The 144179-nt window shown below is 43.2% G+C and overlaps 4 protein-coding genes and 1 long non-coding RNA gene across 5 annotated transcripts; 4 read left to right on the forward strand and 1 right to left on the reverse strand.

Annotated features, from left to right (window-relative positions):
- The first annotated feature begins 9711 nt into the window (after positions 1-9711).
- Positions 9712-36201, forward strand: FBXL3 (F-box and leucine rich repeat protein 3). The gene is made up of 5 exons (XM_075590968.1): positions 9712-10477; positions 23507-23873; positions 26967-27089; positions 28734-28905; positions 33541-36201. Exons 2-5 carry the CDS (start codon positions 23508-23510, stop codon positions 34182-34184), a joined length of 1305 nt encoding a protein of 434 aa, XP_075447083.1. The 5' UTR covers positions 9712-10477; position 23507; the 3' UTR covers positions 34185-36201.
- Positions 36202-47290: 11089 nt separating this feature from the next.
- CLN5 (CLN5 lysosomal BMP synthase) lies at positions 47291-65722 on the reverse strand. Its single transcript, XM_075590969.1, has 4 exons — positions 65418-65722; positions 56808-56982; positions 50991-51216; positions 47291-48315 (listed from the first exon to the last, which is right to left on the reverse strand). Exons 1-4 carry the CDS (start codon positions 65525-65527, stop codon positions 47813-47815), a joined length of 1014 nt encoding a protein of 337 aa, XP_075447084.1. The 5' UTR covers positions 65528-65722; the 3' UTR covers positions 47291-47812.
- On the forward strand, positions 65665-73268 carry LOC142489706 (glutamine amidotransferase-like class 1 domain-containing protein 3, mitochondrial). The gene is made up of 4 exons (XM_075590971.1): positions 65665-65929; positions 68958-69129; positions 71806-72010; positions 72515-73268. The coding sequence occupies exons 1-4, from the start codon at positions 65720-65722 to the stop codon at positions 72705-72707; spliced, it is 780 nt and encodes a 259-aa protein (XP_075447086.1). The 5' UTR covers positions 65665-65719; the 3' UTR covers positions 72708-73268.
- An 11185-nt stretch (positions 73269-84453) lies between these two features.
- On the forward strand, positions 84454-94028 carry LOC142491075 (uncharacterized). Its single transcript, XR_012800264.1, has 3 exons — positions 84454-84886; positions 88252-88400; positions 93457-94028. It is a non-coding gene; the product is annotated as an uncharacterized LOC142491075 (long non-coding RNA).
- Positions 94029-124906: 30878 nt separating this feature from the next.
- On the forward strand, positions 124907-136898 carry ACOD1 (aconitate decarboxylase 1). The gene is made up of 5 exons (XM_075590972.1): positions 124907-125041; positions 128735-128896; positions 130030-130119; positions 133348-133553; positions 134593-136898. The coding sequence occupies exons 1-5, from the start codon at positions 125030-125032 to the stop codon at positions 135545-135547; spliced, it is 1425 nt and encodes a 474-aa protein (XP_075447087.1). The 5' UTR covers positions 124907-125029; the 3' UTR covers positions 135548-136898.
- Positions 136899-144179: the final 7281 nt, after the last annotated feature.

A 144179-nucleotide genomic window follows, 5' to 3' on the forward strand; every position in this document is an offset into this window, starting at 1 on the left:
GGGGTCCAGGATACGGGGACCCAGTTGTGGTCGAGTGGGGGGAGGTCTAGGAACTAGGGACAGAAATAATTTTATTTCTAGGTGCCTTAGAACTGTTTATTCCCACGCCATTTGTCGTTGAACTTGACTTGTAAGTGATCAAAGCTCTCCTATTGAAAATGTATCCGCTTTGCGGTTAAGCGGTTTGGACGGCAGCCAACTCATTCCTGGAAAGCTCTCTCGAGGATTTCTCCATTGAAGTCAATGAGCCCATTGACTTTCAATGGGAAACCGCTGCTCTCCCTCTCGGACGCCATCTGCTGGTCTTCTCAGGAACAGGACTCAACAGCAAGATTCGCCATTGAAAGACATGGAGTTCCAATGGCGGCCTATGGGAGCCTGCAAAATGGTGCCTGAAAAGGCGGGAAAGTTACACAAAGGGCTATAATCACTATACAGCTATTAACCCTGGTGCTCCCGGATTAACCAGATGTTACAATAAAACAGGGGGAACAGGGGAATGCACATTTACATGTCATAACAGGAGTTAAATCACAGTTCTGGGTCTCAGCCCAGTTAACCCCTTGTCTCCCTGGTGAGGTCAGGGGATGGCCAAATGGGGTGTAACCCCTTTAATCCCGGGCCACCCCCTTTCTCCCTCTACATAATCAGAGGGATTTATTTAGCTAAAAAACATGGATCTACATAATCAGAGGGATTTATTTAGATAAAAAACATGGACAAAAAGCACTGATACAGTCACTCTAACATGTTTCACACGCAGGGTGCGTTATCAAAGAGTGAATATGAGTCTCTGAGTGATGTTGTGATTGTGATTGGCAGGTATTTCAAATGGGTGTGGAAGATGACAATAAGAACATCACTCAGAGACTCATATTCACTCTTTGATAAAGCACCCTGCGTGTGAAACATGTTAGAGTGACTGTATCAGTGCTTTTTGTCCATATTTTTTATCTAAATAAATCCCTCTGATTATTCATTCATCCCTTCGCTGTGCACCGGTTTGTCCCCTGCTGGGGGAGTTTCATGTCCTTGTTCAGCCGGCGGGAGCAGGAATCCAGCACACAGCTGAAGCCGGTGGGAGCCGGGGAACCATGTGACCGGAGCAGGAGCATTCCTATTGGACAGCCGAGGAGGCTCCCCGGCTCCCACTGGCATCAGCTGTGTGCTGTGTTCCTGCTGCTCCCGCCGGCTGAACAACGACATCTGCCGCTGTCGCCGCCACAAGGACGTCTGCTGTTGCTCCCGGATGTCGCCACGGTCTTCCTCGCTGGTCTTCCTCACCTTCCGTCGCCAGCCGCAGGTAAGTGTTCAAGTATTTTCAGCTAGTAATTTCATATCTTAACTTCCTGCATTGGAACACAGCATCAACACACCTTCTGGGCATATCCTTTACCTCCTCTCATCAATCTGTAATTATGCTTTTATGACAAAGGAGCAATCCATGCAATATCCTACATGTGTGCTTTTTAAATAAATTAGTTCTGTAGTATCCGATGATACCTACTACCTTATTTTTAATTTAATGCCATTTTAATGAGTTTTACTATACTGAGCATCCTTAGCTTTCTATAGCAGGTTTTAGCATGCCTCCCTAGCAGTGCAAGATCTTTGTAGCACTTTCCTGTTTGTGATAATTTGTTGACAATATTCCAAGTAGTTTGAGCTGCAAACTTTTGTTGTACCGGGTCCTACATTTTCTGAAAACCGGGTAACGAGTACCCGGGAAAATTGAATAATTTTACTGGGCCGGTTACCCGGACGGCACTTACCTGCAGGGTGAGGATGACTGCTGACGAGAGTGAGGAGGATCATCGCGATATCTGGGAGCAGCAGTAGATGTCCTGGTGGCGGTGACAGCGGCAGATGTCCTTGTTCAGCCGGCGGGAGCAGGAATCCAGCACACAGCTGATGCCGGTGGGAGCCGGGGAACCATGTGACCGGAGCAGGAGCATTCCTATTGGACAGCCGAGGTGGCTCCCCGGCTCCCACTGGCATCAGCTGTGTGCTGTGTTCCTGCTGCTCCCGCCGGCTGAACAACGACATCTGCCGCTGTCGCCGCCACAAGGACGTCTGCTGTTGCTCCCAGATGTCGCCACGGTCTTCCTCGCTGCTCTTCCTCACCTTCCGTCGCCAGCCGCAGGTAAGTGTTGAAGTATTTTCAGCTACTTTGAAATTACCCGTTGCCGGTTACGACCTGGTGCCGGTCCCAGCCTCCTGCTGCCGGGTCCGGGTAATTTTCGGGTAGCTGAAAAAGCGCAGGGTAAGCCGGGCACCGGGTAATTACCCGGTGCTCGGAACATCACTACTGCAAACTGTAACAATAGATAAAGTTACCTTAGTAATTTAAGAATACATTGTTGCTGCTGAGTTACTGCGCACTGACGGATTGATTGAAATTGAAAGGCAGCCATTAAGTGAACCCTGGGAAGCAGGATCTTTGCTGATGGATCACAGGAGAACCACCTTAAGTAAGTAGTGTTTTTTTTTTACATGCTGCTTGGACTGCCTCTTTATGGAAAAGAAAATACTTTAAATAGCAGCCTGGTCATATAACATTTTCAATAGCTTTATTCCTATAATACTTAGAAGAACGTGATGTAGATGAGACAGTAGAGGGCAACAGCCCTATTAGCCAAAAAAATACATTTAACAAAATGTACATTACAATTAAATAAGAACATAATCGAACTTGATCCTTGAGCCTATTAATCCATTGTCACTGTGGCTACCGAAGTCCTCAACAGTGGTCTAGATAGCCATATTGGCAATCAATGAAAGCCCTTTCTTCTTTTCTTCCAGATGTTGACTTGTCACCTTCTTCCGGTCAAATTAGACATAAGGCATATTACGTTTCATTTCACTGGAAGAAAATGACTAGTTAATATCTGAAAGAAGAAAAGCAAGAAGACACTGTGACGGTGAAGAGGTAACCAAGCTCACTAATAAAGGTTAAGCCTGTTTGGTTACCTCTGTCCCATGTGTTGGGATTCAGGAGTGTCAGCTCTTGGACCCAACTGTAGTAAAAACATTACCTGTAATTATGCGACAGTAAAGAATCTTTGTGTTTTTACCTTTCATGGGGTGCCAGCAAGCAGGGATTTGCATTTCTAGCAGGAGCCTGTCACCGCGGGTTGCATTGAGGGAACCAGGGCCAGATGTGCCAAATTGGAAAGCCCCTTGGTTCATTCAGATTTCCAGGTAACCCTGTTCTGTCTACCAGCTTGTCTCCGATTGGCTGCGGAGAAATTTCTCACGCTTTGGATTGGGCTATAGTATTTTTTTTAATGAAAGTCAGAGGTATTATAACCCCTTGCGCCCATTAGATAGTGTGTTCTCCAAGGTCTCTCATAGTTCTCCAATCCTCTAAGATTCTAAGTTTCCAGTTTCAAGTCTCCAGAGAGAAAGGGCTGCTTCAGCGAAAGCTGCCTGGAATATTTTCTGTCCTGTTTTTGCAACTGTTATCAGGGAAATGATTCCCTGCACCTAGGAGAGTTTAGGTTGTTACCCCAATTCCCAAATGTTTCTTTTTGCTGTAGTTTGTGTAACATTGTGTGTTTGCCTTTTCCTGTGAATAAATTTACAATTTATTTCATTAACCTGTTTTGCTCAATGCATGATCCTGGTAAAAAGGTGTAAATGGCCTGGTCTCCCATGAGAGACATCAATTTTTTTATTTTATTATTATTTTTAATTGCCATCATTTTAATACATCATTTTTGTTATTGCACAATGAAGTGACTGAGGTTGTTATTATGTATGCTTATCTTTATATAGTGCCCACAGTGTACTCTGCACTTTACAGGAGAGACAAAAACAGTACAAGGAATTCTAATACAATAAGGGCGACAAAATAAAACCATAGGAAAGGAAATGCCTGCCCAGGAGAGCTTACAATCTAAGTAATGAATTAAATACTGCAGTTGCAGCAGGTACTTTGTTTTATAACCAGAACTGCTTTTTATTTGAAACAATCAGGTCTTCACATCTGGGAGCAATTTTAGGGCCTTTTTTTCCCCAAACTTTTTATTAAGGTTTTACAGGAAAAAACATACATCATGACATAGCGCGTACCCAAGCTGATGTAGAAAGACATATACAGTACTGAGTAGAACGTCGAAAGGAGTACATATAACCCGGGCTAATCAGACGACATGTTCACTCCTCTTGGTCTTAAAGGCTGCACCCCCAGGCCATGTACCCCCCCAGCCGGGAGGGTGAGCACCCAAGGAGCAGGCCCGGCATTTTCCCGTAATTATAGCGGGTAACAGAAAGAGGGGATAAAGGAAAGAAGAAAAAGAAAGGGGAGAGCAAGAAGAGGACGAGAGGGGTGGGAGGGAGGGGGAGAGGGCGAAGAAGGGGTGGTGTGGTAGGTGAGAGAGGGGAATCCCCCCCGTCAGCGGCCACACCCAGGACCAGGACGTTTCTTGACGCCGGTGTTGGTCGACGTTCTTGGTTTTAATCGTAGGGCCACCCGTCCCAGATTTTGTTGAAATTATCTACATTTTGTTTCAGAAGAGCTGATAGTAGCTCCATTGATCGGACCTCTCTTATTCGGGCTAGCACCATTTGTCTACTAGGCGGTTTGATCTTCTTCCATTTTGCTGCGATTGAGCAGAGAGCCGCTGTCAGAATGAACGAGACCAATTTTCTGGATGTGGCAGGGAGATCCTCCATGGGTTTTGCGAGCAGAAATGTCAATGGGATCAACAGGACCTCCAATCCCACCGTCTTCTCCACTAAAGAGTGTATCATACTCAAGAACGGCCGTATACCCGGGCACGTCCACCCATGAGAGACATCTTTAATGAAACAAAGAAGAATAAGTACTGCTCACCAGAGACTGCTGTTCAGTCAACGGATAATCGATTACTTTCGGTTTGGATTTATTGTTCCTGCTTGATATTGTTTTAGTTTATTTTTTGTGCCATTGGACCAGGATTAATTTTTCATTGATTTTTGGATTTTAGGCCGATAGTGTATTTTTTTTTTATGGTTGGGTATCGGACCTTTTTGGGAATTATCTGCTGGTACCCATGAGGATGAGAAGGTCGGTCTTAATCCTAATCAGCAAAGGCATTAATCTCATCACTATTAGAGGGGCCTGCAATGCATTGCAAAGTGGTGGGTGAAATGTAGCTATTGTAGAGACCCTGTTTCTGTCACTGAGACATGTAATTCATTTATTGTATTACAAAGAGTTGCCAAACCATCCAGAAGCAAAGAGGTTACATGTATTTAATAAAATAACAGTGGGAACCTCTGGCTACGCCCTCAACACGCCTTTAATATTATTGCCTCTCGCTCTTGCATTTATAACATTGGCATTTACTCAAGGAAACTCCCTTGTTTATGCTTCCTATTATTTCACCAAAGTAATTGGATATATTATTAAATACATGTTTTTTACAGGTAAATATGGGGGCTATGTAAATATTCCAATAAGTGGGTCTAGATGCACAGCACTTTTTTCTTTCTTGTGGTTGCTTCAAATGTGAAAATAATGTAATCAGAAGAGTTAGATTTCTGATGCACATTATAATTTGTGGATCTGTGAATTCCGCCGTAACTTTATCTATAATCACCCACAAATAACAGGCTGAACACGAGGCAAAAAAAGTTAAAACAACTTTAATATATAAAGTAACGGTGATATTTACTAAGTGGTCCGGAGCGATAAGGCACATTACAGCCCATTTTCTTGAATGTCCATGTCCCTTTTATTGCACGTCTTGATTAATGACATATTTGTTTGAGACTGCCCTAGTTCATTGTTGTAAAAAAATAAATCATCTTTTAATAAAATGACTTCTATATGATTTCCAAAAAATGTAATAAGATGTTTGTACTTGATCCAGAAGAGGAGCCAGACTGAACAACAACATGAAGAGTGTAGACGTCGTTTATAATTAGCATGGAATAACAATGTTCAATGTAATCCTGTGATATCGAGTCGTGGTAATAATGACATTGATATTGGCAGAGACGTTGACTCCTTTTGTGCAATGCTGTCAAAGGGAAGGTGCATACACAATTTATCCCAAGAGAAAATGAATGCATCTATACGGACTACTACTATTATTATTATTAACAAGTATTCCTATTCCTGTTTAGTCTGACCTCTAGTTTTTCATTTTTTAAATGCTTATAGACCAGGTCCCTCAGACTTTGAAGGAATAAAAACAACATTGGTGTTTTGTTAAATGACAGTAATAGGAAATGAAGTGTAGCCCCGTTAGCGACTACTAAGGGCCTTAAAGGTTTAACACTGTGCTCAGAAAGTGTAATGCCCCTCTCCCATCACATGATACTGGGTGATTAGATAAAAACCTAGCTATGCCCACCTTCTCGAAGGTGTCCAGAATGTCAGATGATTAAGTATAATTTAAACCACTCTCCCTTCAGGCATGGTGACCAGTAATGTCCTTAGCAAGTATATATTTTGGGGGTAGAAGATTCAGGTCCCAGGAGGAGAGATGGGGGACCTCACTGTATTTAGTGTCACAATTATGTGTAAAACTATATGTTTAAGGATGTCTGGTCACCTTTATTATGTTATAGTTAGGGAACGTGCCCCTTCATAGTAATAGTCTGAGGTTAGTCGTCTGCCCTGAAAGAGGATGCATGGAACTCTGGGGGGAATACTTTTTAATAAAGGGTTCTGGAGCACCGTGGGATTGGCCCATACTGATCAGTTCTAAATGCGAGCCCCTTCTGATGTCTTGGGATAAGGAGGGTACTACTAAGAGTGATGGGATATGTATCCCTGATGCTAGGAGTATCCCTACCATGGGTCATCGTGAGGAGGCAAATCTAAATGCTGGTAAAGCAGACAAGCAGATCAATTTTTAAAGGTACCAGGTAAAAAACTTCCCTAGGATAGTGGTGAGAGCTACCAAGGAAGAATGCCTAATGCAAATTTATTATTTGACACTCATTGTCTGAAGAGAAGATTTCCTTAAATGTGGAACCTAATCAACGGAATAAAGCTCTTGCTTGTACCTGTAAGAGATGTGTGCAGAGCTACATTTAATGAAGACCAATTAGGGTGAAACTAAATCCTGGCTTTATTGAGCCTGTTCCTTTAATCAGGCAAAATATACAAAAGCAACAAACACCTATCCTTTTGTAAGGGCTAACTTACTTCCTCCAGTCCCTCTCTACAAGACTGGGAGGATATGCCCCTTTCCAGCCTACCACCCCAAAGTCTCAGCGATACCTTAAAGCAGGTGGCCCTTCAGGTCAGTGGTGTCCAGGTGTGCTTGAGGGTCCAGCCTCTGATAGGTTCCCGGGTCCTCTGCGTCCAGGAAAAGAGGTCTGGTCCCCTTGTGTCTTGCTGTCAATAAACTCACCTCCTGTGTATTCAAGACCCGCACCGTTGTGTGCTGAGGCAAAATCTCTCTCTGTTTCTCACATGAGGCTTTTTCTCAGAGATCTAATTAGCCAGGAGTCTGGTTAATTGCCTGGCTGCAATTAACCAGCTCCCTGCTGGATTTTGAGACAGTTTCTTAAACAGTGATAAGTTCCTGTTACAGTACCAATAAAGTTTCTGGCGCCCTTCACTACTACCATCCCAGCATACACGCCCAGCCAGCCTTGATGCCAGCACCATGAGAGGGTAAATAGAGACACCGAGCGCCACCACAGTGTAAATAAGATATGTCGATGTAGCACTTTTTTGTGCTGGGTAACGAAGGGCTACACAAGGATGGGTTATTTAGGATTTCAGGAATCCGACCCTCCCCTCTTGAACCTGGGGTGGTGCGATTCCTCAAATCCGATTCCTGTGGACTTCCACGGTTCGGATTAATCCAGACCATGAGCTTGGATCTCCGTGGGCAAATCGAACAAAAGTTTTTGGTTCCTGCTTAGGCTTGGATCTTGCAGCCTTTCCCTTCATAAAAGCTGGGAGGACAGCTGATCAAGGTGTAACTCTACACCAAAACATTGATATCTCAAGGAATAAAAATATTTTGTAAGTCTACAAGGCTTGATTACTAAATCCTCTCTCCTTCCTGAAGTATGCACATGGTGGAGAAGCAGTTTTTACTGAGCTATTCTATTTGGAACTATATGATCCTGCATTATCCTAGTAAGATGTGCATTATGGATGTTGTATATGGACGGTTTCTACTCTGTACTAGTCAATTCAGTTCCCGTTGGATTAACACTACTCTGTTACCTGTGTGTTACATAATAAAGGAGGTTGAAAAAAGAAATATGTCCGTCAAGGTCAACCTATGCAAAATTTAGACAACAGATACTTATGTTATATTTTTGTTTACAGTATTTTGATCCAGAGGAAGGCAAACAAAAAAACCCAGTGAAACATCATCCAATGTTATCTCGTAAAGGGAAAATAACATTCCTTCCTGACTCAAAAAGCTGAAAATCAGATTTCTCCATGGATCAACATCCTTCCCATGAGTACTTATTTGGTATATTATCATGGTCGTCATCAATTTATGTCTTGAGCAAAAACACACCTCCACTTAAGGGGGCATCACAATACTATATATTAAAATAATATACAATTATTTTGTTAGACTCGAAAAGCCAGAAGGAAGAGGTAAGTCTGACACAGAGCCTGAAGCAGTGGTAGAGTAGATGTACACCTGAGCTCTGGCGCTAGCAAGTTCCAGACCTCTGAAGTTGCACACCAGAAGGTGCAGCACCCTTGGCATGGAGAGGTGGACCCTGCTGAGGACCTGAGGTCATACCCGTGACCTTGCAAGGTTTTAAAGGTCATCATGGCCAACTTGAACCAAACCCGGAAGATCACTGGAAGCCAGTGCAGACCGCATAAGATGGGAGTGATATGTTCAAAGCAAGAAACACAACTCAGCATCTGAACTGCAGCCTTCTGCACAAGCTCGAGCCTCTGCATCAGGCACAACGGTAGTCTTGCACATAAGGCATGCCCGTAGTCCAACCGCATAGACACAAAGGAGTGGACCTGCAACTCAAGGTCCATAGATGACAGGAGTGGACACAAGCTGCAAAGGGTGGGTGGTTCTGTCTACATAATGCAGACCACACGGACCGGTAAGTACATATACCACAAAGGGAGACGGACTGGTTCAGTTAGTAAAGACACTGACTGGCACTGAGTTTGAAGCAGGGAACCTGGTTCAATTTCCAGTGTCGGCTCCTTGTGACCTTGAGCAAGTCACTTTATCTCCCTGTGTCTCAGGCACCAAAAACATAGATTGTAAGCTCCACGGGGCAGGGACCTGTGCATGCAAAATGTCTCTAAAGCGCTACATAAAACTAGCAGCGCTATACATGCTTAAAAAAAAAAAGTGCTTTTGCAATTTATAAAATGTGTGATTTTTGACTTTACCAGTTGCTTAGCTGCTCTAATTTAGTAATAAGTATCATTATAGTGTGCTGTTGACATTAACAAGTTTGTGTTATATGTCAAATTAAAGAAAAAGAAATGCTGAATTTCCTTCACCTACTCCCTGTTTTCTATGATCAGTTTGATATGAGCGTTTAACTACATTATTGATAAACTGATGGGCTGCCTTTGCAAATGAATCATTAATGAGTTCCTTGTGGGATATAGAAGGGCGACTGACAGACACTTCCGTATACCATCACTCACACGCAATTATAGACATGTCTTGCAACACCTGCCCCGAGCAGCTTGTGACAGGCTGGCGCGAGCCTTCAGACATGTGACAGAGGAGTAGTGGCAGAGGAGCCGTGAGCGCGCGGCAGTTCCTGACCAGTGCATGAGAGACCGTGACAGGAGCTGTGAGCGCGCGGCAGTGCATGAGAGACCGTGACAGGAGCTGTGAGCGCGCGGCAGTGCATGAGAGACCGTGACAGGAGCAGTGAGCGCGCGGCAGTGCATGAGAGACCGTGACAGGAGCTGTGAGCGCGCGGCAGTGCATGAGAGACCGTGACAGGAGCAGTGAGCGCGCGGCAGTGCATGAGAGACCGTGACAGGAGCTGTGAGCGCGCGGCAGTGCATGAGACCGTGACAGGAGCTGTGAGCGCGCGGCAGTGCATGAGAGACCGTGACAGAAACTGTGAGCGCGCGGCAATGCATGAGAGACCGTGACAGGAGCAGTGAGCGCGCGGCAGTGCATGAGAGACCGTGACAGGAGCTGTGAGCGCGCGGCAGTGCATGAGAGACCGTGACAGGAGCTGTGAGCGCGCGCAGTGAATACTGCACCAAGAATAATTGTTTATCACCACTCTGCTGGAGTAGCAACAGCACCCGTACTATCTATACAGAGGGGCACGGAGACAGCTCGCCTCTCTCAGGCCTCCGTGTGTGTGGTGATGTCTGGACTCGCTGTGTGCGGTAGTTGGAGCCGTTGAGCAGTGTGTACGTGCGCCTGAGGACCTCGTAGTGTCTGCGGCCCGGGCCCCGGTGTCAATGAGTGACGGGGGAGTGCAGCGCGGTGCCTGGGAGCTGCGCGGTCCCGGGCTAATGTGATCGTGATAGTGAGCTGCAAACAAACAGGTACTGAGTATACCGAGCCGCTTCCGCGCGCGCACTTGTATAGGGACTGAGCCGAGCGCGCGCACTTGTATAGGGACTGAGCCGAGCGCGCGCACTTGTATAGGGACTGAGCCGAGCGCGCGCACTTGTATACTGATAAAATCTGATTATTTCACAAGGATAAAAAATAGACTTGTGGCGGGCAGAGTTTAATGTGTACAACAATATCAAATATGGCAGGTACTGTGTTTAATGTGTCATTTGTTTCCACCTCAAATATTAAAGTGAGTCTTATCAAGACAGATGTAGGGGGAGGTTAACCCCTTAATTACCCTTATGGTAAATAATTGCTAAGGTGATCAAGAGGTTGCATGTCAGTAGTTGTTTTTTTTTTTTTTTTAAATTATACTGTTAGTGACCACAAAAGATGAGGGACCAGGACGGCCTTCATCCTGGCAATTGAAAGTACAACTTTAATTTACTATTTGCGGGATGGATAATGTTTTGGTATGTTTTTTTTAATGAGCAGATGCACTATTATCCAGATCTTGATAATAGAGATTTTGCCCATTACTGTATGTGTTGGGGAGAGGGTTGTTGGGTATAGAAGGGATGAGTAGTAGGGTACCCATTAATTGCCATTGGGGTTATCTTTGCTACCATTGAGGGCATAGGTAACCACACTGGCAATCAATGGGGCATTGGTGTTTGTATTGTAATGTTTACTGGGGGTAGAGGGGGTAGTTGCCCGGGGTGGGTGGTTAGGCCTCTCGGGTGGGTGGTGGATAGTGGCAGGGGTTAACGCTTTCATTACCTTAGCGGTAGTAACCACTATGGTAATGAAGGGGTTAACTCCTCCAGCAACCTTCCCGGTATGCCTAACCACCCACCCTGGGGCAACTACCCTCTTTACTCACCCCCAATAAATCCGGTACTCTGACTTAACCCCTTCATTGCCTTAGCGGCTAGTCGCTAAGGCAGTGATTCCTTGAAGCAGTCTCAGGGGTTCCTCCTATGGACCACAGACCCCCTGGCGGGATTAGTCCATCACAACACGAGTTCTCGCTCTGGGATAGGTCGGCACCCAGTCCTCCATGCTTTTTCTATCGAGACTGAGAAAGCATGTAAAGGATAGCCAATCTGAGCTCCACAGTCGTTCCTGGACTTGGCGTGTAAGCTAACTAAGTGGTGTGCTCTGAGGCTTTCCAGGAGACACCCCAGAACGAGGCTTGGTGCTGATCCAAGCTGGAGATTTGAAAGTGCTATTTTCCAAATAGCATCCCTGAGGTCTTGAGAGACCAAACACCTGCGGATGTGGAAATACTCCTGGCTTAGCCTACTGAAGCGGTGCACCTAGCTAGGATTGAGCCTCCGCACCCCCTCCTCCTGCTGTAACTCCTGTTTTGGTGAGTGCAAGCTCTTTTTCGTGTATTTGTGCTGTGCTTGTTGAATCCGGTTTGAAATAAAGAAAGTTTATTTAGCTTCTTTGTTCTGTCTGGTGTTTGATCCCGCTGAATGGTCCTGGTCTCCTGTTACACAGGGGACCTGTGTTTCTGCATTGCCAAGCAAGTACATGCCCCACTTGGTCCTGTAGACTTGTAATAACATGCTATGGTGGTCACCTGCTAAGTCAGAGCTGATCCTATTCCAGCAGACTCAACAATTGCCTGTTTATTCTGTGACGGTAGCTACTCATGGGTGGAGTTCAGTGGCTGGGACAGGCTAGCAGGCGGGTAGCGAGGGTCCATGGACAGGTCGAGGCGGATCAGTCAGGGTTACAAGCGAAGATTGAAGTGGGTAGCAAGCAGAGAGAGATCAGTACTAGGAGATGTGGGCAACTGTAATCAGTAAGCAGGCGAAGGTCTGGCAACAGCAAAAAGGCACAATGTGGCAGCAAGCTCGTTTACAAGCAGAACCAATTAAAACCGGCCCAGAGGAACAGGAATGGGAGGTTTATGTAGGACTGGTTGCAGGCAGATGACAGGGTGGGGTGACCTGAGTTCAAACCCTGTCAGGAACATCCCTGACACAAGTGCTTTTTAATGGGAAGAGAAAGGTGTAAAAATAAAAAAAAAAGGGTGAATGTGGTGTTTAATAAGAAAAAAGCGCTGTGTGATAAGGGGGGATAAATGTGTGAGCGTATGATGTAATGTGTTGAAGTGCCACAAACCAGGGTCGGACCACGAGGCTGAGGTGGGGTTGTAAAAGCACCGACCTGAGACCGCGCAGGCTGATCCGGATTGCGCAGTTCGTTGTCAAACGTAGCAGGATCAGGAAAGGAGAAGACAGCGTCGTCGTTGTACAAGCCAGGGTCAGGACAGGAGATATCAGGATAAACATTGTTCAGGCAAGAGTTCGGCAACAGGTAGTCAGGAGAGCCCCGCTTCAGCTTAGGAGCGCGGGGTTGGCCTCTGCGCGAGCGACGACCATGGCCCATGGTACTGGTCACAGGAGATGGTAGGCAGACCAGAATAGCACACCGCTTTGCTGCACGGGTGCACCAGTGCTACAGCGCAAGAGTCCTGAGCGGCTGGGGAATCCTCTGTAACAGCGCAGGAACCAGGACACGGCCTCTCTAGATTAGGGAAAGAGTAGGCCCCAGGAACCAGGAAGCTGAAGATCCACAGGGAAACCTCCGCTACAGTGCAGGAATCAGGAGACTGAAGGGCGCGGGGGATACCTTTGCCTCAGTGCAGGAAAGCAGGAAGCTGAAGACATAGGGGATACCTTTGCTTCAGCGCAGGAGAACAAGCGGGAGCTTGAAGGAAGCTGAAGGACGCAGGGCGGAACCTGGTATCAGCATAGGAGAACAAGCGGCTTGAAGGAAGCTGAAGGACGCAGGGCGGAACCTGGTATCAGCATAGGAGAACAAGCGGCTTGAAGGAAGCTGAAGGACGCAGGGCGGAACCTGGTATCAGCATAGGAGAACAAGCGAGGGCTTGTGGCAAAACAGTAGACATCCAGTTAGGACTATGCTCGGCAGGGAGCATTATGGGAAGACAATACTTAAAGGCCAGCGGGCCAATCCCCGGAGGGGGGTGTGAAGGTACTGCTCCAATGAATGAATGCAAGTCTAGGTTGCAGTGATAGGCTGCACAGCTGCAGTAGATACCAGAGGGAGTGTGTATAGCTTTGGTGAGTGAATCCAGGCTGCAGCAAACATCAGGAGAGGTGCTCCAGGACTGCACAGGTCTGCAAGGTAAGGCAACCAGTAAACTGCGGAGCGGATTCCTTACAGTACCCCCCCCTTCACGCGAGACCTCCGGGCGAACATGAGCACACCTAGAGTTGGGGGACCGGGAATTGTTGCTGAACCGTCTAGGATTGGGGTTAGAGTCGTGGTCCAGAGACTCGTGGTTAGTCCTTAGTGTACCCCCACCCCCCGGTGAGAACTGCGGCCAGACAGGACCATCCATGGGTCTTGGGGACATTGAGTTGTTCCTAAAATTCTTTAGGTGGAAAGGGCATCCGTAAACGAGCAGTTCTTTGGTGAGTACAGTTCTATGATATGAGATTGATGGAAGAAACATCTTTGATACATGGCTCGCCTCGCAAAATGACTTGGAAATCCAGGGCTGTGAAGAACCAGAGGGTTCCAGAGCAGAAACGGCAGGAGAACCCCTACAGGAAGCCCAGTCTTTAATAAATGAACCGGACTCTAGGATCAGCGGCCCTGATAGTTGATCGAATACACCAGGAGGAACTTTGTAACAGAAAAAGTCTTGGCTGACCACTGCATGTTGGAATTTGCGAGGAATTTTTCCTCTAGAAGGCTCCCAGGTAATGGTTAGTAAGGGTATAGGTTGGTTGGAAGCATCTCCCGGTATTGGTATGGAAGGTGACAAGGCAAGCAGTAAACCAGGCATAGGGACCGAAATCTTGGGATACGTACAGAGTATTTCCAACTGAGAGGAAATAACAGGGGCAACCGAAAATTCCGAGGGACAAAACCATGGTTTAGCAGGAGCAGAGAAGCAAACAACAGTAGAGCTCTCCAATACTGGGAAATCTTCATTGGGAGATAATATTGTCAGTGAATCAGGAATAGTCCTTGGGATCTTCAAATCAGTAGCTTGAGAAAAAGGCAGAGCCAGGGTAGTGGTGGGAGGGAAGCTAACATCAGAAGCTGAAGTCTGTACCTCAGTGACAGGGCCCTGAGAATCAACAAGCAGCAAGTATGAACTATGAAAACTCTTAATGACAGGCACCTTAGGAGTACAAGGAGTCTTTTCCGAAACTGCAATGGCCCTAACCACAGGGGTGCCTAACCTGACAAAAACATGAATTGGTGTGTTTTCTAGTGCAAAATCTCTGATCACAGGACTCCTAACCGATAGTGAGGGTGTCTGGGTTTGATTAGAGAAAAAATCAGATGTATTGATAAGTGACTTAGAAACAATTACTGAGGTTCTAGATTTGCTGGACATGTGAGAAAAAATACCCTTTAAGACAGGAGTTTTCATTTCTTCCCAGAGTAACCCCATGTTTGCTGGGGCATATTTAGACACAGTACTGAGGGACTGGGTTTCAGCAAAGGCAGGACAGCTAAATAGCTCAGATTTAAACCCCAGGACTTGTAATATATGCATGGTGACCTCAGACAGTACTAAGGAAGTGACCACAGATATGCTGATCCCTGGAGAATTAGCCTGGACAGAGAAATCAGGGAGACCCCCAATCAGGATACTCCTTGTAGGAAGAGCTTCAGAATCAGAAGGAGAATCATTACCTCTCAGAGTCTCAAAACTAGTAAGACACAATTCAGCGAAAAGGGAAACAGTGTGCAAGCTTTTTACTAATCTATATGAAAAAGCGTCACTTTTGGGAGAAAACCGTGCGTCAGCAAACATTCCTGGGAACATAATATGAACCCCAGGAGGGACATACAGACTACTGTATGCTTTTAACCCTAAGCTTAAAGAGGAGGAGAACTCAGACAGCACACGGGGGTGAATCATAACTGTACTGGTCTCTGAAGTAGGTATTTGGTAAGGAATGTCTGGGAAACCAGAAATTACTGCAGACTCCATAATGTGGGAACTATGCGCTGAAGCAGGGATCACCGCTATGTGGGCGACAGGCTGGTTCAGCGAAACACCCGGGAGAAGGAACTCTGCGAGCAAGCTTAGGGAAAAACCTGACTCCTGAATACATTTATCAGGAACCAGAACTTTAGCCGAAGTCTCCGGAGACGAAACTTGAGCTGAAGCAGGGGATTTATAGCAAAGAATATCTAGGGACTCCGTACGGTTATGGGAATCCCTCAATGCAACCTCTGCTGTCTGACTTGTGGACTCATTCTCTGCGGCTAAAACGAAGGCATTAACTTGAAGGCAGCAAGAATTTACAGGGGTTAATGCAGACAATGCCTGAGAGTAAAACATAGGTAATCTTCTCTCTGTATTAGGACAGACCAGGAATCTCTCCTCTGAAGCTAAGGGCGTGACCATGGCTGACAGAGAACAGGGATTTACCAAAGGAAACTCAGAGAGCTGCCCCACAGAGGTTAATACAGAAATGACCCTGGGAACAGAACTTAGGGATTCTTTCTCTGACGGGGAAAGCGCACAGGACTGCCTAGCAGAGTTTAAAGCTGGAAAACCCTGAAGAGCTGGAGTGACAGATTCGGAGTTAGAAATAGGGGAACAAAGGGACTTATTCTCTGATAGTAGAACCTTAGTGTTGGCTAGTGAAACATATGTATTCTCCAGGGGAACCTCACAGGACTGCTCGGCAGGGGTTAAAGCTGGAAAACCCTCAAGACCTAGAGAAAGGACTTCTGAGCTAGAAATAGGAGAACTAATGAACTTATTCTCTGATACAAGAACATTAGTGCTGGGTAGAGCAACATATGTATTCTCCAGGGGGACCTCACAGGACTGATCGGCAGGGGTTAACGAAAACATATCATTGGTGTCAGGGAACCCGGCCATACACTCAGGGCAAGGATCCGTGGTAGACCAGGGATACAGCCAAGCGGCAGCGAAGCTGGCGAGGGGAGGATCCTGTTCCTTTATGCAAATGTCCAATGTCATGGAAAGGATATGGAGTGTTTTTTGGGCATCAGCCAACATGAGGAGAGGGTCCTCTTTTGCTATATAAATGTCTAAAGACAAGGCCAGGGAAGAGAGTTCCTTTTGGGCGTCGTCCAATTCTAAAGGGTACACATTTTCCCAAGTTAAAGGGTAACCAGGAAAGCAAATACAAGCGGCCAGCGATTGTCGGTAAACCTTCATCATGAGATCATTACGGCATTTGTTTTGCAAAGGGGTTAAACCTACAAACACAATCAGATCTTCAATCAGGGGTATTATCTCACATAGAAACTGGTATTCACACTGGGACTGGTTTACAGGCTGGGACAGGCTTTCAGACAGAAACTTACCAACCCTCACCACAGGGCGGTCCGAGTTTGTGCGGCCGAGCATACTGTCAGGGTTCTGCTCGCCACAAACCAGGGTCGGACCGCGAGGCTGAAGTGGGGTTGTAAAAGCACCGACCTGAGACCGCGCAGGCTGATCCGGATTGCGCAGTTCGTTGTCAAACGTAGCAGGATCAGGAAAGGAGAAGACAGCGTCGTCGTTGTACAAGCCAGGGTCAGGACAGGAGATATCAGGATAAACATTGTTCAGGCAAGAGTTCGGCAACAGGTAGTCAGGAGAGCCCCGCTTCAGCTTAGGAGCGCGGGGTTGGCCTCTGCGCGAGCGACGACCATGGCCCATGGTACTGGTCACAGGAGATGGTAGGCAGACCAGAATAGCACACCGCTTTGCTGCACGGGTGCACCAGTGCTACAGCGCAAGAGTCCTGAGCGGCTGGGGAATCCTCTGTAACAGCGCAGGAACCAGGACACGGCCTCTCTAGATTAGGGAAAGAGTAGGCCCCAGGAACCAGGAAGCTGAAGATCCACAGGGAAACCTCCGCTACAGTGCAGGAATCAGGAGACTGAAGGGCGCGGGGGATACCTTTGCCTCAGTGCAGGAAAGCAGGAAGCTGAAGACATAGGGGATACCTTTGCTTCAGCGCAGGAGAACAAGCGGGAGCTTGAAGGAAGCTGAAGGACGCAGGGCGGAACCTCCGTATCAACATAGGAGAACAAGCGGCTTGAAGGGAGCTGAAGGACGCAGGGCGGAACCTGGTATCAGCATAGGAGAACAAGCGGCTTGAAGGAAGCTGAAGGACGCAGGGCGGAACCTGGTATCAGCATAGGAGAACAAGCGAGGGCTTGTGGCAAAACAGTAGACATCCAGTTAGGACTATGCTCGGCAGGGAGCATTATGGGAAGACAATACTTAAAGGCCAGCGGGCCAATCCCCGGAGGGGGGTGTGAAGGTACTGCTCCAATGAGTGAATGCAAGTCTAGGTTGCAGTGATAGGCTGCACAGCTGCAGTAGATACCAGAGGGAGTGTGTATAGCTTTGGTGAGTGAATCCAGGCTGCAGCAAACATCAGGAGATGAGCTCCAGGACTGCACAGGTCTGCAAGGTAAGGCAACCAGTAAACTGCGGAGCGGATTCCTTACAGTAAGGAAGGGATGAATGAGGTCTTAAGAGCAATGATGTCCTGAGGTTTTAAAAATCCTTCATGGGCGATCCTGCTAAAGAAAGGTGGAGAAACACCACTTTTAAATTGTAAAAGGGCAAGCTGATGATTAGTTAATTTAATACTTTTCTATTTCATTGAATAAGTAAATTAAACAACTAAAAATGAAAAGAAAAAATACACTCTCCAATTTTGGAAAATTAAAAAGTGGTGAGAGACCAAACTAAGCTGGACTTAAAAGTTTTAAGCCATTAGAAAAAAAAATACAATATAAGTTTCATTTAATCAGCAGCTGTGATTTTTGTATTTTATGCCTTGATATTTTTCCTTTTAATGAAACCTGGATATAGGGCTATATTTTTTTTTTTTTGGTAATGCTGATAATTGTAACTAGCAGGATGTATTCATGAATACATATTTTGTACTCTGTTCTATATCCCTGTTAATTGTGCATAGTTGTGTTTATGAACCTGCCTTCAAAATAAGGAGTTGTATTTCTTGTATGGAATGGGCAGCAGCAAACAAGTCATCATTTCCTAGAAGCTTGTGTATGTTTTGATGGGTAATTAGATTGACTGGTATGTTTTTCTGTACATTAGAAGTTAATATTTATTAATTTTTTAATAAATATGAGACAGACACAGCCTTTCCCCTTTTCCCCTTTTCATGTTCTTCGTGTTCAACTGCATTCTGTGGGCTGTTAAGTGTAGACATACGTTCATATTGTAATGCAATCATATTACAAGGCTGATTGACTGGTTTTATTTTTCTCTTTTTACATTTCCTAGGGATAAAGATGTTACTGATATGTTTCTATTTGATTGGATTTTGTGGTTTCTATGCCAATCCCTCACAGAAAGTTAAAAAACAACCCATATGGAGTTATTCGTTAAACTGTAATAGTGCCAATTGGGAAACAATGACACGGAAACTCCACTTCATATCAATGGGAGTTTCCATGTAATAGCACCCCAATTCTGCACTATTATGGTTTAATTAATAACCCCCATCAAATCTGCTGTTCATGGATTTTTATCTCCGGAATGGTAAATAGCGCAAACACCATAAATAGGATTCAAAAGTGTGGGACTAAGGGGGTAAAAACTGTTTCGGACAATACAGAATCGCTTTCTAAAAACATAAACTATATCCAACAAACAAATCCATCTTTGAGACCTTTTGTTATAGCTGAGGGTTCCTGCTTGGAGACATGGAGGGAGGGAGAGGCAGACATGGAGGGAGGGAGAGAGACAGGGTACTGCTGGGGAGACAGACATGGAGGGAGGAAGAGAGACAGGGTGCTGCTGGGGAGCAGACATGGAGGGAGGGAGAGAGACAGGCTGCTGCTGGGGAGCAGACATGGAGGGAGGGAGAGAGACAGGCTGCTGCTGGGGAGCAGACATGGAGGGAGGGAGAGACAGGCTGCTGCTGCGGAGCAGACATGGAGGGAGGGAGAGAGACAGGGTGCTGCTGGGGAGACAGACATTGAGGGAGGAAGAGAGACAGGGTGCTGCTGGGGAGCAGACAAGAAGGGAGGGAGAGATACAGGATGCTGCTGGGAGCAGACATGGAGGGAGGGAGACGGTGCTGCTGGGGAGTATGCTGCTGGGGAGTAGACATGAAGGGAGGGAGAGATACAGGGTGCAGCTGGGGAGCAGACATGGAGGGAGGGGGACAGACATGGAGGGAGGGAGGGAGACGGTGCTGCTGGGTAGCAGACATGGAGGGAGGAAGAGAGACGGTGCTGCTGGGGAGCAGACATGGAGGGAGACAGGGAGGGAGAGAGACAAGGTGCTGCTGGGGAGCAGACATGGAAGGAGTGAGAGAGACAGGGTGCTCGACGGAGAGCATGGCGTCGCGTGCGCCTTTGGGTTTTGCGCAACAAGTTGGCGGAGGCGTGGCCGTGATGTCACGAGTGGTTCACCCTGATTAGGTGACCCGTTCATGTGACCCGACAATTGTGCGACAAAATAAAAAACATTTGTCTGCTCCAAAATCGCGGTTGCGCGCTCTATGACCTGCCTCATACAGGTACGGCCTTTTGTTTGCCCGGTTGTGCGCTCTATGACCTGCCTCAGAGGTACGGCCTTTTCTTTGCGCCGTAGCACACATGGTCGCGCGGAGTATGGACGCTGCCTTAGTGTCTGTAGCTTCAGTCAGAAGATTAACGCTGTGAGAGTCCTTTGGCGACCCCCAGAAATTTGCCCATGGTTGTGCACCACTGTTCTAGACATAAAAACAATATTGGAAAGGGGAATAAGAGATCTTAAGTGAGGAAAATAAAATGCAAAAAAAGAATTTGTGACCGGCTCGGACTGCTTTTTGTTTTCTTGAGTAAGAGAAGACAAATATATATAATGGCTGCGGCATCTTCCTGTGTCCCGAGGCTGTGGGAATTGTAGAATTTTGTCAAATCTGAGACTGATTTTAATATATTTCCTGGAAGCATGTAATTTATTTTCCTCCCAATAATGAAATGCCTTTAACACATTTTCTGAAAAATTCTGCTTTATAATTGGACCACAACAACTTTTTGAGCTTTCTTCACATTTATTTATGTTACGCCGTGCTCACCACAAACAGGACGAGACCCCGTTACCGAGATGGGAATAGGTAAACACCAGCCACAGACACGGGGGCCACGTCCGGAGTGTAGGATAGTCGTGGTAGCAGGGTCTGGAGTGCAGAGGCCATGGTAGTTGTATACTTGCCAGGTTCAGTGCAGGAGAGATCCGGAGAGTGGAAGGTACTATGCCAAGGTCAGAGCAGAGTTCAGGATTCCAGATAAGCGGGTGGTCAAAGGCAAGTCAGGTCGGTACACGAGGGGTTAATCTAGGAAGCAAGGCAACAGTATCAGCAGAGGCAAACACAGAGTAACACAATCTATGCTCAGCCAAAGTGCCTATGGCACAGCTGAGCATATATAGGCTTGATTAGCCAATCCCCATGGGGGGTGGAGCAGAGGCGCGGCCTCCACAGAAGCCTGTGATTGGTTCCAGCCTATGAGCAGGTGCAGCTGTTTGTATCAGCTGATGATGTTGTTGCCACGGAGCTTGAGGGCGTGGTGCACATGTCATGTGCGCGCACTGGGAGCATGCGGCGCGATCTGGAGGCGGAGCCCGAGTCCACAGCGTCAGGTGACGTCACTGCTGCATGCATGCCCGCTTTGCGTGTCAGGAGTGGAGTACGGGCTGAAAGTGCCCCATGCGTGCGCAGAGCTGCGCGAGAGGAAGCGCGGGGTAGGCGTGCGTCCGTAATCCTCACAATTTATCAGCTTCCTGAATATCCCCGGATGCCTGAGGCAGTTTTCACTTATGCAGTGGCGTAGCTAGAAAAGTGCGGGCCCCGGGCTAAAACATTTCAGGGCCCCATTAATACTAACTGGAATTTTTTTTTTTTAGCCCTCATCATTTCTCCCCAACATCACCAGCTCTCCCTCTCTCTCCCCCCCCCCCCCCCCTCAGCTCCCTTTCTTAGCTGAGTCTCTCGGCTCTCTCTCTCGGCTCACTCTCTCTCTCTCGGCTCACTCTCTCTCTCTCTCGGCTCACTCTCTCTCTCTCTCGGCTCACTCTCTCTCTCGGCTCACTCTCTCTCTTGCTCACTCTCGCTCACTCTCTCGGCTCACTCTCTCTCTCTCTCGGCTCACTCTCTCTCTCTCTCGGCTCACTCTCTCTCTCTCGGCTCACTCTCTCTCTCTCGGCTCACTCTCTCTCTCTCTCTCGGCTCACTCTCTCTCTCTCTCTCTCGGCTCACTCTCTCTCTCTCTCTCGGCTCACTCTCTCTCTCTCTCTCGGCTCACTCTCTCTCTCTCTCTCGGCTCACTCTCTCTCTCTCGGCTCACTCTCTCTCTCTCTCTCGGCTCACTCTCTCTCTGTCTCGGCTCACTCTCTCTCTCTCTCGGCTCACTCTCTCTCTCTCTCGGCTCACTCTCTCTCTCGGCTCACTCTCTCTCTCTCGGCTCACTCTCTCTCTCTCTCGGCTCACTCTCTCTCTCGGCTCACTCTCTCTCTCGGCTCACTCTCTCTCTTGCTCACTCTCGCTCACTCTCTCGGCTCACTCTCTCTCTCTCTCGGCTCACTCTCTCTCTCTCTCGGCTCACTCTCTCTCTCTCGGCTCACTCTCTCTCTCTCGGCTCACTCTCTCTCTCTCTCTCGGCTCACTCTCTCTCTCTCTCTCGGCTCACTCTCTCTCTCTCTCGGCTCACTCTCTCTCTCTCTCGGCTCACTCTCTCTCTCGGCTCACTCTCTCTCTCTCGGCTCACTCTCTCTCGGCTCACTCTCTCTCTCTCTCGGCTCACTCTCTCTCTCTCTCGGCTCACTCTCTCTCTCTCGGCTCACTCTCTCTCGGCTCACTCTCTCTCGGCTCACTCTCTCTCGGCTCACTCTCTCTCGGCTCACTCTCTCTCGGCTCACTCTCTCTCGGCTCACTTTCTCTCGGCTCACTCTCTCTCGGCTCACTCTCTGTCTCGCCTACCTTTGGCGGGAAGATGGTGAGCGGCGGCGGGCCTCCAGCGTTGATCAGAAGACCGGCAGAGGAGGTAGGAGTTGTACTGAGGCAAGCAGGACAGCACGCTGTGGCAGCAGACAACGGAAGTAAAAAAGACTTCTGGGTCTGACTGCTGCTCCTCCCTGGCTATCCTACTTGCCTTAATACAACTCCTACCTCCTCTGCCGGCTGCTCTTCTGATCAACGCTGGCGCCCCCTGCCGCGTACCATTGTCTCCCCGCCGCCGCGTACCATTGTCTCCCCGCCGCCGCCGCGTACCATTGTCTCCCCGCCGCCGCCGCCGCGTACCATTGTCTCCCCGCCGCCGCCGCGTACCATTGTCTCCCCGCCGCCGCCGCGTACCATTGTCTCCCCGCCGCCGCCGCGTACCATCGTCTCCCCGCCGCCGCGTACCATTGACTCCCCGCCGCCGCGTACCATTGTCTCCCCGCCGCCGCGTACCATCGTCTCCCCGCCGCCGCGTACCATCGTCTGCCCCCACCGGCCGCCGCGTACTATCATCTCCTTCCGCCTTCCTCTGCCAACAGGCGGGGAGAGCGGGCCCCCAAAGAGCGCGGGCCCCCGGGCTTTGCCCAGGCTATAGCTACACCCCTATGGAGAAGTGCCTAGTGGTTGGTGGTATTATTTCAGTACAAAATGATCATTCTATTTGACATGTCTTATCAGTGACATCTTAACTGTGCCCTTTAAGTATCTTTATTATAAAGAGCCTGTACTGGTTATCCCACCCATTCTAGTCAATGGGAGTTCATATCGGAATGGTTGCAATAACGCATACCAGTGCTTTGTAAATGTACCCATAAGAATCTATTATTACTGAATATGTAGGGTGTCTGTTTTGGAGATGCTGGCGTTGCACAGATATATGTATAGAACCATACAGGTATTGCAGAAAGACTAGGAACATCGGCGTCTTATAGTCGCCAAGTGGGAGCACTTGTCTTGTTTTATAATGTAACTTTAAAAAAGACTTGCTGTTTACATGATTTGCTCTGTTTGCAGGATGAAAAGGGGGAGGAAAGGCAGCGAGGCCAGCATCTGTGTGTCTGGCGAAGAGATGGGAGAACTTTCAAAGAGACACAAGAATACAGAAGACGAATCCTCTCAGATTTGCAATACCCATGATTGGGGTAATCTGCTTCCAGAAATAATATTACACATTTTTCAATATTTACCTGTCTTGGACCGTGCACACGCATCACAAGTCTGCCAAAACTGGAACCAGGTGTTTCACATGCCTGACCTGTGGAGATGCTTTGAGTTTGAATTGAATCAGCCAACGACATCTTATTTGAAAGCCACACATCCTGACCTGATAAAGCAGATAATTCAAAAGCATTCAAATCACTTGAAATATGTCAGTTTTAAGGTAGGTTGTCCTGTTTTTTGTATTCTAAAACAATTATTAGTGATGTTGCAGTTCTTTTTAAAATGACAAAATTAGGTGAAATAGTAGCTCAAGTTGTGTAAAAAAAATAATAATAAAAAAAAAAAAAACCCACAAATAAAGCTTTCCTGCATTAGACTTTTCTCTGTGCTGTAACTCTGAGGTATCACCTTATACATTCCCATTTGCCCTATCAGTGTGTGCTTTAGCTCCGCCTTCGATGAATTAAAATGAAATCACATGTACTGTTGATGGTGCTGCACTCTGGGAAAGGCTGTATTATTCACTCCCATGTTATTTTTTTCTTCAGTAATGTTCTTGTAAGACCATGGTTAACATTTTAGTGTTTTTAGCCATTGACTTCTTTTGAGTCTGCAGACCTGTATTTATTTATTTTATGCAAGACGGTTATCCTGTTTGGCATAATCTATTCTATGTTTCCACGCACCAGTATAAGGGTCTCTAACAGATGGCTCTGAATAAAGCAACTTTGAAATTTTCATCAACATTTAGGAAACATATCTTGATGGTCATGGAGGTTGGGACTTCAGCACCCACATTGGGGTTTATACATCACGTTTTTCCATCATTTATTTATTATTTCCCAATGACGCTACTGTTCAAGCTTAGTTTTCTATGGTTGCATCTTTCAATGGTGGAGAAGGTTGTACAATAGTTAGTGAATTGAATTGTTAAAGGTAAATACTGTTTTTTTTTTTTTCTGTGTTTCTCCCTAGCTTATTCCTAGCTTATTTTTTTTTTTTAACTTTACAACTTGTGCAAATTGTATCTGTAATTTGATATTTTTAGATTGATAATTGAACATGGCATTGTGTCATTAGAAGACCATATTAATATCTCAATTATAGAAACGTCAATAAATCCAAAGTATGGGAACCCATGCCTGTTAATATTGGTAGTGTGATGACCACGTCCAGGCAAAAATATCTACCTGCAGAACACGTGGCCATGAGGTCAATACTCGTTCCTGCAGCTTATAGGAAGCAGCCGCCGTCATGTTTGTACATTAGTTTTCTCAAACCACACAAAATGAAACTTGCTGCTTGGCAACTGGGGGGGTCATTGGATGTAGGAGAACCACAGATCAGCTCCGGTTCCACGCCTCACAGTTTAGGTATGTTAGAAAAAAAATGTTTTGTTTGGGGATCTTTTTGTTTTAAAAACTTCTACAGCCAAGGTCGGGTTCAGAGTGTAGTTGAAAGAAACAGAATAGTTCAACTCTAAAGAACAAAACAAAAAATAACATCATATGTAACACAATTAAACAAATAGTGATATATGCGCTCCAACGCCGGATCCTTACAGTTCATATAAAGTATAATTCCAGAGGTGCAGGATAGGGCACGGGTTAATGAGGTATATGAAGTAAAGTCCCCAGATGGGCCAATATTCCCTGAAGGGTAAGGCTAATGGTAACACCACAGTCAGGGCCTCATTGAGAAGGTCCCTGGACTCACAACTAACAATTGTAAAAATGAAAGCAGCAGTACTCACAAATTCACCCTGTCCTGTGTTTCCTGGTGGGCGTGCAGCCCAAGTGAAGTTGCTTGTACTGGAAAAAAAAAGGGAGAACTTGCGCACAGCCAAAGGAGTGGGTCCCAAAGTAGTATGTAAAAAATATTGCTTTACTGATCCATAATAATAAAAAAGGAGGTAGACACTCCTACGCATTTCGTGTACAAAATTCACCTTGATAAAGTGTATTTTGTACACGAAACGCGTAGGAGAGTGTCTACCTCCTTCTTTTTTATTATGGATCAATAAAGCAATATTTTTTTACATACTACTTTGAGACCCACTCCTTTGGCTGTGCGCAGGTTCCCCCTTCTTTTCCAGTTCACATGTAACACATACTGTTCACAAGCAGTATTGTTTGATTTGGCAATTAATGTCACTGTTTCTGGTCCCTATATTAAAATTATTTTCGATAATTCTTGACCTTGTTTATTTTTTTTAATTAAAATGTGTTTAGGAAAAGAAACATACACTATATGTTGAGACATTTTGCCCACATCGTTTTTTACCTTCTCTGCTGCAAAATCCTCTGCCAATAAAAGTCTGAAAGTAGGCCATCTTTTGGAAAGACCGCTTTATATTGTTGTCTGATTTCTAGCACACTGGGAAGGCAGAATTATATGCATATATTGTCATAAAATCCTTGGCTTGGAATGTTGTAGTTTCAAAATTTGCAAAACTCTGCTTTTAGTTTGCAGATAATTGTTTTATGTAAAGAGGTGCAAGCAGGGGAGGGGAGCAGGCAGGAGGGGCACCGGGGGGGAATCTTTGCGCACCCCTGCGTTAAGGTATACACACACTCGACTGCACTGAAGTTTTTTTTTTTTTATTGTAGATTTTATGGATACATATGAATATGAATTGTTTTAGTACTGAGGATGTTTTTACCACTGAGTGCTGAAGAAATGTTTGCATTTGCAGTATTTACAGACCGTTTTAACTTTGGAGCAAGAAAACAAAGTAAAATGTCTGTAAATACTAGCTGAAAAACCATTGGGGCCTGAGGCTTTGAATAGTTTGTGACTTGATTGCCTTTCACATTTCTTCCTCTGTGACTGGTATCTAGTTTTGTGCTTGTTTCATTACATACAGTATTGCTTTTTTTGCTGGAAGCGTGTTAAAGCTGCAGTGATTTTTTTGTGATATTTTTACTGCGTTGTTTCATGTACCCGATAACTAGACATTAAAGGGTATACGAAACAAAGTTGGTAGTGTTACTGTAATAAACTTGCAGGGAATTATACTAAAACATAAACTGAATCAATAACTGAAATTTGAGAATTACTGTTGAAAAAGTGATCTTTAGAAATCAAAAACTGCAACACCGTTGTTGGTTTCCCTCTTCACCAAACACTGAAATGGTGCCCTTGTTACCATTGACTATCCGTCCTTTTATGCTTCATTTAAAATTTCCTTCTACAATAAGTAAAAAAAAACAAACATTTATAGAGTATAATTTTCATAAATCTTCACAATTTTCAATTGAATTAATGTTTCCTCTTCTTGAGATATACATATGTTTACTTTTATTTTTTTCAGGTTGATAGTAGTAAAGAATCGGCTAAAGCAGCTTGTGATATCCTGTCACAGCTTGTAAACTGCTCTCTGAAAACTCTTGGACTTATTTCGACTGCTCAACCAAGCTTTATGGATTTACCAAAGGTAGAGGCAGTATTTTAAAATATAGACCATGTATTCTAGCTTTATTTTGAATCTCCATTTCTTCTTTCTTGGTTGCTTTTGTAGCTTTTTGTCAAGTACCCAATAGTGCTCAAAGGCTTAATACTGTATCAACACAGAACAAGATAAGCACTCACGGGGTATCAAAAATATTAAAATAGTAGTTTTAATTAGTAGTAGAAAAAATAGACTACAAAAATCCTTTCTACACCCACAGCATTAAAAAAAAAAAAAAAAAAGTTCAAAAGCTCCCAATCTTGTGTAAACATTGACCCTATATGGAATACCCTATAGTGTAGCAAATACCAACCATTGGCAAAATCTCAATTCGGGGTCGAGAATAGGATTTATATCTACACCCTAAACTAGATGGGCTGGGCAGACCTTAACCTCCTATGTGTAATTGCTAATCGTAAAATACTGATTTGCATGAAATAACACCCCAAAATTGCAATAGACATAGGTGAAATAAGATAACCCCATAGAGGAAAGTACAAGCTAAACATGGTTCTTCCACGATTGTTAAGCTTGTACTCTCCTCTGAGGAAAATATATTTATTTTTCACAGAATGCAAATAGTAAAATGATCTTAACTCTTTGGGTGCCCCAAGATGCAGTCACTACGGTCTGGCACTCTAGGGGCCCCATGATGTGTTCCCATGGGACACGGGACACGATCTGCAGTGACGGGAAATAGAAGAGGGAGGACTCGTTCTCTGGGTTAAGGGCCATCGTGGTCCCATGATGGCACACTTGCTCCTCCGGCACTGAGCGTTAAAGCATCAATCCCACTCAAATTAGCAATGGATTTTTTTTTGTAACTGAGGGTGGGAGGTGTTCCTGAGCTGAACTGTGCTGTGTTTAACTCTGGGGAATCCCTGGTTCCAGAGAGAGTTTAGTTATCAGTGTTGCACATGGACTTTATATCTTTTTTTATATATAAGAACTTCCATACTGTATGTACTTTTCAGCGTTTAATCTACTTTATTAGACACACTCGTTCTATCTACATATTACCCTTTTTATACTGTATATGCATGTTTTTTTATTTCATGTCACCTGGGTGAACATACCGTAGCTCTGTTTGTCATGAATATTCACACTGTTTCACCAGGACTAAGGTTCGCTTTCACCATCTATATATAGTCTCATTGCCAGCACACCCATCAGCCTTCATTTGTATATGTACTGATTGCCAGTACCACAACATCATCACTTGCATTAGATCTGGCACTCCTCCTCCTTTTGCACACACTGTTACTCCTTATATTAAATAGATTATATATTTGATATTATATACAGTTCATAATATGAGGGTTGCTGCCTTGTTTTGGAATAACCATTTTAATGAGCCCATAATGTTCAATTGTTATAGAAAAAAAAATAACAGTAACTTAATTCTTGAATAAAGTTTATTCATCCATAATACAAAGGGAAAAGTAAACCTAGATGTAAATAATGTTTGAGGCTTTAAACCTCCTAATGGATAGACAATCATAATTATGGCTGGTAAATCAAATGTGGCAGTATCGCTAGGGTGGAAATATTGACCAGCTAGGATTGAGTTTACTTCTTTTTTTGTTTTACTTACTGCAATGTTTTGACGGTCTCTTTCCTGTTTTACAGTCACATTTCATATCCGCGCTCACAGTGGTGTTTGTAAACTCCAAGTCACTCTCTTCACTTAAAATCGACGATACGCCCGTCGATGACCCGTCCCTCAAAGTGCTAGTGGCGAACAATAGTGATTCCCTGAAGCTTTTAAAAATGAACAGTTGTCCTCATGTTTCTCCAGCAGGTAAGATTCAGTTAAAATTGCATTAGTAGAACTATGTTTACGGGGTTAAATTGTGTGGAAAGATGAAACTTGGTAGAGATGTCACTGTTGAGCAAGTAACACCATAAATGTATCCCATCCCTCCCCCCCCCCCCCCGGCCTGTTGCTCAACTAGAGATGGCCAGTAAAGATGCACATCCCTCGCCCTCTGTGATGGGCTGATTGGCCTGTCACTCACCCAGGGACAGACAATGAGACTGCACAGGGGCTGTGTAACATCTTAAGTGTTACATAGAAAGTGTCGGTGGAGTTCAAATTTAAGGTGAAGAATTCAAGAACTGGACACTGCACTTCATCATCAACTCTGCAACTGTGAGAACTTTGCTTTCTAAATGCGCTTGACAATTTTTTCACATCTAAAGACTAACTTTCTATGCTGCTGTGTCCAGTTTTCATTGCTACTCTGCCCAGGCGTGATTGATACACCTGCTCTTTCAGCGCCTTCTCTTCTTATTCTCCAATACCTGGGAACTCTCTCCTCGCATCTCAATATGCCCTCCCTATTGCTTTTTCTGTTTGCTATTACCTCATTCTTTTTTGTAAACTTTTCTGTTCTCTCCAACTTCCCCACTCTCATCCTATCAACATTTCTTTATCTCCCCTTCCTTCCACCTATGCTTACGCCTATACACTGCACCACTATGTACACACCTTTCCCAACAACTTCTACACCCCTCAATAAAAGCACCCCAACAAATCCTCATTTCACCTTCTCTGTCTCTCTCTCTCCTGCCTCATAGAGGTACAGCCTTTTGTTTGCCCGGTCGCGCGCTCTATGACCTGCCTCAGAGGTACGGCCTTTTGTTTGCCCGGTCGCGCGCTCTATGACCTGCCTCAGAGGTACGGCCTTTTGTTTGCCCGGTCGCGCGCTCTATGACCTGCCTCAGAGGTACGACCTTTTGTTTGCCCGGTTGCGCGCTCTATGACCTGCCTCATAGAGGTACAGCCTTTTGTTTGCCCGGTTGCGCGCTGTATGACCTGCCTCATAGAGATACAGCCTTTTGTTTGCCCGGTCGCGCGCTCTATGACCTGCCTCATAGAGATACAGCCTTTTGTTTGCCCGGTCGCGCGCTCTATGACCTGCCTCATAGAGATACAGCCTTTTGTTTGCCCGGTCGCGCGCTCTATGACCTGCCTCATAGAGATACAGCCTTTTGTTTGCCTGGTCGCGCGCTCTATGTCCTGCCTCATAGAGATACAGCCTTTTGTTTGCCTGGTCGTGCGCTCTATGACCTGCCTCAGAGGTACAGCCTTTTGTTTGCGCCGTAGCACACATCGTTGCGCGGAGTATGGACGCTGCCTTAGTGTCTGTAGCTTCAGTCAGAAGATTAACGCTGTGAGAGTCCTTTGGCGACCCCCAGAAATTTGCCAATGGTTGTGCACCACTGTTCTAGACATAAAAACAATATTGGAAAGGGGAATAAGAGATCTTAAGTGAGGAAAATAAAATGCAAAAAAAGAATTTGTGACCGGCTCGGACTGCTTTTTGTTTTCTTGAGTAAGAGAAGACAAATATATATAATGGCTGCGGCATCTTCCTGTGTCCCGAGGCTGTGGGAATTGTAGAATTGTGTCAAATCTGAGACTGATTTTAATATATTTCCTGGAAGCATGTAATTTATTTTCCTCCCAATAATGAAATGCCTTTAACACATAATCTGAAAAATTCCACTTTATAATTGGACCACAACAACTTTTTGAGCTTTCTTCACATTTATTTATCAGCTTCCTGAATATCCCAGGATGCCTGAGGCAGTTTTCACTTATGGAGAAGCAGTGGCGTAGCTATAAATGTGCGGGCCCCCGGGCAAAAAAACATTTCAGGGCCCCATTAATACTAACTGCAATTTTTTTTTTAGCCCTCCTCTTCATCATCATTTCTTCCCCTGCTCCCCAACATCACCAGCTCTCTCTCCTCATAACCAGCTCTCCCTCTCCCCCCCTCAGCGCGCTCTCTCTCTCTCTCGTGTCTCTCTCTCGTCTCTCTCTCTCGTCTCTCTCTCTCTCATGTCTCTCTCTCTCTCGTCTCTCTCTGTCTCATAATCCTGGAACCAGCAATATACACACCTATTTTACTGCTAATGGTGTTAACCCATCTAATGTAATACCGACCAACTCTGAAAAGAAGCATCCCAATAGTCCGCACGCATGATAGATAGAGCGGCCTCTCACTCACCAAAGAAACACTGAGGGAGGAGATTTTAATGGCAGTGGAGACAGCAAGGAGAGGAGGAGGGGGTGTAGTATGTACAGAGGTGTTCAGGGAGTGCAAAGAGAGTGGAGGAGAGCGTGCAAAGAGTTGCAAGGCATGATGGAGGGGAGGAGAGATGGCAAGGAGGGGAGAGGAGACAGAGAGAGATTGTGGAGAGCAGTGTGTGCATGGGAGAGGAGAGATTAGGGGAGGAAACAGAGAGACAGCAAGGAGAGGAGGGAATGTAGAGCAGGTTGCACATCAGGCAGGAGGGACTGCAAAGAGGAGAGGAGACAGCAAAGTCAGTAGTAGGAGGTAACAGACAGCAAGTGGAGGAGACGACAGATGAGAAGTATGAGAGGGAGTGTAGTATGTACAGAGAGGAGCAGATACAGTAAGACAGGGAGTGCAAAGATGGAAGGAGAGCATGCAATGAGGAGCAGGGCATGATAGAGGAGAGAGTAAGGTGGGGAAGAGGGGACAAAAGACAGGCATTACAGGGAGGGGTGAAAACAGAGTAATGTTTAATTGATAAACTTTCAGATCTCCTAGATCGGCGTATGTTACGCTGGGTACAGCTAGTAGTTTTTTTTATTTTTCTAGAACCCAAACATTACATATCTACTTGAGCGTTTAAAGGCCTGACGGAGTAGCCCAGTGGTAATGCCTCTGCCTTTTAAAGCAGATGAACCCAGTTAGAGTATCATTACAGTTAATTACATTGATAACTTATTTTACAGTTTTTTTTTTTTTTACATTTTATATAGCGCGGATTGATACTGCCCCATTAAGTAGCAGTTTTATTGAGTCTTATTTATTTGTTGTTTGGGATTTACCAATCAATCTCCTTAAGATGCTTGCAGTAAATGTAAACGTTTTGTGATGGGTATGGGGATTAAAGGATCTTGACATTTGACTAATGATATGTACTTTAAAATATTTTTTCATTTACCTTTAGAGGGAGTAGTTTAATCCAATTTCCTAAAGCCGCTATGTACACTGGAGTATGGTATCAACCTGAAACGACCTACATATGCAGGGAGCAGCACCTAGGCAGATTATTTCTCGGGCAATGAGAGCAGCTCCTAATGAGATCATTTTCATCTGCTGAGCGGACATACAAATGCACATTTTAATACTGTACACAATGAGGAACACGGAGGGAATTTGTTTTTAGTAATACATCATTTTAGTATTTTTATATATTACTAATATTTCTAATTACCATAATTGCTGATAAACATGTTGCTTGATACACAATCGTAGAAGTAGGCTAAAGTTGAACCCTCCATTCTGTACCATGCGAGCAGGAATAGGATATAAAAGACCGTACTATGGTTTTTTTTAGGGCAGCATATCAAATTACAATGTTAAACTTCCCATCACACAGTATATTGTCCTGATTATTTCTAAAAAAAAAATAATCACTGTAGTATAGTCTAGTTTATTCCTGTCATTCTGAAAAATTAGATGTATGGCACTTAACATTGTGGTCCTAGAATCGATAGGCTATGTTAACAAATTGGAAGTTAATTTCATCATGATGGCTGTCTACTCCTAGTACATACTGCAGAGTAGTTTCTACTGTAGATATGATTGGAGGGAGAGCTATAGAAAATGCTGCCATGTGACCAGGTTTCAGACACTTGACACCATGGATTAAAGATGGTTTATCACCAGTTATTGGTTACTGAATTCTCTCATCACGATACATGACGTTAGGAACTATATAAGATATCCAAAATACTTCATAAAGCCGCACGGAACAGGGCTACTGACAAAGAAAAAGGGTATCACGAACCAATGACTAATCTCCTTACTGGTGCCATCAATAACATTACCTGGAAATTGGTCTGCTGTTTTTTTATTTAATAGTCTGGTATAAGGAAAAGCATGAGTCAAGCTCTATGTAGCATATTAACTAATTAAAAGATTGTTCCACAATGTTAGTGTTAAGTTTTTAAAAATTAAGGCTATTTCAATTTAAAAGTAAGTCTCAATGTTGTACAAGAAAATTCAAATACACATGTATAACGAATACAGGCATACCCCGCATTAACGTACGCAATGGGACCGGAGCATGTATGTAAAGCGAAAATGTACTTAAAGTGAAGCACTACCTTTTCCCACTTATCGATGCATGTACTGTACTGCAATCGTTGTATACGTGCATAACTGATGTAAATAAGGCATTTGTAACAGGCTCTATAGTCTCCCCGCTTGCGCACAGCTTCGGTACAGGCAGGGAGCCGGTATTGCTGTTCAGGACGTGATGACAGGCGCATGCGTGAGCTGCCTTTTGCCTTTTGGGCGATATGTACTTACTCGCGAGTGTACTTAAAGTGAGTGTACTTAAAGCGAGGTATGCCTGTATAAAGATAATTGTACTGCTTTTTTTTCACCAGGTATCCTTTGTGTAGCAGATCAGTGTCATAGTTTGCGGGAGTTGGCCCTGAACTATTATTTGCTGAGTGATGAGCTTCTCCTTGCATTATCTTCAGAGAAGCATGTCAGATTGGAACACCTGCGTATTGACGTTGTGAGCGAGAATCCAGGACAGACCCACTTCCCCGTAATTCAGAAAAACAGCTGGGATGCTTTGCTAAAGCACTCTCCCAAAGTAAACTTGGTCATGTACTTTTTCTTGTATGAAGAGGAGTTTGATCCGTTCTTTCGTTACGAAACACCAATTACACATTTATACTTTGGGAGATCCGTAAGCAAAGAAGTGCTTGGCCGTGTCGGTATGACGTGCCCACGATTAGTAGAGTTAGTCGTGTGTGCTAATGGACTGCAGCCTCTCGATGAAGAGTTGATTCGCATTGCAGAGCATTGCAAGAATCTTACGGCCATTGGACTTGGGGAGTGCGAGGTCTCTTGCACCGCTTTTGTAGAGTTTGTAAAGCTGTGTGGGGGCCGTCTCTCCCAACTTTCCATAATGGAGGAAGTATTAATCCCTGATCAGAAGTATAATTTGGAGCAAATTCATTTGGAAGTGTCCAAGCATCTTGGTAGAGTCTGGTTTCCAGACATGATGCCTACTTGGTAGAATCTACTGTATAAATGCGGTACTTTAAGCCCATTGGCACCTTCAAGTCTGCATATATGGAAAGTATTATCCGACATCTGCAGCCCACCCGTTTCGCTTATCGTCGGCGACGGAAGAGGAGGACCGTGTCAGCGGACCGTGTCAGCGGAGCAGGTCAGCAGAAGCGTTGCACAGGAGAAGAAGAGCATTGACACCATATGAGCAACACAGGAGAACAGCCGGGGAGGAAGACGCCCCAGCGCTCTGACCTGGAGGTCTTCTACTGACTTCCGGTGTCTGCCTCTGCTACAGTGCTGCTTCTCCCCGGCTGTTCTCCTGTGCTGCTCACATGGTGTCAATGCTCTTCTCCTGCTGCTGCTGCCCACCGTGTAATGCCTCTGCTGCCCTGCTCCGCTGACATGGTGGTCCTCGGTCCCCCTCTTCTGCCGTCGCCGGTAAGCCTGGTAAGTGAGAAGGGGGGGCCGCAGAAATCGGATAAACCGGAGTATTGGTTAAAACGAACGTACCAGATGGAATAACAACATGTTGCCTTAAGATGTTTTCTAGGCTCTATTGCCATTGAAAAGACTTTAAACGAGAAATTTAAATGGGATGAACTGAAGCTTACTGTAAGTACTCAAGTGCAAGCACAGTAAATCAAGTTTATATGATATAATCATGTTTAATTCACATTAATGTTGATAAATTATCATGTTTAAAGATACTTCAGCTTGTAATTTACTTGCTGGTGGTTAATATTATCTCCTTTAGTTGTAAAGTCATTTTTAATTATAGGCTAAAGCTGGTTAAGTCCGGGCATTATTTAAATCCCTGCACTGTGGTAAAAATTCCGGGTATTATCCATTCAGTAATGGCCCAGAATTTTTGGCACCCTGTCAAGTTTTTCAGCCAATCAGCTTTCAGTTCTCATCCACATAGAGCTACTTTCACTCTGTCAGGAGAGCTGATTGGACAGGAGGCAGCACCAAGACACTGACTCCTCCCCCACACTGCCTGCAGAGAGCTCCGCACAGGAGAACACTGAGGAGAAAGGTGTGTGTGTGTCTGAGTCTTATGTGGGTCTAGAGGGGGGCAGCAGAGTCTGTCTTCTGGTGTGTGTGTGTGCAGTGTGTTTTGTGGGTTTAAAGGGGGCTGCAGTGGGTGTGTCTTCAGCTGGTGTAGAAGACAGGAGGGCTGCAGTGTGTGCGTGTGTGTAGTTTTTGTGGGTTTACAGGGGGTTGCAGTGTGTGTTTGTGGGTGCAGAGGGGGCTGCTCTGTGTGAGTCTTGTGACTAGAAGATGTAGGAGGGTGTGTGTGTGTGTGTGTGTGTGTGTGTGTGCACACACATACACATACACACTCCCTCCTACATCTTCTAGTAATATATATATAGCTAGCTAGCTGTGTCTATGTACAATTTTCCTTTTAATAAACACGTTCAGTAAAAGAATGTAGGCGATCATGCTGATAAAAATCAAAATGACTAAAAAAAAAAGTGTCTACAAAAGTGTCTATCTTTATTTTAATGAAAAATTAAAAATAAGCCTAGATTTAGCCTATAATAGTAATAATCCCCTCAGAACAGGGCATTACTGGCCAATAATGCACTGGCTGGGTTAGTGTCCCTCGGCTTCGCCTCAGGCCTTCAACTCTTCCAGCCAGGGCATTATTGGCCAGTAATTCCCTGTTCTGAGGGGATTCTTACTTAAATATAATTAGACCTCAATAAGGGTTTTCATTGTTGTTGTTGCATTACATATGTATTTTGTTGTGGGAGGAGGGGACGTGAGGGTTATAATTTTGGAGGAAGTGTATTTTACATCTCAAATTGTGTGATAAGTATTGCTGTTTGGACTGGGCACTTTTGTATGTATGTTTATATTTATTTATATAGTGCCCACAATGTACTAAGCGCTTTATACTGTATCTGTTAAATTGTATGTCCTACAGAGCTTTGTGATTAGAGATATTTTGTACTAGATTATATTTGTCAATTATATTTAGCAATATGTGCACTAAAACAGTTTATAAAAAAGTTTACATTTGTTTGTCTTTTTTTAAATAATGTATCTTTGTTTACACTCAAACTAATGCACAGTTATTTTGTAGTAATATGACAGATTTAATGTAAAAAAATAGATATAATAGAGATGTGTGTGTGTATATATATATATACACACACATCTCTAATATATCTATTTTTTTACATTAAATCTGTCATATTACTACAAAATAACTGTGCATTAGTACATACATACATACATACATACATACATACATACATACAGAGAACTGTCTCTGTAGGGAACGTCCTAGAGTAGTTTGGGGGTTTATAAAAGGCTACAATAGTTGTATAACTAGAGGTCTAGGCTAAAAGCATAACCAACAAACTATTTCAGTTTTGCATTCCCTTCATGCTGGTCCTGAACATTAAAACATACTGGACACCTAACAAGCTCCAATTAAACCCCCAAAATACCCACAACATATATATAAGCATATGAGTGTCAGAAGAGTGCTACTGAGCTGGCAATTGCATTAAAACCAGAGACATAACATAAAACACAGACAGAGCTCAGTTTTTAGCACATCTAGTGAGACTCATACACGGTACAGTGCCTAAATATATATGGAATAACTAATTAGTAAATGGTCTTTTAGTTTGACATTTTTGGCCAAAATTGTTGTAAGCCCCTGAGCCAACGCCAAGGCAGACCACATATCAGGGGTCCCTAACGCTAATATAAATTCTTAATAACCTGTTTAATAACAGGAAGAATGATTTATAGTAAATCTGTCAATATTAGTTATTCCATATATATTTAGGCACTGTACCGTGTATGAGTCTCACTAGATGTGCTAAAAACTGAGCTCTGTCTGTGTTTTATGTTATGTCTCTGGTTTTAATGCAATTGCCAGCTCAGTAGCACTCTTCTGACACTCATATGCTTATATATATGTTGTGGGTATTTTGGGGGTTTAATTGGAGCTTGTTAGGTGTCCAGTATGTTTTACAATTCTTGTCCAGCTAGTCATAGCTGATTGGAGGTTGGCAACCTCCTACTTAATTTAAGCTCACCCCCTCCCACATTTAAATGGTTATGGGCTCACTCCATAGCATCTTCCACTCAGGGGAACTTGCCTGCTTGCAGTTTGGCTGTGACATCTCTAATACAGAGTGCTTTTCCTGGTAATGTACAGGTTAATAAAAGCTTCAGTCAGACAGAAATTTGGCTTGCAGTTTGGCTGAGACATCTCTAATACAGAGTGCTTTTCCTGGTAATGTACAGGTTAATAAAAGCTTCAGTCAGACAGAACTTTACAGCTAATATTGACAGATTTACTATAAATCATTCTTCCTGTTATTAAACAGGTTATTAAGAATTTATATTAGCGTTAGGGACCCCTGATATGTGGTCTGCCTTGGCGTTGGCTCAGGGGCTTACAACAATTTTGGCCAAAAATGTCAAACTAAAAGACCATTTACTAATTAGTTATTCCATATATATTTAGGCACTGTACCGTGTATGAGTCTAACTAGATGTGCTAAAAACTGAGCTCTGTCTGTGTTTTATGTTATGTCTCTGGTTTTAATGCAATTGCCAGCTCAGTAGCACTCTTCTGACACTCATATGCTTATATATATGTTGTGGGTATTTTGGGGGTTTAATTGGAGCTTGTTAGGTGTCCAGTATGTTTTACAATTCTTGTCCAGCTAGTCATAGCTGATTGGAGGTTGGCAACCTCCTACTTAATTTAAGCTCACCCCCTCCCACATTTAAATGGTTATGGGCTCACTCCATAGCATCTTCCACTCAGGGGAACTTGCCTGCTTGCAGTTTGGCTGTGACATCTCTAATACAGAGTGCTTTTCCTGGTAATGTACAGGTTAATAAAAGCTTCAGTCAGACAGAACTTTACAGCTAATATTGACAGATTTACTATAAATCATTCTTCCTGTTATTAAACAGGTTATTAAGAATTTATATTAGCGTTAGGGACCCCTGATATGTGGTCTGCCTTGGCGTTGGCTCAGGGGCTTACAACAATTTTGGCCAAAAATGTCAAACTAAAAGACCATTTACTAATTAGTTATTCCATATATATTTAGGCACTGTACCGTGTATGAGTCTCACTAGATGTGCTAAAAACTGAGCTCTGTCTGTGTTTTATGTTATGTCTCTGGTTTTAATGCAATTGCCAGCTCAGTAGCACTCTTCTGACACTCATATGCTTATATATATGTTGTGGGTATTTTGGGGGTTTAATTGGAGCTTGTTAGGTGTCCAGTATGTTTTACAATTCTTGTCCAGCTAGTCATAGCTGATTGGAGGTTGGCAACCTCCTACTTAATTTAAGCTCACCCCCTCCCACATTTAAATGGTTATGGGCTCACTCCATAGCATCTTCCACTCAGGGGAACTTGCCTGCTTGCAGTTTGGCTGTGACATCTCTAATACAGAGTGCTTTTCCTGGTAATGTACAGGTTAATAAAAGCTTCAGTCAGACAGAAATTTGGCTTGCAGTTTGGCTGAGACATCTCTAATACAGAGTGCTTTTCCTGGTAATGTACAGGTTAATAAAAGCTTCAGTCAGACAGAACTTTACAGCTAATATTGACAGATTTACTATAAATCATTCTTCCTGTTATTAAACAGGTTATTAAGAATTTATATTAGCGTTAGGGACCCCTGATATGTGGTCTGCCTTGGCGTTGGCTCAGGGGCTTACAACAATTTTGGCCAAAAATGTCAAACTAAAAGACCATTTACTAATTAGTCATTCCATATATATTTAGGCACTGTACCGTGTATGAGTCTCACTAGATGTGCTAAAAACTGAGCTCTGTCTGTGTTTTATGTTATGTCTCTGGTTTTAATGGTCCTGAACATTACATGATGTCGCTGCTACAATAAAGATTGTGACATTTTCAATAATTTTCTTCCTTTGTTTTGAGGTATATACAAGTTTGCAATTATCTGCACTGATACTTTGGATTTGAGATTAGTGTTGGAGTCATTAGACTGGCAATCACCCCCATATATTATTTATTTATTTTGTGGTTATATATTTAGACTTTTTTCTATTTTTGTGGTGCATGAATATTTAGCTTGTTGAAAAACATGTATCTTAATGAAAACAGGCCACCTTTTAGATACAATACATACTGTACGTCAATTCTGCAAAGTCTTGTTTAAAGCTCAATTCCATGTTTCGATTGAGTAATGTATGTATATTTTTATTTATATAGCTCCATCTATATACATAGCGCTTCACAGCAGCAATACATGTGATATAATATTATAACACATAATTGGAAGAAGCACTCCAGACATAAGAGTAACATTAGGAAAATGAGTATCTGCCCCAAAGAGCTTACAATCTACAGACGAGACCACGAGTATTCTAAAGTTTGCCTTAAACTAGCCTGGTTACATTCTGGGTATGTGCTGGGTGTAACCTGGCTAGTTTAAGGCAAGTTTAAGTAATTTCTGCATTGACTAATGACCCATAGGATTAACACAGCAGGGGTCCCTGGCAGTCCCATTCAGTTTAAATGGGACTGCCAGGGACCACCGCTGTTAATTTGATGGGCCAATAATCAATGCAGAAATGCTGGGTCTAGTTTAAGGCAAGTTTAAGGCATGTATCCAGGATGTACTTAGGTCTTTTTGGTGATTGCCACTGGTTTGTGTTAGAATAACCGTGGGCACTACAGTAAGTGGTAAGTAGGAACAACGTACAGAGACAGTAAGAGGGTGTTCTGGTAAGTGCGTCTGCAGGGGGCCAAGGACGATGTATGGGGTGTATAGTGTCAGCCACCGAGCTACCCATATGCTTCGTTGAAGAGGTGTGTTTTAAGATGGGTCTTGCAGGTTCAGAGAGAGGGTGCTAGGTGGATATTGGGGGGAAGGGTATTCCAGAGGTGTGGGTGGTGTGTGAGGTTTTAGGTAGGAAAGGGCTGTAGATACAAAAGGGGTAGAGAGAAGACATCCTTGAGCAAAACACAAGTCGGGATGGCGCATACGTAACGAGAAATTAGGGCTGAGATGTAAGGAGGGGTTGAAGTGTATAGCCTTAAAAGTGGGAAGAATTTTTTTGTGCAATACGGGATTTGATAGGAAGCCATGAGAAGGATTCCAACAGGAGAGACGCCGAGACAAGAGTTAGGAGAGAGTAAAGTGATTCTAGCAGCAGCGTTTAGGATAGATTGAAGGGGAGACAGGTGAGAGGAAGGAAGACCGGACAGCAGAAGGTTACAATAGTCGAGACGGGAGTGTATGAGGGCCTGCATTAGGTTTTAGCATTAGTGCAATATATGAAAGGGTGTATCTTTGCAATGTTTTATGGAGGGAAAAATGACAGTTTATAGCTACATTGAGAATGTGAGGGAGTAGCCAAATGTGAAACCTAAGCAGCATGCTTGTGATACTGGGTGTATGATAGTGCTTCCAACAGTAATGTAGAAGGGGCAAGTAGGGCCAGGCTTGGGAGGAAGTATGAGGAGTGCCGTTTTTGACATGCTAAGTTTGAGTCAGCGGAGGACCATCCAGGATGATACTGTATAGCTTTTATTTTTTTTCAATATCTTACTGAATTAGTTTCCCAAATGCTTCAATAAACCCTCCTTTGTTGTAACTTGGATAAAAGATTGATACATGTTTTTAATGGAGTATGGAAAACTCTTGAACACACTGCTGCCCTTATCTTCCTTTTTTTTTATGCGACTTTTTTTTTTTAGTGTTTTTTGAAAGTCAAATTCTTTCTAAATTTACTCACATCAATATATGTATTAACTTTGTTTGGTTGGTGCGAATGGCAACCCCTTAATACTTAATATTTTCTCTTGTTCTTTTGTCAATTGTGTTTTACGGAGATCAAAAACAAATGTATTGAACTGTAAATCAGATGGTGTAACCTCTCTATTTATCGGGGGTGATGCCACTCTGTATGATTCCCTCACTTGTATTGTCATCGGTATAATAGGTTTGTGTCTTCTGTCTCTAATTTCTAAAAATGATAACTGAGCTTCCCTTTCAAAACTTGGATTTGTACTGTGACAACAATTCTGTTATTCTTCTTCCGTCTACATATTTTTGAACTTTCCATCTTTCTTTACTCCCATATTCTGTCTTTTCATTTACTACTCCCATAATTTCTAGATTTTTGTTGCCCCTAAAATTAGGTTAATTTTCCTCTTCCTTGACCTTATGCTTGGTTTGTCTGTAATTTCTTCTAAAATTCTGTCTAAAATTCTAATTTGAATCTTTGTTTTCATGTTTATATCTGATTTAAAAAAAATCACATTTCTATAGCTATTGGTTTCATAATCCTTATCTCGTTTAAATGTTTTCTGTTTTATAGCAATCGTCTCCTGTTCTGCTTCACTAATTCTTTCTTTAACAATTGCCTCCACTTCTCTATATTCTTTTAATTCTTGAAATACCTCTAGTTGTTCTTGCATTTTTGTAATTTCTTATTGTTTGAAAGATCTTCCCCTACTGTATGTGTAACCAAGAGTCTCATTAACTGAAATGATGAATTATACCAAATACTATTCCATTTTTTTCAAAAATCTTATTTTCCAAATAAAAAGTTGGTGTTTTAAAGATTCTTAAACCTATTTTGGATTAGTTTACAAGCTAGATATTGCTCTAAAGTAGCTGTTTTCTTTAATGAGTAATTAAGGAAGTAGAAAAGTTGTGGTGAATTAAGAGGAATTGTATAAGAACTTTCATTTTTGAAGAACAGGCCGAAAAAACAATGGCTTAAGGAGAAAAAATATACACCCAAAGTAGTCGATAAAGCTTATAGTAAAGTGTCGGACATAAAAAGGTCAGACTTAGTACAATGTAAGGATAGGCTAATAAAGATACAAACAACATCTCAATCCCATTTGTAACTAGATTTAATGAATCTGCACCAAAAATAAGGATCAGATTTTGCAGCGTGTTCTACCAAAAAAACCCAAGCAAAAGCAAAAATTAGTTCCTAGTTGTTGTAAAGATGGAAAGTAATTTGGGGAGAGAAAACAAGATGAAGGGATTTTTCATATGCTTAAAATGTGGAGCATGTAAATGAAACTTGAACACACAAAGTTTTAAACATTTGATTCACAAGTTACACATGAAAACGTTGATGATTTGATAGATTTTAATTATAATATATAACATGTCATATCTATGTCCATGCCAGAAACAGTACATGGGGAGAGTGACTCGCCAATTAAAGGTCTGCATTGCTGAAACATGTTAGAAATATAGGAAAGGGCTTCTTACAACAAAGTGTTTCCAAACACTTTAAAGAAGGTCGTACACAGAAGCCGAAAGGGTTACAATTTATTGGCATAGTAAAGATAAAACAAAGTTGGAGAGTGGGTGATGGAACAATACAAATTTCCAAACAGGAAACATATTGGATCTATAAATTGAAAATCTTTATGCTTAATGGGTTCAACATCAACATGGTATCTTTATATATGTATATACATACATTAAATGAAACGGCTTCAAATTATTTTATATTGACTCCATTAATTCTATGTCTGCTGTTCCATTCATAATTCAGTTGGTATCTGTAGTGGGTTGAGTTACCATCTATTACAGTAGTTATAGTGTTAAAGATACTGGGAGTGCATGATGGAATGGGGGGGAGGGGTTGCGAAAGTGTATGGGTTGGGCATGCTTTCTGGGTCACTGCTTGTCCCTGTACACTTTATAAGTATAAATTTATAAGTATAGATTATTTGTACCATTGTAGAATCATAATCGCCATAAAGTGTATATTTTTAATGATCATTAACAAGAGATGGTTTTAGTAGAAGATAAAGTATAGAAGAAGATATTGATGTTTTCATAAGTTAGATAAGGAGGTAATAGTATGTTTGGGACTAGATATTGCCGTTTTGTAATGTTATTTAGATCCAGTTTATATTTATTATATTCTAACTGAATGTTTACTAAATGTATTTTGCTTTTCTTTGGGTCCCCCCGAATAGTTTATTCGTTCTCTTCTATCTTCAATATTCTCTAATTCCAGAGGTTCGACTAGCTCCATATTGAAATCAGATTCCTCTATTAGAATCTTCTGTTCTGAAGTTCACAGTTTCTCCATAGTAATGGATCACAGATTCTTCTGAAGACTTTAATTTTATCCAGGCTGGTTGGAAATCTTGATCTTTTCTGTTTTGGTCTACTCACTGTACTGCCGACTTAACACTGAGTTACTGTATCCTTCTTCCAGGATAGAACATTGTTTTCCTGCTTGTTTGGATCGCCTGCTGCTGCTTTAATGCAATCTTCACTACGTTTTAGTTTCCAATGCACGTTTGTTAGAAGCTGAACTATTTTTTTTGCTGCTTTCCTTTTCTGATGCAGAACCTCCATTGTCACTTTAGAAGTTATTTCTTCTAGATGTCACAAAGAGGAATTGTGGTGACAAAAAAAAAATGTTATCCTGCATAAGCGCACTCTTTCCATCACTCCTATAACGAAGCACTCACCCTGTTGATTTGGGTAACGACCCTTTGTTTGCAGAAGATACCAGATATTCTCCCAGCTTCCTCCAGCTGAAATGCACACTTCTCTCTGCAGAGCTCCATGCTGCCAAGCTGCTCTCTGCAGAGCTCCATGCTGCTCTTTAAATTTAAAGCCGTCACACCAAGTCATGAGGAACCAGGAAATGAAACTAGCAAAATTAGTCTGTTTGAAAAACTTGTAATAGAAAAATGTTTTCCCGTCTCCCAAAGTTGTGTGAGAATTGTGCTACAGGTACATTCATCTTTTGACTGCAAGCGAGGGGCCCTGCGTGATTCTAATGAATATCAGGTTGGTTAGTACTAAGGTACCATCTAAACTCTTATGAGCACACAAAGGTTGTTCTGATACCTCGCTACTAAAGCAATCACAACCATTTATCTCCCTCTCTGTGCCACAGAAAAGGAAGTAATCTTTTCCAGACAATGCCAGAAAATCACTTGTTCCTAGAATGCCAGAAAGCTTATTATGTGTTTGCAGAACACTAAGTCACGCAATTATTGCTCTTTGTTGGTTACTTTAGGCTACGTTTATAATGCCGGGGACGGTCGCTGGAAAATCAAATAGAGATGACTTGCAGCGATCGAGACCACTCCGCTGCGCCGCGCTTACTATAAGCGCACACGCCGGCGGCAATGTATTTGTTTTGCCACGACGTCGCTGTCGCTGGCACTATAAGCGCAGCCTTAGTCTCATTGCTTCAATTTTAACACTGAGTGCTGGAGGGGCAGCAGCACAACTGCCACAGTTCCTCTGGCACTCGCGATCACGCTGTTACTGATCATGGAAGGGAGGAGTCATCCCCCTTTCATTCCTCATCAGTGTAAGTTGTATCTGCAGTATGCAGGATGCAATATCCCCTACCAAAACAAGCAATTTGTAAAAATATTAACGTAGCTACGTCTCGGGGCTCTCTAAAGAATAAAGCATGTACGTCCTTGATGCCTCTGTACATTTTCTTCATTTCCAATGTCTCTTCAGGAGCTTAATCTTCCCAATCTGCTATGAGGGGTGTGAAATTAACAGGTGTCTTTTTGATTGAGGCAACGGAAAAATGTGTGCAGATGTTAACCATTATTTTCACACCAAACACTAAAAAAAGGCTTGACATGTTTCCTGCTCTAGTACTCAAAAGGTAGAGATGTACAGTAGGTGTTACCAAGCAGAGCTCTGGAAGAAGAAAAAATGTTAAGGCAGAAACCAGCAAAGGAACAGTAGAGACCGAGTAAAAAGAAATCTAGAAGTCAATGTTTTATGGACAGGGTAAATTTTATTTCAGGGTACTGATGATATTTTAGTCAGAAAACAAATCATTAAGCATTGCAACTTTAGAAGTGATGGCTTTAAACCGTTCACCACTGAAACAACAACGTTCCTTTTGGATTCCAAACCACCTTTATTATAAATTGAAAAACATTAGTAATGTTAAAAATAGGCTGTAAAATTGCAATGCACATCATGTCTTTGATTTATTCCTAGTAAATATAGATGACCTAAAATACCTATATCTGATTATTATTGTAGTAGTGGAATCAGTAAAGCTGCTGCGTAGTACACTGCTGAAATCCTTGACAAAGACCTTGGGAATTACATTTTATAACAGACACACACCTTTTTTGAAATGGATGTCATTTTTAATGATAATTTCTCTTTTTCCCCCCCCTCCTGTGTTGGTTACTACACACCTTTATTGCACTTGAGAAGTAATGTGGATCAAATAACCCATTTATTTTTCATCCTTAAGTGCGACAAGAAACTTTATAAAACTATTGTTACATATTTTGAAAGTAGTAGATCTTAACATACAGAACTATGAGTGTCTACTTACATTGTGCTTGATGATGCATGTATTTTTTTTTAAGAGCTGCGCACAATGTTGGCACTAATATATATTTACATATATACACACACACACACACTTTTTTCTGTTCTCATTAAAAAGTATATATTTATGTAATCGCACAACCCCCAGCCTATTACTTTTGAGTATCATTTTTCAAACTGGTTAAAGCACCAATGCTAAAAAGGTCTCTCTCTCTCTCAGTAGTAAACTATGAAATTCTAATATGATGCAGCATACTGTAACTGCAAAATAAACAAATACTATTTAAAGCAGAAATGCTAGGTACCTATCCCATCTTTTGAAGTGAAACTTCTATGCTGGCACCTACCATATGAAAAATTCCCGTGGAGTAAATGGCCTTGTTGGTGACGGAAGTGCACTCCCAGGGGCCTCCCTTGCATTGCGTGCATGTGCAGAGGCCTCCACGGAGCGCACGGCACAGAACCACAGTAGCAGCATAGTGCGACACACACACACACACATGGAATTCAGTTGGTATAAATATAGAAATGCAAATAGCTGAAACGGGGTGTGTGCTGAGCACGCGCGTTCTAAGTCAAACTTCTTTGCATTTTGTCACTGAAATTGTTTTGATTTTTCATTTAAAACATCACAAATAATCTCTGACAAAACAGTGACAAAAGACAGACGTTTCACTTAAAATGCGCGTGCTCGACACACCCTTTTTAAAAAAAAGTCTTTTTTTTTTTTTTACACAGGATTTGATCTAGGGTGATGAACAGCTGAACCATCCCACGGACCACAGAGCTGAAAAGCTATGGGTGCCAGGGTGTTAGGGAGACGTAACGGAAGTCTTTGTGGCTTCCTATTGGCAACCTGACAGATTTCAACTGCTACAGTATTTTATTTTTCCTGAAGGGGACTGAATGCCAGCACCTTCCCTGCCAAGCATGGTTCAGCTGCAGGGACCCCATGGTTTCCATCCTGTACAAAAAAAGGGTTAATTAAAAAAAAAAAAAAAAAAAAAAAAAACAAGCCAAGATTGCTGCTTTAAGAACAGAAGGATACGTAAATATGAATCAAGGACATTACAGCAGCAATCCCTCCCAGAAGCCTAAATAAATAACTATAATGCTAGTGTATTTCCCCCTTAGCATGTCCTGCTTTTTTTGTTGTTAAAGAAACACAGATTTCTAAACACTAACATTTTTGTTGTTCATCTCTAGGGTTCAAATTTACCATAGTAACTTCATAGTGCAGAGTTCTGGGGAGACTACTTGCTCATATCTTAACAAAACATCAGATTTACCCAAATAAAAGCAAGCCCTGAAAGGGGATATGCACGCAAACAAATGGTGACCAGCGCAGACTACTCCTTTAAAGATTTTCTTCAATAGCATAAAGGTGCATTGCCTCTTTGGAACAAATCATCAGCAACATATATTTTATAATAGTTTTCGAAAGCTATTCTGCTAACATGGTAAACTTTAACTTGTGAGAGATGTAACTACATTTTGTGTAAGTCAGTTTGCCGGTGGATGAAATGGTTGCGTCCTGGTTAAGTTAGACTGCCCTCCTTCGTCACCTTCTCCATAACAGGTAAGGGATACAGCATGCCAAACAAACATTCATTCTACAGTTCAGGGTCCAATTACACCACGGGTCTCAAACTCAGTCCTCAAGGGCCACCAACAGGCTGGCTTTTATGGATATCCCTGCTTCAGCACAGGTGGCTCAGTCAAAGATTGAGCCACCTGTGCTGAAGTAGAGATATTTATAAAACCCAGCCTGTTGGTAGCCCTTGAGGACTGAGTTTGAGACCCCTGAATTACACCAATAAATGTTTTTATTTTTGTGGAAGCTGAATGAGATTTCCCTTCAAACCCATTCAGGGTTAAAAGTATTCAAATTACAAATAGTCCCATACTGTATGCAGAATTCTGTCAAATACATTTTTAGAAGACACTGCATTATGCAGGGTAATATACAAGTATGTAGTCCAATATTACAAAACATTATACACTAGCTTTCAGAAGCATATAGGGTTCTTCATAGAGGACAACTGCAGAGAGTTGACGGCTCATTCCTCTACTGTACATCAATCATTTTTAAACAAGTCTCATAAAAAAAAAAGGTATCGGAGCCTATAAAGGAACTAGGGCAATTTCATGAACGGAACACAGCATTATAATACAGTATGTGCACATTTTTTACGAAAGTTAAATAACTTTCAAGGAAATAACCATGCATTGTACTATACCAGCAGCCAAGCGATGGTCCACACATTTATTTAGCAAAACATTTTCAAATCATAAAAACAATTGAGCTGGTAGAGGGATTTCTTCATATGTTATCTTAATGTAAGGAAACTTCATCGGTAAAAGCCAATATTCAAAATTATAAAATAGGTAAAATGTTTTATCAAATAGAACCTCATCACACATTTCCAGGAGGCTTATAAGAAGCTGTTTAAATGTCTGATGAGGTCTAAATGGGAAGTAAAACTTCCGAATATCTGCAGCCAATGATTTATTTCCATGTGGGCCAAATATAGAGGTTTCATTCCCCAGGTATTTAGGTTCTCCGCTGTACAAGAATATTCTCGTGTAATTGGTTTGTATCTTTTTATTAAAGGTGGCTCCAAGTTCCCACAACTTTTGGTATGTTCTCAACACAAACTTGGAGCAGTCATAAGATTCAAACCACACAGATGAGTTGACCTCTGGAGATGTCTGCACAGTCCAGGTCTCATAATAAATTCCAGTGTCATTATCTTCTTTTAACCATTTTGCCATCTGATTAAACAGGGCTCCTGTTAAATAAAGAAAAACAACTTTTTAAAGGCCTTTTTAAACTGACAAACATCTACCTTCTTACATGGAAAAAAAGCTAACTTAGTAATTAAATGTGTGTCTTTGGCAACACACCTAAAAACGAATCTTATTCTGACATCATTGAACAGTGGTGTGAATCGAATAAGGGAGAAATGCACTAATGATATTAGCAGCAACTAATGGGTTAACATGCCTCCTCCTTGCAGGCATAGGACGAGAAGTACCAGTGGTATAGAGCGCCTCCTCTTCCTCCCAGTACCAGTTTCTGATATAGCTTTAAAATATAAACTTGAGCACAGTTAACACAGCACAAACATAAAACCTCATAACTGCTATAATTTCATAGCAAAAAACATACAGGACACCTGCAAGCTCATATTGACCCCCAAAATAACCACAACATATATATAAGCATATGAGTGTCACAGAGGAGTGCTACTGAGCATGGCAATATATATTCAAAACCAGAGACAGAACATGAAACAGACAGAGCTCAGTGCACATCCAGTGAAACTCATACACGGTACAGTGCCTAAATCATTCTTCCTGGTAATGCACAGGTTATTAAGAATTTATATTAGTGTTAGGAAACCTTGAGATGTGGTCTGCCGTGTAGTGGCTCAGGGGCTTACAACACTTTGGCCAAAATGTTAAACTAAAAGACCATTTTATTTAATAGATATCTATAAATATATATTTAGGCACTGTACCGTGTATAGGTTTCACTGGATGTGCACTGAGCTCTGTCTGTGAAACGTTGGTCTTTATGGCACATTAAACCTCCTTGATGATTAAGACTGTGTGCCTGTTTCTTCATTGTTTACTGGATCATATAGGGACTTCAGGAGCTCCCCAGAAACCAGCGCACCTGCATGCTCAGTAGCACTCCTCTGTGACACACATATATATATATATATATACATATATATATATATATATATTGTGGTTATTTTGGGGGTTCAATATGAGCTTGCAGGTGTCCTGTATGTTTTACAAATCTTGTTCAGCTGGTCTTAGCTGATTGGAAGGTGGCTCTTCCTATCTTGTTGAAGCTCACCCCCTCCCACATTTAAATGGTTAAAAGCTCACTCCATAGCATCTCCCACTCTCAGGGGAACTTGCTTGCTTGCAGTATGATTGTGACAAATCTAATACAGAGTGCTTTTCCTGGTAATGTACAGGTTAATAAAAGCTTCAATCAGACTTAGAACTATGCAACTAATTTTGACAGATTTATTATAAATCATTCTTCCTGGTAATGCACAGGTTATTAAGAATTTATATTAGTGTTAGGGACCCTTGAGATGTGGTCTGCCGTGTAGTGGCTCAGGGGCTTACAACACTTTGGCCAAAATGTTAAACTAAAAGACCATTTAGGCACTGTACCGTGTATAGGTTTCACTGGATGTGCACTGAGCTCTGTCTGCGTTTCATGTTCTGTCTCTGGTTTTGAATATAATTTCATAGCAGACTGAAAACTGGTGAGAGAATATGTGGTCATAATGGGACAACAGGAATGTAAAATATTGCAAGTAAATGTTTCTCTTTCCTCTGTCTCACATGGCAGCAGCAACTGATGGGATTTCCTAAAACTTATTACAAAAAAACAAAACTAGAACGGGAACCCACCAAAGATAAGATATTTTGATTGTACAGTGCTTGTAACACTTTGCTCCTGAATTGAGCATCAGTAGAGGCGGAAATGTCTACTTTATATAGTGTAATTAAAGTAAAAATAGAGGACCGGGTAATGCCTTGCACATTTGTTCCATGGAGGTGTATCCATTATCAGCCTAGGAAGTCACCATGGACCTGGTGGAATGAGTCCAGTGAACCACTGGCATTTTCAAGCCTGATGCTTGATGTGTGATCTGAATAGTTTTCCTGATCCACCAGAAAAAAGTTCGTTAGGGCCTACACTAAGAACAAACAAAAAAAATCTGTCAGGTCTACGAAAGGGCTTGGTGCATTCTAGATAATTAGTGAGTGTTCTAACTAAATTTAGACAATGGAATTTCCTTCTCTGCGTCATTACGAAGATTGGGGCAGAATGATGGCTTAATATAGATGGAACAAAGATACTTTTGTTCTGAACTTTAGAACAGTTCTCTTAACCACTTTCTCTTGATGGAATGTGATGTATGAAGAAACTGAAGACCAGGCCTGCAGTTCTCCTACCCTTCTGACTGAGATGATAGCGATAAGAAATACTACTTTCATAGCATGGAAAGCCTTGGATATTTTAAAAGAACCTGACTTTAGTGCCATGTGTTGAAAAAAAAAATCAATATACAGTAAATAACGGCATCCCACTTAATAATGCACCATTTTTCCAAGTCTCAAGCAGAGAGATACTTTTTAGTAATGTGGCATGGGGAAACTAACTAGATTATTTCATCTGATGCTGGTTCTTCCTGAAATGTTCATGGGATGTCACTCATAGATTATAACATTTTAAATTCAGACTTCCTATTATGGCTTGGGACTTTGGTAAGGGGGATACTGAGTGCGTTAGATATCTCCATCTGTAGCCTTGGAGTAGCCAGTTTGCCCATGATTACTATCAAAAAGAAGCCGTTAGTGTTGAAATCACAGCTGTGTCAATCACACTAAGTACAGTAATTCTCAGAAATCACCCAGTGCTATCCTTTACCTGAGAGTGTTGCTAAAGGAACCAAAGTCCCATTGCTTTTCCAGTGCTCATCATCTATTCCTTCAAAGAAGCAGGCTGCGCCTTGATTACACCAGAACGGTTCCTCAATATTGGGCCTGAGGTGAGGAAAAGTGCAGTTGCCGAGCTGGAAAAGCTCATACCATTCTGCTGTGTAGTTCTTACCCGTCAGAGAACTCCTGAATCCAACAGCATCATGCATAATTTTCTGAAGACAAAAAACAACTTTATCAATATAATAGATTTGTGGGGCATATAACATCAGATACACAGCGAGTGGTTCTAGTCTTGCAGTAGTTATGGTGTGTGCAGCGATTAGGTGTCTCCGTTTGGCAGAGTGGCTCAAATTCAAGTAAAATCACAATTCCCAATGTCTGTGTATTGTGCTTTCATCATAAGCTGTTCTGTAAACATCAGCCATGCAATGCTTTGACATCCTACCAACCACATTTCACAACATCTGGATCTTTCAATCAAATACAAATAATCTTGGACCACATGGTATATTATGGGTGTTGCATGCCCAATAGCAGTGGAAGAACAAGGACATCTCCTTTTCTCATTGGTCTTCTTCATTCTTAAAAATCTCTATCAATCACTGTCCCTACATCTGGAATCTCTCTCTTTAACGCAGCAACTCACCTGTTCCTGAGACGTTTGCATTTGCATTCAAAATCACCACCAAAATCAAGAAGCTGCAGGGTCAAACAATATGATATGTAGAAAAATGGTAATAAGCAAGCTCAGGTTCTAATCAAACATGGTAATTGTCACAGTAGACCAGGTCTTTTAACACATTTACATTTTTGGAATCAGTCAATAGGCAAAACAAGGCAGTGAAATAAAATGGGGTTTATTTGGGTAAAACCTCGGAAATACAACACACAAAATACAGAAATATACACACTAACTGGGGTCTGGGGTTTGAGATCAACCTTTCTTAGGTGCAAGGCACCTGCTTGCTAGGGCTTAACCTGACCGGAACCTTGTTCCGGACGTCCTGGACCGAGATTCTGCAGAAACGGGACCTTGTCCCGATAGTCCTGGAACTGTTTTCGGCAAGAAATCCTGACAGCGACCGCTACGTTCTAAAATGAGAACTTGGTCCTCGCGTCTGACTGCAGGGCAGACTTTCCTAGCTTCAAAACGAAGCTCTGCTATTTTGAACAGAGCAACTTTGAAAAGCCCACACTAGCTTCATCAACTCAAGCCACAAAAACGTCTGGTTCTCTGACTGGGGCTTCTCCTTACATACCCTCCGCTGAGCTATGTTCAGCATGGAGGAAAGAGGAGCAACCAATTAGAGCGTGGGAATTCCTGCCCGCCAGCCAATAGAAACGGGCTCATCTCTGAGCTGACGGCAAAGGAGGAGGCGGCGTGCCAAGTCGGCTCGAAAAGCCGGGTGAGCGGGAAATATGATTTAGCCAATGGGAAGCACCTATGAGCTGTATCTGCTCCAGCTAACTCATTGCCACCCACTGGGCAGGTTCCTCCAAGTCTGGCAGATACAAAAAGTGTCCCCACAGGGTGCCCTTTGTTCTCCGGACTGGGCAATTTACCCTTCCTCACTCACCAAATGGTCTTCTCAACTCTGGACATCCTCTCCTCTTTGAACTACGGACTCTATCCAGACATGCCGGCGTCTATGCTGATGCCCTGGCTGACTGTATAGTCTTATAGCAAATGTCTAAAACCTTATAAAGTACATTTTAATAAAGTATATACTTAGGGGAACCTTATACTTGTAGGGGGAATGGATTTGGGCTATTTGGGAATCCAGGAGTCTGGGGGACACCGAGTTGCCCCGGTGTAATTCACCCCACGTACCGGCAAATCGTGCCTGCTCGCCGAGTAGACTCAAAGGACTACCAGTAACTTCGGCCCCTCAACACAAAATAATTGTATTTCTACCCAATTATCCCCCCTAAAACTGACACAAGAAATCTCACGGTTCTAGGGCTAAGGGAACATGAAAACAGAAAAAAGCAGAGGTCACTTTATTTTCAACATGTATTATCCCTGGTCCCTGGATTATTAGCTACCAGGGTACCCACGGTTTCAGGGGTAACCAGAGGGCTTAACCTTTATAAGATAGCCTGGTTACCTCCTACCGTCACAGTAATCGTTCAGCTATAACTATAGCAGGGAACTATTGTCATAATGGGAGGCTATGCCAGACCTGAATAAAGGGGTAACCCCCCAGCTGGCAGCCCCTACAATCATGCGTGGGACACAAGGATTTAATGTGTGTTGGGTAATAACTTGCATTCCCCTGTCACACATACATACATTTATATAGAGCGTGAACCTCTTGTAGAAAGCCTCCTTATATTTCTGTTTTAGGTTAGGCAATCAGTTTGTCAGACTTGTTCTGCTTTTCATCCATGGTAGCAATTGCGGTGTTGGCCTTTTCCAGACTAGTTGTCACCTCCTCCAACTCACTCCTGTATAGCTGGAAGTATACACCTCTGTACCTCAGCGTTAGCTTCTCGCTCCTTATCCAATTGCTCCCGCAGGACTTCTTAATCATGGCGGGCAGTTTGGTGTGCAGAACGTAAGGCCCTTTTATCCTGAATCAAGGATTCAGCTTCCCTTCGCTCCTTCTTTTCCTTTGCCGCCGTTCCCTTGACAATTTTGTCTGTCACTTCGGTCTGCAGCACATCGGGGCACCTTACTGACGCATGTTGTCCTGATATCTCAGACTCAAGTAGTTCGGTCAATTCCTCTGTGACTTGAGAAATACTTTTCTTTTTTCTCTTTGCTTTAGTAGCCCCTGAAAGATCATTAGTACTGGGCACACACTCACTGTTATCAGCTTCCACATCTTGTTTGCGCTCACAAGGTGTTGCTTGCTTTTGCTGCTGTTTGTATTTGAACATTTTGGGACACAGCTCTTCCATATTACCTAGTTCATGACTGGCCCAGCATACTAAATTAATCTGCGGGTACAGCTCTCTTCCTGTGGCCACATACGCGTCATCATCATCGTATGGCCTGAAGGGACACTGTTTTGCATGGTTATGTACATTACAAAACAAACATTTCACGCTGTCCAAAAACCCGGCAGGGAAAACTTGACACTCAGCACTTTGCTTATGGCATTAGCTTTACACAGCAATCTTTTCATACCCAACGGGCAGACTTTACACTCAGCAAAACAAAACACAAAACAGCGCACAACGCTCATGGTGAAGTAAGAATGAACAATTTATATTAAAAAGTAATTCAAGGTTCTGCGTACATCAGATAAAGGTAAAACAGGCATGTAACTGTAACTATGACAGTTGTTACCACTCAGGTATCAGAACACAGGAGAAGGCTGCAGCGGATCACCCAATGTCAGGAATCTGCAGTCATATCAGGCTGTGCTTTCATCTGCTGGGCTCTTTTAGAAGCGGAGGGTTCCCTTTAGGCTTCCACATAATCCAGGTAGATAAGTCCCAAGCTCCGTTTAGGAGTAGCTGGTAGAGGGACAGTCTCACCGATCAGGGTCAGCTCAACCAGCAAAGTGATAGAATACTAAGGGTACTAGTAGATCAATAAAAGTATAATTCCAAATAGTTTCGTAGCAACTATAAAGGCCACTTCATCAGGAAGAGCCCAGCAGATGAAAGCACAGCCTGATATGACTGCAGATTCCTGACATTGGGTGATCCGCTGCAGCCTTCTCCTGTGTTCTGATACCTGAGTGGGTATACCGCAGAAGGGGGATTCCCTCTGCCTCTGCCAAGTCCGGTGTAGTCGACACTGAATGAGGGCGCATTCTCCCTACATCGAGGTTTTTATTGCCCATTGTATTCTATATACCACTTTGTGGCTCGGGACATAATCGGGACATTTACACTCTTTATCAGCAACTCATCCGTTCGTGATCTGTGGCTGGCGCCGCTTGACGCCGCTTGATGACGTCACTGGCGTGCGTCTAGTGATCCAGGATAGAGGAACCAGCAACCGGAGTAGTGTGTCCTTCCGTGGCGGCTGTTGCATCGACTACACCGGACTTGGCAGAGGGAATCCCCCTTCTGCGGTGAACAAAGCTGGAGAGGAGTGCGGTGAACAAAGCTGGAGAGGAGTTTCCTTCTGCGTTGGCAGCTACAGCGCCTATACCGCACTCGGCAGAGGTCTGAGACTGATTAATAAAGAGGTCTGCATCGATCCTACAGAGCCTGCGGGAGGAGAGTTGATCCCGGCTGAGCACAGAGTGGTAACATGTCCATAACATGTCTTGCCTGATATTGATTTTATTGATGTACGTGCGATACTTACCTGTTTTTTAAATACAATATTGTTTATACACTGCACAATGAGGTTTTTTTGCGCTGTCTTTTTTCTGTTTTTAAAACCAAGGAAAGGTCTGTGTAAGAGCTCACCAACTCTGCAAGAGTGAGCTTCAGCCAATATATATATATATATATATATATATATATATATATATATATATATATATATATATATATATATATATATATATATATATACAGTGTTCGACAAACCTATACATTTGCTCGCCCCGGGCGAGTGGATTTAACCCCCGGGCGAGTAAATATTGGCCCAAGCAGCACACGTTTGGTACTAGGTGGCGAGTAGATTTTTTTTGTGTGGCGAGTAGATTTTTTGGTGATTTGTCAACCACTATATATATATATACATTGTTCTATGTATATATACACACACACACAAAATAGTGCTTCTAAACCCGAAGAAGAATTGTATGTACAAAACGCATCAGGAGCTTTAATATGTTTGGACACAAAAGCTTCAATCTACATCTGTTCCAGAGAAACAGTTTGTCCTGCGGTTGTTTTTGAGCACTAATGTATTCCTACTCCACTGGACCTTTCTGCATTAGTATTAAATACTACCATATCTTTCTGAGGCACTTCCTGTTTTCTCAGGGTATGTGACTCAGCATCAGTTGATCCTTGACAGAGTCTAGCGAGAATCTGCAAAATCTCTGATCAATGGAGAAAAATTATATAGTTATGTAAATTAAACATTTGACTCTTACCTCTCCTGCTCCTCTTATTTAGGCCTTTTTAAAGAAAGTGTAAATTCCACTGTGCATCCAGCAGGATTCTCAGGATGATACAATATCATTACAAACGTTCCAGACCTAATCCTCTTCATTCAGCATGTTCTATTCCTGTCATAGGCTGCGTCCATACTGGTTCTGATGGTGCGAGCGCCAAATCCAAACCAATGGAGGCCAATGCGCATTTGCATAGTGCAAAAAGTCGGGACAAAAGCCTAAAAAAACAGGACTGTACTGGCTAAACTGCGACATCTGGTCACCCTAACCAGTGCGCAACAAAATATGAAAAGGTGGTGATCAAGAAGGGAATACAATAAAAAATAAAAAATATTAGATCACGTGATCACAGAGAGGTAAAAAATGTACCTTCGCGTTTCACACACACTGCGCTTTATTAAGGTGTAGTAATTCAATACAAATCAGCGGGTTTTTTTTAAATCCTCCGCGGGTGTGAAATCACACACCAGCGACCCCTTCGACCCTGCGTCTACTGGCCTGGCATAAGGAACGTCAAACCCCATTGGTTGAGAATCATTCAATGGAAAAAAAACTTTAATAATAATACAAGATTATGTGTAATCAATATTTATTTATTGGAGTCCCGTCTTGATCGCTTCTCATATTTTGTTGTGCTCCGCAGTCCTACTTTTCTTTACTCCTTTTTTTCACAATGAAATTAACATTTCTTTGATGATTATAATATTTTCACTTAAATTTAGAGAACACCAACCAGTGCTTCACTGTGAGGGGGTTACAAAAATACTTACAAAACGTCCCAGAAGATCTCCATATTTGAATTCCCAAACGGGAGCTTGAAGTCGGAAAACCTCTATGATATCGTCATTCTTCATTAAGGGAATCGATCCATCAGCATAGCCCGTAGGACAAAAGGTATACTCGGCCTGACAGTATGGATCAGACTTAGGACGGGAATCAAAACGCCTGTATTGGGTACAAACATTAAATAATTACCATAAATGCTTGCAGAGAAGTATATGAAGTTACGATAAATGGTATTACTTTGATTTACCTAATTGCTATTTTTCAGTAAAGTGATTGCTTATTCTACTATTATTTTTGCCCCGCTAAGAGAGCTGGCAACTTCTTGTGTATGGGAGTATTACTTTGCAGGTTCTAATGAATTTGTTGGATCAACACAATAGCGCTTGTCGCTAATATTTGATATGACCACAGACGGGTTGGCTCCTTTTTCGCTGGTTAACCTGTAAAACATACTGTATAATGGTCGTAGTACTTCTATTTCTTTGCTGCTATTGTCAATATTAAAAAGACAGATTGGCAGTTTGAGAAGCCATATATAACACCTATAACTAATTTCCAGAATGTTTATGTTAGTACAATAAAAAGAACAACCTGCAAGTGTTAATTAAGTAATAATCCCTGAAGAACAGGGCATTACTGGCCAATAATGCCCTGTTCTGAGGGGATTATTACTATCATAGGCTAAATATAGGCTTATTTATTTTTTACATTTTTCATAAAAAAGATACACTTTTGTAGTCATATTGATTTTTATCAGCATGAGAGTCTACGTAATTTGCTTTTACTGCAAGTTTATTAAAAGGAAATTGTACATACACACAGCCCCCCCTCTATACACACACACACACACACACACACACACACACACACACACACACACACACACACACACACACACACACACACACACACACACACAGACTCTGCCAGCTCTACATCCACCAAACACACAGAGTAAAATGTTTGTGCACCCATGATATTCACTATTCACATTGTTATGCAAAATATATGTTTGAATTTCAGGTACATACAGGCGGTCAGCTCTAAAAAACTTTTGAACCTCACGCTGACAGCACCCATGAAGAGGAGAATGGTGAAATGTAGACGTTTTGGGTGGTTATAAAAATTATATTATGTTGATGCCTTAAAGTGCAAATTTAAGTTAACTAAAAAGTAACAAGCAACAGCCACACTGAGTATAACAAAACACTTTCCAATCATGTTCTGCTTACTGATAAACACCAATGTGTTTAAACCAAAGGCAGACAGAAGCTGCCCACACCCTGCCAGTATCCTCAAGCAGATATCAGTCCCACCCCAGAAAACCTCTGCCACCTAGCACACTGGCCGCTGCAGCACCCAAAGACCACTGAGGTTAAGACACCAGTACCTACGGCTCAGTACATACGGCTTTCCTTCCCACTTTAGACCCAGTCTCAGATCAAACATTAGTCGGAGTCCCTGCTTGAATAGTATCCACCACCCATTCTCCAAAGCTGCGCCCATATATAAAACTGAACCATATACCAAATGTGTTTTTTTTTTAATCTCTTTATTATTATTTTTTTATATATGCACATTATCAAAACAAACTCACATGAAACAATAACAGTAAAATAATACTAACAATTAGAAAATTAGGGGAAGGAGTGTGGGCTGCTTTCGCCTGGGTGTTGGAAAGGAGTAGGCCTCTGGAGGGACCTCCCAACACTCAGCCCAACCGCTCCTGCCCAACCGTAACCAGGGTTGCCACCTTCTACTGAAGGCTAACCCGGAGATAAGGTGAAGGGAAAGTGCGCATTAAGCATTGTATTAAGCATGTACAGAGAAATAGGAGAGGAGGGGACAGGGTTAAGGAATTGTCAATTCAAGAAACCTTCTGGATACACAAATTAAACACACTACATCTAGGGGGTCTAAACGAGGATATCGATATTTGGTCTCTTTATTGATTTTATAATAATTATTGGTCATTTTTATATATTTTTTGTAATAACTTTTTAACAATAATTTTTAATATAAAGTTTAAAATATATATATATATTTTTTATAGTAGTAAAATTATGTGAGTATTATGTGTAAAGTGATAATTGTATAGTTCCATATTTATTGATCCCAATTTTAAAATATGTAAGTTGCTATAGTTGATATTGACTAGAGGTTGTGTCCCCTTGTTGGGACTTGTTTTTAGTTCGTGCTTCTTCTTTGAAAATTCCTAGGTTCAGTCCAATATTCTATTCCATTTATATGAGATTTTTTATTGATTTTTATTGTTTTTTATTATGTTGCAGTAATACTACTTTTTCTCTTTCGTTTTAGAATCGCTGCATTTTAAAATTGTATGTTGTCTTAGAATATGTTAAATAAAGTTGTTGTTGATAGGTTTTTTTCTTCAATATGGATTCTCCCATGCTGCTACCCCATTGGTTAATAAGTCCGTGTGACGGACCAATGGGCTACTAGCGCGGGGTATTTTAATGCTAGCTATTGCACCATTCTACAGACCCTGATGAAGAAACCTGTTCGGTTTTGAAACGCGTTGGAAGAAACGAGTATCCTGAGACCTCTTACCCACTCCGTTGGCATTATCTATCTGGCTACCGGAGGATAGTCACGAGAGCAGCGCTGCTACAGACGGATGACGTCACAACCCGGAAGTGCCGCGACGGAGGTTTGAAAGAGGATTGAAGCCGCCGTGTATGCCCCAGAGACAGGGTTGCTTCTCTGTGAACTGTAAACGCGGGACACTGACTATTCACGGAGTGGTTATCTCAAAAGACTCCCCTTTTGATGCTACAGAACCTGGTACCACAGAGAGTTCCTGCTGGTGACAACCGAACCGGTTCCCACTGATGATATCTGTTGGTGTATGGGTAACTTACCCCTGACATGCTCACTTGTAATTAACTTGATGTACGCACAATACTTACTATATTGAATTTCTGATTTAATATATTTAATGCACTATGAGTGTTGTGCGCTGTGTTTTTTGTCTATTTGTCTAACCCGGAGATAACCTTTTTAAATGTAGTGCTTACCTTCAGGGGCGCCGTCTCCAGGCATCCTTCCAACATCTCCACTTACAACCTGTCAATATGGCAGCACGGCGTCGCATTGCCATGACAGCGGGACGCCAAGTGGCCATGACAACGGAACGCCTTATGGCACGAGGCATCACGTGATGTCATGTCATTAGCAATGTGGTGCCGCGTGACATCACGTGGCGTCTCATTGTCATGACAACTAGCGTCACGTGGCGTTCCCGTTGACATTCAAACGCGGCCCCATTTGACACCACGCAGCCATATTGACAGGAGTTGCAGAGGGAGATGACGGGAGGACGCCGGGAGACGCCGCCGCCGCCGCCACCCAGAGGTTTACAAGATAAACCCGTAGCCCGGAGATACGTGGTCGAAACCCGCCGTCTCTGGGTCAAACCCGAAGTGGAGGCAACCCTGACCGTAACCCCTTGCTACCACAACCCCCCCACCAGAAATAAGAAGAGAAACGAAATTGCCCCTTTCCCCCATGGGTCGAGTATTCTTTTTTTGTTGTTGTTGTGAGTAATTATTTTTTTTTTTTAATCAGTTTACTGGCAATAAAACTGGGTCCAAAAATAATAAGAAAAAAAAACCCCACTAAATGCAATAGCACTGTATTATACAGGCATACCCCGGTTTAAGGACACTCACTTTAAGTACACTCGCGAGTAAGTACATATCGCCCAATAGGCAAACGGCAGCTCACGCATGCGCCTGTCAGCACGTCCTGAACAGCAATACCGGCTCCCTACCTGTACCGAAGCTGTGCGCAAGCAGGGAGACTATAGAGCCTGTTACAAATGCCTTATTTACATCAGTTATGCACGTATATGACGAATGTAGTACAGTACATGCATCGATAAGTGGGAAAAAGGTAGTGCTTCACTTTAAGTACATTTTCGCTTTACATACATGCTCCGGTCCCATTGCGTACGTTAATGTGGGGTATGCCTGTATGTTAATTTGGTGTAAATGGTGGCTATGTACCAAAAGTCAAATATCCAACATAAGGAATCAGGGAGTAGATATCACAGGGCATCTTTGACACACAAGTGTTGATACTAATTACAGACAGGATTACAAGGCTTGATGGACCATCTGACTAGAACGGAGAGTACTAAGTTATACTCTTAAGCCTTTTTTAAAATGTATGTATTCATATCTTTATTTTTTGTCCTATGTAAGACAGTTTGTGACTTGGGGAGTGGTTAAGGAGTAAGGGAGGAGTTACTTGACATACATTTCATAACACAGTTATCAAGTTCTGTGACAGTTATTTTCACCATTTTCTTATCAAAAAAATGTTGCCCGTGGCCATGTCACATGTGAGATACCTGATGAATACGTTTCTTATTTTTTTCTTTAAAACTCAAATTGTATTTGTTTAGCGTAAGTTCAAAGGGATACAGAAAATTTAATTGGGGAGGCAAGGGGTATGCGAAACAGAATGCAAAAGACCATACCATAAAGATAAGTCACATACATACATACATACATACATACATACATACGTATGTATATACATGGTATGTATATACTGTCATGATAGAGGGTGTTTGGCCCGGGATTAAAGGGGTTACACCCCATTTTGCCACCCCCTACTCTCACTTGGGAAGCAAGGGGTTAACTGGACTGAGGACCAGTAATGTGTTTTTTACCTTGCTTCAGTATCCAAATGTTTATTCCCCTATGTAAATGTAATGTCTCATCCTTTTGTTTGCACTCACACATACACTAGGGTCGATGCGGGAGGGAAGGGGTTAATGTTAATTTAGTGATTATAGCCCTTTGTTCCCTTTTCCCGCCTTTTCGGGCTCCATTTTGCAGCCTTCCATAGGTCGCCATTGAGCCTCCATGCGTTCTAATGGCAGAAGTAGCGGTTTTGGACCTGTTTCCAGCGACGACCAGCAGGTGGCGTCCGAGAGGAGGAGCGGCGGTTTCCCATTGTAAGTCAATGGGCTCATTGACTTCAACGGAGATTCCTCAACGCCGGCCTCGAGGAACAGGTTGGCAGCCATCCAAACCGCAGACCGCAAAAGCGGATACAATGTCTTTGAAAAGAGTTTAATCACTTCAGTCAAGGTCAAAGACAATTGGCGTGGGAATCTTAGGTTCTAGAGCCCCTGGGAATAAAGTTATTTTTGTCCCTAGCTCCTAGGAACCCCCACACACGATCCACACCGGGTCCAGGAATGAGAGACCCCCGTAAGGGGTCGAGCGGAGGAGGGTCGCGCCATTGACTTCAATGGCGGAGCGGAGGTCCCATTGAATCTAATGGCGGCGTGCGCTATGCATTGTCAATGGCGGCGCCGGCCATTGATTCCAATGGGGAAAAGCCGCGTGGCGTAAAAACGACTAAGTGTAAAATGCTGAAAAATGTAAGTCCATATCTCCGGTTCTGGAATGACCAGGGGGATGGGATTTGGGTGGCATGTAGCCTAGGTTCCGGCTTTAATGCATGACCCTTCCCAGCCCCATCCGACCAACCAGACGGAGTGTGAACGAATGTAAAGATTTGTGGTTTTCCCCATAGACTTCAATGGCGGCGGTTTCTCCATTGAAAGCCTATGGCGGGGAACCCCATTGACTGCAACGGCGGAGTTGCTCCATTTAAGCCCATGGCGGCGGAGCCCGTTGTTTTCAATGGGGAACGAGTGAAAAGCAGAGATTCATTTTTTAAAGGGAAGAATCCTGTATTTTAAAAATGTGTTAAAGTGCATTTCTGTATCTCCGGTTCTGGAGGTCGCAGAGTTGAAATTTGGCCAATATGTAGGGTCACTGTAGGCTTTAAAAACTGGCAGATTTCGACCCACTGGACCCACCAGAAAGGAACTTATTAATATGTGAAAATATTAAAGTGTATATGGGATTTTGGATCTGCTCTGAAAATGCAGACTCCATCTGCTATGCTAATAGGGCAGGAAGGGCATCCTGAAGACTTAGCATAGCCCTGTGATCAAAAGTTAACTGCCATAATTGTTTATACTAAGGTCAGGAACAAAGGAAGTTGAGTGGTTTGGGAGTGTCAGCCTTCACACTTAAAATCTACTTCAAAGAGATTTTCCTAGCCAGCTCGGCACCTAGGGTTAAGAGTACAGGGCTGAAATGGTATATAAGACAGATTCAGCCCTTACTCAGGTGTCTTTCGTGTCTTGGTGATTTTCAAGATTGCTGCATGAACTGCTAGTCAAGATTTCTGACTATTTCATCATTTCCATCCTAAGTAAGTGTATATTTTGTCTGTTATTTGTATAATCTCGTGTGTTCGCCTTTTTCAAGGCATAAATTATATTTTATCATATCTAAGACTCATTCAGTTCAACCCAGTTATATTTTTGGTGTGTATTATTAATAGCCTGTCACAAAGTTACCGTCACATATACATACATACAAGCTCCATATAGTGTAACAAAGTTTAAAATAGTTTAATAGACATAAAAAGAAAGTCGCCTGGACTTGCACTCACAAGGGGAGAAAAGTAACTCGCATATGAGAGAAAATCTCTGCTTGACGTCACATCACCGCATCGGACATGACCCACCGGCAGCAGCCAGAAACAATCCCAGGAATGGGCGTCACAATTAGCACCAAATGGTAGGTGAAAAGTCCACACCGTTAGTATCTGGGGTGCTTCCAGGACTATGTTCAAAACTGCCTCCGTCCAGTATTGGTGAGCGTCAGATTCATCCCAACGTGTTTTGTCATTGGCATTTTGTCACATCAGCAGCAGCAGCAGCAGCAGCTGCCCGGTCACAGCTATCCTTCCTCTCCCTGCCTGCTCCTATTGGCAGCAGAAGTCACATTGAACTTCCGGCTGACAGGAGGGAGAGAAAGGATCAGGTAAGAGCATGCACTCTCACGGCAGGGATATTTGCCATGCTCCAGCAGCTCCCTTAGGCCGCGGCCAGGGTGTAGAGACGCACACGTGCGCGCCGTGTTTAAATACCTTCTTCCTGATGGACGCATCCAAGTTGCTGTTTTGTGCTGGCGCGTGCACATGTGTTTGGACCGGAGTTGTGCTTGGGGAGACAGTCAAATTTGTTTTTCTGGCGCATCACATGACCTGGTAAGAGTCAATCAAAGTACAGCAGACTGGCAAACCAATGAAAATCTAGCATGTGATGTGACGTCACAGTACTCCCGTCATTGGCACGCCCCACTCTAGTCTGACACGCCAACATCCTGTCGTGAGCACACAGCTTGGGCAGGCGTCACGCCTCGTGAGCGTGCGTCTCCTCACCCTGGCCGCAGCCTTAAAGAGAGTGTGAGTTTGTGTAAGTGTGAGTGCATGCAAGTGTGAGTGTGAAGAAGAGGAAGGGGGAATTGGAGCGAAAGAAGTGAGGGGGAGAGGAAGCGTAAGGGCAGGTCCATACTGCCTTCGCCCGCGCATCCTTGACGTCACCCATGTGAAGCGGGTGCGTTTTCCAGACATGCTTGATGCGCCACCGGTGAGCGTGTCATGGGGCGTAACAGTGACGTCACAGAGCTGGTGTGCCCTCAGTTTCAACTGATTCCTCGTGCAACGCACGCTCCCTTCTGCTGCCGCGCGCACGCCCGGTCTATGGACACGATCAATGCCTTAGGACGCGACGGTGCGACAGCTTGGTCCCGATTGCTGGAAGTCAATGAAAAATTGATTTTTTTCAGCGATGTCTGCGGCCACGGGTTCAGCGAACCGCTCACGTCCACACACACCCGTCGCCATCTTGTCAATAACACTATAAGCAAAAATCGCCGTTGACAGATGACGTCACTGCATCGCAAGGACTATAAGCACGGCCTTAAAGCAATGTGATCACACAGCGCGCGGTCTGCCTCAGCATGGACTTAGCCTGAGGGGGGAGATGAGAGGCAGGGGGTGCGCAAGAGGGGGTAGACACTAGAGACGGGAGCACTCAAGAACCACTGCTCCAGAGTGAAATGCTCTGCAGTATTACAGACCAGGAACAGGAAGTGATACTACACTTCAGCACATAATACAAATGAGACACTCAGTCACTTGCTTTTTTCTTAACTGAAGTCTAATAAATAAATAAAATGTCAACTGAACTCATCAACATGTATAGTACATAATGTAACTATTAATACATGTAAAAAGTTCTGTGAAAACAGGACTAGCTAACAAAAGCCTAAACACGTAATAACATATGAACAGATCAACCTATACATATATAGCCATGGCTGGTCCAGACTATCTTTCTGCCTTCCTGTCACGTACGTTCTGATAGCTACAGTGGCAGGCTATCCTGTGGGGTTTACCCCCTCACGCAGCCTCCCTGAGTGGCAGGAGAGGAGGTGACACTGGGTCTGTGTTGCGGCAAATCATGGTGCAGACCCTTTTTATATACTTCTGGCTAAGTCACAGTCTATTGGACAGCAGTATAGGAGAAAAGAACTGTCATGGTAGGGGAGGGGGTAGCAGTGCTACAAATGCAATAACATATGAACAGATCACTGTGACAATGTAAAGTTACAGAAGACTACCAGTAACATTACCCTGGTTACTAATGATGATATGATCACACATAATGCACCTTGGCTTTGAGTACTTACTTATAAGGCACTGGCCACTGCTGCAGAAACCCTTCAGCGTTACACACACATAAGCCCGCCACTGCCAGCAGGGTAACTACTGCTGCTGCTGCCTGCATGCGCTGCTCCATAACCAGAGGAGATCACATGGGTGGGATCAGCAGCAGGGCCGCTGTGTCCCGGTGTGACATGATAAGCGCACTCTCACAGCCCTTCTCGCGTGGCTGCTCTGTCAGGTGACCCGATCACATGGCCAGTGCAGCTTGTTGCGCTCTGTACCCTGCCCCCTGTAGGAGATAGCGAAGCTGCTGCCAGTATTAAAGATGTTCCGGCATGTCTTCCAAGCGCTCGTGACGTCGCGGTCACGTGTCGCCGCCTTGCAGCGCTTGATGTACACACAGTGTGTGACTGCAGGAGGAGTCAGCATGGACAGGAGGGTCGCGGTGGTGCTCGCGGGGTGCGGGGTGTTTGATGGCAGTGAGATCCACGAGGCCTCCGCTGTGCTGGTGCACCTGAGCAGGAGAGCTGCCCAGGTAATGTCACCAGGTTACATCGCCCAACAGATAGGAACCATACAATAAGTGGTAACCCAACTCCTGAGGGACTGCGGCTGTCTAGAGTGACAAGGGCTCTGGCAGCCCAAACATTAGCAATTACTCGGTGCAAGGTTGCAGCAAGGGTACCCAGACCTTAAAGGAAGAGTATTGTTTATCCCGGTTACCGTCACTTAAAAATAACTCCATGTACTTCCTTTGGTTTCTTTTTCCTACCAAGGTCAGTGTACAGCTTGTGTAACCCGGACACACGGTGCAGCCCGGACACACGGTGCAGCCCCGGGACTGTCACTGGAGGAGTTCAGCTGTTCTCTTAAAACGAAATATATAAGACCTATCAATAACTCTCACTTATTCAGATCTACCACCCATTATTGTTCATTAAAAGACATGTGGAGAGTTGGGTTTAGGTGTGGAAGTAATATATATATATAGGAATTTGTTCCACATTTCTTGTTTCAGCCATTACTGCTTTTTATATTGGGATCCTTTGCACCAGCTGTTCCCTCCATCTTTATACAAAAGGGCCGCCAATATAAAAACGAGTACTGATCAGTGCTGTTCCCTTAATCTGTTGCTAGGTGTCAGCATTACCACACTCATTGAGGCCAATTGTAATATTTCAAACAGATGTAATATCTTATCAATGTAATTGACTTTCTTTAATATAGATTCACTGTATGTGTGTGTATATATATATATATATATATATATATATATATATATATATATATATATATATATATATATATATATATATATATATATATATTGCCCATAGAGTACTCAGTGGTTTACGAAAATCAGTACAATGCAGGGAATTCTAATACAATAAGTTCAACAAACCGAAATCAGACAATAGGAAAGGAAATCCCTGCCCCGGAGATATTACAATCTAAGTGATACAGTATGTTGAGGAGACTTGTACAGAAAGCAGTAGACTGACTACTGTGAGTGTAGTAGATGGTAGTGCTTGACGGCAATGGTTGGTAGGAGTGACTGTGTTGAAATACTTAATGAAAGAGGTGAGGTTTGACTTAAAGGTGGAGAGAGAAGGTGCTTGGCATACAGTGGCTGTGAGCCAGTTCCACAGGTAAGGAACGGGTAAAAAGGTTTAAGGTGAAACGGGTGGAGAAGAGAATGTTATGGGTTGAGTTCAGGAGAGGGGCATGTATGTATATCTTTATATAGCTCCGTTAATGTACATAGCGCTTCACAGCAGTAATACATGCAACATAATATAAATAACAAATGGGGGGCAAGGATAATTGATGCAAATATAGATCCTCTTATTAATTGACAACCCTGCCTTCACGTGGTGCCCCTCGTTTCTAACAAAATGGGCTCTGTCGACCCTTGGGCCTAGCGTCCCCTTGGGTATATCCAGCTAAATAACTTCCATGGATCTTATTAAAGTTAAGTTTTCCGTGGAAGTCGCCTATACCCATTCGTGGGTGAAGAGGCGGAAAGTAAAGTAAATAACAAATAATACAAATAACACATAATGGGAAGAAGCACTTTAGACATAAAAGTAACATTTAGGAAAGGAGTCCATGCCTCGAGGAGCTTACAATCAAATTGGTAAGTAGGAAAAAGTTTTAGTAGTAGACTAGAGCAACAGAGGCAAGGGCGTATCTTTGTAATATTGCGGAGGAAAAAGACTTGTTTTAGTTACATTGTGTATGTGAGAGAGAAGTCGAATGAGACATTCAGAAACTTTGGTCTGTACAGCCGGTGTAAGGTTAGGGGTTGAAAAGTAAATTTGTGTCATCAGCATAAAGGTGATTATTGAATCCATGAGATGTTATAAAGTCACCGAGAGAGTGTATGAAAAAAAAAAAACGGTTCCAGGACAGAGCCCTTGGGTACCCCCACAGAGATCAAAAGAGGTAGTGATGTTGGCAAAAGAGACACTGAAAGTATGATGGGAGAGGTAAGAGGAGATCCAGGATAGAGCTTTGCTATGGATACCAAGAGTATGGAGAATAATAAGTAGAGGGTGGTCCACAGTATTAAATGCTGTAGAGAGGTCGAGTAATATGAGCAGAGTGTAATGACCTTTGTCTGGCACCATGGAGATCATTTAGTTATTTAAATGGGGCAATTGAGCATGGAGCGCAGACAATACAGTTAAAATCATCCTCCAAGGTTATATTTTACTTATTTGTCTACAATTTAAAATTTAATTGTCATTGTGATAATCAGTCCTATCGCACACTGTGGGGGAAGATTTACTAAACGGATGCTTTCCTTGCAACGTAAAGCATCAAGTGGCTGTAAGGCAAAGGCCCTGGTAACTCCGCTGCAACGCGCGCCCGCGAGATTGGCGGCGCGTGCAGCCGATTCCCTGGTCTGCAGCTCACTGCAGGAAGAAAGACCGGCGGGGGAGTGACGGGGGCGCGGCCATGATGTCACCCGGCAGGTTTGCCCTCTTTGGCTGAGCCGCCGGGGGGCGTGCCGTATCGCTCGTCACGAGTCCTGCACTCAATTCTATTGAGAGCAGGAGCAACTCTCGCCCCAGCGCTGCGGCCCCCCCTCGCAGCGGGCCCGGCGCCATTGAGGGGAGGGCTCTCGCCCGTGCAGCGTCTGCCACAGCGGGCGCTGTAGTAGGCAGCGGGGGCAAGGCCTAAGTCCATACAGGATGGCAACATAAGATGCAGTGTGCAAAGCACTTTTTGAAGAATACAGTGCTGATGTCTTAACATAAATGAGTTAATATTAACAAAAGACAGTATTTAATATGCAGAAGTAGCCACACTGCCACACCCAAAATTAGTCTTCTGGACCTCCTGTTTAACTGTGGAAGAACTATAGAAATATAGTGAAAAAGAAGCACAATTGCTATAAAGTAGGACTTGTGAGATTTTGAAAGCTCTATCTGTCTTGTTAGTTCATTAAAAGGTATGATCATCTACAGTAATATAAAACAAGAAAACAACAACAAATGCATCTAAAAAATAAGTTGAAAGCCTTTTTTAAACTTTTTTTCCCCCCCTTTCTATATTAGGTAAAGATCTTTGCTCCCAACATAGAGCAGATGCATGTAGTTGATCACCTAAAAGGAAGTCCCACTGAAGAGAAAAGAAATGTTCTTGTTGAGAGTGCCAGGGTTGCACGTGGCAATATTCAAGATTTAGCCGAACTAAAAGTTGATGACTTTAATGCTGTTATTTTTCCTGGTAAGTTTGATTTGTACACTTTTTATTTTTTTTTTTTACTTTTTTTTTTTTTACTTTTTTTTACTTCTTGTCGCACTTGGGAAAACTAAACTTCATGTGTTCACCACTACAGTATGTAACAAAGTTCTTGGTACGAAATGATGCAGCATATTTAGAAAAAAAAATCTAGACCGTGCAGCCTGCTGGCAAAAGATGAGACCCAATTGTTTCAGCTCCATTATTCACAATAGATCAGCACTGTGCTGTAAAGTAACATGTAATGCAGCAGTGCGCAAACTGGGGGGCGCGACCCCCAGGGGGGGCACGTGACTGTTGACGGTGGGGCGCGGGGTTTACAGAGGCCCCGCGCGCTTCCCGAAGGCACTTAAATAAAGTGCCGGGGGAGCTGCAGGGCCTCTGTAAACCTAACTTACCGTGGCTCCGGCGGCTTCCTCCCTGCGTCGCCATGGCAACGCGGCGTCAAAATGACGCTGCGAGGTCATGTGACGTCACGTTGCTGTGGCAACGTGACGTTATTACGCCGGAGCGTGGGTAAGTTGGGGGGGGGGCACGGGAGTGAGGGGACAGCTGGCAGGGGGGCGCAGGGAAAAAAGTTTGCGCCCCCCTGATGTAATGCATGCTATAAAAACCTGCTCTCAATATTAAATGTCAGAATGATAGTTTTATTTGAAAATAAACCGTAATTCTATTTGTGTAACTGTCTAGCCATTCTTTATAAAATACCTTTTTCTTTCTACATCCTTCCTTTGCCAGTACAAATGAATGGGGATGTAGCACCATCCAGTAGGGTGTATGACAAACTTTAACTACCGTATTGGCCCGAATATAGTACGGCCTCGCACATAATACGACCACTACAGTTTTTAAGGTGTTCTACATGAAAAATAAAAGCTGTTAGGCTACATATATAATACAAGTACAGTTCTCGGATGGACATTTTTAGAAAGAACACATACAGTAACACTATATTCAGGCCAATACGCTAACTCAGGCTCCATCAGCCCCTGCAAGGGAGCCATCGGGGACATGCACTTGGTTCTACTTGCGTAGACCACCGCTAAACAGCTGCTATCTGGGCCCGCCACTGACCCAGCGAATCTCTGAGAGTGGCCCGATGGCGTCACATCCTGATCCTGGTAAGCAGGTTGTGCTGAGCCATGTGACTTTTGTTTCTTTTTATAAAAAGAAACAAACATGCTCTCCTGCTTACCTGGAGAGGCTCTCACTGCGGCGTTTGACGGTACTCCAGTCTGGCGTTTAGGGGCGATGGATATGGAAACAGGCAGTGTTTGTACTGCCTAGTACTTGAAAAGGCATTATATGCTTTCTATATGTCCCAGGACATACTTGAAAACGAGAGGTAACTCTCAATGTATTTCTTCCTGGTAAAATATTTTATAAATAAATAATAATATACAGTCTACAGATGTAGCAAGACTTATTGTTTGCGGTGCCAACATTGCGCACAGCGATGCAGCCATGCAGATTGCGACCCCGGAAACCGTAAGTGGCCAGGGAGGATTACCTGCGGGTGTCCCTGCTTCTCAATGGGACCTCGCAGCATTAATCCTGTTGGACAATCAGAGAGAGAGAAGCTGATACCAACCTTTTTAAATGAGCTGCCTTCCTTTGTGTAACTTCCCCAGCAGCTCTGAAGATATGCAGTCTCCGGTCTGTCAAAGCCCCTGGATGATGTAAATCACTCTTGATATAGATGACCAAATATGGTCCTATAGTTTTTTTCCCCCTCATGATGTAGAGACCCATATTCGGGCATCTACGACATCCAGAGGGTTGGGACAGACCGGAGACTGCTTGTTACCTTCAGAGCTGCTGGGGACAGTGATGGAGACAGCTGCATAGCTCCCCGTAACGTTCGTATCTGTTTCTCTCAGCTGATGGCCCATGAAGTGAAGGAGTAATGCTGTGGGGTCCCATTCAGGAGTAGGGACCCCTGCAGCGTTAATCCTCCCGGGCCGCAAACCTTACAGTTTTTGCTGCTCAGAGAGACCGGGTTCCCACACTGAGTAGGAGGAACGGGACCGTTAAATAAGCATTGTGTTTGTGAACTCGCATTGAGTTGTTGGCATAAAACTCTAGATGAGACATTCATATTAAAGCTTTGTGTTGTGTTCCATGTTTCCAGCAAAGATGGAACATTTATAATTATCACTTCTCTGCCTAAACAACGTGATGAATCACGCCATAGACTGCTGTCATACTGCCAGTCAGTTCAGTTCCTGCCTCCCTGCCTCCCTCAACCCAAATCGCGTGGGTTCTGTGGCAGAATTAAATGCTAATCTGCCCACTTTTTTTTTTCTTATAATATATATGGCATTTCAGGCTAGATCATGATATGGATGGGGACAAGCATGGCCTCCATTATTTTCTCTAGTACTCCTCTAGATCTACAGTAGTCACCAGGGCCAGAATGCTGGTGGCACTTGCAATTTTGCTCTGTAAATTTGGGCAGGCTGCATGAGCATTTGAAGATGATGCTTTTATTTTCTATTCAGATAGACGGGGAAGAGCTTCGGCATCGCGATCACACGACTGGCATTTTGTCTACTAAAGCACTTTTCTATTCAAATGGGTTATATAGATCAAATGTGACATGAATTTGTTTTTTTTTTTTGTTTTTTTAAATCTTTTTGATTTATTTTCAATTCTTTATAGGAGGGTTTGGTGTGGCAAAAAACTTATGCTCTTGGGCAGTGGATGGAAATAAGTGCACAGTGAACGACCAGGTAAAGGCAACTCTTCAAGCGTTTCACGAAGCCAAGAAACCCATCGGGTTATGCTGCATTTCACCTGTCCTGGCAGCTAAAGTTTTTCCAGGCTGCGAAGTGACCGTCGGAAATGCTAAAAACGAGGATGGAAGGTAATGTAACAAAAACATGAGAAAACGGACAGTGTTTTATTTTCCCTTAATAAAACGTAGCCTAGGCCTTAAGTCACATGAATCTTTTGACACCAGCCTTTCATCCCTGTCATTAAGTATTATTTGCTGCTTATACTTGGCTTCTCTTCAAATGGAAATGAATGTGATGATAAGCAGCACATTTTCAACAATGAAAATGACAATGACTTGTAATCTAAGTGGAAGCATTGTATGTTGGGAGATAATGGGGAAACGCCGGGTTGCTGACCTGTCTGAGACATGCGGATGTGCTCACAGGTGATGGTTTTATTTGCTGTAGCATGGCGAAAGAGGGAGAGGAGTATTAGGACATGGTGGGGCATAGAGGAAGTTGAACGAGACGGTATTGCCCCCCATGGGAAAGATCTGGTGCACATCCTTGAATAAATAGTTCATTTTTACCTCAAGACCTTATTTATAGGTATTTAAAATTGTTTTCTTTTCATTCTGCAACATCATTAACAGGTTTCCAGATGCGGAGACTGCTTCTGCTATAGAAGGACTTGGATGTAAACATATAAGCAAGGATGTGAATGAATCCCATGTAGATAAGAGCAACAAAATAGTAACTACATGTGCTTTTATGTGCAAAGCTCCAATGCATGAAATTTTTGATGGAATAGGAACAATGGTTGACGAAGTTTTAAAATTGGCATAATATATAAACCTCTGAATCTGTGCCTATAATTATCAGTGAAATAATATTTTGTTTGTAATAAATATTTTGATTTTGCTGACTGAGATTATGGTTCTTTTTATTTTAAAAATTATTACCGAAAACTAATTTACTATATCACTAGCTAGGATTTAGCATTGAAATGATATCCATGATCAGACTTTTTATTTTTTTTCCTGAAATATTGTATCTTAAAGTAATTATGGGCTTATTATATTTTTATGTATTGTAGAATGAAGTACATAAAAACATATGGTCATCATTATTATCTTTTGATAAATTGAGCAAAAACCCAATACGCTTATCATTGGTATTGGGTCCAAGACTAAAAATCTATGAAAATAATCAGAATTGTGACAATTGACAAGCAATTTTTATTTTTTTTTCCAATTTTTTTATTATTGTTTTGGAGAGACATAACATATTTAACCTTGGAATACATGTGATGTTTTAACAGTGTCACTTGTCCATACAACAAAAAGCATTAACAGTTCGTCATCACTGCTTAAATAAAATATTTGCTATAACACGGTCTTTGAACAAGTGTGGTCTGTCTTCTTATTTCCGGTTGTGTTAGGGAAGCAGCCGCTTCCGTGAGCGTCTCTCATGAACTTAGCAAAGGAAAGAGAAGAGCATAGGAGAGAAGAAAAAGATGGGGGGGGGGGGGGCAAGCAATTTTTATTGTAATTAATAAACCACTAAAGAAACATTGAAAAGAAACATAGTTTAATGTAATTGCGCGATATATATTGAATTTTGCAGGGATTTGGAGCCCAGGGTAGATTTGACATTAGGCAAATTGACATACTGTGGGTACTGGAACTGAAAGTACATTCTCGTGCAACAAAGCCAGTACCTTAACCAGCAGGCCACTTCTCACAGGCATATTTAAAAAAAATATATCAATACAGTTGTGTGAAAAATAAAGTACACCCTCTTTGAATTCTATGGTTTTACATATCAGGACATAATAACAATCATCTGTTCCTTAGCAGGTCTTAAAATTAGGTAAATACAACCTCAGATGAACAACAACACATGACATATTACACTGTCATGATTTATTTAACAAAAATAAAGCCAAAATGGAGAAGCCATGTGTGAAAAACTAAGTATACCTTATGATTCAATAGCTTGTAGAACCACCTTTAGCAGCAATAACTTGAAGTAATCGTTTTCTGTATGACTTTCAGTCTCTCACATCGTTGTGGAGGAATTTTGACCCACTCTTCTTTACAACGTTGCTTCAGTTCATTGAGGTTTGTGGGCATTTGTTTATGCACAGCTCTCTTAAGGTCCAGCCACAGCATTTCAATCGGGTTAAGGTCTGGACTTTGACTGGACCATTGCAACACCTTGATTCTTTTCTTTCTTTTTTTTTTTTAGCCATTCTGTTATAGATTTGCTGGTGTGCTTGGGATCATTGTCCTGTTGCATGACCAAATTTCGGCCAAGCTTTAGCTGTCGGACATATGGCCTCACATTTGACTGTAGAATACTTTGGTATACAGAGGAGTTCATGGTCGACTCAATGACTGCAAGGTTCCCAGGTCATGTGGCTGCAAAACAAGCCCAAATCATCACCCCTCCAACACTGTGCTTGACAGTTGGTATGAGGTGTTTGTGCTGATATGCTGTGTTTGGTTTTCGACAAACGTGGCGCTGTGCATTATGGCCAAACATCTCCACTTTTGTCTCGTCTGTCCAAAGGACATTGTTCCAGAAGTCTTGTGGTTTGTTCAGATGCAACTTTGCAAACCTAAGCCGTGCTGACTTGTTCTTTTTAGAGAGAAGAGGCTTTCTCCTGGCAACCCTTCCAAACAAACCATACTTGTTCAGTCTTTTTCTAACTGTACTGTCATGAATTTTAACATTTAACATGCTAACTGAGGCCTGTAGAGTCTGAGATGTAACTCTTGGGTTTCTTGTAATTTCTCTGAGCATTGCACGGTCTGACCTTGGGGTGAATTTGCTGGGATGTCCACTCCTGGGAAGATTGGCGACTGTCTTGAATGTTTTCCACTTTTGAATAATCTTTCTCACTGTAGAATGATGGACTTTAAATTGTTTGGAAATTGCCTTATAACCCTTCCCAGATTGTGCAGCAACAATTGCTTCTCTAAGATCATTGCTGATGTCTTTCCTCCTTTGCATTGTGTTAACACATACCTGAATGCTCCAGACCAGCAAACTGCTAAAACTTTGGCTTTTATAGATGTGGTAACACTTGCTTATGATCAATTAATCAAGGGCAGCACCTGTCTGCTTCTTAGCATCTTAATTCCTATGGAAGCAGTAAGGGTGTACGTAGTTTTTCACACATAGCTTCTCCATTTTGGCTTTATTTTTCTTAAATCATGACACGGTGTAATATGTCATGTATTGTTGTTAATCTGAGGTTGTATTTACCTAATTTTAAGACCTGCTAAGGAACAGATAATTATTATTATGTCCTGATATGTAAAAACATAGAATGCAAACTGTATATCTGTTATTGTATGTAATGGGTTCATTTATTTGCTCATGTATACAGTGCACCAACACTATATTTTTCATTGATTATAAGTTCCTTATTTTTTATTTTCTATTCCATTTTTATCATGGTCTCATACACCACTGTTTATATAAGGACTTAAAAAAACCCATTGTAAAATAAAAATATTTGGGTGGGATTCATTGTGAGTTTATTAGAAATGTTTTTGTTTCGCACCCGGCCATTTTACCGTTGTAATTGCTGCACCATGATTCTCCATTACAAGCACCTAATAAATTAATCCACTATATTTTAAGTAGTGTTGCGAGTTACTTTAAAAGCTGCTAAACGTATTACCCTTACTAGACAAACGGTCCTGGGTGTCCTTTTTCTGCTTTATTGCAACTACAGTAAGCTATAGTAGTGTGTTAAATAGACAAATGACGTTCTATATTTGTTCTCGTGGACATTGGATGATTTCTGAGGAACATATCAATTAATACCTTTAGGAACCCTACACAGTGCAACGTTCTTGTAGCTGTAATTGGTACTGGAGATTTGTAGATTCAATGTAAGTTGTGATTCATTTTAGTGGGCCAACATTAGAGTTTTGGAATCCAAACAGGCCCTTCAGACTGGGTGTATCACTACAGATTGACCATTTCAGGCATCAATAGACGGGAACAGTAATGAAAAACTCAGGGAGCACAAGTCATCGGTGGGTACATAAAAAAGGAAACACAAGAATAGTACAATCTTGTATAAACACAGAGTAAGCTCGTCAAGGTACTTGGAGTGGCAAACCGCTCCACAGCAATTCTCACCAAAAAGTGAAAAAAATGAACAGGATAGTGTAGAGGGTTCAAATTGTATTAAGCACATACAATAAGCTTGATAATGCAAACTCACATATTGACCCTCATACAGAGCAATGTACAACAAAGTGCTGGTTTCGCTCTCCGGTGGTGGGAGTTCAAGGCGCCGCGGTCGTAGGAGCTCTCGCAACGGGGGCTGGTGCGCATACAGTCCTCGTGTTCCTAGCGTCATCCTACTTCCGCGTGTCAGCCCTGTTTTCCATCAGATGTCCCAACGTGATGACATCACACCTCCGGATTGCGATCGCCAAACGTCGACTGCTTCTTCAGGAGAAGAAACAGTCGAAGTCTGGCGATCCCTGGTCTCAGCTGTTTTTGGGAGGTTGGTGGCCCCTCCCCCCAAAGATTTAAGCTCACCCCTTTCCAAGTTGGCAGGTCGGTTTCATTTTGCCAGGTTATGACAGATCCAACGCTGATCATTCTTGTAATTATACAGGTAAATAAGAATTTTAACTCTGGAGTGTTAGGACCTGCTAACGGTCATGCCTTGAAGTTGGCTAGCAGGTTTAAGACGCTTTGGCCAAAGGGTTTAACTAAATTGCCCTTTTCAATAGAATATATAGGTATTGCACTGTGTCACATTGGCAGTAGCTTTGGGCATCTTTGTTTTTGTTGTTGTATACATTTAGCCACACCCACTAGCACTCCTTTTGACACCTATATACATATATGTGGTAATATTTGGGGTTTCTCAGAGCTTGTTGGGTATGTGTGTTGGGTATATCTTGTTGGGTATATCTGTGTTTTTAAAGAAATAGATGAGCAGAAAAATATAGTGTAATATTTTCCAACTGGATAATGTATATTACGCTGTTTTTACCACTGGGGATGTGCAAGTGTATCAGGCACAATCTCTTTCTGATAGGAGTATGTATGGTGCTCTTCTCTAGATAGTTTCCACTTTTTCATTAACAAATATATTAGCTCTAGAGTGTGTGTGCATACACTTTTTTTGATGGGTAATTGTTGTAATACAGCATTGACATCAGCAAACAATGAGTTTAGTTTTATAGACAATTGTGAGACGGGTATAATATTAATTAGCCAGCGTTATGCAAATAGTCAGGATTGCTTAAATAGCAGCAGTATGAGGACTGGCTAATACAACTCCTGAAGAAACTGACCAAAGGTGAAACACGTGTGTGGGGGACCCCTGGGAGGAGTGACGAACGCAATCAGCTGTCTCGATAACCACCGGTTTCATTACCAATAGGCACCTCTTGGTATTTGCCACTGCGTTATTGCCATTGATACTCACTAGAATGTGAGTATAACCTTTGCAGATTTTCTATTTTTGTTATCCATACTTATTCCAGCATTACTATTCTATGGTCTGTTCTTGTTTTTTTCTTTTTATATATTTTTGATGCCCTCCGCTCCCTCATCTTTTTGGAGCTCGACATTATAGACAAGATGTGAGCACAGCACCCTGTCACCTCTTCACACTTTGCTATTCATCCACCCCTGATACCTACTGTAGCATAATAAATGCCTGATTATTAATGATAATCTCACTACTCAATTTGAATACTCCCTAGAGAGTTTATCTCCACCCCTAGTTCTTAAGCTATATACTGATGCTAGATGAAAATCCAAAGGATGGCGGTGCACTGCAAAAATGAGGGAAAGCTGGACATGAAGCTGAGATGAAATCAATTTATTGGGCTCTTAAGCACCTACAGTACACGGCTGTGAAACGCGTCAGAAGACTTTCCTTTACCTTATACATGTTTGCTTAAGAGCCCAATAAATAGTTTTTATCTTGGAGCTTCATGTCCAGCTTTCTCTCATTTTTGCTGTGCACCACCATCCTTTGGATTTTCGCCTGTCTTTGCAAGATGGCAGGAAGCACACACATCAGGAACAACTAACCAGGACTTCAATCTTGTGAGTGTTACAATCATACACTTGTGTTTATGCATTGAGCCAGTGGGATATTGACTTTTGTGGTGGGACCCTTGGGGATGATTTAGTGAGGTTGGTTACGAAGGATACTCTTGCCGGTGGGTTCTTCTCCCTCTCCCCCTCTCTGCACTGTTTGTGGGTCAGATATCACCCGTCTTATCCATACACACATGGGCACAACAGATGCTGGTCTTATATAGACTTACTTAGCACCTTTTTATGATTCCTGTGAACGTTTCCTTCCCTAACAATGTGTCTGTGTTGTCTGCTGCAAGTTTTTGATGCACTGGCTCTGGGACTGTTTTTCATCAATTTTCTGTATGCACTGAGGCTTCCTGCTATCTGTGCTGTCACAGTATATTTGAAGGGGGAAAAAAAGATAGTTTTCAAAAACATCCGTATACTATACTTTCATCTTTGAATCCTATATATTAAGGTAACAAATAGAGCACAAGTTACAATGTGAAATTCCTTCAGCTCATACAGTTGGGTGAAACTGTAAAAAGCCGATTTTGTGGATTTTCCGCACTGATTTTACCAATCTCCGAGGCATATTGGGCACTAATATTTTTATTTTGTAATTCGCCATTGGATTTTTACAAATCCGTTTGGGGAATCCAAATCCGAGAGACTGAGACCGACCCATTTTACTAGAGTCTCAAGAACACTATATAGATTTCAATAGGAGACAAGCACAAGAAGGCTAATATTGTGGTATTGTTTTGTACTTTTCCTTAAAGAACTCATCACAGGATAAGTATCGTAATCACAGGGTATAAAATAGTTTTTTTTTCCCAAAGCATTTGAACAATATATTCTGTGTAATGTCAGTCATCCGATGACATTCAATTCCTCACGTCTGTTTCAGCAATACGGGGGGAAGCTTCGAGTGCCACCCAGACTGTTTCCTGTGCTTTGTTCTTTCCCACAATGCTTGGCGTTCATTCCCACAATGCTTAGTGTTCATAGGCTCCGGATAGCCAAAGGTTCCAGAAAGAGACCACAGTCCTTCCAGAGATAGCCCTACGTGTTTCGTGGCTGTCAGGGGACATACAGTAACTAATGATAGTGCAAACTATTCCTAGGTCCTATGGAAATCCTTTAAGGAAGTGTGGGGTGTGAGTCATTTAAATATATTTATCATTTCTCCCAGGTACAGTATCTAAGGGAGTGGCCCTTCTTTTTGGGGCAAAGATGTCTCAATATGTTATTTGGAGGGAGATTTCAGAGGATATATATGTATTCAAATCTCTCCCCCTCTCCTTCACATGATGGATTTTCAGTAATAGAAAAAAAAAAAAAATCTGCCTTTTTTCAGATTGATCCACATTTGAATTTCTGCTAAAATGTAACCCAATGCTATCAAGTCTTTGTAGATAGGAGATTGCCACAGGAATATCTATTTCACATGAACTCCAAAATGATCAAATAAAGTCTGTCACGTAATTGCTGTCCATGGCTGTCTTAATTGCATTACAATTAAAAACAAAGATAGGAAAGCGCAGAGAACGCCCATAGTGTGATTCAGTTTATTAAAAACATATAAAAACATAGGTAATCATTCAACTCACATATGGTAAGATATAAAAAGGCATTCACACTTTTGGGGAAGTGTGGCACCTGCTGTGGCAAAGCTGCTTGTCCGATAATGTCCTTCTCCTGCCTGCTTGCCTGTTTGAGACATGACCTGGTGTAAGTGCAACCGTATTGTGATTCACCTTTCAGACCGTCTCCAAGTGGTTGCTGGCGGCATGTGGAGTTTAAGAAGATCCGGGGGACACGGCCTGCAAAAATGAACCCTAAGCGTTTCGTGATTGGAAATCACTTTATCGGGTGATTTCTTAGTTGCTCTCCATGGCTGGCTAAACAGCATTACAATTGACTGTTGATCAATTCTATGCTGATAGTTGCTAGATAAGTGCCTTGTTTCTTCTGTTATTACAAGGTAAAATAGCAGGCTTTTCATGTGCTAAATGTTTTGTCACCTTTTAGTCTGCCAAGCAATTTGTGCAGTATACTGTACATAATCAGTATTCAGTGCTATTTTTAAATGAATATGTTCCTAGAAATTCTGCGTTTCTTGGTATTGGTAGACGCTCAAAATTGTATTTCTTCAAAACGATTTCAAGTAAAAAGGGAAGAAGCTGTGTTCCAAGTATAGCAGTCTCCTCGCATCAAGCTGACTCGGTGTCTTTCAAATAGAATATAACTAGTGTACTGCTTCCATGATTTCAGTCGAGATGTGAGGAGAACAAAAAGTCACACAATCAAATATAAAGGCAACGCTTAATCTAAATTATGGTGTTTAGCATAGAGATGTGTGATTGTAGGATGTATATACAGAATTGCAAGAAACAGTCAATTCTGGCCATTATTATAATGTATGTGATGTACATGCAAATATTTCTATGGGCATTCAGTATATTGGTCTTTACTTTGCAATAGGTTCCCTTTGCCTGATATTTTAATTGTCAATTGGTTGTAGAATCTGCAGAAGCAAACAATGTGTTGTCCTCTTAGGGGAATGCAATAAACAAACTAATACACAGGGAGGGTAGATACAAACTATTGTAATTTGTATAAAGAAAGATCTTAAAGACGTACCAGAGATATGGGATATTCAGCAAAATGTTCTGCCTGCTAAAGACCTTTGAATCTGCACTGGATTTTGTGAAATTTGCCATTGGAATTGATCTTAAATCAGATTCCAAATCTGAGAGACCAAAACTAACCTATTTTATTAGAGTCTCAAGAACTATATGTAGCCAGGTCCCATCTGGCTCTCCGGTCCTTCGTTAACCAACTCTCTTACCTCTTCTGGGGGCGGTTGCGGGTGGCGACGGTGTGGCCGGCGGCTCCCTTTGCAGGGCGCCTCCATCTTGCGGGAGGCTCACACATGCGCAGTAGCGATATGGTGGCCATTACAAGGAGTGGGGAATGGCTGCCATGGTGCTCCGTAGCGCAGGGACATCCCCAGTTCGCGCATGCGCAGTCAGCAGCGGTGGCCATTCGAGACTCGCGCATGCGCAGTGCAGATCGTGCACGAGGTGACAATACTAAGGAGGTCCTGCGGGGACTACTGCCACTGGGGCTGCCAACCACCTGACGCCAGGGAGCCAATGGAACAGCCACATTCTCATGAGGGAGGATATAGATTTTACGTGCTCAGAGAAGGAAGTCAGTAGTAGCTGGACATGGACAGGGGAGGGTGTATATGTGCAGGGAGCAAGTGTCCCCTGCACTAGGCCAGAGACCCCCCCTAGGCCCCAGCTAGGCCCCTACTCATCTTAGATTGTGGCTGCTGTTGGGAAGGCCCCTTCAGTTAGGGACCTTGCCCCTTAGTAGTGTGTTAAGTTCAGGGACACAGCTGCAGTGCTGCGCGACTCTGACAAATGTGGTCTGGGACCAGACCTACCTCACTAAAGATAAGACTATCTGTACGGTGAGATCACCCAGAGGGAGACCATCCTATTTTGAAGAGGACGCCATCGCTGAGGCTTTGGCACTGTACGCAGGCGGATCCTCTTGCTTTTCTGCTATACCCGGGTGAAGGAGCCCTGGGCAGGTATACACCAAGTGCACCAACAATACACCTCATCTAGTGGGCAGCGCTGTCTCACACTTGGGTGGGATTGTGGGACACTTGGGTATGGGGTGTGGGTTTATGGCCCTAGGAGGTCAGTGTTATAGAGTGACACTATTGTGATGCTGTTGAGGTAATTGTGTTGTTCTTATCTTCATATAGTAAACTGTTTAACCATAGACTGGTGTATGTGGTTACTATATGTGGGTCCTGTGTCAGGTGTTATTCTATACTCTAGGATCCCACACAGTTGGAGGCGCTGTTATATTGTGAGTATCGTTCCAGGCTACACCCCAGGTTCCCATCAGTGGAGGCTCAGGCCTCATGTGAGCCTGACTGGTATTGCACCACACCTGGTAATGCATACAGATTCCCCACATGGTCCCTATCTGCGATTGGGGGGAGGGGGGAGAAGTCTGTTACATACATATATATATATATATATTATATATATATATACTCAAACATCCCTCCAAATAACATATAGAGAGGCGCCTATGCTCAAAAAGGAGCACGACTTTGATACTTGGGAGATATGCTAATGAGATATGCAAAGTATATTTAAATTATATCACCTCATACTTCCTAATAGAATTTCCATAGGACCTATATTGACAAACCTTGTGAGGAAGTGGATAGTGGTTTTATACCAACAGAATCAGAACCCACAACATGTGCTATTCTGGGCGGAAGCTCCAGCAGTGTTGGCTAAACTAGCTGCTGGGTAGCACCTCTTATTTACATATCTCCCAGGTATCTCAGTGTGCTCCTTTCAAGGTGCAGAAGGTACATTGAGCTGGCAACCCGGAAGTGGTCTGCTTTTAAAGCAAGCCAGGGGGAGGCGGGCTACAGATGTGAGCCATGATAAGTAGAACTCACAAGTATTCTGTGACAGTGGTGTAAACCCAGCAGTTGGTTTTGCTCACACTGTTAGTGCTGCTGTCCTGAATACTAGATAGTGGTTTGGCCTGACACCATACAAACTCCAAACATGATTTCAGATGAGTCTTTTTTAATAATGGTTTATTTTTTGTCACCCAATCCTACAGGCTAGCTTTGTGTAGAGAGGCTAGCTTTGTGTAGAGAGACTAGCTTATTTTTGGTGTGAACACTGACTCCCATCTCAGACACAGAACTTTTCAGATCTCTCAAGGTCATTTTTGGCTTCAGCGTGACATCCCAAATCTGTTTCCTGCTTGCCCGGCTGCTCAGTTTGCAACGGTGACCTGATCTGGGTGGTATGATGCATCTTCCACTTCATATTGATGGACTTCACTGTGCTGAGAGGGATCATATGCGCCTTTGACATTTTGTTGTACCCTTCTCCTACTTTGAAGTTGTTTTGATAGATTCTATATGTAATGTCTAATTTAAAAGCATTGTGGAGTTCGCTCAGGTGCCCCCAAAAATTGAAATATCTGCACACCACTGTAGGTTCTATGAAAATCATTTCAGGAAGTCTGGGGTGTGAGCCATGTAAATATACTTTGCATATATCCCAGGTATCTAAGGTGTGCTCCTTTTTGTGCAGAGGTATCTCTCCATTTTTTATTTGGAGGAAGGTTTGAGGGGATAGCTATTAAAATCTCTGTCCTTCTCTCCCTCGTAAAGTGGATTTTCACTGATATTAAAAAGAATCTGCATTTTTCAGTCTAATCCGTGGCAGATTTACATTTCTGCAAAATGTTTGCCTGTCTCTATTTGTTCGCTGCTGGAAAGACTTGATAGATAGCAGATTCCTACAGGAATATCTTTCTATTTTACCTGAATTCAAAATGTTCAAATAAAGTCTGTCACTTACTGTAGTTGCTCTCCATGGCTGGCTAAACAGCATTACAATTGACTGTTAATCAATTCTATGCTGATAGTTGCTAGATAAGTGCCTTGTTTCTTCTGTTATTACAAGGTAAAATAGCAGGCTTTTCATGTGCTAAATGTTTTGTCACCCTTTAGTCTGCCAAGCAATTTGTGCAGTATACTGTACATAATTAGTATTCACTATTTTCAAATGAATATGTTCCTAGAAATTCTGCGTTTCTTGGTATTGGTAGACGCTCAAAATTGTATTTCTTCAAAACGATTTCAAGTAAAAAGGGAAGAAGCTGTGTTACAAGAATAGCAGTCTCCTCTCATCAAGCTGACTCGGTGTCTTTCAAAAGAATATAACTACAGTGTACTGCTTCCATGATTTCAGTGGAGATGTGAGGAGAAAGAAAGAATATATCAAATATAAAAGACATTGCTTTATCTTAATTATGGTGTTTAGCATAGAGATGTGTGATTTAGTGTTTCTATGATGGTATATACAGAATTGCAAGAAAAAGTAAATTCCGGCCATAATTATAATGTATGTGATGTACATGGAAATGCTTCTATGGGCATTCAGTATATTGGTATTTACCTTGCAATAGGTTCCTTTTGCCTGATATTTTATCTGTCAAGTGGTTGTAGAATCTCCAGCAGCAAATAATGTTTTGTCCTCTTAGGGGAATGCAGTCAACAAAGTGTTACACAGGGTAGATTAAAATCATTACAAAAGAAAAAGATATGGGGCGCAGACATAGTGTAATTTTTTTTTATATAAGGATAAAATTCAATAACAAGTCAAAAATTCACTCACAAAGGTAATGCAAGCACGGTGTAGTCGCCTGTAGTTAGAGACCGCAATCTCTTACTGCCTCTGGTAATTATCAGCTGCTGCTTGTCTCTGTTTCCTCTGGCGCTTGGGAGCTTAACTGCTGGAGCATTTAGGGTGTTTAGAGGGCGATGAGGTACTTCTGTGAGTGTGTGGCGATCATTCCTACTTTCCCCTTTTACAGGGGTCATTCCTACTTTCCGTAAAGCTTCCCTGTGTCCTCCACCGGCATCCGTGTTGTCGCGGCAACCACGCGAATGTGACGTGCATGTCCCTGATGAAGCCACATGAAAGTGTAGTAAATGTGTTGGATGAAGCAGCACACAGACGGACTTGAGACACATCCTGTAGCAGCCTCAAGAACACTCGATACCAGCAGCAAGCCCTGAGCTCTGTATACACTATTGCACATCAAGGGGTATTGCTGTATCACTTCCGGGACACGAAAGTCACATCCAGGTGGTTGCCAGGACAACAATGACATCGTTGGAGGACATGGGGTGGTTCACGGAACGCAGGAACGACCCCTGTGGACTAACGGGGGTCGCTACGTGCTCACAGAAGTACCTCATCACCCTCTAAACACCATAAATGCTCCAGCGGTTAAGTTCCCAAGCGCCAGAGGAAACGGAGACAAACAGCAGCTGATAGTTACCAGACGCAGTAAGAGACCTTGCATACATTACCTTTGTGAGTGCATTTTTCACTTGTTATTGAATTTTATCCTTATATATGTAGCGGTCATGTAAAATGGCTACTGTCATCTCTCCTGCTGACAGTAAGGCCTGGTAAGTTGTGGGCATGCCAGCAGTAATTATGGAGGTTTGCCCTCACACCCTGGTGGGGTGCCCTGTGTATGGATGGGAGTGGTCACATGCTCTGACTCCATGGTTAGTGATGTCAGAGGTGTGTCAGCTTCCAGAGTGTACATAAGGCACAGCACTGTTTCTAAAAGTAGTTCTAGTACAAGTTCAGCTAAGAGGAGGAGGAGTTCAAGTTCTAGTCCTAGCCTGAGTTACTGGAAAGTTCTGGTTATGTTATAGTAACTGAAAAGGAGACTGTGTCCAGGGACCTGGCACAGGGCAGAGATCCCTGCGGGGATAGGGAATCCCTATTAAAGGAGAGATACACCTTTTAAAGGGAGGCACTGACTGAACATGAGTGGCTAGATATCTACTGCGAGGGGCAGCTAGCCCACTCAGACAATAAAGATGTTCTCAATCACAAACCCTCTCGTGTACATGTGTGGAGTGACTGTACAGAGAGGAGCACCACGAAGGAGTTCCTCAACAGGATCATCCCCATGCGGACGCAGGGACCCTGATGAGGTGGAGGCGCTGCACTGGAACTAGGTGAGACTCAGCACACTACCTCAGCTGCCTGTCTGGACGGGTCCTCCCCACACACCATCATGCGGGAGACTCAGGAGTCCTGTTGCCAACAGGTGCACCACCAGACACTACCACACTGTAATGGGGACCGGTTAGACCACAGGGGCCAATGTGAGATTGGGTGGGTCAGGCCGGTTCAGAAATACCGTTACATATAAAAATTTCTACACTATGTCTGCGCCTCATATCTTTTTCTTTTGTTTTGGAGGTTCTATGTGACTAGGATTGGTCATCCTGGAAATTGGGGCAGAACCTTTAGACTTTTTCACCACCTGAAAAAGTGACAGTGTATATGGCTACTACTCTTACAGAGACTATCATATTTCTTTAATATTGGTCTGGTATAGCAACACCTTTGACCACCACTGCCATCATCACTGTGCCTCAAGTTCTGCGTTTGCTGCTTTATCGCATCTGAGGAAGATTATCTATTAGTGGTTTTATGATATATGTATGTAGCAGAGTCCCCTACCCTGCCTCCGGTGCGGGGATCTGCTCTGCTGTTTGACGCGCATGCAAGGTGTCAGGAGTGTGGCGGCCATTTTAGAATGGTTCCGTGTATGCAGCAGCGGGACTACATGTTCCAGAATCCTCAGGGGGAGGGACTACGACATGGGACTGTCCCAGCCAATGGGAGTCTGGCAGCAGGTAAGGACAGGATATCCTCCGTGTGCAGGGAGCACGCTAGTCAGTCCTGACAGAGGAGCAAAGAGAGAAGATGGTGTCCAGGGAGCAGTGCTTCCTGGACTAGGCCTAGACTTTGCCCCATAGGCGCCAGTTAGGCCCTGAGCCATGTGAGATCTGTGTTGCAGGGAAGGCCCCAGACAGGGACTCTTCCCATTATTATTATTATTGGTGCGCCGGTGGCAGTCAGCCACGCGGCGATCTGCGGCCTTGGACCAGGCCACAGTACTTTGGGACATTGTGTGAGACCCTCTGGCTGGAGCTCACACCCCGAGGACCCTTAGGAGAGAGGGGAATTGTTGTCGGATGCCCCGCTGCATGGGACTCACTCCAACACACCTCTGTAAGCCACATCTGGGTACTGGTGTACCCAGGCAGGTACCCAACGTGCACCAACATTCACAGGGGATAGCACTACCTCACATTTGGGTGGGATTGCTGGGGCAGGCACCAGGGGTTATTGGTGCCACAGCACCCTCAGTACTTTTGGGGGAACCACTAAGTGTTGGGTTCACTGCACTATACTGTGTTACATACTGTAGTATTGTGTGTTATATGTGTAGTATTGTTACAATAAAGATCAGTTATATGTATTGTGTTGTGTTATTGTTTACTGCTGTGGTATTGGTTCCTGTGAGGGGTTATCCCGCAAATTATGGGATCCCTGATAGGTGCAGGTGCTGTGCACAAGGAGATAGAGCTCATCCCAGGCACCCAGAAGTGGAGGCTTAGGCCTCCTGTGAGCATACAGGTACAGCAGCACACGTAGTTGCCCGCATATTTCCCTTGGGCATAGGGAAAGAGGGCTATATGTATATATAATTTTATTTTTTATGTTCATTTTTGCTGGGCCATTTGTGCTTGTTAATGATATAATGACAGGTTTGATTCCATTGTGAACTTGTTTTTCACAAGAGGTTTTTATATATACCTATATAAACTGATAGTTCTCACTAGGCGCACCTTAGTACACACAAGTGTTCTTCTGTTGTCATGTAGATTAAAACAATTGTCATTTGTATAAAGAAGGACCTTAAAGACATGTACCAGAGGATATTCATCTTCTGACTGTTAAAACTGTCTGATTCACAGATTGTCCACATTTGTTTTACCAAAACTTGAAGGTGGATCGGGCACTAAACAAAACATGCCAAGACCTTCAAATCCCCCACTGGATTTTGGGAAATTCGCCATTGGATTTGATCTTAAGACAGATTCCAAAAAGAACTATATCTATATCTCTTCAATCCTCCCTCCAAATAACATATGGAGAGGTGCCTCAAAAAGGAGCACGACTGAACATACTATAATATACCCAAAATTATTCGATCCCAGTTTACCCCATTACCCTGGATATAGGTAGCACTACTATGGTGGTTATTATCACTATTAATGGTTTCACTATAACTCAATGATAAAGGTAATTGAGGGTTATCATATTACTATTACAGGCATATATTTAGTCACAGTTGACCAATTGACAAGTTATACTAATTGCATATTACACGACAGTGGACGGACTGGACAAGTATGAAAGTTGACGGGTTGGACGAATAATAAAGTTGACGGGTTGGACAAGTATGAAAGGCGTCGGGTTTGACAAATATGAACATTGACGGGTTTGACAAGTTTGATAAGTTAGTTTGATATGTTAGACAAGATATATGAGTTATATATGAGTTATACATGAGTTATACCAGTTATATAAGTTATACAATATAAGTACAATGCCGGGGGAACTACTCTCCTTCGCGCATGTGTTCCCTTTTTCGGTCCTCAGATTTGAGGATCCGTTCCCAAGACCCAGGGTGGTCGACTTCCACTGTAGGAGATTGGCCCATCCTTTGGATGGAGCAAGACGTCCCACCCTCTGGGCGCAGGAGCTACTCTCGGGGGCTCCCGAGATGCGCTCTTGTATTTTGTCTTTTCCTTTTTATTTTTTCACCTTTTTTTTTTCTTCCCCCCCTAATCCCGTTTCAGTCCCCTCGTTGCTTACCTTGTATTGTCTACCTGCCCCCGTCCTCTCCCTCACCCTTCCCTCCCTAGGATGCAAGGTTTCCGTCCACCACATCATGCTGACATGGCAGGTATCGACATATCCGAAAGAAACTTCAGGAATAACATCAAGAGTAAGTACACTGTTCACTATACATATTTTCTCTTCCACCATGAAAAATGGCGCTCACATTAATTTCGCATAATGTAAAGGGCTTCAATAGCCCGATCAAAAGAAAGCTCGCTTTCACGGATTACAAGAGAAAAAAAGTAGAGGTGTTGTTCTTGCAGGAGATGCACTTCAGTAAGAATAACTCGCCTGGGTTTCTAGACAAGGGCTTCACTCAATTTTACACGGCTTCGGCATCTGTCAAAAAAAGAGGAGTGGCCATTCTATTTAGTAACCCCATCCCTTTTGTGGCCCAGACAATCAAAAAAGACGCAGAAGGTCGCTTTATCATCCTAACAGGAACAATTCACGAGCAGCCCATCACATTGGCCTCCCTATATGCTCCCTGTGTACAAGAGGCATCTTTTTCGACAGATTCTTCCGCCTGTTAAATTCAGTAGCTAAAGGATTTATCATAATAGGAGGAGATTTTAATATTACGAAGCATACTTCCCTGGACAGGTCAGGGGGAGGCGACTCTGATAATAAAAGAGCTCAAGACACCCTACGCAGTGCCTTGAAAGACATTCAATTAGTAGATATATGGAGGGAGCTCCATCCAACGTCTAGGGACTACACCTTCTATTCCCACCCTCATACAGTAGAATTGATTATCTATTTGTTTCGTGCCACCTGGTTCCGAAGGTCACTAATACAATGATCCATGATATTTCATGGTCTGACCATGAACCAATCGAGCTCAGGTGCAACAATATTCTGACCAATCGACCAGGCGCAAATTGGAAACTCAACGAATCTAATCTTAAAATACCCGAAATTTGTACTACAATAGATCAGGAAATAACTCAATTTTTTGAGATAAACACAGGCTCTGTGGAATCCCATACGGTCCTATGGGAGGCTCATAAAGCAACTCTACGGGGCATAATAATCAGTATTACTGCCAAAAGAAAACGAGTCAGAGACTCCAAAATTCCAAATTACATTCCCTGCTATCAAACCACAAAACCAACCCAGACCCAACTACGGCACAGGAACTGAAAGACACAAAAATGGAATTAAATATGTTACTGACTTCCCGGGCAGATAATTCCTTATGTTGGTCAAAGAGGAAATTTTATGAAAAAGCTAACAGGCCGGATACGATGCTAGCTCGAGCACTAAAGGATAGGCAATCTAAATTTAATATCCAAGCTATACGCTTAAAATCAGGTATACCCACGGCCAACCCTAAAAAAATAGCAGAAGAATTCGGTTCATTCTATGGTTCCCTATATGATGGAAAGAAAGTGGCACACAATAATAACACGAGCAGAGCACTGAGAGATTTCTTGGCCAGCTCAAATCTGGAGAGATTGACAGAGCTTGACAGAGAAGCAATGGGCGCTGACTTCACATTGGAAGAAGTGTCGCAAGCTATTAAGGAACTGAAACCATCAAAAGCACCAGGTCCTGATGGCTTTTCGGGGTTGTACTACAAGAAGTTCTCCGAATCACTCGCCCCACGGTTGCTCCATATGTTTAATGCTATTTTAGCAGGAGCCCCTATTCCCGAGGATATGCTACGGGCGTCTATATCACTAATACATAAACCTGGCAAGGATCCGCTCAATTGTAAAAGCTATAGACCAATTTCTCTAATTAATACCGATATATATAAATAAATGCCAAATTACTGGCCAATAGATTGAGTCTAATCCTACCCAGACTAATACATCCAGATCAAGCTGGTTTTGTTAAGGGGAGGCAGGCAGTGGATAACACCCGACAATTTATTGATCTGTTGGAATTGGCAAACAAAAATAACAGAAAAAGCATGTTATTAAGTCTGGATGCGGAAAAAGCTTTTGATAGGATAGACTGGCCATACTTACGGGAGACGCTCGCGGCATTTGGCTTCGGAAATCGGGTGAGTGGAGCGATTATGTCACTGTACTCAGGCCCATCTGCCAGAGTCATACATCAGGGCTTCCCCTCGGACCCTTTCTATATCCAAAGTGGCACGAGACAGGGGTGCCCATTATCCCGCCTCCTGTTTGCCCTATGTATTGAACCCCTGGCGGCTCGTATTCGAGATAATCCGGATATCTCAGGGTTAAACGCATACTCCCAATCACACAAAGCGGCCCTGTATGCAGATGATATCCTATTAATCATCTCAAAACCCCTCACATCATTACCTAATTTGTTTGACCTTTTCGACAAATTCTCTAAGGTCTCCGGGTTTAAGATAAACCAATCCAAATCTGAGGCTCTGAATATCAATCTCTCTAGACATACTGAGAAACTACTGAAATTGAATTTCAATTTTAACTGGCAAAGGAATTCAATAAAATATCTGGGGATCCATATCACCAAAGATGCAAAAAACATCTATAAAGCAAATTATCCCAAACTAATCTGGACTCTAAAACAAGACCTAATCAGATGGTCCTCCAAGAAGATTTCTTGGATAGGAAGGATACACAGCGTGAAGATGAATCTACTTCCCCGTGTCCTATACCTCTTCCAGACATTACCTGTGCCACTCAAACTGAAGGATATATACTCACTTCAGTCTGAAATATCCAACTTTATCTGGGGAGGTAAAAAACCGAGAGTAAATAAACTGAATATGAAGAGACCTACCTTAGCAGGGGGCTTAGCGGTACCCTGCCTGTTGTCATACTTTAAAGCGGCTCAATTAAGCCAGGTCATACAATGGCATTCTGACCCTAAATTAAAAAGATGGGTGGAGCTAGAAAGTGCTGCTTGCTCCCCATTAGAGTTTAATAATCTGATTTGGCTACCTAAGTCGTCAAGGAAAGACGCTATGTTACCGCTTACCTCAATGGCTAACTCCCTATCTGTCTGGGAAGTATCAAGATTGAAAAACTCACTCACTTCAGCAAGTTCTCTGATGTCACCCATTTGGAATAATCCTAGCTTTGCACCGGGTCTCATTGGTCACAATCACTCAATCTGGAGATACAAAGGATATAATAGACTCAAAGACCTGGAGGGCTATGATCTAAAAATGAAATCATTTGACCACCTCAGACTAGAAAAAGACATCCCCCATGCTGAATTCTACAAATACCTCCAGATCAGAGCATTCTATAATAAATTCGCCCCATACCCCCCATTGACGAACTTCGAAAAGCTCTGTCGGGCAGAAACCGACACTAAGGGACTCATATCTACGATATACAGAGAGGTAATCGAGTCTGCCACTTCAAGGCAACAAATGCCATCATTCCATACCGAATGGAAAAGGGACCTTGGGGAGACCTTGGAGGACAAAGAATGGAATACTATATTCTTAGGAGCCGCAAAAAGCTCAGTATGCACCACACTGAAGGAGAACGCATATAAAGTTCTTATGAGATGGTACCTCACCCCACTCAAATTTTCTAAGTTTATACCAGGGTCCTCCCCACTGTGCCCTAAACAATGTTGAGGAACAGCTGACCTGTTACATATGCTGTGGTCCTGCCCGCGGATATCCCCAATATGGGAAAAGATCAGAAATTGAATCCAGAGAATATTTGATCTCACTATTCCCCCAGACCCGTGGCTGTTTCTCCTGAACAGACCCCTAAAGGGCCTATCAAAGTCAAACAACAAACTAATTGCACACTTCGCAATCGCCACGCGGTGTGAGATCGCAGCATTATGGAAACGCCCCGACATTCCAATTATACCAAAGATTCGGAATCGTATTTGGTATATCTGCCAGATGGAAAAACTAACAAGCTTAGTTAATGATACTGGCGACAATTATCTAAAAGTTTGGGCTCCTTGGCTAGCTCAGACAGACATCCCCGGGGTAGAGCAATTTGGCTATAATAGTAATAGATGCGTTCTCCTTGGGTGAAGAGAAAACCAAGTTTCCATTCGGACCATCACTCTCCTTATGATTAACTACTTATATTATATTTTCACATGGACCACTACGTTGTCCCACAGCTCATGAGCCGTCTCAGTAGACTCCAGAAACCGTCGCATCCTTATCCTATAAGCCCCCCCTTCCCTCTCTCCGTTCCCCTATCCCCCCCGTCCCCCCCTTTTTTCCCCCCTCATTTATAATAATTATCATTTTATCCCTGTTACACATAACATGAATTACGATCTTCACCCACGCGGTTGAGTAGGGCTCGAAATACCGCGTGGGCTTGATAGGTATGTTATGCTTATGTCATTGTACATTTTATGCTACCCTGTTCGATATGTATTTGATTTGTTTTTCATGTATACCATGCATTTACCCACTAATAAAATACAAGTTATAAAAAAAAAAAAAGGAGCACGACTTTGATACTTGGGAGATATGCAAAGTATATTTAAATGATCACTTCCTAAAAGGATTTCCATAGGATCTATATTGGCAAACCTTGTGAGGAAGAGAGTACTGGTTTTAGGCCAGCAGGATCAGAACCCACAATATTTGCTTTTCTGGAGAAAAGCTCCAGCAGTGTTAGCTAAACCAGCTGCTGGGTAGCACCTCTTATTTGCATATCTCTCAGGTGTCTCAATGTGCTCCTTTCAAGGTGCAGAAGGTACATTGAGCTGGCAACCAGGAAGTGGTCTGCTTTTAAAGCAAGCCTGGGGGGGGTGGGGGGTTCTACAGATGTGAGCCATGATAAGTAGAGCTCACAAGTATGCTGTGACAGTGGTGCTACCCATCAGCTGGTTTTGCTCACACTGTTAGAGCTGATGTCCTGAATAGTAGAGGTGGGTGGGCCTGATACCAGTACCCCCTTCCTCACAAGTTTTGTAAATATACAGTGGTTTGCTGAAGTATTCACCCCTACCAATAATGTCACATGCTGTTGAATTCTAAATAATGTATGCACACTTTTTCAAATGAACTTTTTATTCAAAGCTACTATGCAGTAGTGCTTAAACTGAACACTGTGATATGAGGAGGAGGTTAAATGTCAGTAAGTGAAATGTACAAAATTAAAAGTACTTGGTAGAAGCACCTTTTGCAGCAATTACAGCTATGAGTCTTTTTAGATAGTTTTCTACTACTGTATCTTTGCACAGTAGGAAGGTGACATTTTGCCCATTCTTCACAGGAAAATTGATCCAGTTCTGATAAGTTTGTTGTGGGTCATCGATGGACTGCAATCTTCAAGTCTCGTCATAAATGTTCGATTGGATTTAAGTCAGGACTTTGACTGGGCTACTGAAGAACATTAATTATTTTCTCGTTCGGCAACTCCAATGTGGCTTTTGCTTTGTGCTTTGGGTCATTGTTGTGCGATTATGGGAATTTCCTCCCCAGTTTCAGACCCTTGGCTGACACAAACAGGTTTTCATGTTTTCTCAGGATTGAGAGATAAATATGAAAAAATGGAGCACTACCAAACATGAACAATCACAAGGTGACCCCAATAAAAATGTAGTTTATTGACGTCTCATGGACAACAAGATAAAAAGTGCACCACCTACATGTTTCGCCCTATAAAAGCACTTTATCAAGGTTTATGACCTTAGACTTTATATTTCTACAGGATTTGGATGTACTTTGCACATCTATTCTCCCCTCTATCCTGACAAGTTTCCCAGTCCCTGCTGAAGAGAAGCATCCCCATAACATGATGTTGCCACCACTATGCTTGACATTTGGGTTTGTATTGATTGGGTGATGTACAGTGTTGGACTTGTGCCAGACTTAACGCTTAAAATTTAAACCAAAAAGTTCAATATTTGTCTCGTCTGACAAAAAAAACTTTTTTACCCACATATCTGCAGTATCATCTATAGGTTTTTTCCCAAACTCCATACATGATTTAAGGTGAGTTTTTTTTGTCCATACTGGCCAGCTTCGATAAACAAGGAAGCGCTAGCACTCTATTCCTATAATTATTCAAATTAAGTGACAGTGCAATAAATACATATATAGATGTCCTATGTATGAAGAAAAGTTAACATACAGAGAAAGATGGTCAATAGTCCAGTTTCTGGTGAAAATCGTATATAAAATATATCTTAGTCTGGCCGCCGGAGTCAGAAAGGGGATTTCCAAATCCCTCATAATAAATTTGTTGCAAAAGGTAGATAGCCTCTGGCATGTCTTTCTGGCGTGACTTTCTAAAAGTATATAAGTAAACTCCTAACAGCCATTGCTGCTAGCAGCCATGCTTTTAAGCAGATATGCTTTTAAGTATATATGTTTCAAGTATTTATGAAGTTTAAAAAGGAAGTTCAAAAAGAAGTGGAAAAGTGGACATCACCTACTGCTTCTGATTCCTGCTTTTGATCTACGTTGGAAAAGAGGATATCATCTATCTAAGACTGCACATCTCAACACTTAACTATTGCTGTGATGCCGCCTTTATTTTTTATATTTGCTGCAACCGCACTTATTTTCAAATTATGCACTTCCTTCCACCAGTCTCCTTATGTCTCTAACTCTATTCATATATCTCCATCTCTCCTTTCTTCCCCACTTCTCAGTTCACATGAACTCCTTTCTTACCTGCGTCCTCTGTCACCACACAGCTATACCTCCTGCACTAAAACACACCCCTACAAATCATCCTCACACATCCTCTTTCTATCCATGCTTCTTCTCCTTGCTTCTGGGGATATCTCTCCCAATCCTGGTCCCTGCCTTATTTCTACTTGCTCTCGTCCTCGCCTCCCACATACAACTTCTACTCCTTCTGGTGTTAACCCCTCCAACCTCATACCCATCCCCTGCCACCCTCCCTCCTCTCTCCCTTTCTCCTGTGCCCTTTGGAATGCTCGCTCCCTCTCTAACAAGTTCCTCTCTGTGCATGACTTCTTTCTCTCTCACTCCCTGCTTCTCTTTGCTATAACTGAGACCTGGCTCACTCAGTCTGACTCTGCTCTGGAAGCTGCCCTCTCTTATGGTGGCCTTTCCTTCTCCCACACTCCGCGCCTTGATGGCAGGGGTGGAGGTGTGGGGCTCCTGCTCTCATCTCTCTGCCGTTACCGAACTATTCCTATTCCCCCCTCTCTTGCCTTTCCCTCCTTTGAGGTTCACACTGTCCAGATCTTCTCTCCTCTCCCTGTTCATGTGGCGGTCATGTATCGCCCACCTACCTCTACTCATCCCCCTTCTGCCTTTCTCTCTCACTTTGAATCCTGGCTCTCCTTCTTCCTCTCCTCAGACTCCCCTGTTCTTCTCCTTGGGGACTTCAATTGCCACATTGATGACCCCTCTCTCCCTTGGGCTTCCCGCTTTCTTTCTCTAACCTCTTCTTTTGGCCTTCAACAGTGGACTGCAGCCAGCACCCACAAGGATGGCCACTACTTAGACCTGGTTTTCACTAAAAATTTCTCTCTCTCTGATTTCTCCATTTCCCCTTTTCCTCTCTCTGACCATCACCTCATCTCATTCTCTCTATCTCGCTTCTCAACTTCTCCACCTCCATCTACACCCCGGTTCTGCAGAAACCTGCGCTCTATTCACTTACCTGACTTTGAGTCCACGTTACACTCCTCCCTCTCCTCTCTCAGATCTGCTACAGACCCTGACAAACTGGTCAGGAACTACAACTCTGCCTTGTCCTCCTCTCTTGATCTACATGCCCCGCTTTCTCTCTGCCGCACTCGCCCTTTTAACCCTAGACCCTGGCTAAATTCCCACACGCGCATGCTGCGTTCCTCCACTCGTTCCTCTGAACGCCTCTGGAGGAAATCTCATACTCTCGCAGACTTCCTTCACTACAAATTTATGCTATCCTGTTTCAACTCTGCCCTCTCGCAAGCTAAACAAGCCTACTTTTCTTCACTAATCAACATGCACAAGTCTAACCCACGCCGACTGTTCTCTGTCTTTGATACTCTACTCAAACCACCCTCCGCTGCCTCTCCTTCCTCCATCTCCGCTCAGGACTTTGCTGACTATTTTAAGGAAAAGGTGGAATCCATACGTCAGAACATCCCCTCTGTTTCTTCCTCCCATCCTACACCTCTTCCTAACTCTCCTCCTGCCTTCCTTGACTCTTTTTCCACTGTCTCAGAGGAGGATGTGTCGCTGTTGATCGCCTCTTCTCCCTCTACCACTTGCCCTCTTGACCCCATTCCCTCCCATCTCCTAAAACCTCTTGCTCCTACTATAATCCCTACGCTCACGCACATTTTTAACTCCTCCCTCTGCTCTGGAACCTTTCCATCCTCCTTCAAACATGCAACAGTCATACCATTACTCAAAAACAGCAAGCTTGACCCTACCTGTCTTTCTAACTATCGGCCTGTCTCCCTCCTGCCTTTTGCCTCTAAACTCCTTGAACGTCTTGTATTCGCTCGCTTGCTCCATTTTCTCAACACCTATTCTCTCCTAGACCCTCTACAATCTGGCTTCCGTACTGCTCACTCCACGGAAACAGCCCTCACTAAAATAACTGACGACCTCCATGCTGCCAAAGACAGAGGTCATTACACTCTGCTCATATTACTCGACCTCTCTGCAGCATTTGACACCGTGGACCACCCTCTTCTCCTTCACATTCTCCATACTCTTGGCATTCGGAACAAAGCTCTATCCTGGATCTCATCCTACCTCTCCCATCGTACTTTCAGTGTCTCTTCTGCTAATACCTCCTCCTCCTCTATTGATCTCTCTGTGGGGGTACCCCAGGGCTCTGTCCTGGGACCTCTTCTCTTTTCTCTGTATACACTCTCTCTAGGTGACCTAATAACATCTTTTGGGTTTAATTATCACCTCTATGCTGACGACACACAAATATATTTCTCAACACCCGACCTTACACCTACTGTACAAACCAAAGTTCCTGAATGTCTCTCTGCTATATCATCCTGGATGGCCCTCCGCCGCCTTAAACTCAACATGGCTAAAACAGAGCTCCTCATACTTCCTCCCAAACCTGGCCCTACTACCTCCTTCCACATTACTGTTGGAACTACGATCATTCACCCAGTAGCCCAAGCACGCTGCCTAGGGGTCACACTCGACTCCTCTCTCACATTCGCCCCTCACATTCAAAACATTTCTAAAACTTGTCGCTTTTTCCTCCGCAATATAACAAAGATACGCCCTTTCCTCTGTTGCTCGACTGCTAAAACTCTGACTCAGGCCCTCATTCTCTCCCGTCTTGATTACTGTAACCTCCTGCTGTCCGGCCTTCCTGCCTCTCACCTGTCTCCCCTACAATCTATCCTTAACGCTGCTGCCAGAATCACTCTACTCTTTCCTAGATCTGTCTCAGCATCTCCCCTCATGAAATCCCTCTCCTGGCTTCCGATCAAATCCCGCATCTCACACTCCATTCTTCTCCTCACTTTTAAAGCTTTACACTCTTCTGCCCCTCCTTACATCTCAGCCCTAATTTCTCGTTATGCACCATCCAGACTCTTGCGTTCTTCTCAAGGATGTCTTCTTTCTACCCCCTTTGTATCTAAAGCCCTCTCCCGCCTTAAACCTTTTTCATTGACTGCCCCTCACCTCTGGAATGCCCTTCCCCTCAGTACCCGACTAGCACCCTCTCTATCCACCTTTAAGACCCACCTTAAGACACACTTGCTTAAAGAAGCATATGAATAGGACTGTGGCTATTCTGAACACATGGCACATAAAGCTTGGCCCCCTGCAGATGCACTTACCAGAACTCCCTCCTACTGTCTCTGTACGTTCTCCCTACCTACCAATTAGACTGTAAGCTCCTCGGAGCAGGGACTCCTCTTCCTTAATGTCTAAAGCACTTATTCCCATGATCTGTTATTTATATTATCTGTTATTTATTGGATTACCACATGTATTACTGCTGTGAAGCGCTATGTACATTAATGGCGCTATATAAATAAAGACATACAATACAATACAATACAATGTGGACCAAGTGAGAAAATTGAGAATCAAAAAGAGAACAAATGAGAACAGTGGTGTAACACTATAATAAAAAAAGACCATATAATATATATAGATATATTTAAGTAGCACTTACATGTGCTTCTTGATTGGAAGAATCTTAATTAAAGGCATCCTGATTATATGTAGAACTGGTCATCTGAGATGTTCTTTAAGTATCTGTCTCTCTTTGTGTGACTTTCTTAAAAACAGAGTGCATAGCATAATACAGTTTTATTAAAATAATAACAGATACAAAATAGATTTTTCATTCACAATCCTCCTCCCACCTGATATCCGCCACACTCGAATGGAGTTGTTTGTTCCCCCCGCCTTCCTTTCCACTCAATCCTATGTGGATGGCATCCGGGGACGGGCCGAGTCGTGGTTGTAGACCTGCAGAGGCTACCGTAAGTGTCTCGCTAGCACCACGTACGCATGCACCAGCTCTGCTAGACACTCACTAAGCAAGGAGTTATCCACGTGACCCACTGACAAAACACCAACGGAAGAGAATACGACTACCGGTCCATCCGTGGATGGCATCCACATAGGATTGAGTGGAAAGGAAAACGGAGGGAACAAACAACTCTGTTCGAGTGTGGCAGATACCACCAGACTCGAGGACGGGACAGGAAGTTCTGCTGAGTTCCATATATAAATAATATGCTCCTAGAAATTCGGTATTTATTGGAATTGGTAGACGCTCAAAATCGTATTTCAAAATGATTTGAAGTAAAAAAAAAAAAAAAGGAAGCTGTGAATAGCAGTCTCCTCGCATCAAGCTGACTCGGTGTCTTTCAAAAGAATAAACTACAGTGTACTGCTTCCATGATTTCAGTGGAGATGTGAGGAGAAAAAAAGAATATATCAAATATAAAAGACATTGCTTTATCTTAATTATGGTGTTTAGCATAGAGATGTGTGATTTTGTGTTTCTATGATGGTATATACAGAATTGCAAGAAACAGTCAATTCCGGCCTGTAACAGGGGACTTATCCCTGTTCATAAATGTGCCTCTAATCCAGCAGTGTGGTGGTTAACTGCTGGTAGGCAATTAACTAACACCACCTGCCTGATTGCTTAGAAAAGCCTGTCTTTTGAGACAGGAAGTGAGACTCCTTTGCTCAGACTTGAGCTGAACTTTGGAGACAGAGCAGAGATTCCTTAGTCCACAACTGGGCTGAACCAAGGAAGGGCAGATGTCTTGAGCGACAAGCTGACCACAAGACAAAGAGGACAAGATTCTAACCTAGAGCCTGACATTTTCTGTGCACACAAGGATGCGGATCCAGGAGAGCAGAGAAGCTTCCCCTACAGCAGCCCAGCTAACAGATAAGACTTTTTCATATAAGACTATTATCTAGGTCTGTGTATTGATAAATGTCTCCATGATTTAGGGCTGGAAAAGAGCCTAGCTAACCAACCCAGTCAGAGAGGGCTGAGCTACATGTGTAGATAGTCTCCAAAGCAGAGATAGGTTTTCTTTGTTTGGCTCACTATTTCGCTTATGTTGGTTTTTTGCTGTGTTTTAAGCGACAGGCACAATAAAGCCTTGTTATGATTTCACCTTACAACAGTCTCCATTGTGTACCTCTGCACATGTCCTCCTACACGGCCATTATTATAATGTATGTAATGTACATGGAAATGTTTCTATGGGCATTCAGTATATTGGTCTTACTTTGCAATAGGTTCCGTTTGCCTGATATTTTAATTGTCAAATGCTTGTAAAATCTCCAGCAGCAAATAATGTTTTGTCCTCTTAGGCGAATGCAGTGAACCAAGTATTACACAGGGTAGATTAAAACTATTGTCATTTGTATAAAGAAGGATCTTAATGACATGTACCAGGGGGTATTGTCCTCAGGATTCTCATTCCAACTAGGCTTCATGGCGTGAGTTGCTTTGTTCTCCCCTTTTTAAGATTCCCGAGATGTCTTGGGAGCGTGGAAATGCAAATGAATCTCCTGCTTCCGTATGTGGCTCATCAACCCCAGGAAGCTGCGGGGTGTCACGGCCCGAGGGGCGCCACGCATCATACAAGCTATAGGGTGCAAGGGTAGGGATCCTTTCATGAGTTTGAATCTGTATAGAAGATAGGGCACACGGATTACGTGAATCCGTGTGCCCTATCTGCTATTTTCTTTGTTTCCCGTGGATTGGACGCAGCCGATCGTACATGGATAGGAGCACCGGTAACTGTATCAATTGCTTTATTATATATTGTGTGCAGCATTTATTTCTTGTCGCATTGTTTGAATCTGGAAAATATGTGTTACCTCGCTCAAGCCCCTATGGTGAGATCGCGTGCTGCCAGGGAATAGGTAGAATATATCTAATGAAGTGTACTGTATAGGAGTACACCACAGGTCCCAAATGACGGTGCACCGCAGACCAGTTTTTGATTGTATCTTGGTCTAAATGTGCGACTAAAGACAAATAATTAAAATAAAGTTTATTAATACAGAAATGTTGTTAAAACGTTAAATCCTAAATCCTAAATCTCTAGAGTGAGAGATATAAACCTCTAGCTAAAGGCTGTGCATAAAGTTGTATGCTAATGTACGTAGCCACTTAGATCGTGGTATGTTGGATATAAGCTTCTGTTGCAGTGTGTCAAAAATATTCTTTGGAAGGTGTATTTAGTACCAAGAAGTCTGGAGGTTTCGACCACACAGTTGCGGTAAATACCTACTCAGTAGATAGTATACTGATAATCATAGACTAGATCCTCTTAATGAGATTATGTGGGAGAGATATTAATATATCAATTTATAGTCCCTGAAATATATAAGAGGAAATGTTCTATTGCAAACAGAAGTGGCTAATGTCTGCCACATTGATACTGAGATGGCTATATGAATAGTTGTGGTGCGTCTCAGTTCCTCTAATCTCCTAGTAATTGTATACCTAAATGCTATACCAGGTAATCTAGTTAGTACCACTTATACATATATCCGAACCCCATCCAATACAGTGTAGGTGTATGTCTTAGAGTGTTGTACCTTGATGTGTCTTAATGCCAGTGTTTTATGAGGCTTATGGAAAAAATAGGCTAAAGCGCTCCAATGCCAGGAATTAAAGAATATTGTAAGCCAAGACCACTTCATCCAAGGTATAAGGAATGAGTAATAGTATTAATGGTAGTACATAATAACCACTTGTATGGGTACTATCCTCCTGAAGACAGGTGGTAGATGGTACAAGCCCACCCACAATCAGTCTCATTGGCAGGTTCCCCTGAATAATAAGCAATACTCACAAATCCTAGGAGTGGTAGGCAGGCTGTGCAGCTTCCAATATTGTAGTAAGCAGGGATAAATAGTGAAACAAAGCGCACAAGCAAAAACGGAGCAGGAAGGACCCAGAATCAAAAATAGAATAAAAGGGCACTTTAATGTGACAAAAGACCCATCCAACGCGTTTCGAATGTCACAGCGTTCTTTTTCAAGGATAAAACATAGTATAATACCATCCCTTAAATACCCTCTTACCTGCAGGCAGATTCGCGCCAAAAAACAGGCGCACGATGACGTCATGACGCAATGCGCATCATCGCGCATGCGCAGAACGACCCGGCGCCGTCTGAGGGCAAAGCTATCCATGCAGGCAGTGTGAAGTATTGTTAGTAGGGGCAATGCATACGGCAACACAGTAAATTCTAATGGTGTAGTAAGCAGGCAAATTCGTACCAAGAACGGACGCACAATGACGTCATGACGCAATGCGCGTCATCGCGCATGCGCAGAGCGACACGGCGCCGTCTGAGGGCAACATTGTCCCTGCAGGCAGTGTGAAGCATTGTTAGTAAGGGCAATACATACGGCAACCACAGTAGGACAAAAAAGGAAATATCAAAAGACAATAACAATGAGCAAACCACAGAACCTCTTATTCCTTAATCAAAAACGATCAGGAGAGAAATTATATTTAAAAATGTATATGACCACAAAGTATATTAAAATATATAATACAAAAAGATTATAGTATTTAAAAACAAGAAGCAAATAATTGAAATAAAGAACGAAAACAATACTGATTTAGCTTGAAGTAACAGGGGAATAAATATGAAAATACATATAAAATGAAATATAATAACCAATATATATATATATGTAAAATGAACACAAAGAAGTGTACTACAAACAAAAAAAGGGTCAAAAAATATATAATCAGAATATGATAAAAAAATAACAATGAAAATGAAAAAATGAAGAAACAGAGAATGTATTGAATTGAAAAGATAAATATATATAAGGTAACCAAATATTAAAAATTATTGAACAAAATGTGTAATAACTGAAAAGAAAATGAAACAATGATATATCTTTTATAGAAAATGGGCCAATTGCCAATCAATATTTAAACCCATAGGGAAGCGCGTTTGGAGAATGAAAATCCAATACGCTTCCCTACGATTCAATAAATTGATACGGTCACCTCCTCTAAGTCTATTATTAATTAATTCAATGCCCAGGAAGGAGAAATTCCTGATACCCCCCTGACCACATTCGGAGAAGTGCTTAGAAACAGGATGATTAGTGTCTTTTAATCTTATAAATCTTAGATGCTCTAATATCTTGACTTTAAGAGCTCTAATCGTTCTCCCCACATATCTTTTGCCGCAGCCACATGTTATAAGGTATACAACAAATCGACTTTTATAATTTATGAAATTATTAATATAAAATTTCTTAATGTGACTGTTGTCGTCATCATGTGATTGCAGCAAATTATCCTGAAAAAAACTTTTGGCTGGTTTCATATGTTTGCAAACGCTACAGGAACCACATTTGAAAGAACCCTTGGTGATAAAGGATTTATTAATCCTAGAAGTAGTTATGTCACTTGGGGAAACATATGATCCGATGGTTCTCGCCATACGGTACACAAATGCAGGACTAGAATCAGTGTATTTTTTGAGCACAGGGTCCATAGATAATACTTTCCAATATTTGGAAATAATAGATTTAATTTTCCCACTTTGTTTGTTAAACTGTGAGATAAATAATGGACATTTATTATTGGATTTTGCAGATCTATTTGTACCGTGCAGATTCACATATTTCTCTGTGTCAGTACTAAGGCGAGAATCACCCATATCCTGAGTGGGCAACAATGACGCTCTCTCTGTATTGAGGGCAATGTCAAAAGCAACATTAATGTGAGATTGAGAATAACCTCTATCTGAGAAGTGTTTACCAAGATCCTCAGACTGGGAAAGAAAACCACCAGGTGTAGAGCAGTTCCTTCTCAATCTGAGGAACTGTCCTTTAGGAATGGCTCTGATCACATGAGATGGATGGCAGCTGTCCGCCCTAAGAAAAGTATTCCTTGAGTTTAATTTCCTATATACATCCGTTTGAATCAATTTATCAATATCCACAAACAATTGTAGATCCAGAAATTCAATGTGATGTGAATGAAAATTGAGTGTGAATTTAAGATTATACTTATTACTATTAAGATAATTAACAAAAGAGTGAAGTGTAGTGACATCTCCTTTCCAAATGATAATTAAGTCGTCCACAAATCTTTTATAAAAAACAATATTATTACGAAATGTGTTAGTGTTAGAAAATATAAAAAGTGCTTCCCACCACCCCATAAAGAGATTTGCATAAGAAGGAGCAAAGCTCGTGCCCATAGCAGTGCCCATAGCAGTGCCGATTAACTGTAAATAAAATTTGTGATCAAAAGTGAAAAAATTGTGTGTAAGAAGAAAGAAAATAGCGTCCAAAATAAATGCCGAATGAAAAATTGAAATTTCTGGTATCTCAATGAATTGGCGAACAGCTGCCATCCCGTGATCATGTTGTATAACTGAGTAAAGAGATGTAACATCAAGAGTTACCCACAGATAATGATTATCCCAAGTGACACATTTAATTTGACTAAGAAAATCACCAGAGTCCAATATAAAAGAGGGTAATTTCCTAACAAATGGTTGAAGAAAATTATTAACATATCTTGACAAACCATCTCCCAAAGATCCAATGCTAGAGACAATTGGTCAACCAGGAGGGTCGACCAATGTCTTGTGGATCTTTGGGAGATGGTGGAAGACAGGAATAATAGGCTGTGAAGAAATAATATATTTAACCTCATCACTGGAAAGAACTTCCATAATGACACCTGAGTCAACTAGTTCAATAAGGGCTTCTAAAAAATGCGGAGTGGGATCGATATTGTAACCAGTGACCCAACTCAACAATTCTATCAGAGTCATCTGATATATAGTGTACTGTGTATAGTTCTTAAATACCAGTCCTATAAGTTCTGCGAAAAGTAATGAGTGAATGTTACGCCGATGCTCGCCACAAACCGGGACCGGACCGCGGGGCTGAGGTGGGGTTACATTATCACCGACCTTAGTCCGCGCAGACTGATCCGGAGTGCGCAGTTCGTAGTCGTACATCGCAGGGTCAGGATTGGAGAAGGCAGCATCGTCGTTATTGAAGCCAAAGTCGGGGTAGGAGAAGACAGGACAATCGATGGCCGAAGCAGGGTCAGGATAGAAGACATCTGGGTGGTCGTAGTCGTAGCAAGGAATTGGCAACAAGCAGACAGGAGTTCCCCGCTTCAGCTTAGGAGCGTGAGCGCGGGAGTGGCCTCTGCGCGAGGAGCGGCCTCGGCCCATGACGCCGATCTCAGCAGGAGGAGACAGCAGGCTGGCCGAAGTTCACCGCAGGGCAGCGTCGGGGAGAACCAACGCTTCAGCGCAGAAGTCCAAGGCAGGCCACTGCAAGGGGATAGCAGCAGGCCACAGGAAAGGAAGGGTAGCCACTGCTAGGAGGGAATGCAGCAGGTACCGGTGCTGGCAACACGCTTCAGCACAGGAGAAAGAACAGGCCTCTGGATACTCAGGAACTTGGAAGGTAAGAACGCTAGGAGAGAGGCCTGGGGCGGGTTGTGGCAGAGACAGTAACGTCCCAGGTAGGAGATTATGCTCGGCACTGTTTCAGTGCCAACGCCCAGGATATAAAGGGCGGAGATCCAATCACAGGAGGAGGGTGTGTGAGTATTCCTCCAATGATGTAGCACAGGCAGAAGCTGCAATGAGAAGCAGCACATGTGCCATTGATTGCCAGAGGAAGTTTTTGCAACTGCAGAAGTCTGCAAAAGCTATAATCAAAGCCAGGAGTGGATTCCTTACAGTGAATTGTACATTGAATGAGCAAGAAACTTCTATTTGTGGAGCATAAATGGAATGCTGCTAGATGCTCATGTATATATATTGGTATGAATACCAATTGCAGTCACATCACTGACTGGATTCATCATCTGCATCTCTCTCTAGCAGTAGTTAGTGAGTTAATAATAACCACATATAATGTTTTGGCTGTAATAAAATTGGGGTATACTGGTACAATGAACACACTGCCTATTGTATTGATATTTATTTGCTGGGATACAGTCGGTAGTTTTATGGCATATTAGTGAAATCACGTTGTTGTGTGGTATAGACTTTATAATGCTATATTGATGTTACTTGGCTTGTTGCCACAGATACATGTAGAGCACTCGCGGGATCGCTGAAATCCCTTAGTGCACCGTCCGGCGTCAGCAGCCAGATACACCGCATCTCAGAGTCCCCCTGCTCGGAAGAGCCGAACAGGTAACGTAGAGTGCGTGGTAAAACTGAAAGTTAAGTGTGCTCGTATGGGACTGATGTATGGAGATACACGGAACACTCTCCCTAATGTGTTAGTGCCTCCCTACTGAAGTTCAATCGGGAGATTCCCGTTAGTATACATAGCACATAGCGAAGAGTGTCAATATTGTGTGTCATCAGTTTAATACTGCTATATTGATATTCAAATGTTTGTCTCCACAGGTGCATACCGAGCACTCACGGGATCGCGGGATCACGGAGGTAACCCGGTGTACCGTCCGGCATCAGCAGCCAGGCACACCGCGTCACAGAGAAACTCCCCGCTCGGAGGTCCCGAATAGGTACAGAGAGGTGCGTGGAACAGCTAGTAGCAAAGTGTGCTTGTGTGAAACTAGTCTATGGAGATATAGGGAACACACCACCTAGTGTGTTGATACATGCATATTACGATTCAATCGGGAGATGCCCATAGATATGTACAGCCCTTAGTGAAGAGGCATAAAAACGAATAGTAATTTTAATGAAAGTAGCACCATGTCGGCTATGACCCGACGTACGTTTCGTCGCTTAGTGCGACTTCTTCCGGGGTGGGCGTGGACGCGTCTCTGTCGGCGCCTTTATAAGTGTATGTTGCCATAGCAACCTTAAGACGCCAGTGGAGCACGATATGGTGGTGGCGTATAGGAACTGCATGTAACAATGCAGGTGTATAGATGTAGTTGTTAGTCACATATTTAGAGCTTGATTTATTTGTTCATATGATGTGATGTAGGCATAGCAGAGAACCCAATGTAGTGTTTTTATGGTGTTAATGGTTTAATACACTGATAGTCTATTGTCCTAGAAAAGGGGTGTACACAAATCCTTCATTTAAGCCAGATGGATATTGAGTATGTAATGTGTATATCCATCTAGCTTCAAACTGTAGCTATTTTTGATCCCAATTGCCCTTACGCATGGTGGGGGCAATATGATCGATCCCCTGGGAGGTTTGCATGCTTGTGTCTCCAGCATGTGCTTCACGTACATGTCTGGAGACTGGGGTATCAAGAGAGTTTCTGATAGAGCCCAAATGTTCTAGCACTCTTCTTCTAAGTTCGCATTTAGTTTTTCCAACATATCTCATACCGCATGAGCACGTGATCAAATAAATTACTCCTGTGCTTTTACAGTTAATAAAGTCTTTTATCTGAAACGTCTTTGTTTTTTGCGAATTTGTGAACATTTGACTCTCCTTCATAAATATACAGGCTTTACAATGATGGCATTTAAAAAAGCCTCTCATTGTGAGCCATGTTCTTTTGGTTTTGTTTCTCGTGAAGTGACTATGCACAAGATGATCCCGTATATTTTTGGACCGTCTCCAGACAACTGATGGTTTGTGCCAGTGTTTATTCAATATATAATTGATGTCCTGCCACTGTCCATTGTATGTGCTAATACACCTTATTTCTTTGTTGCCATCAGATTTTTGTTTGTCTTTAAGGAGGTTTGTTCTTGGTGTAGTTACTGCTCGATGATAGGCTAACTTCAGTTGAGCATTTGAATACTCACGAGCTATGAAATTATCCTTCATTTCTTTGGCTTGTGTCTTAAAGGTTGCCAAATCAGAGCAATTTCGTCTGATCTGTAGGTACTGACCCGTTGGAATACCTCTGATCAGAGAGTTTGGGTGGAAGCTGTCCGCCAGCAAATAGCTGTTGGTTGCCGTTTTCTTTTTATAGTTGCAGGTAGAGAGATATCCACTTTATGTTTTCGTGATAGTTAAATCTAAGAAAGTGATACTTTTGTTGCTGATCTCCGAAGTCAGTCTGAGATTATGTTCATTTGCATTTAGGAGATTTAGGAATGTATCAAGTTCCTGTCTACTCCCCTGCCATAGCAGCATGATGTCATCAATATACCTTAACCATATATCAATGTGTTTGGTATACTGTGACATGGCTTCGGAGAATACGCTAACCTCTTCCCACCAGCCTAGGTAGAGGTTAGCATACATGGGGGTACATGTAGTCCCCATGGCCGTACCTTGTACCTGCAAATAATATTTACAATTAAAAAGAAAATAGTTGTGCTGTAGGATAAACTCTAGAAGTTCGAGGATAAATGAGTTATGTTCGATGAAAAGTAAACTCCTTGTGGAGAGGAAATGTTTAACCGCCAAGAGGCCCACATCGAATGCTTGTATAAAGAGACTCTACGTCAAAGCTGACTAATAGAGTCTCTTTTCCCACTTGTATGCCATCAAGATGTTTCAATACATCTTTAGTATCCTGTACGTATGACGGTAAAGCGGTGACGAAGTTTCTAAGTACCTTAAATAAATACTGTAGTTTTCTGTTAAGGAGTCTATACCTGACACGATCGGTTGGGCTGGCGGTGTGATATTGTGTTTGTGTATTTTTGGTATACTGTAAAAAGTAGCTGTGACAGGGTTCTTTTGCATCATAAATTCTTTCTCTTGTTTAGTGATCACTTTAGTCGCTATGCCTTTGTCTACAATGTTACATAGTTCTTTTTGGAAAATCGCCATAGGATCTTTGTCTAAGACTTTGTAGCAACGTTTGTCTCCAAGTAATCTGAGATTTTCAGCTACATATTTTTCAGTGACAAAAACAAATTTACTAAAATCAGCGCTAGACCTATTTTTAAACAGTGCTGTGCACAATAAATGAAAAATATATATTAAGATGCAGCCTGGTAAATCTATTAAAGGGAACTATCTCTAAAATGCCCCAATAACAATATACAAATATAGAAAACAACCTGGCGCAAAGTGTACAAAGATGTCAGTGAATAAACAATTGTGAAACAATACAATATCAATGAGATAAAAAGGATATAAGTGATGAGAGTGAAGTCCTTTCTTTCAGATGTTGAATGATAAATGAATAGACAGTGGACTCAGTTCCCAAAACCCGTGGAAAAAGGGGGATTTTTTCTGCTGCAGGCTGTTATCCTGTGATTTTAACTTCAGCTGAGAGGTGAAGGCATATTTATTGCCACCACATTTATACTATCTGTGTAGAGTGATTGTTATACTATCTGTGTAGAGTGATTGTTAAATGTCATTGGGCGCAGAATCAATCCACGTACCACCAACCTGTTATTGAGTTGCACATACAGTGATTATATCTATTAGCTTAAATATTATATTTAGTAGCTGCACACTGATTTGGGCTATTTATCAATACAGGTTGGGTGCTCGGTACGCTATGCCACATGACACACAATACACATACACAGGGCAAGCACTTCTGAGCTCCTTCAGCTGAGTAACCCACTCCCCAATCAAGGCCTATTAGGTATCACTGCTTTTGCTTTGTACTATTAGGCATTAGCATACCACACTATATACTCTGGCCATCTATCATCTCCTCATTCCTTCCCGCCAATGTACATTATATGTAGTTATCATTATCACTTTATGTTAAGAACTTATTTTATTCCATTTACCAATTAAACGTTAAGTTTTAAAAGCCTAGGAGTGCACTACGAAATGAGCTTCTAGTTGTTAAGTGGTGGCAATAAATATGCCTTCACCTCTCAGCTGAAGTTAAAATCCTGTCTATTGCAGCTCATCAGTTGCACCCACCGTCAACCTTGACGGCTTAGGCACCATCATATTACCATCACATTATTTGATTTAGTGAGCATTATATATTTTTCTTTGGTTTTCATTCAGTGTTATCCTGTGATGCAAGACAAGAACCATGGACAAAACATTGCGCAGTATTGTTTTTTTCAGCAATGAAATTCCCCCATGTATAACTTCAACAAATGCCTACTTACTAGATGCAAGGTAGGCAGCATGCAGTGGAGAGAATCTGTAACCTTCTAAATCCAGACGTTTTCAGGCTTACACGAACCCCACGTGATGCACCCTCTCCGGATGGACATAAAAAGGATCTCCTTCTCAGGGTAATATCTCCTGTATCTGCTCCCGTTCTCCTGTATGTGTGTCTCCGACAAGGGATTAGAAGAAACAGAGGATTGCGCAATATCTAAAAAATATATTTTAATAACTCCTCCAACACTCAAACAGACATATACTCACAAGAACCGTGAGTTTTAAAATCAAATTAGGAACGCCCGACCCGGCTATCCAGCAGCAAATTGCAGTCTCTGGTAGTCCTTGCCGGTAGCTGCGTGTATCTCGCGTTGTTTCGGCGTGAGCGTGGTGACCTGTGTGGGAACGGAGGTGGTGACGTCACCACACTCACGTCGAAACAACTGCAATTTGCTGCTGGACAGCCGGGTCGGGCGTTCCTAATATGATTTTAAAACTCACGGTTCTTGTTCGGGTGTTGGAGGAGTTATTAAAATATATTTTTTAGATATTGCGCAATCCTCTGTTTCTTCTTATCCCTTGTCGGAGACACACACGGGTTTTCCACGGGTTTTTGGAACTGAGTCCACTGTCTATTCATTTATCATTCAACATCTGAAAGAAAGGACTCCACTCTCATCATTTATATCCTTTTTATCTCATTGTTTATTCACTGACATCTTTGTACACTTTGCGCCAGGTTGTTTTCTATATTTGTATTTGTACATATTTTTCAGTTTCTAGTATCACCAAATTACCGCCTTTGTCTGCTGCCGGTACACAGTACACTATATATCAGATGACTCTGATAGAATTGTTGAGTTGGGTCAGTGGTTACAATACATATTTATAAGCCTCATAAAGCACTGGCATTAAGACACGGCGAGGTACAACACTCTAAGACATACACCTACACTGTATTGGATGGGGTTCGGATATATGTATAAGTGGTACTAACTAGATTACCTGGTATAGCATTTAGGTATATGTAGCCCTTTTTGTGAACCGGCCTGACCCACCCAATCTCACATTGGCCCCTTGTGGTCTAACCGGTCCCTTTCCTTGCGACACACCTCTTCTAAGGGACTACTGGTAACTGTATCACACCTGTGGCTCCAGGAGATCTGAGCCTCCGCTAGCTGGGAGCCTGGGGAAACCCTTACCATTTACCTGTTGCAGCGCCTCCACTTACCCAGGATCCCCGTTATGAAAGATAGCCCTGGGTAAGAAATACAATAACACACGTATACGATAAAACAATAACTAACACTTTACTTGAGAACATATAACACAGTACATAACATCATGCTCTATCCGCATCACCTTAACCATATCACCTCAGCCCAATGTCTGGTGTTCCCACCCAGTGTCCTGTGATCCCCCACACCCAATGTCTCGTACTCCTACGGAGGTAGTGGGTGACTGCGCAGTCACTATGAACTAATAGGCCTGTTGGTGCACATATAATACAGAGGTACCTTCCGAGCACTCCGATGCTCGGGCCTGCAACACTCTTCTAAAAGGGTCAGACGTGCGAAGCCTCCGTCTGATCCTATCCAGGTACTTCTCCAGGACCCCAACGAGGGTCCCACCGCTTCACGGGAACACAACCGTCTCTCGGTAACACCACCGTCGCACGGGAACCGCAACCGCCGCTATCCCTATCTATCCCTACAGTGACAGGAACCCTAACCTAGGGCCTGTCCCTGATGAACCGCAACCTGGGGTGGCTTGGGGAAATCTCCTAGGGCCTGCGGAGTAATAACCTGCCCCACTCCCCTAGCTACCCACGTCCCTAATCCTCCCTAACCACTAACAACTAGGTACTAACTCCCAGATACTAACAGCCTGCAGCAGACACACAGCTAACACAGTCAGCCTGCAGACATCCACACACGCTGCACACACTGCGCCCAGTACATGCAGCGTGCACCACAGCAAACAGTCCTACTCAACACAATACACCACACCTGGAACCCGCAGCAAATACCCACTGCTCACACTCTGTGCCTATTTACCAGTGCGCACAGCACTACCCGCTGTGGCACTGCCAAACCTGCACCTACACACCTAAGGGTGACCTCCCCTATCTAGGGCCGTCCCTCTTCAGTTACCCCCTGCCCTTACCGGGAATTGGGGCCTGCCTGGGGACCTAAGGAGAACCCTCACCTGGTGCAGGAGCCACTCGCTCCCTACACCCTTCCTACTCCTTTCTTCTCCTCAGCCTGACTGACGCTGCAAAGCCCGGGAAATGTATCTCTTTTCCCGGGCTGAGCTTCCTCCAGCCCTATTGGCCGCTATCAGGCACCTGGTGCCTATCTCCCTATGCCTCCTGGGAGTTGTAGTTCCCAGGAGGCTGCTACAGCATTGGGGCCGCGTGTGCACTTGCCCTGCGCATGCGCGAACTCTCAATGGCCGCCGCAACCTCTCTCCTCCCTGTCCTGCCCTCGCGCGATCTCTCTGGGGCCTTCCCTGCGCTGGCTGACTACTGCGCATGCGCGAGCTAACGCGCAATGGCGGCGCCCTCTCCTTTACAAGCCGGGCCGGTGGCAACGCGATCGCGGCCCTAGCGACGGCCCGATCGCGTCCCCGGCAACCGGCCTGCACCGCAGGGCAACGCGCTACTCCCTGCACTGGCCCCCACCCTCGCGAAGTGCCGGCGGGTCCGTCGCAGCCTCCGGCGGCACCCGCTACCACACGGCACTCGCGGAGGGGGGCCAGAAAGTGCAAATTTTCCTCGGGGCTACATTCTCCGCCTCGCAGAATCCCAACGACCTCGCTTGGGTAGCAACCATGCAACAGAGGATTATATAATGGAAAATGCATTGTAACCGGTACATCACACACAAGCAATTCCCCATTTGTACCCAACATCATCCCATGGATACCCGAGGCCAGCTGAGTCTCAGAGTGGAGTGCCCCTAACTGATTGGGTGAGGGTATCCCACCGTGACTCCTGTGAGTCTTTTGGAACTCAAGTTCAGTCCCTTGCACCAACCCACCTTCTCCCCCTCGCAGAAAAAATAGTAAGGGGTCCGGGGTATTGACCCTTGCCGGACCCTCCGGTTTCGTCTCACGGGAGACAGGAAGGTTTAGTCTCTTGCCTCGGTCCACCACATGGCGAATGAAGCACTCCATCGTGCGCATGGGAGAGGTCACAACTACCAGAGCGGTCTCAGCACAGTCTTTATCCGCTCCAGCAATCCCTTTAACGGTGACATCTTCGTTGGGCAGCACAACCTCTTCGTGCAGGCCCGGGTCTCGGGAAGGCCGAGCTTGGAGACTCCTCGCGCAGGAGTAAGTGTCGCTCCGGTCCGTTGTACCGGATACCTTGATGAGGTCGGATTCGTTCCATGATCTGCAGAGATCTTCTGGGGGAGACACCTCCACCAGGACGTGATGACGGGGTGAGCCCATCGCCCGGGTGACCCTACCTTTGGAGTCACCAGGCTCCACGATCACCGGGGAGCTCACACCCGACACCCCTGGGGCAGTCAACTTACCCCTATCGTTGTCGGCAGGTACTGATCCCAAGCCTGGCCCTTGGCTGTTGCAGGGCACACAGGCCCACATCATGGTCTGCATCAGTTGAGGTGGTTGGCTCGGTCACCTCACTGGAGTGGTCCGCCGGCAGGCGCATCACCACCCTCGGTTGGTCGCTGAAATCACCACACATGGGCGGGGGTACAAACACCTTACCCTGGCCTTCCGGGATCTGTGGTTCGGGCATCAGTGGTTCCTGCTCGGGAACCGGGTCTGGAACCGACATCTGGGGTTCCGACATCTGGAGCTCCGCCTTCAGCGGCTCCGGCTCAGCGTCTAGAAAGTCCATTTGGACACACGGCCCCTCCACCACCTCCATCGCTGAAGTGGAAGAATTAGTAGAGGCTTCACCCACCTTGGTAGCACCATCAGGCGCATCTTTCTCCGTAGGTTCCGCCATCAGAGGTTCCGGCTCTACCATTTGAATGTCCCCTTTGAGAGGGTCTGCAACAGTGGTCTGGACACACGGGTCCCCGGCGGCCTCTGGAATTAGGACAAACTGATGACACGCATAACTTACTTCAGGAGAGAGGTCCGGCTCCTCCTCTTCTTCCTCTGCTGGTTCCGCCGCCTGGGACAGGATAGGCTTTAGGAACCAGGCCCCGCAACACTCACATTGAGGCTCCCACGCCAGTGCCTCCCTCCGGGAACAGCCACATTTGAGGCCAAAACACTGGGTAAACGTTTCTCCGTCCACCTCAGTTGACCTGAAACCTAGCTGTAACTGGGACGGTTTGACTCCCTCTTTAAGGGCTTCACTCAGGCAGGGGCACATTAGCACCGTGACCTCTATTCCTGGCAATTTCCAGGGCTCATACACATCAGGGTGTAACCCCTGGCAGTCTCTCTCATCCTTCGGGGAGGGAACACTCCATTTCTGCAACAGTGTCCTCTGCCGCTGGCGGTTTGGGTTGCAGGAACTGCGCCGCACAGTCAGGACACTTAGGCCCTTGGGTCAGCTCCCCAACGGCACACTCACATTCATTCAGACGGCCGTGCAGGCATTCTTCCCCGTCTACCACGGTCATCGTGAGGGCAACTGGTGACTCAGATGCTCCGTCCATCCAGCCACCCGTCACCTTCCATTCTTTTAACGCACACGGGCACACCACCATTGGCAAGACTAAATGGGGGGCCCGTATGATTCTATACAGCCAAGGGTGTTTTTCTCGGCATCCCTTGCTTTCCTTAGGGGGAACAGAAATTGCTGATTTCTGCTCAAGACACTCCCTCCCCCTGGTGGACTCTAGAGGAGGGGCAGCACAGTCTTTTGGGGAATGTTGCGAGCTCAGTACCGAGTCACTCACAGTGTGGGGGCGGGGCTCGGGTTTTCCCGCCAGTCCTGGATAACTGTTGGCAACATTTTCCCGCGCGGCCGGGAACTTAGCACGTGGCTTCCTCCGCCTTGAGGGCTTCCCCATGGCGAAACAAAAATAGGACACAATTTAGAAAAAAAACATACAGGGCACCCCAGGTCTGATCTCTCAGCAGATCCTCCAAATGTAGCCCTTTTATGAACCGGCCTGACCCACCCAATCTCACATTGGCCCCTTGTGGTCTAACCGGTCCCTTTCCTTGCGACACACCTCTTCTAAGGGACTACTGGTAACTGTATCACACCTGTGGCTCCAGGAGATCTGAGCCTCCGCTAGCTGGGAGCCTGGGGAAACCCTTACCATTTACCTGGTGCAGCGCCTCCACTTACCCAGGATCCCCGTTATGAAAGATAGCCCTGGGTAAGAAATACAATAACACACGTATACGATAAAACAATAATTAACACTTTACTTGAGAACATATAACACAGTACATAACATCATGCTCTATCCGCATCACCTTAACCATATCACCTCAGCCCAATGTCTGGTGTTCCCACCCAGAGTCCTGTGATCCCCCACACCCAATGTCTCGTACTCCTACGGAGGTAGTGGGTGACTGCGCAGTCACTATGAACTAATAGGCCTGTTGGTGCACATATAATACAGAGGTACCTTCCGAGCACTCCGATGCTCGGGCCTGCAACACTCTTCTAAAAGGGTCAGACGTGCGAAGCCTCCGTCTGATCCTATCCAGGTACTTCTCCAGGACCCCAACGAGGGTCCCACCGCTTCACGGGAACACAACCGTCTCTCGGTAACACCACCGTCGCACGGGAACCGCAACCGCCGCTATCCCTATCTATCCCTACAGTGACTGGAACCCTAACCTAGGGCCTGTCCCTGATGAACCGCAACCTGGGGTGGCTTGGGGAAATCTCCTAGGGCCTGCGGAGTAATAACCTGCCCCACTCCCCTAGCTACCCACGTCCCTAATCCTCCCTAACCACTAACAACTAGGTACTAACTCCCAGATACTAACAGCCTGCAGCAGACACACAGCTAACACAGTCAGCCTGCAGACATCCACACACGCTGCACACACTGCGCCCAGTACATGCAGCGTGCACCACAGCAAACAGTCCTACTCAACACAATACACCACACCTGGAACCCGCAGCAAATACCCACTGCTCACACTCTGTGCCTATTTACCAGTGCGCACAGCACTACCCGCTGTGGCACTGCCAAACCTGCACCTACACACCTAAGGGTGACCTCCCCTATCTAGGGCCGTCCCTCTTCAGTTACCCCCTGCACTTACCGGGAATTGGGGCCTGCCTGGGGACCTAAGGAGAACCCTTACCTGGTGCAGGAGCCACTCGCTCCCTACACCCTTCCTACTCCTTTCTTCTCCTCAGCCTGACTGACGCTGCAAAGCCCGGGAAATGTATCTCTTTTCCCGGGCTGAGCTTCCTCCAGCCCTATTGGCCGCTATCAGGCACCTGGTGCCTATCTCCCTATGCCTCCTGGGAGTTGTAGTTCCCAGGAGGCTGCTACAGCATTGGGGCCGCGTGCGCACTTGCCCTGCGCATGCGCGAACTCTCAATGGCCGCCGCAACCTCTCTCCTCCCTGTCCTGCCCTCGCGCGATCTCTCTGGGGCCTTCCCTGCGCTGGCTGACTACTGCGCATGCGCGAGCTAACGCGCAATGGCGGCGCCCTCTCCTTTACAAGCCGGGCCGGTGGCAACGCGATCGCGGCCCTAGCGACGGCCCGATCGCGTCCCCGGCAACCGGCCTGCACCGCAGGGCAACGCGCTACTCCCTGCACTGGCCCCCACCCTCACGAAGTGCCGGCGGGTCCGTCGCAGCCTCCGGCGGCACCCGCTACCACACGGCACTCGCGGAGGGGGGCCAGAAAGTGCAAATTTTCCTCGGGGCTACATTCTCCCCCTCGCAGAATCCCAACGACCTCGCTTGGGTAGCAACCATGCAACAGAGGATTATATAATGGAAAATGCATTGTAACCGGTACATCACACACAAGCAATTCCCCATTTGTACCCAACATCATCCCATGGATACCCGAGGCCAGCTGAGTCTCAGAGTGGAGTGCCCCTAACTGATTGGGTGAGGGTATCCCACCGTGACTCCTGTGAGTCTTTTGGAACTCAAGTTCAGTCCCTTGCACCAACCCACCTTCTCCCCCTCGCAGAAAAAATAGTAAGGGGTCCGGGGTATTGACCCTTGCCGGACCCTCCGGTTTCGTCTCACGGGAGACAGGAAGGTTTAGTCTCTTGCCTCGGTCCACCACATGGCGAATGAAGCACTCCATCGTGCGCATGGGAGAGGTCACAACTACCAGAGCGGTCTCAGCACAGTCTTTATCCGCTCCAGCAATCCCTTTAACGGTGACATCTTCGTTGGGCAGCACAACCTCTTCGTGCAGGCCCGGGTCTCGGGAAGGCCGAGCTTGGAGACTCCTCGCGCAGGAGTAAGTGTCGCTCCGGTCCGTTGTACCGGATACCTTGATGAGGTCGGATTCGTTCCATGATCTGCAGAGATCTTCTGGGGGAGACACCTCCACCAGGACGTGATGACGGGGTGAGCCCATCGCCCGGGTGACCCTACCTTTGGAGTCACCAGGCTCCACGATCACCGGGGAGCTCACACCCGACACCCCTGGGGCAGTCAACTTACCCCTATCGTTGTCGGCAGGTACTGATCCCAAGCCTGGCCCTTGGCCATTGCAGGGCACACGGGCCCACATCATGGTCTGCATCAGTTGAGGTGGTTGGCTCGGTTACCTCACTGGAGTGGTCCGCCGGCAGGCGCATCACCACCCTCGGTTGGTCGCTGAAATCACCACACATGGGCGGGGGTACAAACACCTTACCCTGGCCTTCCGGGATCTGTGGTTCGGGCATCAGTGGTTCCTGCTCGGGAACCGGGTCTGGAACCGACATCTGGGGTTCCGACATCTGGAGCTCCGCCTTCAGCGGCTCCGGCTCAGCGTCTAGAAAGTCCATTTGGGCACACGGCCCCTCCACCACCTCCATCGCTGAAGTGGAAGAATTAGTAGAGGCTTCACCCACCTTGGTAGCACCATCAGGCGCATCTTTCTCCGTAGGTTCCGCCATCAGAGGTTCCGGCTCTACCATTTGAATGTCCCCTTTGAGAGGGTCTGCAACAGTGGTCTGGACACACGGGTCCCCGGCGGCCTCTGGAATTAGGACAAACTGATGACACGCATAACTTACTTCAGGAGAGAGGTCCGGCTCCTCCTCTTCTTCCTCTGCTGGTTCCGCCGCCTGGGACAGGATAGGCTTTAGGAACCAGGCCCCGCAACACTCACATTGAGGCTCCCACGCCAGTGCCTCCCTCCGGGAACAGCCACATTTGAGGCCAAAACACTGGGTAAACGTTTCTCCGTCCACCTCAGTTGACCTGAAACCTAGCTGTAACTGGGACGGTTTGACTCCCTCTTTAAGGGCTTCACTCAGGCAGGGGCACATTAGCACCGTGACCTCTATTCCTGGCAATTTCCAGGGCTCATACACATCAGGGTGTAACCCCTGGCAGTCTCTCTCATCCTTCGGGGAGGGAACACTCCATTTCTGCAACAGTGTCCTCTGCCACTGGCGGTTTGGGTTGCAGGAACTGCGCCGCACAGTCAGGACACTTAGGCCCTTGGGTCAGCTCCCCAACGGCACACTCACATTCATTCAGACGGCCATGCAGGCATTCTTCCCCGTCTACCACGGTCATCGTGAGGGCAACTGGTGACTCAGATGCTCCGTCCATCCAGCCACCCGTCACCTTCCATTATTTTAACGCACACGGGCACACCACCATTGGCAAGACTAAATGGGGGGCCCGTATGATTCTATACAGCCAAGGGTGTTTTTCTCGGCATCCCTTGCTTTCCTTAGGGGGAACAGAAATTGCTGATTTCTGCTCAAGACACTCCCTCCCCCTGGTGGACTCTAGAGGAGGGGCAGCACAGTCTTTTGGGGAATGTTGCGAGCTCAGTACCGAGTCACTCACAGTGTGGGGGCGGGGCTCGGGTTTTCCCGCCAGTCCTGGATAACTGTTGGCAACATTTTCCCGCGCGGCCGGGAACTTAGCACGTGGCTTCCTCCGCCTTGAGGGCTTCCCCATGGCGAAACAAAAATAGGACACAATTTAGAAAAAAAACATACAGGGCACCCCAGGTCTGATCTCTCAGCAGCTCCTCCAAATGTAGCCCTTTTTGTGATCCGGCCTGACCCACCCAATCTCACATTGGCCCCTTGTGGTCTAACCGGTCCCTTTCCTTGCGACACACCTCTTGTAAGGGACTACTGGTAACTGTATCACACCTGTGGCTCCAGGAGATCTGAGCCTCCGCTAGCTGGGAGCCTGGGGAAACCCTTACCATTTACCTGGTGCAGCGCCTCCACTTACCCAGGATCCCCGTTATGAAAGATAGCCCTGGGTAAGAAATACAATAACACACGTATACGATAAAACAATAACTAACACTTTACTTGAGAACATATAACACAGTACATAACATCATGCTCTATCCGCATCACCTTAACCATATCACCTCAGCCCAATGTCTGGTGTTCCCACCCAGTGTCCTGTGATCCCCCACACCCAATGTCTCGTACTCCTACGGAGGTAGTGGGTGACTGCGCAGTCACTATGAACTAATAGGCCTGTTGGTGCACATATAATACAGAGGTACCTTCCGAGCACTCCGATGCTCGGGCCTGCAACACTCTTCTAAAAGGGTCAGACGTGCGAAGCCTCCGTCTGATCCTATCCAGGTACTTCTCCAGGACCCCAACGAGGGTCCCACCGCTTCACGGGAACACAACCGTCTCTCGGTAACACCACCGTCGCACGGGAACCGCAACCGCCGCTATCCCTATCTATCCCTACAGTGACAGGAACCCTAACCTAGGGCCTGTCCCTGATGAACCGCAACCTGGGGTGGCTTGGGGAAATCTCCTAGGGCCTGTGGAGTAATAACCTGCCCCACTCCCCTAGCTACCCACGTCCCTAATCCTCCCTAACCACTAACAACTAGGTACTAACTCCCAGATACTAACAGCCTGCAGCAGACACACAGCTAACACAGTCAGCCTGCAGACATCCACACACGCTGCACACACTGCGCCCAGTACATGCAGCGTGCACCACAGCAAACAGTCCTACTCATCACAATACACCACACCTGGAACCCGCAGCAAATACCCACTGCTCACACTCTGTGCCTATTTACCAGTGCGCACAGCACTACCCGCTGTGGCACTGCCAAACCTGCACCTACACACCTAAGGGTGACCTCCCCTATCTAGGGCCGTCCCTCTTCAGTTACCCCCTGCCCTTACCGGGAATTGGGGCCTGCCTGGGGACCTAAGGAGAACCCTTACCTGGTGCAGGAGCCACTCGCTCCCTACACCCTTCCTACTCCTTTCTTCTCCTCAGCCTGACTGACGCTGCAAAGCCCGGGAAATGTATCTCTTTTCCCGGGCTGAGCTTCCTCCAGCCCTATTGGCCGCTATCAGGCACCTGGTGCCTATCTCCCTATGCCTCCTGGGAGTTGTAGTTCCCAGGAGGCTGCTACAACATTGGGGCCGCGTGCGCACTTGCCCTGCGCATGCGCGAACTCTCAATGGCCGCCGCAACCTCTCTCCTCCCTGTCCTGCCCTCGCGTGATCTCTCTGGGGCATTCCCTGCGCTGGCTGACTACTGCGCATGCGCGAGCTAACGCGCAATGGCGGCGCCCTCTCCTTTACAAGCCGGGCCGGTGGCAACGCGATCGCAGCCCTAGCGACGGCCCGATCGCGTCCCCGGCAACCGGCCTGCACCGCAGGGCAACGCGCTACTCCCTGCACTGGCCCCCACCCTCGCGAAGTGCCGGCGGGTCCGTCGCAGCCTCCGGCGGCACCCGCTACCACACGGCACTCGCGGAGGGGGGCCAGAAAGTGCAAATTTTCCTCGGGGCTACATATACAATTACTAGGAGATTAGAGGAACTGAGACGCACCACAACTATTCATATAGCCATCTCAGTATCAATGTGGCAGACATTAGCCACTTCTGTTTGCAATAGAACATTTCCTCTTATATATTTCAGGGACTATAAATTGATATATTAATATCTCTCCCACATAATCTCATTAAGAGGATCTAGTCTATGATTATCAGTATACTATCTACTGAGTAGGTATTTACCGCAACTGTGTGGTCGAAACCTCCAGACTTCTTGGTACTAAATACACCTTCCAAAGGATATTTTTGACACACTGCAACAGAAGCTTATATCCAACATACCACGATCTAAGTGGCTACGTACATTAGCATACAACTTTATGCACAGCCTTTAGCTAGAGGTTTATATCTCTCACTCTAGAGATTTAGGATTTAGGATTTAACGTTTTAACAACATTTTTATATTAATAAACTTTATTTTAATTATTTGTCTTTGGTCGCACATTTAGACCAAGATACAATCAAACTCTGGTCTGCGGTGCACCGTCATTTGGGACCTTTGGTGTACTCCTATACAGTACACTTCATTAGATATATTGTTTGAATCTGTACTCATTTACTGCGGCAGGAATAACTTTATTGGAGAGTAATCCCCATGAGGATAGTTGTAAGCGTGGAACAAACGTGGACAACTCTTCTCCCTCCTTCTGGCGGAGAGCACGGAACTGGTCCAAGAGTTCATCTTCATCATCCTGTGTAGGCCTGGTTGAGGAGTTGAAAATTATCCCTGTTTGCACTATACTGTACTATGAATAATAATATGAATTATTAAGCACAACAAGGTGACCAGGGGTTACTCAACCACTAGGAATAAATCCCTGGCATAAACACACAAAGCTATCTTTTACCAGAATATAACCTTTTAAACTTGCCCCTGTTGTGACAGGAAGCTAGTAGTGAGGAAATATACAGTAAATGATTCAAAGATTAGTGACAGCAGAACAGGAAGATTCCTCAATGTCTGCCAGCGTGATCTGCTAAGGTTTTTTTCCTGACTAGTCCTGGAAAGTGGCGCTATTAGCTCATAACAGGCTAGATCCATATAGCTTTATTAAATCAGGGCTCATATGATGTTACCTAAAATAGTAACAGATTTCCCCTTACTTCCTCTAAGGTTCATGCGTACCCTCCAAGCTAATTATGTGCAAAAACAAGGAACGTTCTATCTTTTATTTTATTTAATGTGATGTTATTGTAGCATAACTTTGCATTATCGTTAGGGTAACCAAACGTCCCGGTTTTGCCGGGACTGTCCCGTTTTTGCCGGGACAGTCCCGTTTTTTTTCTGGGCTGTCCCAGTTGCCGGTCCATCCCGGAAATGTACTAGTTTTTGCCCCTGGTCCCGTGCGCGAGTCGGAGGCAGTGCGCGGGGGGCGGTGACGTGAGGAGGATGCGGCAGCCGGTGAGTATTTTTTTCAATGGTAGAATGCCGGGGGGTTTGGCTTTACAGTAGAAGCAGGGGATTGGTTGGAGGTCAGATGATGCTGGGGGCGGGGCTTTGCACCGGAGGGGCGAATGTAGTGAGCTGAGAAGTCTGTCTGTCTGTGTGTGTGGTCTGTCTGTCTGTCTGTCATAGGAGGAGAGCAGGGGGAGATATGAGGAGGGGAGGGGAAGGTATGAGGAGGGGAGGGGAAGGTATGAGGAGGGGTGGGGAAAGTATGAGGAGGGGAGGGGAAGGTATGAGGAGGGGAGGGGAAGGTATGAGGAGGGGAGGGGAAGGTATGAGGAGGGGAGTGGAAGGTATGAGGAGGGGAGGGGAAGGTATGAGGAGGGGGAGATATGAGATGAGGAGGGGGAGATATGAGATGAGGAGGGGGAGATATGAGATGAGGAGGGGGAGATATGAGATGAGGAGGGGGAGATATGAGATGAGGAGGGGGAGATATGAGATGAGGAGGGGGAGATATGAGATGAGGAGGAGGAGATATGAGATGAGGAGGGGGAGATATGAGATGAGGAGGGGGAGATATGAGATGAGGAGGGGAAAGTGTGAGGCGGGGGAGATATGAGGAGGGGAGGGGAAGGTATGAGGAGGGATGGGGGAGAAAGGAGATATGAGGAAAGGAGAAATGAGGAGGGGAGGGGGAGATAGGAGAAATGAGGAGGGGAGGGGGAGATAGGAGAAATGAGGAGGGGAGGGGGAGATATGAGATGAGGAGGGGGAGATATGAGATGAGGAGGGGGAGATATGAGATGAGGCGGGGGAGATATGAGATGAGGAGGGGGAGATATGAGATGAGGAGGGGAGATATGAGGAGGGGGAGATATGAGATGAGGAGGGAAAGGTATGAGGAGGGATGGGGGAGATAGGAGGAGGGGAGGAGATATGAGGAGGGGAGTTATGAGGCGGTGAGGGGGAGATATGAGATGAGATATGAGGAGGGGAGCGGGAGATATGAGAAGTGGAAGGGTGGTATGAGGAGGGATGGGGGAGATATTAGGAGATATGAGGTGGGGATGGGGAGAGATATGAGGAGAGGAGGGGGAAGTATGAGGAGGGGAGGGGCCATGTGTGTAGGTTAGTGGCTTTGTGTTTGTAACTGTGTATGTGTGTTTGTCACTGTGTGTGTGTGTGTGTGTGTGTGTGTGTGTGTGTGTCACTGTGTGAACGTATATTGTGGAGGGAGGTTGAGTGTGGGGAGGGGAGAAAAACACGTGGGGGTGTAAGAGAGAGGGGGGAAGGGTGACTGGGGAGTGTGAGGTGGGGTGAAAGTGAAGTGGTGTGTGAGAAGAGGGGGTTCTCTTAGGGCTGCCGAAACGTGGGTAGGTTTGAAATATGTGAAAAGCCTAAGGGGTTCACAAACTTCTCTCCACTTTATATGTACTGGTAGATGCTGTGTTCACTTATATATGTTTTATATCTTTATATTATGACATCTGATAACCGACTATATACCCGAGTACTACCCAGGGTTATACAGTATGTGGAAAGTGATTTGACTGACACATATCAATTAATTAGATTTATATTGTTGCAGGTATTTAACCATAATTGTTCTGGTTTGTGATTGTTTTTACTTATGTCTTAATTATTTTTTGTGCCCTATTTTCTACTGATCTTGAATAAAATATATTTTTTGTATGATGCTTTTGGATCATTTTTTTCTAAATCGACAAGATTTCTATGTTTCCCCCAACTTCTTCTTTGGTTGGTTTATTTTTATATATTTGTTGTATATCTTCTGTGGAGCAACCTGTTATAAATACTCATACAATATAATGGTCTTTGGATCAATTAGTGATGGGTCTTGATTAGGGGTAGGCGAATTTAGTTACCTTTTTCTATTTTAGCTTTAATTGTTGGGCACACTTTTTTTGTGTTTGTTTGTATAGCGCATCATGACGTCAGAGTGTCATCTTACGGTCCTTGATATTAATTTCGTTTTTTTTATTTGGTTTACTGTTTCTACTATTATGTACCTAATTCTTTCAATTAGAAGGAGTCTCTCACTTTGCCTTGGGATGATTTTTAATTGATTATGTTCTTTTAGCCTTGTCAATTGTGTTGGACACTTCCACGTGGGGAGGTCACTTCTGAGCTGGGGTGTTATTATAGTCTATTTAAACCAACTATCCTGTCCTGTTTGGTAACCTTTAGAATCATCCGTCATAGGACCAAAACAATAAATCAACTTTGGTTATAAGCAAGGAACAAAGACAGTGCACAAGGTCTAGGTTGTCCAGCTGCAAGTGCACTAAGGCACTATTGAAAACAATATGTGGAGCTGACACCGGGTAATAGGGAATAAACGGTGATGCAGTGATAAGTAATAAAGGATGATTAGGGAGGACAGGAGGGGAACAACACAGGGACAGTATAAGGTGAAATATATTCCCATAGTCCCCATAGCCCCGGCGAGCCCGGTGTGGAGTAGCCTTACTCACGATACAACAACGTCCTGAGTCCCTTCCTTCAGCTGCTTCCCTGACGCTGCCAGAGTGAATGCATCTCCCGTGGGACTTCCGGTGGTGTAACAGGATCCTCACAGACGACGGCAAACAAGTATGGATCAAAAGAACATCCGCTCCAAGAAAAAAAGGTAAGGCGCTCACCAGCAATGGAGGGTTAAAAACAACTTTAATAGACTACATAAAAAACAAAGAAACAAACAGTGCTAACTATTGTTGTTGGCATGCTGCTCGTGCCTGGAATTTTTTCTTTTCTTGGGACATATGTATAATTATATATTTATAATCAATGCTGGCTTTTTTTTAGTGGTGGACTTTCCATTTTGAACAGTTAAAATTGACACGTTAAGCCTAATAAAGTGGGAAGTTAGACATTGTGTAATATGGGAATCCCAGCTGTCGGAAAGGGGAAGATACAAACTGAAAAGGAGGGTCATAAGTATCACTACTGTGGCTACTGGAATATAAAGTGAGTAAGAGAGGCCTAATGCAACAAAATCAGGAACTTCCAACTCAGGCCATCCTCCCTGACTCATTCGAAGAAGCAGGATGCTTGCTAAGGTACTGCATACTTTGTGTCTATTTATTCCCTTTTCTCCGTCTCTCTTTCTTTAGTCTCTCACTATATATATATATGTATGTACTGTATATATAACAAACAAGAAAAAGGTAGTGCTAAACCACTGTATCATTGATATGCTAAGATAAACTTGATATACATAGCTTACCACGGTACCTTTATTTAATATATCTTATATGACATACTACACCCATGAGAGGTTTTGGCATCCTTCTTTTTTGTTCTTTTAGATTAGTGAAAGTAAAATAGTGACATGGGAACAAAAGTAAAAACACTACTATCTAAAAATTATAATCAGTGCTGTGCAATGTGTTGTGTAGAACAGCGGCGCTCCCCCCTGGGGGGGCGCAAGATTATTTAGGGGGGGGGGGCACTGGCGTTATGCGGCGAAACTTGGTGTGCGTGGACCGGCACACGCTGTGGGCGGGTGAAAAAGCTCTACGCAGGCGGACGGCCAAGAAGCTGTGCGCGGGCGGCTGAACAAGCTAGGTGCGGGCGGCCGAACAGGATAATGCGGCTGAACAGGATAGTGCAGGGGGCGGCTGAACAGGATAGTGCAGGGGGCGGCTGAACAGGATAGTGCAGGGGGCGGCCACATAATGATGTGTGTGCATGTGCAGGGGCTGCGGAGTTACGGGGGAGGAGCACGTCCCAGCGCTGTGATGTCAAACGCCCCATCCTTCCTGTGTCTGCCCTGCAATAGCGCTGTGTTCCTGCTCTCCTCCGCTGGCAACCTGCTTTGCTGCGATTCTCTGCAAGTGAAAGGGTAGGCTGACACTATATCAATCATACTATAAATGTACAAAAATAATAATAATAATAAAAAAAAAAGTGAAAACACAACATTGAAAACGGAACTAAATAAATAAATAATACATAATACTGTAGGTAGGAGTGTGGATGACACTGGGAGAAAGAAAAAAGGGAGAGAAAGGGTGGGGGGGAAGAGAGGGAAGGGAGGTAGCAAAGAGGTGGCTGAATGCCCCACCAAAAGGATTGCCTTTGTGCACGTACGCTCTCCCAAGCTTGGCGCTTGGGGAGACAAAATTGACTTTGAAGCGCACTCAGCAGCACTGAATGCACACAGAACACAGCCACACACAAACATTACACACATAAAAAGCCCCCAACCCATGCCCCCCTCTCTCCACCCCCCACCCCTGCTCGTGCTTGCAAAATTATGCAGGACATCCTGCGCTCATGCTTGGAGAGTTGATGTCATCGCATGTGTATGCGCGTGTATGCGCACGTGTATGTATGTATATGTATATTGCATATATATATTGCGTGAGACTTTCATCCGTTTTACTGTTGATGTCCCACTGCAAGACTTTGGTCTTTATCATCTGATTCTCCTGCTGCCTGACTGAGTAACGCTGGTATTTATCACTGGATTTCCCCAGTGCCTTGTGCACACCACACACAGCAGTGCTCTATGTCCCTGTGTTATTCACACACCACCACTGCTCATTATCTTTGAGCTCTGTATCTCAGGGGACTTTATACTGTATGAGCGCTACCAGTGCACTTTATAGATCTACCACTGCTGCTACTTATTTTACATGTGCAGCTCAATCTGGGCATCACTTTATTCAGCTGATGTACAGCACATTTAAGGGTCACAACTGTATGTATTTCTAGCTATGTGTCTAATTATCTTTCATCATCATTAAGAGGTTTATGTACATTTACTACAATATATATCCAATTTTTCTCTTGTGGTCTGTATCTACTTACCATTTATATTCATTGCTACTCTTGTTCTGGATCGGCCGATCTCAGTAAACATTACTTGGGGAGAAATATTTTTCCCCTAGTTCTGTTATGTTATATTTGTAATGATATATTGTTACCCTGCTTTGGCTCTTATCAGACCAATTGTACCTCTTTGATGTTTTTACGCTGTGTCACATAGCGATCTGACATGTGAATTGTGTGGGTCTGTCTTTTGTGTTTTTTATACTCTTTGTTAATAAAGTCCATTTCTATTTTTCATAATTCAGCATTTGAGTGCACCTTTTTGACCCTACTCTCCCTCCTTTTTAGTCATATTATTCCCTTGGGTCGGTAGCACCACCAGAGGGTTACCTTTTACCTTGACTTCTGGTTAACTGATTATTTAATCACACAAGGGTGATTTGATTGCGGCATCTATTGTGTGTTCCATATGTATATATGTATATATATCATATATATATCATATATATATATATATATATATATATATATATATATATATATATATATATAAATGGAGATTCCTTACCAGGCAGACCAGGAGTTCAAGACCACGCAGCAAGAACCGAGACAGCACTCAGATAGATATCAAATATAGATGTATTGAAAAAAGGCACATTCAACCGACGTTTCGGTCCTGAGGTGCACTCCCTTGAGAAAGGTCCTGTTTCAGGACCGAAACGTCGGTTGAATGTGCCTTTTTTCAATACATCTATATTTGATATCTATCTGAGTGCTGTCTCGGTTCTTGCTGCGTGGTCTTGGACTCCTGGTCTGCCTGGTAAGGAATCTCCATTTTTATTCAATATTATATGGGACAAGCACCGACTTTCTACCTTTATTGCGAGTGACATCTGCCTTTGTATATATATATATATATATATATATATATATATATATATATAATATATATATATACTGTATAACATTGGGAATGTGTAATAGATTTGGACCATAAATGCATAGCAAATGGAAATTGGGTTGTAATTCTTCAGTTTGCTTTATGTTAAGCTTTAGTATACATATGTGCTGATGTTAAATCTCCCGTTGACGCTGGGGCAGTGTTTAAGGGTAGTGCTGTTTAAAACAATGTCTACGTAGTTAACACACTAATTATTTAAGCATTATTCTGTGCGCTGTTTTGCATTAACGGGGGTAATACCGTGTGCTGCATCTTATGTACATTTGATATCAGTGTGTGGTATGTTATTCAATGACGATTTAACTATATACTGTAATTAACAAAAAATAAGTGGCATTTGCTCTGCTCCATATATACTACTATTCTTACTTCCTTCAAAGTGGCTATTTATGTATCAGTGTTACAAGTTTGAACCTATGGTCACTCTGGTATTAAAAAATAAACTTCATGCAGCATCACAGGTATTGTTCAAAAGGGCTTACATATTAATAAAACTTTATTTTTATGCAGTGCAAGAATAGGAACATTATAAATGGCTATAAATGTAAGATAACATATCTTTCAGAAGAGTGTAGCAGGATGATAAGCCATGTTTACTACAGTATGTCATAAGATACCTTTCAGTACTCGAACAGAACAAATGATGGTTATTCACTAGAATCGGCCATAAGATGTCTTTCAGCACCGGACAGTGTCTAGTGGCACAGCAGCACTTAGGGAATAAGGCCCTAGTACATCTTTAAGTGGAAATTCATTGTGTATGACACATTCCATGATAGAGTGTGAACTAACCTTTTTATACCATTAGATCTCTATAAAAAAGGATTCCTTCTCACTACAAGATGGGGTTTAGTCTTGTCCCAATTTGTCCATATATGCCTGACACATTAGAGAAGAGGGGCTATATAGATTAATTTTTTCATATATATATAAAAGTTCAGTATATGTATCCAATGAGAAAGCAATGTCCCCAGAATGTACACATTTTAATGTTTACTTTTATCTACTTTTTCAGAGCGTGACTGGGAGTTTTGCAGGCATGATCCATGGTTTAACTAGTACTCACCTCACAGAGGTTGTTATTCAGAGAAGTAAACGTATGATTCTGGATACATTAGGAGTTGGGCTGCTTGGTACCAGCAGTAATATCTACCATAAAGCATTACAGTACAGCAAAGTAAGACTCGTTTCTACAGGTGTTTTGCTTTTCATTTTATTATTGTATCAAAATAATCAAACACAAAAAAGTATGTAACAATGTAAAAAAAAGAACACATATACCTCTGTATGTACTGTATAGTATAACTTGTTACAAAAAGGACAATACTAGGTTTAATTACAGTTATTTTTTTTTTTTAGGTAAATAGTTTAAGCTCAGGTCCCAAGATGGAGGAAATATGTCAATGATGCTATAGGGTGTGGTCCTGTATGCAAAACCAAATTAAAAGTGTACCAACACACATTATTTTAAACTCCCCTTCCTCGTCATTTAAGGTGCCTTATGGCTCAGCAATATTTAGTTAATCTAAGTCAGTCTTCTGTAGAGATTGTATACAGCTGAATGGACAAAAAAAGAATTGTTAAATGCACAATCAAAATATTGCTTAGCATTCCTCAGGTATTAGCTGGCTAAGCAATACTTACCATACTTGGTGACTTTGGAGTTGTATGACTTGAATTTACAGTTTAATTTCCTCGTGTCAGTGCACCTTTTTTTGTTGTTGCAATAGTTGTACTTTGAAATACAGAAAAACTTCAAGAACCTATATGTATTTATTCTAATTTGCAAGCATAATAACTTAGTGGAGTCACATTTCTTAGTACCCACTGCATGCCAGTCACCGTATTTCATGGAGGAAACATGGTGAGAGATCATTTAAAAGGATGAAACACTGCTTGTAAAATGAAAACCTTAAATAGTAGACCTATTAATGAACACCGTGCTATAGTTTTATTCACAAGTGAGTTTTTAGATAATGCTACATATTGACAGGTTACTGTTTAGATACTGTGCATTTGACATTCTTATGTTCTTTTAAAGCTGACGTTTTGCTGTTGACATTGTAGTGCAATGCATTGAAATATGTCAGAAAAAGAATCTGCAATTCACTTCCTACCCATTGCAGTAGCCATTCATTGTCACGTGTACTGTAATTTACTTATGTCATGTCACATTTGTACATTGATAAGTGCTAAACATTATACAATCACGCTGTATTCTACAGCGCCAGAGGTTGCGAGTATGAAAATAGCATTGTTCTTTTTGTCCTGTCCCTGCTTTAAATGAATACATATTTAATTACCTTTCAGATTTACAGCACAGACGTGTCCAGCACCGTTTGGGGCCAGTCAGACCTTCGGCTTCCGCCTATCTATGCTGCTTTTGTCAATGGAGTTGCTGTAAGAAACTTTTAGTATTGTAACGCTACACAATTATTTATGTGTGATCAATGTTAAAATAGCCATTGACCGTTTTACTCAAGCTAAAGTACAGTGATAATACATCATTAAATGTCAACTCTGTGCTCAGTTTGTATAAAGATCGAGCGGAGATCTAAGATCATTTTTATGCTAGCAGGTTAGTAATGGTCGATATTAGTACTGCATTCTGATGTTTATTACAATTGTAGCCACAAAGCTGCCAGCAAATGATCGAAAGACAATTTGATGCAGGTTCTGGGTAAGTTATTGAATATGAAGGATCCATGAAAAATAAAAGATGCCCGTGAGTCAGGAAAAATAAATACTTCCCAGCTAAAAAGCAATTCCTGCCTACCAGTAACATATCCTGTCTGCAAAACAGGAGCAAAAACACTGCACCTTATTCATCAAAGAAAAAAGGACCATTGTATCTAATGGGAATGTTTTCTTAGATACATCTAATGCAGATTTTATTGTGCCAGTTTCGTATCTTGGAGATAAATACACAATCCCTATTGTAATAGTAAGGGATAAGTAGATATTTATACACAAAGAGAAAAGAAACCTAGTAGGTGGGCACTCAATCACAGCAGAAGTGTTGTGGTAATATTAAAAATATTCTTTATTTCCATCAATGAATATAAAATAAATGGGTTTAAAATTACATCAAACAGCATGGACTGTGACTGTAATCAGAATTACATTGCTGTAACAGCTATGTTGATTATGCATATGGGAGATATATGACAAATAATCCAAATCTCATACTGTAAATTAACAGCCTAATGTGATAGAGTAAGGGGCCAGTAATTAAACTGCTGTATAGAAAATGCCTCAGCAGCCAGTAGTATCAATGGTTGTAACTTAGGTAAATGTAGCTCAATGACTAAGAGCTACAATAGAGGAATGGAACTGCTACAATTGTATATTGAATGCAGATATATTATGATCAATGCTGATGTAGGGGACAGTGCATACAAGAGATAGTGTTCTGCCCTGATTAGGTTAGTCACCCTGTTGGTTCTGGATGTGCCCGATTAACACTTTACCCGCATGTGTGGGGAAGTATGGCCCCATCTACCCTCTTTTATGTGTAGCCCCATAAGTAGATATTTACAGGGTTTTGTACGCAAAATGGCTTAATCCGTTTGAGTGCCATAGGGGCCGTAACCCCTGCAGCCATTTGGGATCATATGATCGATACTTAGCCATCACATGATCGCGCTGTCACGTCGGTGACATAAATGGAAGAGTACGGTCCTTCTTCTCTCTTCACATTGCGTTTAATGCTTTGTTAGAAAACAAGCAAAAGAGCATGACGTAGCATCAGCACTAAGTCACGGGGCCCTGGTGTGCCAGCACCTATGACTTAGTAGCTACGTTTTAGGGTATCCTAAGGCTTAATCCTTTACCTTTGACCAAAGCCATCACATGGTCATAGTATTACTAGCAAGAGGTTAAGGGTACCATAACGTTAACCATTGTAATTAAAGCCCACTCTGTCTTTTTGGTGAATTGACATGGGGTAGTATGTAAGGGGAAATGTTCCTTTTCACTAGGATCTAATTTTTAATGCAAGTAAAGGTATTGCCATTAAATTAACTCTTCCACAGGCATTTTGAACATGAGTCGTTTAGGCCTATGGGATCTGGAAATGTTTTTTTGGGGTGATAAGGTAGAGCATAAAGGCTGCACATATTAGAATGCATTGAACACACAGAGCCTGAAGCTTTGTTGATAAGTTGATACATCTGATGGGGGGTTTCTCCCAGTTTTCCTTCAGGCTCTATCAACTAAGAAGTATATAGTTGCTGTTTTCTGGCCCAGCTTTGCAGCAGGGAATCTTTGAGCCTTCCGAGTGTGTCACACTTTAGCTTCCTTCCCTTTTATATTACCTACAATAGGGCTAGATTCACTAAAGGACGATATTGCTACATTATAATATTCACTAAGAATTATTATGCATAATTGGATTGGATATTGATTCTCATTATCATACATGAAAACATTGCTTTAATAACAACTGTGATACAAACAGGCAGTCACTCATTGTAATGTGCGTTAATCAGCACTAGCGATGTAATTGTTGGAAATGTTGAACATACTGTATATCACACTTTTCTACCACAGGATTGTGTAATAGGATTTCTTACACAACCCTATGGCGACACAAATTATTTAACCCTTTGATGCATGAGGCTACCCATGCATTGAAAAGGAATTACAACATAAACACCCTACAAATAAAACTCAAAATGCATAATGTCCAAACGTGCAAATATTAAGCCTTTAGTCACCCAAGTGGCCAGTTCGTCAGTTGGGTTGGCCATGACTAGCTGGCCACCTGGGCTTCTAAAGGGTTAATATAGTAATAAGTGTGACATTGTTAGTACTATGTATATGTATCCCCTATTCTAGGTTGGCTACTCTTATCTTGCTTATGTGTATAGTGGCCATTATATACATAGGTAAGATTGGCTTAACATCAGCCTGGGGTAGGTGCTAAAAAGTGCTATTATTATAAAAAAAATAATCAGTGATCGGTGAATAATTAAATATCCACTAATCCCTTATTTGCATACACTGCTTTTAAAAAATAAAGCTGACATATAGTCATGATGTAAAGCCCCTTACCATTGCTTTAACACTTGCGATATGGATTTAGTGAATAAGATAAATAAAATTGACGTTAAAGGCCAATAATGCCAATATTATTATTTATAGACCTTTAGCGAATTCCCCCTCTGGCCCCAGATTCATTAAGCTCTGTTGACTCGAATTAAGCTCATTAAGTTAAGCTTATTGACTTGAATGCGAGGTAATGCTTGTTCAGACGTGTTTAACCCATAACAGAGCTTGATGTATCGCTCTATAGAGTCTTATTGATGTACAAAAACAACTTCTGCTCAAAGTGGTTGTTTTTTCTTCTTAGCCTAATAAACATAATTGAGTATTGCATTTTGCATGAATTAGTTGTTAAAAGGCTACAAGATAGTCCTATTAAATAAGGAAATTGATCAGAACCCTCCACAATATAAATGACAGAACATTTCGTTTAAACATACTAATGATTCAGCAGTTAATTAATACATTCCTTACATTTCATACAGAAGCAAGCAGGTGATTAAAAAAAAGCATTAGGAATGTGTCTCTTTTGAAGATCGATGCATAACCTCTAATGACAATGTGTATTTTTTTTAAAAATAGGTTCACGCAATGGATTTTGATGACACCTGGCATCCTGCTACACATCCCTCTGGGGCTGTTCTGCCCTCGTTGATTGCCATATCAGAAGCTTTGACTCCAAATCACAAACCATCTGGACTTGATCTTATTTTGGCTTTTAGTGTTGGCATTGAGGTGCAGGGCAGACTCATGCGCTTTTCTACTGAAGCCAGCGACATTCCGAAAAGGTATGGAATAAATAATGTACACATTATCCACTAACTAAATAAATATTACCTGCGCTAGAATTACAGTTTGCTATCACAATTACTTAATGTTTGTGGAAGTTTATTTTTTTTCCAAAATGGTTGGTATTGCATTTCAATGTTAAAAAGAGATACAGACTTCAGAAGTCAAAGCACCCAATTGTCCACACAGACACTTGCTAACATCCTATGCACTTAATAGAGAAAAGCAAATGCATGCTTTTTTTTTCACATGAAAATCTCGGTTTTGTGTTATTCATTGAATCACCCATGTGCTCTTTGTGTATCCTGTGATGTCAGTATTAAGATAATCATCTGAAGTGAGGTAGTGCTAAAACAACTTTTGGCATTGCAGGATGTATCCAAATTTCCCAGCGGCAAAAGTAGAGTGCAAAACAATATCAGATTGACCAGAGAGAAAAAATGCCATCTCTTGCATGCATATTATTTTTGTTTTAATAAATGTGCCTCTGGATTTGCCTGTTTTGCAGCCAATAGACATTGATACATAACCATCAATTTGGTTTTATAATCAGTTGTGTCAGACATGCAGTCCATTGCGTCTGAGAAAATATTAAAACACAATCTGAAAATAAATGTTATCATTTAGAAACCTACATTGATGTCTACATATATACATCATGCTTGAAAAAAAAAGAATGAAGAATCTGTATCTTCATGATTTTCTAAAAATGTAAATGTTTCCATAACATAATATTTACTGGTTCCAGTAAAATGCACCATCAATTTCACACTGGCGATTTTGTTTAATTATTGGGTGATATGTATGTATCAAGGTAAATCAGCCAACAATGCAAAGCATTGCATATGTATTTAATACATTTCTAGGTGGTTTAATTGATTTGCTTTCAAATTCGGTTGCTTTAGTAATATAAATGTAATAGATCGGTAAAATGGTAATATATCACAAAAAAATTCTCTATACTATGAGGACTCACTTGAACATTGATCCTTTCTCATTTCAGTGTGTGTTAACCTTCTGCAATTTGGTACTTTTCAGGTTTCACCCTCCTGCTGTGGTTGGTACTATGGGGAGTGCTGCAGCATCTTCTAAACTTCTGAGTCTGAACCAGGCTCAATGCAGAGAGGCTTTAGCTATTGCAGCTTCATATTCTGGAGCTCCTATGGCTAATGCAGCCACACAAACTAAGCCCCTGCACGTAGGCAATGCAGCCAGACATGGCCTTGAGGCTGCTTGTTTAGCATTCTTGGGCCTTGAAGGAAACAAAGAGATTCTGGATTTGGAGTCTGGATTTGGTGCTTTCTATAATGACTATGTTCCACAGTGTCTACCATCACTACAGTCATATACCTGGCTGCTGGAGAAACAAGATGTGGCCTTCAAGCGTTTCCCTGCCCACCTTGGAATGCACTGGGTTGCAGATGCAGCATGTGCAGTTCGGAAGCACATTGCAGGGGACAATGAATTTCTCCCTGTGGACAGTATCCAGAAAATTGTACTCAAAATCCCAGATGCCAAATATGTGAATCGCCCTTTCCCTACTTCAGAACATGAAGCTCGCCATTCCTTCCAGTTCAATGCATGTACAGCTCTACTAGATGGAGCTGTGTCTGTCCAGTCATTCAGTGATCACAACATTTGCAGGCCAAACCTGAAGGAACTGCTGGGTAAAATACAGGTATTGCACCCACCTGACAACAAACCTAATTTTGAGAAGCTTTACTGTGAGGTGGGCATAACATTGCAAAATGGAGACACTTTTACAGAGCGATGTGACACATTCTATGGTCACTGGAGGAAACCCTTGAGCAAAGAAGACCTTGTCAAGAAATTTAAGTCTAATGCTTCCACGGTTCTCTCAAGAGATGCAGTGGAAGGTATTGTGGAAACAGTGGATAAGTTGGAAGATGTAGATGACTTTTCTGTGTTAAGTGCATTTCTCCAACTAAGAGATCAAAGTGCTGACAAATGCAAAGCAACAATTTCACAATAAAATGACATGTGAAATGTATTCACCTAAATATAAATTGCTCAATTAGCACTGATATACGGTTTCTAATCTGAATTCTGCATTAACCTGTTCACTAGTGAAGTGATGATATCTTAACACGAACAACCTAAGCTTCTTAAGAAACATATTAGGGTTTTTGTTTAGCAATAAATGATGATTGGGGAAGTTTGCTGATGCATGTTTTACCATTAATGTTGAAAGGTATTTCACCCTTTTTACTGTGCCTGGCATTTTCGGGTGGCGTCTTGAGAACTGGTTATATGAAGCAAAAGGTGGAGTTAGAGAAGAGTTAAATATAAGTACATACTATAATGGAGTGTATTAAATTCTGCATCCTTTAGTTCTCTTTACTCTGAGGCAATATCTGCCATCTTTCCGATGTAAGAGATGTGATGAAAGGACAGTTTGATGTGTAGTCAGACACACTGTCAGAGCTTGGTGTGTTTCCTTAATGGTGTCTTTGACTCAATATCCTGGGAGTTGGCTGTAGACCGGCTATCCCAGACAAAGCAGGTCTAGCTTCTGTTATCACAGCACAAGGAGCCGGGCAAAACAGTACCACTAATTTTGTCACATGATGCATAAACAACAGGGGAGATACTTTACTACTGGAAATGACTGCAAATTTGCCACTGTTATCCTTTGGTGTGGACAGCTATACAGTACAACATACAAAATGATACAGACATATAATTTTGTATAAATGCATGGAATATAGAATGCATACATTACATTTTGTCTTGGAGAGCTGTAATGTGCAATAGTAACCAGCGGGTGTGATTATATGCATGTACTGTATATACGCATATACTGTAGCCTTTTTTTTATCTACAGTACGTGATTAAAGTAAATTATAGTACTTAATTACCTTATTGTTACTTTGACAAACCACTCAATAAAGCAAACTGCTTTACAATTTATTACTACACCTTTCTTGGATTGCCAATGCAATGATTCCTTTACTTGATATTTTATCTGCACCGTTATTGTGATGTGATTGTTACATGCTTATCTTATGGAATATAAAGAATGTGCAATACTCTCACAAATCTGACTATTTTTACATCTATAAAAACGTGACTACTTCTGTTTTTTTCAATACTGGAATAAAAATGTAGAATGTATGTTTTGTATTTGCCCGCTTGTTTTTCTTCAATGCACAACACAGTTCTTGCTAAATATCTCTTTGAACAGGCTCATGCTTGTGTAAATGATTGTAATGTTGGTTGGTTACAAATTATCCATACACAATAAAAAAATAAAAATATATATCCATGGCTACTATGTCTACTAAAAAATGTGCACTAAACTAATTTAAGCAATACATTGCGTATATTATTTAAACTTATCGTGTATGCAATTTTTAATTACATTTTATAATGGTATACGGAGTGTAAACATCATGCACAGCATTTCGAATTTAATTAAAAGATTAACCCAATGGGTTCATCCAAAGTTGTCCTTTTTACTATGATGCAGGGGTGGGCTGGTGTGTGTGTGTTTGTGTGTGTGTGTGTACATATACATTTACAAGGGCAAAAACGCTTCTGATGGCACACTAAGTGTTTTGTTACTGAGCATTGTGAGTTTGCATTTTTAACCCTTTGTTTGTGTAATGAATAAATCACCTTTATTGCGCCATCAGAAACGTATTGCACTTTTATCTTCTAGACAAATCTCCAAGTGACCGCAAGAACACTATCTGAGCAGCAGCACTTCATTGGTCCCCATCCTGCTTCCTAATCCACTAACCACCGTTACTTTGTTGGACTAGTGACTTACTTGAACATCAGCGGTACTAACAAGAACCCCATTAATTTCAGCTCTGTGGAATCCCTGCTTCCGGAGGTAAGTCCCTCCATAGAGGGCGCCGTTAGCCACTCCAGGGTTCATTCTATGTCTGCTTTTCAAAGCTCCCGGGCCCTGCAGGCCAATAGGAAACCGTGATGTTATCAGGTTCAGCTTCCTATTGGTCCATGTGATGATGAAGCTGAATAATGCAGAAATACTGACAATCCCTTTGTAAGTAAGTGTCCCCTTGCTTCAATCCTATATTCAAAAATGCACAAAAGAAACACACACAGAAATGGCTTGGATTGCTCTGTCAACACAAAAATGTACTGATATTATAAACATTTTTATTTTTCAATCATATAGCCTATTGACAAGCATATTTCTGTTGTCCTATCAACTGTAACAAGTATACATTAGACCAGTCAGATACCTGTTTTCCATATATTCGTCAATAGGAGACTTTGAAAAAAAATGCTACAAGTATATTCTTATAGTACAGAACTGATTTTTTCTCTTTAAACCCTCGTAGGATATTGCATGGTCTGCATCTTTAACTTCTGTATCCAGCCATAACTACTTTTTGTGATATACTGTAAAACAAGGGCAATATGTAAGATTGCAAAATGCTATCTAGAAGAGAAAATTGGGAAATATTCCTGTTACATTTTAACAATTGTGCCACAGTTGTGCTTCCTCTTATTTTGTCTTTTACAAAATAAACGGTTTCTTAAGAGTAATTTTTTGTAAGTACATATTTGTGCAATAATTTGGCACCCTCATTACCTTTGTGCAGCTGCCCATCATGAAATGTGTGCCATACACCTAAAAACTACTAAGTAAAGTCAACGCTTTTCATTAAACCCACTGAGATTTTGGGGCATGTAAGTGTTTTGAGCTCAGCAAAGTCACGTGATTCAGTTCCTCCAAGTTCTGAATTCCTGGAAAGAGGAGGAGGAGGAGGAGTAGGATTACATGATAGACCACTGAGAGCACATTGGTCTTCACTGTGTTTGCTGTTCTCTGATTGACCCAGTGCTGCTGACGTCCGCCAATTGCTTTCTTCCCTACTATCCCACCCCATTTCCTTGTGACCATATGTCAGTGATGGACATATTAGAGAACCGTAGGCTCATGTGAGGACTAAAGGATCCACACATGGACATCCAAGGAAAGCAGCGAGCCTTGCAGCTGAAACATATGAAGCAAACAAAGAGTGAATAAGGCGCTCTTAGCGTGAAGTAGTGAAATCAAATCAGTGCTTGAAGTGCTTAAATACAAACAACATGCTTTGTAAGTATAATTAAATATAGGTGAATAAAAACAGTGAAAATAAATACAGCTTCAAAACCCTTTTGAGGGTGGTCAGATGCCTTCCTCTATAGAATGCTTGGTAGTGGCGTTTGGGGAGCGCAGTTTATCACCAATTATTAAATACAAACATAAAAAACACAAATAGTGCAGATTGTATAGATAGTTGGGATATAGTTAACTATAGGTGGTCCTGTAGGATGTACACTCACATTCTTTCATATGAAATAAAGCAGTTCCTAAACTCTGTTTGGTGCCTGTGTATATGTGGTGTCAGCTTCTATGGCGGGGATCTTGTCTGATGTTCATCAATTGTTCAGTGTTTTTCAAAAAAGATGGAAAATATCCATAGTACGATCTGTATAATTCACAAATTTATGACATAAAATATAAGAATCACACTTGCATACAAGCGTGAAACAACGATCATGTAGAACTAAAGTTGTAATCAGTGTCTCTGATTACTGCTGCCCGATGCTGTTCCTCGAGGTGCTTGCTTAGCGTTCTGGAGCCTCTCCGGTTGGTGAAGCTTCCGGTTTCCCGGCACGTCACTTCCGGCTATTGGAACACAGGTTTTTGGAACGCAGAGGCACTGGACATCCGCACGGTACAGCAGGGAAAGTAAACGCTGGCGACTCTACGAGTTTCGCACGTACTCGCCTTCGTCAGGAGTAATACTTTCTGCATCTGGTGTCCCTTTATAAATAGCTCCTTCTTTATTCCTATTGGTCACTGTGTTCTTTCGCGCTGTGTAATTATAAAACATATATATATATATATATATATATATATATATATATATATATATATATATATATATATATATATATATATATATATATATATATATATATATATATATATATATATATATATATATATATATATATATATATATATATATATATATATATCATAAGATTACCATATAATACGTTTGATGTATCAATGAATAAACATGAATAAATAATATTGAAAGGTAGGGAACGTTATTTGGGGAATAACAATAAAAAATATATTAAAAATTACTAAAATATTAGATTGAGGAGAATACTCAATATCATTTTACTAAAAAGGTTATAAAAAAGTGATGTTCTTGGAATTTGGATTTGAATATATATAATCCTGGAACCAGAAAGACTGTGAGACTGGAAACCAAGGATGTTGAGGTATCATTACCTGAGACGTATTAATAATCATTTTAAAAGTTAAATTTAAAATCCATAAAATATGGTGGAAGATAATATTAAAACTGTTATAAACAAAGTATATAAAAAAGGTATTAGAAGTTTGATAGATCAAATGGTAATATATATATAATAGAATCATATTTTACATGAATCATAATTTAATCAGATTGGAAAAACATTCTCAAGCTCCTTAAAAACACATACATTAATAAAAGTCATTTACTAAAAGCTCATTGATATTATATAGATCCATGAATAGAACATATAAATGAAGGGAGAGAAAGAGATGACAAATTGTGGATAAATACATAGTAAACATCTTTGATGAATCTAGAGGAACTGCTTTATTTCATATGAAAACATGTGAGAGTACATCCTACAGGACAATCAATAGTTAATTATATCCCCACTATCTCTACAATCTGCACCATGTGTGTTTTTTATGTTTGTATTTCATAATTGGTGATAAACTGCGCTCCCCAAACTCCACTACCAAGCTGAGACATATGCAACATTTGTTTGTTGTAGTCAGACTATTCTGTCTATTGTGTAATGATTAACAATGTATAATTTAAAAATAAATAAATATAGGGAGTGTTTAAAGCGCCATAAAAAGGTTCACAAAAAAGTTAGCGAGTGTGGAGAAAAGGGAGGAAAATGGACCAAAACAAATGGGAAGTGGATAAGGTCACAGAAATAGTCATGTGCAAGAGACAAAAGTGAAATAGCAGCTTCATGAAAGCTACGCAATTAATATCAGCGCAAACAAAAGCAACAATTCACACAGCCTTTTTAAGATGACCTGCACCCCGCCATTCAAGAAATGCTCAGTACAGTTAGCACTGCCAATAAAAGTCTGTCCTCTCAGTGTGTCTTCAATGTCTCTCAGTATTCCGGGTTCACATAGCACAATCAATTTGTGAAAGAATAGAGAATGTTTGCAGTACAAATGAAAAAGCTAGTTTGCAATATCAGTGGTTGCAAAGCAATAAATACAAAATGGAGCTACTTTTCTACAGCCTCGGAAGTAGAGGGAAAAAAAAGATGAATAGATAAACTAAGAACGAAAATAAACAGCTGAGCACCATTGAGAAAAAAATATTAAATTAAATTCTATGTCTTCCTTCCTTCACACGGTACTGTAAGCACTGGCGCTGTAATACACAGGAGCGATGCCTGGATAACTAAAAAGGAGGTAAAATAGCAGGGAGAAAACCTTAAGCATCCTTTGGCTTCCTCTGTAAATGAGCTTTTAAATGACAAAGTCTAGCAATGGATACCTCGGGAGATAAAAACAAACAACAAAAGTTTTGGTTTGGCTATTGGTTCAAGATTGGAAGTCTGAGCATAAGTTTTTATTATTTACACTTTCACAACTGGCTAAATAGCAACCGCCAAGTATAAAGTCATCAGATGAAACAACAATGCTGTTCCTATTTATCAAAGGTGAATTATAAGTAGAAAATTATAAAAGTATTTTTTATTGCCAAAGAAAAATGATAGTGATGTGTGTGTCTCTTCTATTTCCTCTTCCTCCAGCTTCAGAGGCAATAATGTATGGCCAAAGGCGTACCCCAAACTTGCTCAAAACTAACTATAACATCTCTTATTTCCTATGTGTCAGGGGGGGTGGGAGGGGCTGAATCCATCCACCTGTAGTACACCATAGCCAGACCCACCAGAGAACAAAAACCAGAATAGACTTGTATATATGTATATATATATATATATATATATATATATATATATATATATATATATATATATATATATATATATATATATATATATATATATATATATATATATATATATATATATATATATAGAATCCAATGCACAGCCGGCACACCATATGCAAGTAAATAAGTTTTGGTGCTTATCCCATAAAGCAATAACAGACCATACGATACCGGTTGCAACACGACATCAAGGGACAGCACGCAGGTAAGTAAATCAAAAATGTTCTATATTTGATAGAAGACACAAAAACCGACGTTTCGGTCCTCCAGTGGGACCTTTCTCAAGGTGGTGCACCACCTTGAGAAAGGTCCCACTGGGGGACCGAAACGTCGGTTTTTGTGTCTTCTATCAAATATAGAACATTTTTGATTTACTTACCTGCGTGCTGTCCCTTGATGTCGTGTTGCAACCGGTATCGTATGGTCTATATATATATATATATATATATATATATATATATATATATATATATATATATATATATATATATACATACAGTGTTCGACAAATCACCCAAAAATCTACTCGCCCAACCAAAAAATCTACTCGCCACCTAGTCCCGCCCCAACCCGCCCCCAACCCCGCTTTAAAATAAAATATATAAATAAAATACATTTAATAAATTCCTAGTCAGAACAACATTCGTTTTTGACAAATGTATTTATTACATTATACTACAATTAGTCCTTGTTACGTGTGAGTGTGTAAGTGTGTAAATGTCGGATCTAGAAATAAAAGCCAGGTATGAATGACTAGTTTCCTGAACCCCTTAACCAGTGTATGGACATCCCTGCTTCACAATATCTAAAGCAGCAATCCCGCCTGGGATCTTACTGATCCGCAGTCCCTCAATGTCCAGGTACCTCATTCCCGCAATGTTATAAGTTGGAGGGGATGTGTTCCCTACCTGTCTTCTGGGTTAGGGGGGGTTCCGATGTCTTCCGTGTGAAGCTTGAGTCAGATCTGGAAGAAAGCAGTATAAGTTATTTTGGTGTAGTATAGGACAGTTAAGATATATAGGGTAAATAAGATATCCAGATACAGAGAGGGGGAGAGAGAGGAAGAGAGGGAGAGGAAGAGAGGGAGGGAGAGGAAGAGAGGGAGAGGAAGAGAGGGAGAGAGAGGGAGAGAGAGGAAGAGATGGAGAGAGATGAAGAGAGGGAGAGAGAGGAAGAGAGGGAGAGAGAGGAAGAGAGGGAGAGAGAGAGAGGGAGAGAGAGGAAGAGAGGAAGAGAGGGAGAGAGAGAGAGAGAGGAAGAGAGGGAGAGAGATGAAGAGAGGGAGAGAGAGGCAGAGAGGGAGAGAGAGGAAGAGAGAGGAAGAGAGAGGAAGAGAGGGAGAGAGAGGAAGAGAGGGAGAGAGAGGGAGAGGAGGAGAGAGAGGAAGAGAGGGAGAGAGAGGAAGAGAGGGAGAGAGGGAGAGAGTGGAAGAGAGGGAGATAGAGGGAGAGGAAGAGAGGGAGAGAGAGGCAGAGATGGAGAGAGAGGGAGAGAGAGGAAGAGAGGGAGAGGAAGAGGGAGAGGAAGAGAGGGATAGAGAGGGAGAGAGAGGAAGAGAGGGAGAGAGGAAGAGAGGGAGAGAGAGGAAGAGAGGGAGAGAGAGGAAGAGGGAGAGAGAGAGAGGAAGAGAGGGAGAGAGAGGGAGAGAGAGGGAGAGAGAGGAAGAGAGGGAGAGAGAGGCAGAGAGGGAGAGAGAGGAAGAGAGAGGAAGAGAGGGAGAGAGAGGAAGAGAGGAAGAGAGGGAGAGAGAGGAAGAGAGGAAGAGAGGGAGAGAGAGGGAGAGAGGAAGAGAGGAAGAGAGGGAGAGAGAGGAAGAGAGGGAGAGAGTGGAAGAGAGGGAGATAGAGGAAGAGAGGGAGAGAGAGGAAGAGAGAGGAAGAGAGGGAGAGAGAGGAAGAGAGGAAGAGAGGGAGAGAGAGGGAGAGAGGAAGAGAGGAAGAGAGGGAGAGAGAGGAAGAGAGGGAGAGAGTGGAAGAGAGGGAGATAGAGGAAGAGAGGGAGAGAGAGGAAGAGAGGGAGAGAGAGGCAGAGAGGGAGAGAGAGGGAGAGAGAGGAAGAGAGAGGAAGAGAGGGAGAGAGAGGAAGAGAGGAAGAGAGAGAGGGAGAGAGAGGAAGAGAGGGAAAGAGAGGAAGAGAGGGAGAGAGAGGAAGAGAGGGAGAGAGGAAGAGAGAGATGAAGAGAGAGAGAGAGAGAGAGAGAGAGAGAGAGAGAGAGAGGAGAGAGAGGAGAGAGAGGAGAGAGAGGAGAGAGAGGAGAGAGAGGAGAGAGAGGAGAGAGAGAAAGAGAGAGGAGAGAGAGAGAGAAAGAGAGAGAGGAGAGAGAGAAAGAGAAAAAAGAGACAGATGAGGGAGAGAGAAAAAGAGACAGAGGAGGGAGAGAGAAAAAGAGACAGAGGAGGGAGAGAGAAAAAGAGACAGAGGAGGGAGAGAGAGAAAGAGACAGGAGAGAGAAGGAGACAGAGGGGGGAGAGAAAGAGAGAGGGGAGAAAGAGACCAGAGAGAGGGGAGACGGGGGAGACCAGAGAGAGGGGAGACCAGAGAGAGGGGAGACGGGGGAGACCAGAGAGAGGGGAGACGGGG

Source organism: Ascaphus truei, chromosome 3 (assembly GCF_040206685.1).
Source record: "Ascaphus truei isolate aAscTru1 chromosome 3, aAscTru1.hap1, whole genome shotgun sequence".
NCBI classification, from domain to species: Eukaryota; Metazoa; Chordata; class Amphibia; order Anura; family Ascaphidae; genus Ascaphus; species Ascaphus truei.

Bases quoted from the DNA above. Each gene is read 5' to 3' on its own strand.
- ACOD1 (XM_075590972.1), top strand. The intron at 130,120-133,347 runs GTAAGAAACTTT...TTTTAAAAATAG, and splicing joins CTTTTGTCAATGGAGTTGCT to GTTCACGCAATGGATTTTGA. The intron at 133,554-134,592 runs GTATGGAATAAA...GGTACTTTTCAG, and splicing joins GCCAGCGACATTCCGAAAAG to GTTTCACCCTCCTGCTGTGG.
- LOC142489706 (XM_075590971.1), top strand. From the start codon at position 65,720: ATGTTCCGGCATGTCTTCCAAGCGCTCGTGACGTCGCGGTCACGTGTC. The intron at 69,130-71,805 runs GTAAGTTTGATT...AATTCTTTATAG, and splicing joins TAATGCTGTTATTTTTCCTG to GAGGGTTTGGTGTGGCAAAA. The intron at 72,011-72,514 runs GTAATGTAACAA...CATCATTAACAG, and splicing joins GCTAAAAACGAGGATGGAAG to GTTTCCAGATGCGGAGACTG.
- FBXL3 (XM_075590968.1), top strand. From the start codon at position 23,508: ATGAAAAGGGGGAGGAAAGGCAGCGAGGCCAGCATCTGTGTGTCTGGC. The intron at 27,090-28,733 runs GTAGAGGCAGTA...CCTGTTTTACAG, and splicing joins GCTTTATGGATTTACCAAAG to TCACATTTCATATCCGCGCT. The intron at 28,906-33,540 runs GTAAGATTCAGT...TTTTTTCACCAG, and splicing joins TCCTCATGTTTCTCCAGCAG to GTATCCTTTGTGTAGCAGAT.
- CLN5 (XM_075590969.1), bottom strand. From the start codon at position 65,527: ATGGAGCAGCGCATGCAGGCAGCAGCAGCAGTAGTTACCCTGCTGGCA. The intron at 56,983-65,417 runs GTAAGTACTCAA...TACCCAATACAG, and splicing joins CAGTGGCCAGTGCCTTATAA to GCGTTTTGATTCCCGTCCTA. The intron at 48,316-50,990 runs GTAAAGGATAGC...TTTATTTAACAG, and splicing joins TCCTTTAGCAACACTCTCAG to GAGCCCTGTTTAATCAGATG.